General features: G+C 33.0%; 8 protein-coding genes across 13 annotated transcripts; 4 read left to right on the plus strand and 4 right to left on the minus strand.

Moving 5' to 3' along the window:
• Positions 1-10,596: 10,596 nt before the first annotated feature.
• Positions 10,597-18,176, minus strand: LOC137931475 (uncharacterized). The gene is made up of 6 exons (XM_068774868.1): positions 18,028-18,176; positions 17,540-17,723; positions 16,596-16,737; positions 15,990-16,101; positions 14,189-14,370; positions 10,597-10,677 (listed from the first exon to the last, which is right to left on the minus strand). The coding sequence occupies exons 1-5, from the start codon at positions 18,143-18,145 to the stop codon at positions 14,189-14,191; spliced, it is 738 nt and encodes a 245-aa protein (XP_068630969.1). The 5' UTR covers positions 18,146-18,176; the 3' UTR covers positions 10,597-10,677.
• Positions 18,177-19,533: 1,357 nt separating this feature from the next.
• mldr (mitochondrial ribonuclease P catalytic subunit) lies at positions 19,534-23,538 on the minus strand. Its single transcript, XM_068773729.1, has 5 exons — positions 23,390-23,538; positions 22,540-23,323; positions 21,324-21,710; positions 20,184-20,373; positions 19,534-19,692 (listed from the first exon to the last, which is right to left on the minus strand). The coding sequence occupies exons 1-5, from the start codon at positions 23,445-23,447 to the stop codon at positions 19,540-19,542; spliced, it is 1,572 nt and encodes a 523-aa protein (XP_068629830.1). The 5' UTR covers positions 23,448-23,538; the 3' UTR covers positions 19,534-19,539.
• A 516-nt stretch (positions 23,539-24,054) lies between these two features.
• On the plus strand, positions 24,055-27,774 carry crn (pre-mRNA splicing factor crn). Its single transcript, XM_068776175.1, has 5 exons — positions 24,055-24,182; positions 24,284-24,469; positions 24,668-24,783; positions 24,888-25,044; positions 25,306-27,774. Exons 1-5 carry the CDS (start codon positions 24,144-24,146, stop codon positions 26,905-26,907), a joined length of 2,100 nt encoding a protein of 699 aa, XP_068632276.1. The 5' UTR covers positions 24,055-24,143; the 3' UTR covers positions 26,908-27,774.
• Positions 27,124-29,221, minus strand: Naa20A (N-alpha-acetyltransferase 20 A). The gene is made up of 5 exons (XM_068776176.1): positions 29,101-29,221; positions 28,915-29,030; positions 28,696-28,825; positions 28,247-28,383; positions 27,124-27,753 (listed from the first exon to the last, which is right to left on the minus strand). The coding sequence occupies exons 1-5, from the start codon at positions 29,151-29,153 to the stop codon at positions 27,668-27,670; spliced, it is 522 nt and encodes a 173-aa protein (XP_068632277.1). The 5' UTR covers positions 29,154-29,221; the 3' UTR covers positions 27,124-27,667.
• Positions 29,222-30,782: 1,561 nt separating this feature from the next.
• On the plus strand, positions 30,783-51,788 carry e(y)3 (enhancer of yellow 3). Of its 3 annotated transcripts, XM_068771721.1 has the most exons (14): positions 30,783-36,211; positions 36,393-36,864; positions 36,954-37,057; positions 37,152-37,253; positions 37,333-37,408; positions 38,348-38,498; positions 38,725-38,963; positions 39,472-39,701; positions 41,214-41,346; positions 41,945-42,119; positions 42,702-42,890; positions 44,147-44,318; positions 47,099-47,208; positions 48,923-51,788. In XM_068771721.1, exons 1-14 carry the CDS (start codon positions 31,275-31,277, stop codon positions 49,285-49,287), a joined length of 7,455 nt encoding a protein of 2,484 aa, XP_068627822.1. In that variant the 5' UTR covers positions 30,783-31,274; the 3' UTR covers positions 49,288-51,788. The 3 variants fall into 3 exon arrangements, with proteins under 3 accessions (XP_068627822.1, XP_068627838.1, XP_068627829.1); XM_068771737.1 differs by lacking the exon at positions 47,099-47,208 and having other exon boundaries at positions 48,923-49,015; XM_068771728.1 differs by lacking the exons at positions 44,147-44,318; positions 47,099-47,208.
• On the minus strand, positions 51,463-68,828 carry LOC137928777 (uncharacterized). Of its 2 annotated transcripts, none has more exons than XM_068771749.1 (14): positions 68,432-68,827; positions 67,183-67,367; positions 66,736-66,809; positions 66,464-66,569; positions 65,599-65,768; positions 63,794-64,308; positions 61,022-61,206; positions 59,993-60,127; positions 59,114-59,275; positions 57,032-57,197; positions 55,420-55,521; positions 54,604-54,791; positions 54,054-54,227; positions 51,463-51,607 (listed from the first exon to the last, which is right to left on the minus strand). In XM_068771749.1, the coding sequence occupies exons 1-13, from the start codon at positions 68,544-68,546 to the stop codon at positions 54,072-54,074; spliced, it is 2,259 nt and encodes a 752-aa protein (XP_068627850.1). In that variant the 5' UTR covers positions 68,547-68,827; the 3' UTR covers positions 51,463-51,607; positions 54,054-54,071. The 2 variants fall into 2 exon arrangements, with proteins under 2 accessions (XP_068627850.1, XP_068627858.1); XM_068771757.1 differs by lacking the exon at positions 51,463-51,607 and adding an exon at positions 52,404-53,080 and having other exon boundaries at positions 68,432-68,828.
• A 3,144-nt stretch (positions 68,829-71,972) lies between these two features.
• CoRest (REST corepressor) lies at positions 71,973-81,636 on the plus strand. 3 transcript variants are annotated; one of them, XM_068771778.1, is made up of 11 exons: positions 71,973-72,333; positions 72,640-72,777; positions 72,851-73,065; positions 73,142-73,330; positions 73,746-73,832; positions 74,805-74,920; positions 75,236-75,467; positions 75,891-76,044; positions 76,487-76,639; positions 77,029-77,120; positions 77,219-81,636. In XM_068771778.1, exons 1-11 carry the CDS (start codon positions 72,228-72,230, stop codon positions 77,309-77,311), a joined length of 1,575 nt encoding a protein of 524 aa, XP_068627879.1. In that variant the 5' UTR covers positions 71,973-72,227; the 3' UTR covers positions 77,312-81,636. The 3 variants fall into 3 exon arrangements, with proteins under 3 accessions (XP_068627879.1, XP_068627870.1, XP_068627887.1); XM_068771769.1 differs by having other exon boundaries at positions 71,974-72,333; positions 72,625-72,777; XM_068771786.1 differs by lacking the exon at positions 73,746-73,832 and having other exon boundaries at positions 71,976-72,333; positions 72,625-72,777.
• On the plus strand, positions 81,263-109,185 carry LOC137932258 (cilia- and flagella-associated protein 61-like). Its single transcript, XM_068775864.1, has 33 exons — positions 81,263-81,278; positions 82,750-82,903; positions 84,139-84,273; positions 85,380-85,540; positions 86,094-86,238; positions 86,702-86,837; positions 87,138-87,283; positions 87,377-87,473; positions 88,375-88,595; positions 88,666-88,766; positions 89,112-89,217; positions 90,502-90,613; positions 90,920-90,996; positions 92,053-92,229; positions 93,314-93,392; positions 94,267-94,392; positions 94,683-94,792; positions 95,546-95,677; positions 96,239-96,433; positions 96,660-96,788; positions 98,291-98,454; positions 99,243-99,427; positions 100,077-100,272; positions 101,515-101,684; positions 102,484-102,590; positions 103,660-103,725; positions 104,150-104,282; positions 104,355-104,528; positions 105,350-105,463; positions 106,154-106,246; positions 107,371-107,439; positions 108,079-108,105; positions 108,985-109,185. Exons 1-33 carry the CDS (start codon positions 81,263-81,265, stop codon positions 109,138-109,140), a joined length of 4,209 nt encoding a protein of 1,402 aa, XP_068631965.1. The 3' UTR covers positions 109,141-109,185.
• The last annotated feature ends 1,040 nt before the right edge of the window (positions 109,186-110,225 follow it).

The following is a 110,225-nucleotide window of genomic DNA, read 5'->3' on the forward strand; positions in this document are numbered from 1 at the left end:
TTTACCCACTTGTGTGGACTTCGCGAAGTAAATTACATAAAAAAATATTATTTAAAATAACTTTAATCAATGATCGTCTGAAGATATAATAATAATGTTATTTATTAATTCAAACGCTACATAAGAAAAATTCATGAGAATGCAGTTATAAATAAACAATGAATGGATTTATTAATACTATACGAAACAAAAATATTTCATGCCATAGATAACCAAGGCGGTAACAGTTCATGTCGTTTTTTATCGAATACCGTTCACGGTAATTGTAAAAAATCATATAGTTCCAATTACAAGAGAACTTTAAACAACTTTAACATTTGATAGTCATAAACAGTTTATACAATAGGGACCGGTTATTTCATCAGGTTCATTTTATACGAATATGTCACGCTGTGTTTTATACACAGCGTGACATATTCGTATATTGGAACATATGTCAATTTAAGTTATGATTGTAACTGTTATTAAAAGTTAACTAGTTGCCGGAAGACTCTAGATGCAGACCGCTTCCAACTGTTCCTTTTTTTATGACCTCCGCTATTGAGTATCTCTCGTACAAACCTCGAATTGGGTTCACAGGAACAGTTTTGCTTAATCATTTTTTTATCGTAGAAAGCCTACATCACAATTGATCGTCCTACTGCTACAATAATGATGATGATTACTTAAAAGAGTAATCACATTATAAAAAAATTAATTAAACGTTATCAAAATATTAAACATTTATTAACAAAACTGTCTTAAAAATACACCAATACTGAGCGTAACTATACAGTGAAAGTCGTCATTGAAGACAGCATACTAAAAGTATGTGTGCGCCCTGGCCTATTCTAATGTTTATTAAATATGGAATTTCATATTCTTTAAAAAAATACATTATCCCGCTGACGTCTTTCACTCCTTTTTAGGTTTGAAGCATTACTCATCAGAACAGGTAGTACAGTCATCGTGATCTCAATAAAAGATGTAATTAATTCTAAAGAATTTCCAAATTTGGTGAAAAAATTATCACAAAACTTCTTCAAACATAGTTATAATATACATTACAAGTAGCGTATTAGATCAATGATAATTTATTCTGTATTTTATGAAAGGTATCCATATTCTATAGACGATCTTAATATATTAACGTTTATTGAGATTACATGAGTTTCCTATTTTAATGACCGCACCGAGTAAAAGTAGATATAACCTTAAGAGGTGTTATTCTGACTAGTTTAGCGACAATTGATTTCTTGATGAGTGTATAAACAACAACTTCATGAGTACATTATAGTTTTAATAAAATAAAAAGTAATATTCCATTCAAATTATTTTATAGTTTTGGCTTAAATTTCTGTACGAATCGAGGAGGTATGAGATTCGTAGAGGAACGAATGAGGTCGACAACTCAGCGGATTGGCGAATTAAAGTGGTATTGACAGGCTACATAGCGTCCAAAACAGAAGAGAAATCAAAGACCGGCAAGTGCAGTGTTAGATGTCCACCCTCAAGGTGGACGGATAAACCATCTTCACACACACAATCTATAGGGTAGACCTATGTCAAGCAGCGGATGTCCTACTGTCGAAAACATAATGATATTATATATTTTCTTTTTAAGTTCAACTTAAAAAAATCGTTCTGAAGTGATTTACGTCACATGGTCAATTAATGTGTAAATAATTTGTTTCAGTTGAAGATTTATTAACATCTATAAGAAAATAACTGAGATAAAAATTTTGTTCATTATTTTTATTTACACAAAGAAGGACTACTGCAAGTTTAGTGTTGTAATATTTGAATTAAAACTTCTCAATTAAAAAAAATTAAAATTTGGCTATAAGGTTCTAGAGTGAAGATCGTGGACTGAAGAGCACTTTTGACCTCCACTCTCAACGTTGACAGATGACCTTTTCAAGGTGTTTATTTCTATTTATATTACTACTTTGTATGTTAATGATCTAAACGCGATAACTTTAATTGTAGTTCGCTTCAATAACAGAGACGATTTGTGTGGTGACTACAGACGTAGTTTCAATGTTGTTTAATACACGACCAATATGATTTATTACAAGTTTAATATAATATCAGAACTGATAACATTTTTTTACTGTGGTAGATCACACAACTTTAACGTGACACAATGAGCTAGTTCCAAGCTCATTGTTTACCTTTTAAGTAGTTCGACCTTTTAAGCGCTATGGTCCCCACATTAGCTTTAGTTCTATCGTAAGATCCCTATGTATTTCCAATAGGACCGATCGGAAGCGGCCTGTATCCAACTCCTGTTGACAACAAAAATATAGATTATCCACTTCTTGTGTGGACGTCGTACGCTGCGAATGCCTTTTCGTGATATAATAACAATATCGACATATTAATATACACTAATAGCTCGCTTTGCGTCGTTACATTTTACGTTTTTTTCGAAGTTGTGTCGCTGCTTAATTAGTGCTAATTTTCACGCGTCGTTAGATTTTCGAGGTTGCGTTGTTTTGGGTTCGAGTCTTTAATGTTTTTTTTTTGAAATTTTCTTTTATTTTTCAAAAGATATTATAACAACACTTTTGTTTCTAATTGCGCCATGCCATTAAAACTCGGGGATTCCGTTTCTAACTAAAAACAACGCTATTTGAATAAAATTTTATTTTCACTTTGTTTAGAGTTTAGTTTCAATTACATAGTGTGTTGTAATGAGGTGTGTTGTGCTTTTTTAAAAGAGAATAATAAATCTATATACATTTTTTCGTGTTGTTTCTGGTTACAAAAAAATATTTTTCCAACTTATTTATTGGCAGAGTTACATTATTTTTGTTTTTTAAATGTTTACTTTTTTCTTTTTAAAAAGTAATATTTTCGTAACCCTGGAACTTATCTTCGATCTTTACATGGTTTGCTATAGAAAATCTTATTACACTTTGCGGCGTTTCAATTTGCGTCGTGTTTTTTTGGAACGTAACCACGACGCAAAGTGAGGTATTGGTGTATCTGTAAATATCACACAAAGTTTTCAACGAAATTCCAACTAGTCACTAAGAATCGTAATTCTGTCTTTTATTATTTTATCATCATCATTTCAGCCGAAAGACAATCACTCCAGAAAATAGGCTTATTCCATAGATTTCTAATAAGACTGGTTGAAAACGGCTTGCACCCAGCTTTTTCCGAGTTTATAATGTGGCTTTAAGAAGATCGCCTGTTCATCTTATGGATGGACCTCCTACGCTGCCCTTGCCTCTTCGTGATCTCTACTCCAGAATTTTAGAGCCTTAGCTAGTTACCATCGTTATGTGAGCTCTATAGCCTGGTCATGAAAGTATTAAATAAATCCATTTAAAATCATATAATACGTGACTTTTGAAATATGCTATAAATTGTAACTTAGTTCCTATCTCCAATGTTTGCCATTTGATTGTTTTAGTCTGTTTTACATGGATAATCCTTTTTATGTCAATAATAACAATTTTATCAGCTTTAAATATATTGTGCCTTTACTTTCTTTATTTTTATTCATCTCATTTACTCAATTCTCATTACCGACCGACAAAAATCTAAAAATACTTGTCATGATTACTACTTTTTTCTTTCATTCATTTTCGTTGTATTCAAAAATCGTAAATTTTCTCTAAAATACAATTTAAATACTTTGATCTGTAGACATTTTATGATTATACTTATCACAACGGTCAATTTATTATTGATTGTCTAACGTAGGACCTAGTTTTAAACTATTCGTCGAAATAATATTGGTACACAATTATACTCTCATTATAAAAGTTGAGAAATTCTTACAATGAGGTACTCCTATTACACATTAAGTCTACTACGAACGATAACGTTGAAAGGTTACCGAATATATGGATAACTTTCTTATATTGTAAATAATTTAGAACTAAAATTCAATAAACAATTAGATTAACTATGTAACTAAATTGTTACAATTCATTCCACTTTACAATAACAATCGAAGTCATTTTCTTATACGCTTTCTCCTACCCCTCTTGCAAGGACTGTGTCGAACTTGCACCGACTAAAGGCCCCATGATGTTTCTCCATCATTTACATCAAGCGGCGGACGTGAGAAAGCATTCCCGACCTGACAATAATGCCTTGTTTCCATAACTAACAAGCCCACTCGGATACAAAAAATGTGTGTACCTAAATTTAAAACACAATTTGCATTGTATTTTATTCGATAATAAACTATTGTGTTAATTAAATTAGGCTTCTATAAAAATCAGTAGCAATTTTTTTAAAAGAAGAAATAAAGCAATAAAATGTAAGAAATAAAAAGCAAAGCAATTTCAAGTTTATAACAAATACATATAAATTTTAGGAACATTTAGTGTAATTATATTTTTTTTTAATCCGGAGATACCTTATGTTGAACAACTTTTGTTAATTTATTTAAACATTCAACAGATACGATAATAATATATAATACAAGAAAGTTATTTATAGCAGATAGATATTTATAGCAGTCCTTGTAGATGAAGAAGAGTTTTTAATAAAGAAAAATTAACATGAGTAAATATATCTGTGAAATCTCTACGTGCGAATATTTACATGGAAGAACGTAACATGAAAAACGCTTTTTATAATCTCGTTACATAATAACCTAACAAACTTTTCACTTTAGGTAAATATTTATGTCCAACGGTATTTCTAACTTAATGTTTCTTTACACCTTTATACTATACTAATTATACTTGAACACGAATATTCGAAAGCAAAGTTGACGGTGTGGTCGAAACCTAACTACGAATATAAAATATATTATTATATATATTAGATTATACCAGTCTAGAACACTGAAAATTGTTTTCGTTGGGTACTGTCATTAAATAAAAGATAATGGTTTTTAATAAAAGTCTTTATTTGTTTTGGTTTTTCCTTACGACCTGATCATTATGTCATATGAAGATTCGAAATTTCGTTTTAAAATATCTATATAAAACCAGCTGCGATAAGCCCTGGAGAGTAGACACGGCCACCCAAATATCCTTCATTTATCACTGTTGGGCCAGCGACAACTGTCTGTAAATTAACAAAATATAATGAGGTTAATGACAATTATTTCTTACTATTTTAACACAAATGTATACGGAACGGTAGAAGAGTAGAGCGCTACGCATTCAAATGGACACAGCGGTTAGAAATTGTAGGAAAGCAACAGAACCGTATAGGTTGGAAAGAATTGCAGAGGCCAGGCTGTAGATAAATATAGTTTGACAATGATTTTCCCTAGTATTACTACACTGGGTAGTACCTAGTACATAGTACTACTATACTTACACTGGGTCCAACCGGAGCTATTATACCAGGCCAGGTTAACAGCTGAGGGTTGGCAGCAGCGAGTGCTACAAAGCACAGAACGAAAATCACCTGTTAAAAAAAGAATATTTAATTTTTATTTAGTCTTGAATAACTACACATACATACATATATATATTCATGTAAATACACAAGAGATTTCTCCCTATGCACTAACACATCACGATATCTCTGAAATCATAAGATTTAAAAACTTAAAATTTAGTTAAAATAATGCTTTTGCAAAGTAAAGTTAGCTAAAAACAAATTTTAACTAATTCTACCTGCAAGTGCTATTCTTATTCTTATTAGGGGCGTTCATTAAGCTCGTGAAGCGACAAGTACGTTTGTAAAATAATAAGGGTAATGATCCGCTCAACACACGCGACTACAGAATCTAGTAAGAAAAAAATCTTTCCTATATATATTCTAATCATTCCTGATGATTACATCTGATTAAACCAAATTTTGGCACCCCCAGGTAACTATGATTTGAAAGGCTAAAGTTATTATTTATTTTTATAAATAAAAAAAGTAAATTTTGTCAAATGAAGAAATAATGTAGCCCTTAAAGTTTATTACTGTAAAAATAAACGCATTATATTAATAGTACTCTTCAAAGTTGTAAGTGCCATTTGTCAAAGGAAAAAAAAGCTCTGATACTTGAAAATGAGATAAGATGGATTTACATTAGCTACAATATATTTCTATTTTTAAATATATATATATATATATAATATTATTGAGTAACAAGCCACATCCAACCGGGCGAATGAGTGAGCGAAGTTTATGTAATGCCTAAACAAGTAGTGAACACGCTACAGTTGGAATGTTGACGCTAGTGATAACTATGTTTAAGTAATAACACTTTTTTTGAAAAAAAAAATTGTTTGTAAGGGAATATTTAAAAGAAATACGTACGATGTATTTCATTATGTATTGAATGTTTCAAACACGAGTTCAAACTATGATTAACACCAGAACTCCCGAGTATTATATAGCAACGTGTTAGCAATTGTTGCTAAGCCAGTACGGTTAAAGACGTTGTCATCAAACCTTTTAAGGTCAAAATTGATTTACATTATAAACTAGGCAGTGATTTGAAAAATCTAAGTTATAAATGTAAAGCTTTAAAGGAGTGAATGTACATCTCATTTGTAGGCAAAAAGCTTTTACACCTATTTCCGATCACCTGTATGAAGTAATCGCTATGGAATATGTTACATTTTATTCTATTGCAACTCGGCTGCAACTGCAACTCGAACAGATAGCAAACTATAATTAAAATTTAATATTTAGTTATCTGAATAAACTAAAACGCCTTTTCTTACTATTTTGTTATATAAACAAAGTTGTTATTATAAGAAAGTAAATAATAAATATCATAATTACTTTAATTATTATTTCTGGAAACATTTATTTTAAATTTACATCTTTCATTTTCTTTTATATATACAACTTTAATTTACTGTAAATTTAATTTACTGCAAATGTGCTGTACATTCAACCCTTTGAAGCTTTTACAACTATAACCAATCACAAGTTATATAACAAGATTTGATTCTAGTGTTGGGTGAATAGCTCCTATATTTTCTTCAATTAATTAATATGTTTTGGTAGATTTAAGTAAAGGTATTTTTGGTTATCAATTACAAATGTCCGTCAAAAATCCGTCGGCTTAACTAGAGTCTCCCAGTATAAGATGATGGAGCGTTAAGAGCGCATAGACTAGACTTCATATCAATAAATATAGTCGGGATCTCCCTCCAGGGCGTTGGATAGGGCTGGTGTGTTTTTATTTTTCCTGAATGGGAATGGGCCTCTCGAGTAGAACGAAGCATCAGCGATAAAACAAAGCTAGAGCAGGTCGAACTAGAACCAAACTCCATCTCTTGTTAATTGGATTATCGGCAAAGTTGTTACAATTAATATTAATAATTGGAAATATCGCGAAAGGTACTCCAGCAACTGGCTAGCTTCTTTAATTAATAAGGATTCTATAATGACCAGGGGTAACCTGCTCAACATTTCATGATATTGCGAGTTCTATGTATTAAGGTAGTGATTCCCAAAGTGGTCTATATCGACCCCTAGGGGTCTATGACAACCTGCAAGAGGTCTACGTCAGCGAAAAAAAATTTGCGGATCCATGAAATGAAAATGGGCACGATAGTGGATCTCAACACAAACACTGATAGTATCTATTTACTTACATCATACTATCTTATAATATCAAAACATTTACATTATTTATAAAAGTACCTATGAAGTTAAAAATTTATTATATATGTTTATAAAACGAAAAAAAGAAACAGACTGGACATCATTAGCCGAGGAGATTTAAGATTAACCCTTACAAAATTGACGCCAAAAGTTGATAATTTATTATTATAGCATCAGGTTCATCCTTCTCACTAAAAATATTGAGTTATTGCTTATGTTATTTTATTTATAGTTTATTTTATGTCTATTTAATGTTACGTATATTTTTCATAACAGATACAAAATTTTATTTTGAGTAGTTTTAATTTCAATTCAATTAATAAATGTATAAATTAACATGTGTTTTTACTTTAAGTATTTAACACTAAACTTCACTACAGTTTAAAATTTACAGGAAATCTACCCGAGTAGGGGATCTACCCGACACGGAAAAACAGAAAAGTTTGGAGAACTCTGTATTAAGGCATCCTCACTTGTAAAAACGGAGTGGGATTTAAACATTTGTTTATTCAACAGACATTCATGACTTTTATTATTTGTTTATTTATTTATATACTCTAGCACACTATAAATATAGATGTTGTATCTTAGGGCAAAATTATCTTTCAAACTTGTTTATACATAATTACTCTCAACTAAAATGATGATTTTTTTAAATATACCAGGGAGAGCGAAGCTCGTTGATAGTCCAAGCACTCTTCCAAATTTCGTAATTTTTCACTAGTCGCTATTAAATACATACATAAAATGTATGCAAAAAAATACCTAGAATACAAAAATTATTTTCTTTTTAAACATTCAAGTAAGAGTACAATATGTGTATTGAAACAAAATATATATTTTTTTTGCTTATCTAAATAATTCTTTAAAGTTTAGTAAATAATTGGTGACAGCACTTCTCAGTAACTCTTTCAGTTGCTGTTTAGTCAATACTGATAGGTGTTTGAATTTTACAAAAATATTATAGCATGAAAATTAAATAGGCACTTTGATACATTTATCGATAGCTACAAATTATCTTTAAAAGAGCGACATGTAGCTCGCGAGCCGCAGATTGGCCCTCTGAACTATATCCATATTATGAGATCCATTTACTTCCTGTAATAAAATAACAAGAAGTTCCACAAATCAATGTCACGTCAAAATCTGGTCGTGATGATGATGGTAACTAACTTTAGAAAATTTATTAAAATCTACATATTTTAAAATGATTGCTATTCAATGCTGTTGAATGCATTTTATTCATTTTAAATCATTACTTATCAAATGTTTTTAATTTCATATTACAATTAGTAACCCTACTAAAAATATTATCATTATGTCAACCAGTAGTAAAATACAGCCATTTCTCAATAAATGAACTAATTTGTTATGTATATAGTTGTAATAGAATAGGCGTTTGTCTTCCATCTCACCTGATGGAAAGTGTAGATGTAGACGAAGAACACTCTACTCTTAAAGGCTCCGGAGTTCAACTTATCAGGAAAAATATACCCAGACAGGTCATTCAAAATCTTGGCGGCTGTGACCACAAACGAGCTGTCAAGCCGTCTAGTTCGATTTTTGGGTATGTCAACAACGTATGGATGAAACTTGTGCTTGCGCCTAGTAGTCCAATAAAGGAATGGAGATGGCTTAATAAGTTCGAAAAGAGCCTTCGAGCACTCTACAAAGTCTATCCTATAAAAAAACCGATAATCTGTCAACTCGACGACGATGCTCAAGGGTGTGTAATCTGATATTTGAGAACTTTTTGTTGTTAATTAACCTACTGGCTCTTCGGTCAACGGAGTTCAAAGCTTCCAGATGATATTTGGCTGAATCGTCCAAGAGGAGACTGCAGTACTCCATGCTGGATCGAACTTGGGCAAATTTAATATAGAAACTAGATTTTTTAATCAATTTTCTGGGGATAACGTTTACCCACTCTACCATCACATTTGGGCTTGAAGTTGTTTTAAGGGACATGTGTATTAGTTATAGATAATGTTAGTAAACACATATTTCAAGCCATTATTACTAAACATTTATTTCTATGTTACCGTACTTCACTTTAATTTTTATGTGAACTTTATAATGTAAATAATGAAATTCTTTTTAGCTCTCTTATTTACGGAAGACTTTTAAAATAAAGGTGGCAAATAGGTATGAATTGTAAAGGGAGCACAGTAACACTTCTCGTGCAATTATACAATAAAACAACTCGATCTTATAAAAAAGCGTAAAGCTGTTATACATTTAAACATGAATGTAATAAGGTTTTGCTAATAAATTTAATTAACTCCATATACATTTTTATTCGTATTGTAAGTTTAATTTGCAAACATAAAAATGGAGTTAATGGCATAAATAAATTTTAGGACCCAGTATTAGAGCAAAAACGCGTGGTTAAATATCAAAAAAAAACACTTACCTCATAAAGAATTATAAATATTATTAAAAATGTGTTTTATCTTAGACACAACAAAATAATAATAAATAAACAAAATAGCCTTTATTGCTGAAAATAACCATACTAGTAATAAGATAATGTAAAAATGAGAGACGGTCGTTAAACGCTTTCAGCTTTTCTTCCGAGAAAGGCATCATCCAAAGCTTTCCATTCCGTTTTGTCTTATGCTATGCGCATCCATGTTACTCCCGCTATTTTTCTAACGTCATACTCCCATCTCTTATTCTGTCTATCTCTTTCTCTTTGCAGTACCGTACTCTGTTAATATGATACAATGGGTGCTACTTAATTTTGTCACATAACATTCTTCGTTGATTTCCTAAGTTAGTTGTATCGGCCAACGAAGATAGTGATGTTTGACAATTGAATCATTTTTGTATGTATTTAAGTATCAAAACCTACAAAGTATTATAAAGATTATTCTCAAGGAAATAAATCTAAACTGTCATAGTTTGAATTATTCGATTACATTAATCTGGCCTTAGGAAAAAAGCAAATAGTAGAAAGAAAAGTTCTCGTAATAAAACTAAATATATAAGAATGTCACCATTTTGTTATTATTATAGAAACAAATGAGAAATATACACAACATATTTATGAACAGTTTACGTAATACACAGATATTAAAAATCTGCTAAATTTGAACAGTAGCCACACGTCTTCGTCAAATCCAACGTAAGGTGAACTCAGACTATTTCGATGTCAATCTGTAAATGGAAAATAAATATATCATTGTTCCAATAACACGGGTCAACATGAAATTTGACTTTGATTGCAAAGCACTAAATTTCGGTAGTTTAGGTCGTAATAAGACGGAAAAAAAATATATGGCATGAAAAACTTTGCTTTTGTGCTTAGAAGACTGATTGAACGAAATTTTTAAAAATCTCGGATTTTAATTTTTGATTGAAAATAAAACTATTGAAATAAAAATGTTTATTATTTTTATTAAGTTTTACTATCAAATTAGCTTACAGAAAAGTGGAAAATAACTTAAAAGTGCATACTTTTACTTTTTCTTTTATGTTCATAGCTACTTTCTCTCAATAAACCCCAAATATAGTCGCCCATCATGTTTTCATTGTATTGGCCTTGATCTTAACATCATCAAGCAAATTCCACTTTTTTAACCGAGAGCCTAGAAGCTCTGCTTTATTTTTTGGCAAATTTAAATCTCTAATTAGATCGTTAAAATCTTCTGAAGTAATGAGATAGTGTTTTGGTTGTTCAGGTGTAGGCAAAAACTCCTTATCGGAATTACTTTTATAAGAACTAAAAGATGAGCTACTTTTCTGCGATAATTTTTTGGTGGCTCAGGTACTGGTCGTGTCAGGTCGTGAGCAATTGGAGCAGAAGAAGATTCGAGGTCAGGATATTCAATAGGTTTTGCATTTTTACCTCTACGTCTTTTACTCGGATTCACCATACAAAATTAGCAGTCAGTAATATGGTCTTTTGGTTCTCGCCAAATCCTTGGTATTGCAAATTTCATAGACCTTCTCACCTCGATACCAAAATAAAAATATAAAAATTAAAATTAATATTTCTATTATTTTGGATTCATCGCTTAATTAAATAAAAATTGCTTACCTTCCAAACACCTTTTACAATAACTACAAGCAACATGTGGAGCCCATGGCTTATCTTGATTCCGTACAGGACAGTCAAAATATGCTTCATAGGCTTCACAGAGAACGTGAGATGTCTTTAGTTCATATTTCACGTCTCGAACTTTAGTAAATTGACCACATATAAAACAAAATGCATCAGCATCGTATTTGCACTTTCGTGACGACATTTTAAGTTATTCTGGGCTTGTAAATAACACCTGATGGTTGTTTATCACTCGGGTGCCATCTAGCGGCACAGTGTAAACGTTAATACCCCACTCTCACCGCGCGGTCTTTTTAAAAATATTAAAATCAATTAAAATTTATGAAAAAATTGAAAAATGAGTATTATTATTATAACTATTACAAAAGCAAACTTTATACCGAAAAAAGGTATTTTCTTTTCGTTTTTGTGCATAACTAACTGGAAAATAATAGTATAAACTTTAGGACAAAGAACGAAATTTTTTTTGTAGAGTCGTGTAATTAATGAATTCATTAAGCTTACTTTGTCTGAAGTCCCCATAATTATTAATAATAAAGAGACGCTATCAAAATTTGATTGATAACATTTTTTTTCTAATGTGTTATAGTCATTTAGATTAGTTCAAGTAATTCTTTTATAATTATTTATAATGTCAATATATATCATAAAATTTATTTAACAAATAGTAGACAATCAATATCTACTTTTCGAACTGTTATACAGTCAAGTTCCTACGAGGCAAACCCGTCCAGGCTTCGTATTGAGAAAGAGAAAAAAAGTATGAATGCAACAGAAATCGCCATTATTAAAAGTGGCACAGTGCAACCGAAACCGCTGTACCACGCCTTAGGTATGCGTAGTATCGACCGCTTCGTTCCACCCGTCCCGCGTCCCTAATTATACTAACCATCTTTATTACATCAATAACCCTGTTGATATTAATTTCAAACTATGAACATATACAAATACTTAAGTATTTTATAAGTTTTATTTAAATAATTATGGCGGCGGTTTTAATGAGTTACTTATATAAATTAACACAAAGAACTGCTTTATCGGTATTGTTGGTCGCCTCACTACACCTTTTCAATTTTTTAGTAGAAATTTCATTTCCGTAACAAGCCAAAACCTTTACTATCGATTCCAGCGTCTTCCGCCTATGTTGTTGAAAGACGCTAAATGCAGGCCGACATTTGACAACTTCTGGCTGAAACGATGGTATACGAAAACTTAATGTCTATGTTTATTACATCCCATTCCAACAAAGAAAAGGAAATGTCATATGCCAATAAAATAAATAAAACAACAGATTAAAACAATAACAGATTAAAAAAACAAGATCAAAAGATAAAAATAAACTAACAAGCGTGCCGTTACATTTCAAAGTGTTGCTATGCGCCTTAATAGGCATGCAGTAATATACTTGCTTAATTTATTCAACGCCTAGAATCGTAAAGTCGCGTGACGATAAATCTCGATGCGGTTGCATCATGTAATACCTATTTTCTTTGTCGTGAACATGTAAATATTAACATTCATTTAACTAAATTAATCATAATGAGTTCTTGAACAATTGCAGAAACCCGGCATTATTATGTTTTACTAAATACATCTAATAGGAAATCTATGCATACCTCCGATGTATACATAATTAAACGTTTCTACATACACAAATAGATGTGTCTAATGTAATACGATATATTTGTTTTAGCATACAGGGTGATTGATATACAGATTGATTTAGCAGATTATAGAGAGATTTATGTTACGCGGCTATAAATTTTTATTATTGGATATTTCGTTAATTCGTTTGAAGTATGTGTTCACCTTGAGCAGTGGTAGCCCAGCGACCGAGGACTAAAGCTCGCAAATATATTAATAATTATATTACATTGTCATTGCTTACAAATAAGTTTCCAGAGAATGGGAAGCAGCGTCCTCTGCGTATCATAGTACCACGATCGCCAACCGAGCCAAGCGTGGCGATTATAGTAGATCCCCCCGTAGATATCTTTGGGATAGGCCTATGCCTTGCATATTGAATAAGTAACTTGAATAAGTATAAAATGCTTCAATATTCTTGAAAAAAGAACTAAGTCAGTTCTAAATGACGTCACCACCTTGTCCTAAGCGATTCTATTTACTTTCTTGCACAGGGTTATTAGTTATATCTGTAAAAGCTTTAAAAGGGTAAATTTATAGCTCATTTGCCGCCAATAGTTTCAGAAACAATAATTACATTGGTAATATAATACTCTACGCCAACCCATTTTTAAAATTCGGTTTATTAATTTTTAAACATAATTATTACTGTTTACAGACAGTAGTGACAAATCCATGCATACTAATTATGGTCAGAAGATACTGGTCTATCGCATTCCAATAGAAAAAATAATAATTTGATGTATTTTAGAGTGACCACTTTAACACGATGATTGGAAATATATATTCAGTTATACATTCACCGCTTTCAAGCTTTTACAGCTATAACCTATCTTCTTGTATATTTCATTTCACTAATCGATAAAATAAGCATCCTGTAAATACTATGCAGATCCGTTATGGTACAATCCGCTTAATATTTCGGCACATAAATTTAAAAGAAAATGGAGTGTTAGATACCTATCGCACGAGGGGCTGTTCGGCATCGAGGCGAACATGATCATCCAGGTTGCCCGACTCGCGCCACTCCAGAGCGTTGGCACGATACACAGCGTTCTCGATCCACACAGCGATGCGATCAGATATGGCCACCATAAAACGTGCAAGGCGACCGGGGTGCGAACGGGACGGTTTCGGCTCACCTGTCAATTTTTATTTTTTTAAACAAAACAATAACACAATAAGAATAAGTATTTTCCGTAACACAACTATACAGTTGCAAGGTATAGGTCACCCCCAAAAATCGCCAATCTAAGACTTACTTGTTAATTGCTCTTGTTATCAAAATTTTTACGTTACTCCCAGGACTGTCAGACTACAGTGCAGTAAAAGCTCTTTATTCGCAGGGTATATATATGTTCCATAAATATGCCCCAAATACAAAACCGTGAATACAGAATGGTAATTTATATGCGATTATACGGGACGCATTCCTAGGAACGTAGTGACAAAATTAAAAAAAAATCATAAAAATTTATTTAATTATAGTTTTTAAATATTTTGATAAATTGTCTTGAAACTTAAATAATAATTTGAAGAATTTTTGTATTTTTTTCTTGCCTGACAATTTTTAAATTCTCCTCCAATTCAGACTGATACGCATCAGTTGCATTAATACTTTGCCCATTTGCTCAATTGTCATTTTTAAACCTTCATTAAAAAATTTAAAATTCCATATCACGTATCCAGTGCTTGTTGAAGTCTCATATTCATTTAGCTATGAATTTAACATTTCCCCAATTTGATTTCAAACAAATCATCTTACGATTAAAGCAATTCTTTAATGTCACTTGATTCTGTGTTCGAACACTCCTCGTCCGATTCTATTCGCGTTTTCGGCACAGCAGCCCACACTATTTTACTTTTTTTATAAGTTCGTTTACTAAGGATATTGAGTTGAATTCCTATTGGATTTTTTTTTGGTGGATTTGATTGGATTTGATTATTATTATGTATGTATTTATTAGATCCGCGAGAAAAGAAATTTTTAGCCGCGAATATTGGAAGTGAGACTTTTTTTCATCCGCGCATAATGAAAGAGCTTTAACTGTATTAGAAACACTTCACTAAAGTTAAGTTACCTAACATCTCGATGAAAAATCGCAAAAATAAACTGTCAATTATACAAAAATGTCATAAAATCGATTTGTGCACGGGTTTCAAGTTCCAAGATTATTGTGTGGCGCTATTTGTATACCTAATTTATTCATTCATAAATTGTAAAATATTGTTAGTCGTTAGAAGACGCTGGATGCAGGCCGCTTTCAACCGGACCTATTGAGAAAGTTTGGGGGAAGCCTATGTTCAACTGCGAATGTCCTACGATTGAAATCATAATGGTTATGATGTCATTATTTTCCACGTCCATCACTTATTTATGCCAAGAAAAGAATGCAAAAGAATACTAACGCCATTATCATTAAAATGAAGTTCCTAACGTGACTCGATTTCAGTTGTGTTAACCAAAAAAATAAAGCCATAGAAGCCCTGACGTTATTCAAATTAAAAGGTAGTTACGGAAATTCCAAACGTGACTTGATGCACCACTACAAATTCAGACAGGTTTGTCCTCTCCCCAAAAGGCATCTTGCGCATGCTGTAAATTTCTAAAGCTTGAAAGCTTCCTAGACTACCTCCACTTGCGCCGTTACATTACTCATTCCACTAGAGTAGTTGTTTGTTGTCTCCACAATATCTTTGTATGTGTAGATTAATAATTAACTTTACTATTAATAATAAATTTTACCGTTTGAACTTTTACCTAGAATATCAGCAACACGTTCCAAGACAACATCAGCAATGCTCCTCAATCTGTTGGAAACTAGCATCTCCTTTTCACCTTTGGCGATGTAATCACAAATCCGATACGCCACCTATTTAAATTTAGATACGGAATATATAATCATTTTTTAATTTCAATACACATCTTGTAATAGAACCTTCGAGTACTGGGTTAACACAATGATTACATACAGTCCCTCATTAACAGTGCTAGAATAACTGTGCAATATATGCGATAGGATACATTGCAGCACCAATTAATATTAATTAATTAATAATATTTCTCATTAAGTTTGATCATCTGGAGAGACAACTTGGAATATACGAAAAATAATGTTGCTTGATAACGGTGAGTAGACCTACATTTTTCACACTTAGTTTTATATTTGGCTTAAAACCAAGTCTTGAAAAGTAATTTTCGAGTTCTATTCCTTTTTATCGCATTATGTAATACTTATTCACATAGATAAAAGCACGGGGAGTCCATACAGAAGGACGGTATGCTTCCAAGCGGTCTTATTGGAAATATTTGGGTTGACCTATGTACAGCAGTGATGCCTGAAATGATAATAATGAACAGTTTAACCTGTGCACTAAAATTGATGAGCCACTTCTCCCTTTGCCGAAGTTCACGTTCCATTTCCGCATGCTCCTTGCGACTAACAGCTGTTCCCACACCTGTCCATTGCCTCGTGTGACTTATTGATTGAAAGTATTGCTCCGTTTGCCTAATAAATAATTTGCAAATTTATTTGAAAAAAATTTATAACATTTTTTTGGTAAAATGAAAACTATATAAATTTGATTAAACCATAAATTTTTTTATTTAGATATACGCTATATCCGCTTTACGATTTTGCCAAAAAATTATAACTGATTACATTATTAATTTGAAGTATCGGAGATTGTCCGAGCTTAACCATTACAGTTGACTACGAGATTGAATTAGCCGTAGTTCGAATAATTGCTTGTCGGAAGTGGTAGAGAGAGAGGGACATTGACCATGCAACCGACATTGGTGTCAGTTGGCGTCTATCGGCTGATATGATGATGATTTAATTTTACCTTGTACTCACGTGGCAAATTTACCTTCAAAATTTTGTTACTAATTTTGCTGACAATATTGTCGGACGTACCTCCCTACTTACCGTTATGAGGAAGTATAAGCACAGAGATTACTGTGTATCTTTCCACGGTGAACCCAATGCGGTAATACAATGCATAAAACTTGTGATTCTCGATTCGAGAGACCGGAAAGTGATGTCGTTTCTGTCGACATATTTCACAGAAAAACCGATTGATTTTTACCGTCCCGGCATTGAAAATTTGTATACTAGATGGCAAAAGATTGTTGATAACGAAGGCGAATATATTGTGGATTAGAAACAAAAACTTGTTATTAATGTGGTCGTGTGAATTTATCTTATAAAAGGGAACTTACTTTCCGGTCCTCCTAATAGTTATATGAAAATAAATGAATACTCTAATAATTACTACAGTTGTAAGTGAGATTAAGAAAGTTCATCATACTCCGGGCTAAGAAAATAGTCTTCTTCTAAAGCGCTTTTGATCTTATCCCGACGATCCGCCGGAAGAATGGCACATTTCTCGTCCCAAAGAGATCGAAGGCGCCTGGAGGTAGGCCTAGCGAGCATTCCTACTCGTTCCATATGTCGACTTTGACGCGAGGACTGATTCGGTTGTTTTACAGGTCCTAATTTGAAATACAGATCTTATTAATTACATAAGAAAGATATTTCTTGTAAGGTATAATAAAACATCTTGTTAAATATATTACAAATAGGACCAGAAGGAAGCTGTCAGCATCTTGGGACGACCCACACAAGGCCGTCAGTCCATATTGTGGTGTCCACTCCAGAACTTATAAAGTTCCAGCGGCCTTATATAAATGTTATATATCTATTATTATGCGTTAAGATCATCGGAACAAGTCTCTGCATTAATGAAGAATAAAAAAATGTAACCAACCTGTGTATCAACAATCAAAAAATTGTTACCTGAAGTGCTTTTCATAATTTTAACCTTATGATCAGATGATGTGTCCATTTCAGATTCAGATCCTTCTCCTTTATCGACTGTTTGTTTCTTATTCTTAGATTTTTTAAACATCGGCATAATTATATTTTTATATAATACTGGAATTTTAAAAGAAATTAATAAAGGTGACACTTGTATGAAAAGAGTGGCTACATTGATTTGACATTTTTCGAGAAAAACTACGCCTTTATTTTACATCACTAAAAATGGAGAATAGTGGACCAAAAAGTTTGTAGTTCCTCTTTTTGTTATGCGTTAAAAAATATTTTAACCCTTGAAATTAAATGCATTACTTATACTTTAAAGTATATATATATATATCTTGCAGATAAGTACACCACAATGGAGGAAAAAATAGAAGAAATATTTATAATATTTTTCGATACTTGTTTATTAAAAAAAAACTTACGTTGCAGATATACAACACTGCATTTACTCCCACTTATGCCGTTTAAGTGGTATGTTGCAATTTTTAATTATTATTAATTTAAGGGTTAAAGCATTACGATATTCTTTGACGAATTGTAGATATAATTTATAGAAAAAAGTGTGTATCATAGGGAAACCAATTAGTGTTATCAGTATTTGCACTGGTTTTGCCCAAATTATCTTCCTCACTAGTATCTGCACTATATTGCTCGGCGTTATTTCTTTGTTTGTCTGTTTACCTTTTGGCATTTGCTGAGTCAACGTTTGGATGGTGACAAATTGTTGAAGGCACTTAATCTACATTTTATTATAGTTACTAAGATTAGAAGCGAAAGTATCTTAGAGTAACTGATCGCAAGGGCTCCTGAGAAACCTCACTGACCAGGAATTGAACTGCCACACGAGACACCTTTAGCATTACAATTTGCAGATGCCCGTGGGCGGAACCTCAGCTTACTCGGTTGCTAATATCTGATTGTTTCGTCATTATCATTTCAGTCGTAGAAATCCACTGCTGGACATAGGCCTTTCTCATAATATAATCTAATACGTCCGGTTAGAAGCTTTTTGTATCCCGCGTCTTCTTATAGATTTAACAAGATTGTCTGTCCGCCTTGTGGGTGAGCGTCATACCCTTTGATTGCTGATCTATGGTCTCCACTTCAGAACATTAAAACCTTGGCGGCCGGCTATTCTACGCGCCTCCCTGCTGCCACTAAACTTACCAATCCGGACTACGACGGTAACTTTTGTTGGTCTACGAATCTCCTTCCTGCATAGCACTCTCAATAGCTTCACTTTACGACTATGAACTTACCTATGAGGCCCAAGGTTTTAGTGCCGTAAGTCCTTGTCAGTAGTTATACGCTCTACCTACTTTTCACAATAACGTAAAGTGAATATTTTATTTACTCCAATAATTAGCCACGTTTCAGCCTTCGGCAAAAAATAATAAATATTTATGATTACAAGGATGTTTAGTTGGTATTTCAAATCGTTATAGAATAAAACAACGTATCATCGAATTATTTTTTTTCCTGATTTTATTTAACATTATTTGGTCTTATACAAAGCCAGCTATCATAGTCTGGGATTCCGTCGTGCAAAAGACCTTTATCGTCAACCGTTACTCTTTCAAATGGTAGATGCCAGCCTTCTTGGTTTTTCTGAGCGCAAGGTGTAAATTGTAATGGCGGCTGGAAATTAAAATATACGTTACTTACATTTTACTCACAATATATTTGATTAAGTATTTGATTTTAAAGCAGAATTTTGTTTAATAAAATCATAATATTAAACCGTAACAGTTGTGTGCAGCAAATGCTATACTCGAGACTTCTCTATGAGATCGAATCAGGAATGAGAAGATCGGTTTGGTAAATTGAAGTGGTAGTGATCAGACCACCGAGAGCGCACAACAGACGGCTGCAGAGGCTTCGTGTGCGGGCGACCTTACTAAAGTCGTGGGAAGACGAAGTAGGACGCTGAAAGTTTCCACCTGGACGTATAAGAAATTTATGGAAAAGGCCCAGTGGACGTCCTATGCTTAAAGTCATTAATAATAAAGGATTCCGATTTACAATTTAAAGTTACTATTTCGATTTTGTACGCCCACTTTGTGTGATTCCAGCCAAATTACTATATTATTCCCATTATATTAAAAAAATAAAATCACGTTAAATATCACCTGTATAGTGAAACGTTTGCCTGCAAGGAAAACCTTCCACTGATGCTCCCATTGCCATCTTTGAAAAATTTGCTTTAACACTTGATCTTTCAACATAAATTTATGTCCTCGCAATAAATCCTTAGATACTATGTCCGTGTGAGGACCACTTAAAATAGCTGCAGTTATGAAGAAAGGATCATCTTGTGATCTAGAATTTTATAAACATATCACTGTTTTAAAAAAAAATCCTCGTAATTAAATTTATTTAAAGGTGTAAAAAACTTTGAAAGGGTGAATGAACAGTACATTTGCTGTCAATTATTGTATGGTGCTCCAAATCAGAAAATCAGTAGTTTTAATAATTACAAGTAGAGTAATGATATTATAGAAAGAAAAAGCGTCGTAAAAAATTCGCTAATTGCTACATATTAAATTTTTTTCTTTTCTTCATTATCTGTCCGTGTAAACTTCGTAATATTAAAAGTTATTAACCAATAGTTTCACGATGATCACTTCACACAGGTTAATTGGTAATAGATATAAAAGCTTTTTGCTAACATATTCCGCTCTACAAAGCTTTTACTCCTGTAACCAATCAATCTGTAAATAAATTAAAGCGTCAAAGAAACTCATAGCTACGAATCTCAAAAGACACTACACTTCGAAGATCGATTCTATAAAAATTAAGTCTGTCGACAAATTGTAAACAATTTAATTATTTCTTCCTCATTACAACATAAGCCATCATCTTCGCAGCATTCAAAAGGTTTTTGTTTTAATTAGTGACATTTACGATTTCTGCGGATTGGAGATGCCAAAGCGCTAAGAACGCCTTTCATAAACCACTAAGACTCTCATATGTTTTATAGGGCCACTGAATCCACTTAATTAGCAGTACTGCGCCTTAAGAATTCACAGCAAGACATGGAGGAGTTAGTCCGACAACAACGTTTGTGGTGATGTCCCACCAACTCATTTTTCCTCGGCCCCCACCACTAATCAATATATTTTTTTCAGTAAAATACCCGACCGTTAAATTTTTGGTTGCTAATGACGAAGAAATTTACAAAAATTTTCTGTAGAGTTACCATATACAAATTACAATTTCTTTTAAAGAACCTAAGCAATAAGTTTAAAACTCATATTAAACATACTCACATATCCTCTGTGAAGAAGCTGCACGTTTTACTCATTAAATATTCTAATGACTTATTGTGCCATCTTAACATATGCTTGCGACCCAATAATAATATTCTTTTGTTTTGTCTGTTGAAATGATCAACAACGGTTTTCAAGAATCCCATCCTATCTATGTTAGAACTCTTCCCCAATGTATACCCAATGTTTAGAGCATCCAAAACAATATCATAAGGTGCAGTTCTATCTACAAAACTCATAAATGATTGAATTTCTTTAGGAGAGGTCTTTAGAAACAAATCTGAACCAATAATAAGTTTATCCTTTATGTTCTTATGGAGTAATTCAAATTCTTCTTTTGTCAATTTGAAACATTTTAATGTATCATTGCAACACAAACACTGAAAGCTAAAATAAATGTGAACTTTAATTATATACTATGATAACTTTAAATGCATCTGTAAACATCATGAACTGAATTATCACTATAGTGCTGTTGGAACGGCCATACTGCACCTTAGGTATTCAAATGGCGCGACCTTAGGCAGCATTGGATGCTTAGGCTAGGATGCCTAGCTTAGGATGCCTTGTTATGTAAAGTGCAATAGAGCAGTTTCGGGGGCACTGCAGCAATGTTCAGATGCACATTAAAGTAATTTTTAGACTAAGAAATTGTGAAGGTGCCTTCTTTGTTCTCAGAGTCTCCTACAGACCTGGGGCTAGCATTTGATACACATTTAGCATTTCAATCCAATGGTACATGAGGTTTGAACCATACTTCAATTGATTGCTTTATTTTGATTAATATGATAATAACCACTTTATTAAACTTGATGGTAAAATCCTTGCCTGCCAAATATATAACAAGGTCATAATACTTTTTTCAATAAGAAAGCTATAGTTTTAAAACTTATAAGTTTATCCACAAAATATGCAGTTCCAGGTTTGTCCTACAGATATCTTTATTGTCCTTATTATGATAAGAGGTTTTCTTTCGTCTAAGCTAGCTATTAAGTAACACAATTTATATGTATTAATGAATGAATTATTTTAGTAAATCGGCCTATCTTACGGAACTCCCCAATGTAAAAAAGTATTCCCAAACCATTTAAAATAACTATTCCTCTACCTAACAATTTTAAATAAAAGAAAATAGTTATTGTGCAAAATTCAATTGTTGCTGGTTTACACTTATTTTTACAATTGTATTTTTAACCCAGAGAAAGTCTTGTTTTACCTTTTTTTGTCTATTTTTACAAAATCTGCTCTCCATCCTAGTGATAAATAATTTTTTTTAATTTCCACTGCAGCTTTTTCACTTATCACAGCAAAATTTGCTGAAATATGTAATGAAATTTTTTCTAAGTTCTTTAATATTTTATCCTTGGATTTATACTTCCTGCGAATATATTCTATCCATTCTTTATACACATAATGTTGTAATGGACGTAAGTCTGACAAACTGTTACTTATTAACATCATTGCTTCTTTTTCCTTATTGTTTCTAAATAATGTTCCTATTAAAGTGCTGTAAGCAGAATGACTAGGGGTTCCACTTACTTTAATGTCGTTTAAAACTTTTAAGGCCTTCTTCCAATCATCTATAGCACATAAAGCATGCAAAAGAATTTCTGCAGTTGTAAAATCCAAAACTTGGAACTTGGCATACAAATCATTATATGTGCTCAAAATAAATTGTTTTTCAGGCTCGGACAAAGGCTTTTCTTTAGCCATTTCGTAATATAAACTTAATATACCATTTGTAGCACCCATACTCAAATTTAAATTTACACTTTTCAAATGGTTAGCAAAGGATAAGGCTGAATCAAGTTTTCTATTTCTAACCATTGTTTTTATTATTACTCCATCAACATTTTTCTCATTCATTACTCCTGGTTTATTGAGAATGTTATTCTTTAAAATACTCCAGTCTTGTAAATTGGTCTCAAGTGCCCAATTTAAATATCCTATTTGGTCATCTCCAGAACATTTATTGCCATAATGCCGCATTGAGTTTTTAGCTAAAATTAAAGCTTATTGTTAATAGGAAATCTCGAGATATATACATTAGTGTTTTATATACATACAGTGTTTTGGTAATAAGAATTTAGTCCAAATGCTTAAGTATTTATGTTTCAAATGCATTGCAGATGAATTTTTAAATAGCGTTTTTCAGGAATTTAATATTTGAACATTAAAAATTTAAATAACCTATAATAAATTTGACATTAACAAAGTTTACTCTTTCTTTTTTTTAATGATTAATACAAATATCATTATACCAACAGACTAATGATAGTTCGATTTTGGCATAACAGCTATTTAATTTCAGTTTACGTGTTTAGTACATTAATCCAATAATTATTTTTCTAATAGCTTTTAATGAACTTGTATTAAAATTTAATTACATTATCATTGTCTCTTATATCCATTTTTTTATTTAATGTTTTTTCGATTACAACCGTCGCGATATTATTTTATTTTAAAAGTTTCTTCAAAAATAATTCTTTAAAAATTCGGCTTCGCTGGTTTTCTACGGTGATTGAACAAATATACGAGCAAAATTTTTATTAAAATGCTGTAATGTTATACTAAAAGTTTTATTAGTATGTATTCATTAAAAACTATAATTGATGTTTCTGCTTTATTTATATGTATAATTTCTTTGTATCGCAACTTAATAGATGTTCTCGGTAATGTTTCAAAATTGACACAATTTTCACTTTGGTTTTTGTCTATGGTTTTGTGTAAAGTAACAACTGTTTACCTTCGATGGCAGTAATTAATACACAAGAGTATTAATTTTAGAACTGTATAGGATCGTATGATAAAATATTAATAATGGAAGGCAAAACAACGAAAATGCCTAAAGTGGCAAAGGTAATAATCATTGCATATTTCTGTACAGACATTTCTGTTATAATACTTAAAATTAACCTTTTATCACTAAAACAAAAATGTGTACTGTATGTGACATTTAGGTAAAAAATAAAGCACCTGCCGAAATACAAATCACAGCCGAGCAGTTACTTAGAGAAGCAAAAGAGAGAGACTTGGAAATTTTACCACCACCACCGAAACAGAAGATATCCGACCCAGAGGAATTGAGAGACTACCAACATCGTAAACGGAAAGCATTTGAAGATAATATACGTAAAAACAGACAAGTAAGTGTTATTATAAATAGAGTATTTAATATACAATTACGAATGTAATGGAATCTATTCAGTCACATACACCAAAGAATATTAGATATTTTAGTAAAAAAAACCAGCACATGCTGTGCTTAGAATATTAACCATTAAAAACATTAAATAAGCATTTTTGGAAATTGCTTACAATCCTTATCTATTTTTGTATTCCAGGTAATTGGCAATTGGCTTAAATATGCACAGTGGGAAGAGTCTCAAAAGCAGATACAGAGAGCTCGTTCTATTTATGAACGAGCATTGGATGTGGATCACAGAAATGTTACCCTTTGGTTTGTAAAATCCTTTTTAATAATTTTTATATTAATAACAATGTTTTTGTTTTTCCAGTTTTTTTTGTATGTCATTATAATATATGTTAATAATTTTCTTTCAGGTTAAAGTACACTGAGATGGAAATGCGTAATAGACAAGTGAACCATGCTCGCAATTTATGGGACAGGGCAGTAACTATACTTCCAAGAGTTTCTCAATTTTGGTACAAGTATACTTATATGGAAGAAATGCTCGAAAATGTTGCTGGAGCAAGACAAGTACAGAAATTTTTCTACAATGTTCAATTTGAATGTTTACATACAACTGTATATATTTTATTTATTTATATAGCTTCTCTAGTGTCCTACCAAAATTATAAACAAACACAAATTATGACTTACAACATGAACCATAAGCACTATTATTTTAAGTGGATACAGCTGTATAATAATTTCATCATAAAAATATTATAAATCCATAAATAAAAGTTGTATGTAAAGGAAATGAGAATATTTAATCATAATTATTTGGTTTTCTAGGTTTTCGAGCGCTGGATGGAATGGCAACCAGATGAACAAGCATGGCAAACATATATTAATTTTGAATTGCGATACAAGGAACTTGACAGGGCAAGGCAGATATATGAAAGATTTGTCATGGTTCACCCTGATGTAAAACATTGGATAAAATATGCCAAATTTGAAGAAAATCATGGTTTTATTAACAGTTCTAGAAAAGTATATGAGAGAGCAGTTGAGTTCTTTGGAGATGAAGAGCTTGATGAAAGATTGTTTATAGCTTTTGCAAAATTTGAAGAGAATCAAAAAGAACATGATAGGGCTAGGGTTATTTACAAATATGCCCTGGATCATATTTCGAAAGATCGAAACAAGGAACTTTATAAAGCATACACAATTCATGAAAAAAAATATGGTGATAGATCAGGAATTGAAGATGTCATTGTTAATAAAAGAAAATATATGTATGAGCAAGAGGTGATAGAAAACCCAACAAATTATGATGCTTGGTTTGATTACATAAGGCTAGTTGAAAATGAAGGCAATGTAGATGATGTCAGAGATACTTATGAACGGGCAATAGCTAATGTACCACCATCAAAAGACAAACAGTTTTGGAGAAGATACATTTACTTATGGATCAATTATGCTTTATATGAAGAATTAGAAGCAGAAGACATAGAAAGAACAAGGCAGGTATATAGAACATGTTTAGAACTGATACCACACAAAATATTTACATTTTCTAAAATTTGGTTAATGTATGCTCAATTAGAAGTAAGATGTAAAAATTTAAAGCAGGCTCGTAAGACATTAGGTATGGCATTAGGAATATGTCCTAGAGATAAGTTATACAGGGGTTATATTGATTTAGAAATCCAGTTGCGTGAGTTTGATAGATGTCGAATATTGTATCAAAAGTTTCTTGAATATGGACCAGAAAATTGTATAACTTGGATGAAGTTTGCTGAATTAGAAACACTACTGGGAGACATAGACAGAGCAAGAGCAATTTATGAAATAGCAGTCTCTCAGCCAAGATTGGATATGCCAGAATTGTTATGGAAGAGTTATATAGATTTTGAAGTTTCTCAGGGTGAAACAGAAAAAGCTAGGCAACTCTATGAAAGATTATTAGAAAGAACAGTACATGTCAAAGTATGGCTGTCTTATGCCAAATTTGAGCTTAATGCAGAAAATCCAGATAATATTAATGTTGAACTGGCAAGAAGAATCTATGAACGTGCAAATGATAGCCTTAGAAGTGCAGGAGAAAAAGAATCAAGGGTTCTTCTATTAGAAGCATGGAAAGATTTTGAAGTTGAAATTGGAGAAGAAACAAAACTTGAAAAGGTGCTTTCTAAAATGCCAAGGAGAGTTAAGAAGAGGCAAAAGATAGTAAGTGAGGCTGGTGTGGAAGAAGGATGGGAAGAGGTATTTGATTACATATTCCCAGAAGATGAAATGGTAAGACCTAACCTGAAATTACTTGCAGCTGCTAAGAACTGGCGCAAACTAAAAGAGGTGGAAAATGAACCTACAGATGACAATAGTCAAAATATGGAAACTCAAGTATCACCTTCCACTCCAGAACTAGAAAAAGATAAAAGCAATAACTCATGATAAAGATATGCACATATTTTGTAGAGATCATAAATACTAATTTAATTAATTTAAGTGTTGCAAAGAATTTGTGATGCAACCCCACAAAGATATTAATAATTTCAAGTCAAACAAATAAAAGAGGAACAATTTTTGTCTCTGGAGGTCATACTTAATAGAATTTTAAATGATTGCAGACAAAAAACATGATTAAGTTTATCTCTTTTTATTCAGAATAATAAACTGCTTACATGTTTTGAGTGTTTCTATTATATTAAACATAGTAGCTTCACATAGAAATACACTAATGATATAAGGGGGTCCTAATTAATACTAGTTTGCTAACTATAAATTGGGCAATGCAAGTGCAGGCAGTATTTTTTCTCCCTCATTCGAATAGTGCACCAGCTCAAACACTACCATTGAAACCAATGCCATTGAGTTTGCCAGCTTGTGGTATGCGGTGCATAACTATATCCACTCGCCAGTTGCTGACATGCTCAAAATACTTCTCCGAGTATGGCTGATGCTCCTTGATCCAGCACTGGATTACCAAGTCACTATCTCTGTTAATCTCATGGCTTCATTCTAAGACTTATTGAATTATTGTGATACTCATTGTGTATTGCCATGACAAGGAAATTCTAAAGGAGGGGAGAGGGTGTAAACATGCTTTTACCATTATGGCATTATTAAGAATTTTTTTTGTCGAATTCTTTGATAAATATACTTATGTATATAAGAAAAATAACACATTTACAAGTTGTTTTCAATTGTACTTTTAATCTACTTCTTCTGGTCTTACAGGGTGTGTCAATGGTATTACAGACTTTTTTTTCACATCCCGTGAACAGGCTTTTCTCATATCTGAAAAATAGACATTTTAATTTTTGTGAATCAGTTCATACAGACAACAACAACTAATTCAATATCTCAACAACAAGTTTTAAAAATCTTTTTGATGTATGATAAAAATTATTACGAAATTCTCTTCCAAATGACTGCTGTGGAGATTTTTAGAGCAGTTAGTCTCAATAAATTATTAGCCAATTTGAAAATAAGAAAATAAAAATATTTAAAATTTGACTCTTCATTAAGTATTCAGATAGATAAAATCTATAATAAAAAAAATTTAATATGGTTAGCATAACATATCCAATCATTATAAAAGCTGATTTGTGAATACATGTTTTATGCTTTTGCTGCTTTTACTTTTACTTGCTATGCATTAAGCTCATACATTTTAGCTGCTATTTTAAATTATTTTTGTTGTAGATACCATTATTTGCCATTGCTATTACAACCATGGATGCCATTTTTATGAAATATTTTTTAATAATTGATAGATAAATTTACTAACCATATGCATCTTCATCAGGGTCACCAGAATAATATTCCAAAACTGTTCTGTACACAATATATCCTAAATTCTTATACATATTTATGGCAACCTTATTGCTCACTCTTACAAAGAGGTCCACAAAATATGCTTTTTTTCTGAAAATTTAAAATTATTAGTCATATTTTTAATAAATTATAGTCAGTCTGTATAATTACAAAAATATTAGATTTCCCAGTGTCTACTATATAAGTTACGTTTATAAACGATTTGTTTACCAATGGGCTACCACTATGAATAAAAAAGAACAAAAAAGTAGTGTATAACATTACAAAGTTAATCACGAGATATTTTAGCTTTTATTGCTTTGTCTGACTAACTTCCGCAAGCTAATAATAATTCTTTTTAACAATTACTATTTAAATCATAATTAGGTACTTATGCTGGCGATAACAACAAATAAGACCAACTTTTCTGAAACTTCTTCAAGGATGTTCATCAATGTCGCAGCTAAACCCAGTCGTCTGTAATCCGGACTAACAGTTAAAGCAGTAACGTGACCATGCCAATTTTCGCCGTGCCCTTCTGCTTTTCCCATAACTGTAAAATAAATTAATTAACGTGTTTTTTTTCATTTTTAAATATATGTATAAATCCTGTTTAAACTGTAACAAATGAAGAGATATTACTGTATCCCATAATTTCGCCACTAGGAGACTCTGCTACTTGAAAATATTCGGGCCAATGAGCTAGATATTGTGTGTAAAAGGATAAGCCGTAAGTTTCGGTAAGTGGATCTAAGTTCCTGGAACACACCAAAATATATAACCAAGACATACAAAACTAATTAATGTATTTTTGAGACAGACACTAACACATTGTTGAAATATAACATGTCCTCGCAAGTAAAAGGCCGAATGGTCGTCATTTTTTACTTTTTTTTTTTGAGGTTATACCTTAAAATTGAAACTAAACAAATCTTTTTGTAGGCCTATTTTTTTCATTTACTCATAGACAATAAGTCATTTCTGGCTTACAGATATAGGCCACGGACAGCAGATTACACAGTGTCATCCGTTTTTATCGAAATCGTTTAATAAATATAATTTGCTTTGTTTTAATTGTACAAATTAACCTTATTTTATAAAATATTTATGTTCAAAATTCGTATTAATGTTATAAAAAATAAATAGTTATTAATAAAAAAAAAATAACTGCTAGTTTAATTATCCGCTAAATCTCTTTTATCCCTTTAATATCAGGGCCCTACAACAAATAAAGTGCATTCAATATAAACATTAACTTTTCGTAAATATTTAGTAAAGATTCGTAACATTCTTAAATTTATTAAATAGAGTTATAAAAAGAAGAAATTATTATAAAAAGTTTTATATTACATTTGTAATTTACTCTTAAAAATATATTTCAGAATTTTAAGTTCAATCGGACAAGTACAGTTAAAGTGTAATACATTAATAAATTGGTGTCAATACTATACGAACACTACGTACAATACGACGTTATTTGATGTAAAAACTTAGTATACCTTTATTTTAAACAAAAGCGATTTCACTGATTTGGGTTTTTAAATACTACTTGTAATGCTACGTAAGTGCCAAAGAGCAATTTTTCTCTCAACATTAAATTTTATAACTTCTTTAAGCAAAGGTTTTTTATATTTACTTAAAATAATACGTATCAAACAATTAAGTGTAGTTAATGAATTCCTAATAATTCTTAAAATTGCTCATTTAAAAAAAATGATAGACAATTAATTGGGTAATTTATTAACTTTTTTATAGTAATTTAGTTATATAAAAGTGAAAACGAATAATATTTAGACATAATTTTACTACTTCACAAAAAAATACTTTTTTAATTAAAAAAATTCTGATCTCATTTAAAATCATTAGTGGTAGATTAATGAAAAATCAATCATTTTAAATGTGATAAAAAAGAGTCTTTTGCGGATGAAAATTAGCGTCTATAAAAATACTATATTTTTCATAACAAAATTTATAATTCTTTTCATTGTCGTTTGACATATGTATTCTAATTTTATTTAATAATAATTGAACGAGATTATAAAGTTAGCACAGCTTATACCTTGTCTTACCACAAGGTTGAAATTCAAGTACGAATTTATGCCGAAAAAAAGTCAAAATATATTTATACAAATACTTGCAAATTAAACAGTTTCTATTTATTTAAATAAATAATAAATTATAAAAAACTTTTAAGCCGTTAGTTTTTTGTGTTGTATACATTATAATAAACTGCTAGTTATTTCTATAAAGTGATGAGGAATAAGTATTAAAGAAAACCATTTAGCTTATGCTATTTTTAACTTTTTAAGACTGGTAGTAATTTAATTCATAGTGTAATTAATACGAGAAAATTTTTCATCAAAAATTAGTTTTAGTAATAAAAAAATCAACTTCTTTACCTTTTAACATTTTATTTTAGATCCATAATAAATTAGTACATGTATCGTTTAATAGCTGTTAACACTTACAACGAAAACAGGATGATTGCCATATGAGATAATAATTTTCATGTTTGAGAGCTATTATCTTACTCGTTTTACCACATGTCGAAAAGCATATTTATCACTCTTTTTCAAGCTAAAAAGCTCAAGTGGAGCGATCTATGGGCTCCTTGCCGTTTACCAACACGACAATGGCCGAATTGTCCGTATAAGATATTTTTTATTGGCTCGTACAGCCAAACCTGCCATGTCTTTGGTTTTAAAAATGGCGTATACAAGCTTTTTGTTTGCCGGTTTACGCTGTTGAATGATTAGTTTTCAAGACCCCGTGTGTTCTCTGACGACACGTAAACGTCGTGAATATGAAAATAAAGTACATGTGTAGGTACAATAATCAACACCATGGACTCTGTGAACAAATTTTCGTAGCGTTATGGTGAATTAGAATGGTGCCTGTGGTTTGTCAAGCTCGCACGTCGACAGGTTACCCGTTCGTAACGTAAATATCACCCAGCGGACGTTTTATATTTCAGATATGACAGCGTCGCAAAATAGTAGATAATGGAGGGTTCGGAAGATGATGCGGGCACCGCAACAAACGCTTCCCGCCGCCCAACGGCGCGGGAAAAAGACGTTGGGCAAGTTGAGGACATCTGTGCAACTGGTTATCAGCAAGAAACATCTGAAGTGCGAGCGTCTTGTAATACCCCCGCGATGTCGGAGGATAATTTTGATGGCGACAGCGTTCCGTCGCCGTCGACGCAAGATGTCAACACCAGTACCGAAGCGATCCTTGACATGATTGATGAGATTGTTGACGGACCTGGAGCTCCTAAACGACTACCGCTAACTATTGAAAACGTTGAATGTGTTTCTAAAAGTCAGACTTCAAATAATTTAGACGACCAGTCGCAGAAATTAAATATCGAGCCCGACGCTGGCCTGTTTTCGCAGGATAATGTTTCGGAGCTGCCTATCGAAGCCCCTAAGGATGACAGTAGATCAGATTCAATTGATACATGTGCAGAAAGTACATCTAGAGATGAATCAACAAAGACAGTTAATTTGTCAGAAGTATGTCATTTGCCTTTAAATGAAAAGAAAACTGAATCAACTAGTTCTCATGAACCTGTAGAATTGAGCTCAGAGGTGCCCCCTAGTAGCCCAAATTCTAGTATTCCTGCCAGCAGTGTTGTGGAAACGGACCAAAGTGTTGCTGTTAGAAATGAACAAATATGTGAACGGACAGTGAAATGTGTGACTTCCAGTGATAACCAAGACAATGTTGTCGAAGGAAGTGTGGAATGTACGTCAAGTGACAATAGTTTAAGTGTGGACAGAGTGCTAGTTGTGGAAAATGTGACGAGGTCGCCCTTGCGGCGACGCCTTGTAAGGCCGGTGCCCATTGACCGCCGTCCAGACTCCACTGTCTCATCTACAGTTGATTTGCAAAGTATTAATGTTTTATTTCATGAACAATCGAATAGTGAATGCATTGTCAAAGATGTGTCCAGTTCATCAGATGCAGTACCGGCTTTACATGCTAATATTAAGCCAGATGAGATTAGAAATGTAAGTGAAGTTAGTATCTGCAAAGCAGAAACATCAAGTCCTGTAAAAAAAATAAAACTCATTAGGCAAAAATTACTCCCTCAAGTATGCAGTAGAGACAAATCATTAGAAAATGAATTACCTGAAAGGGATCAATGTCAATCTACTTCTGAAAGTATAACAAATGATACTAATTGTTCGGAATCAAATATAATTAGTACATCAAAAACAGATGTAGAAAATGAGGTATCAAATACAAATACTAGTTGCACAGAAACTGTTCCTGGTGTTGCTAGTATACCAACTGCAGAAACTTTAAATGAGTGTATTGAAAATTCACAACAAAATAATGAAATACTACAACCAAGTCAATGCTCAAGTAACATGCATCTTTCAGAAGAAAATATAAAGAAAATTCCTCCATTAAAACTAAATCTTTCTGCAACAAGTGCAGCAGAATCTGTAGTTGAAATAAGTGCACACTCAGAGAAAATTAATGAAAGCAGTAGTAATGTTTCTAATGAAGAGTCAGAGCTAACTAAACAGGTACCAAAATTAACTATCAAATTAAGCAATAAACAGTCTGATGAAATGAAATCGCCTGTACCAAAATTAACAATAAAGCCCATAAAAGCCCCTGAAGAAGAAATCAAAGTTGATAATCAGGAGCAAATATTGTGTGTGACTAAATTGAACATTAAACCTATACCTAAACGGCCCGAGAAAATTAATGATATACATCGTAAATCTAGTAGCAGTGAAATATCAGAGTCGGAATGTTCTGAAAATGATGAAAGTACAAGTACATCAGACCAGGCTTCAGCTTCTGATCAAGGACCAGTAGATATAGTACCTAAAGTAACAATTAAATTAGGTAAAGTTGGCACAGAAGCTGAGGGGCAGTTTTATACAGAGAAGTATGTACCAAAACTTACTATTAAAGGTATCCAACAGAATGAACATGAGGATCAAGACAGTTCATCTAATTTAAAAGTTATTGTTAGCCAAAGTGAAGAGAAACAACCACTTGAAAAAGTTCCCAAATTAACTATAAAAACAGTGTCAAAGTCAGATAACCAACCACTGAGTCCAAAACTTACAATAAAACCAATTAAGCCACCAGATACTTACAGTAAGGAACTTTTAAGTGATCAAATGGATAATCAGTCATTACCAAAATTAAAAATAACTACAGATACATTTACATCCAGCATTGAAGGAAAAGACAGCACTCATGTACCCAAAATTACCATAAAACCAGTTCTAAAATCTGAAGCTTCAAAAAAGTCTGGGTCTTGTGAAACTTATGAGCAATTCCCTATTGTAACTAAGTTGAATATTAAACCTATTGTTAAACCTACTGAAAGCAAAGACATGACAGAAAATATGGATGATAAAGTTCCTGTAGTTTCAAAATTAAATATTAAGCCTATTATTAAACCTAAAGATAATGAAGTAGATTGTAACAAAGAAGATTTACCTAAAATAACAAAATTAAACATAAAAACATTAAAAAACCCTGAAGTTAAATCATCAGAAGAAAAAGACTGTGATTCAAAAATTGAATTAGATGAAAATAGTATACCTGTTATAACTAAACTTAATATTAAGCCTATAATTAAGCCAGTAGATGAGGATGTGTCTAAAGATGAAACATCAGAAAATCAATCATCAGAAACTGGAAACTCAAGTGATGAGAATAATGATCACATACCTGTTGTTACAAAAATTAATATAAAACCTATTGTCCGACCATGCGAAACAGAAGAATCTAAACCCTGTATATCTAATGACAGTAATATACCTATTGTAACTAAACTTAATATTAAACCTATTCTTAAGCCAGAAGATATTTCTACATTATCACCTAAAAAAGAAAGTGCACGAAGTGATCACAGAAATTCTGTTATACCTATTATCACCAAATTAAACATTAAACCTGTTGTAAAACCAGAAGTTCTCAAAATTAATGAGGAGATTGAGGATTCGGCTATAAAAAATCCTCCACTTCTTATGAAAATAAATATGAAGGCTGTTGATATGGGAGGTAATGAAAGAATTGAAGTCAACACAGATAAACATGAAGATTATGGTGAGCATATGAATAATATAGAAGAGTGCCTGCCTATAGTAACAAAAATTAATATTAAACCAATGCCAGAAAAAGATATCTCTAACAATAAACCAGCTGACTGTAAAGATCAAGATACTACAGAGGATCAAAATTTGGCTAGGATTATCAATTCACAGGATATGGATGATAAATTGTTTGTACTTTCTGCAGCAAACCAAAACTGTGTGAATGTTAATGAAAGAAATTGTAATGTACAGAATACTATATCACCTGTAGACAAAGCAATATCTACAGAGACAAATAATAAGCTAGGTAATTTAAACCAATCAAAAGATATACCTGTGGAAGAAATTGTAACAGAAAAATCTGAATCTATTATAAATATGAATAAGTTGGATAGTCCAAAACCTAATAATTCCAGCTTAATGCAAATGTGTGACATGGCAAATTCTAATTGTGAAGACAGTGGTAATGATTCAAAAACTTACCACATATCAGAATGTGCAGTTTCTAATGTTAGTAGTAAGCAACAAAATTTGCCTTCTATTCAAAATTGTACTTTGCTGAAAAAACTTCTTGAAACCAAAAATGATGGGTTAAGTACAAAAAAAGATGAAATTCGGATAGGAGAGATCAACTGTTCATCACCCACTTTAAGCTCTAAAACTCTCATTTCTGATCATAAAGTGAACACAGATGCAGACTATTCAGATATTTCTCATAAACTTGCTACAGCTAGTGATATTGTTAATCTTTCCAAAGATGGAACAATAGATAATACAATTAAGAACCATTTAATGCAAGGACTTTCTAAAGAAATGAAAGAAAGTTTAACTAAGCCTTTAGAAATTAATGTATCTGAGAAAATAAGCAATCAAAGTTCAGGTCAAGATTCACCTCGAATTATATTGAAAATAAATAAGACTGATCATGGTCCTTCAGCTAAAATTATAACTGAGGACATTAAGAGACCTGAACAACAAATATATACAGCGGATAATACTCAGGAGGATATAAATGACAATGAAAACATCAAGAAGAATATCTTAAATAGTAGAAGGAAAACGCCAGGTAATGTGAATCCAACAATACAACTAGGTAAAAGACTAAGAAGTTCAAGAATTGTGGAAAATGTAGAAAAATCACCCACAGGAAAAAAGAATATTGTGAAAAGGCCATCTTCTGCTATTACTAGTCCAACTCATAACAAAGAACCTGAGCTATCACTACTTGAGACCAAAAGATTAAAGTTAGGACAAATTTTGTCCAACAAAGCTTTAACTATGACTTCTATGATAACCAAAACGGAGCAGTTGTCACCATCAAAGAAACCATCTTTAGAAATCAAACAGGAAGGAAAGCTTGTGAATCATACAGTTCTAAATAGTGAAAACTGTTCTAAAAATGGCAACTCCAAGTTACACAATATTCTATCAAATTTGCAAGCAAAGCAAAATCAAGTAAAACCCTTTAATGATTTATGTCATTCTGATAAGAATCCTAATGTGACCCATGAACTGGAATCTAGTACATCAACAGGTAGTTGTGATAGAGTTGATATTATGGCTTTGGGAAAAACTAATTCTGAAGTACAAGAGTTAATTTTTCATGATAACTCTGAATCACGTGACTTTGCCATAGCACCAGAAGAAATGTCTCAAGATCCACTGGAAGTAGAAAGCGTCAAACCGCCTACTGTAGTCAATATAGAGAATTTTAACATTCCCACGCCCACACCACCACCCATGGTCTCTACACCTCAACCAAAGAAGCGTGGACGGCCGCGAAAGATTCCATTATCTGAAGGCGCCAAAGTTATCTTGCCTACACCTGCACTAGAGGAAAGACCACAAAGATCATTACGCCTATCAAGGTAAGTTTTAGTGTAAATTGTTTATGATAAATTCATTTATTTCAAAATGATTTATCCCATGTTGTTAACTGTTTGGTGCTAGTTTTAGAGGACAAAACACCATTAATAATACTAATGACTGGCAATCATGTATTTGATAATCATTTTTTTTGCTTGAATAATTATAATAATAAATTTTCAGGGATAGGCCCGTGATATTGACAAAACCTAGAGGTAGAGGACGCGGGCGTGGTTCACGGCGCGGTCACGGTGCTTCTATTATAAAGTCAGAGAATCTAATGGAAGCAGCTAATAGGTTCTTTGAAGAACAAAAACCCAGTCCAACTATTGATCCAACTAGTTCTAGAATAAAGCTTCCACGGATGACAGAAGCTTTGGATAAGATGCCTTGTTCAACTCCATTGAGTAGTAGAAGGCGTAATTCTTCTGTAGGAGATTTAAAGCTGTTTAGCGATGCTTCAGAATTAAAGGTTGTGCTGGACAACACACTACCTAATTTGGATGGTTCATTTTTAAAGACTCCAGAGGTTGTTGAAGGGAGAGGTAGGCGGGGACGGGGACGTGGCAGTAGAGGTGGACGAGGTCGTCCTGCGCGTAGTCCAAGGGGAAGAGGTCGAGGACGAGGCGGAGGAAGAGGTGCAATGTACATGAAGGTATTTTTTTAATTTCATGTTGGGCATTCAATAATTTGATTTTGAAATTCAAATGTGTATGTATTCACCAATTGTAATATTGTTTACAGGAAACAATGGGTATTTATGGTCGTGTTTGTGGCCCAGCTACTACCACTGTGCAGTTGTTTGAAGAGGAAACTTGTATGATGGATGACAATGCTACCCCCGCCAAGTGAGTTTCCAGTAATTATTATCAAAATAAAATAAGTATCATCATCATGTGTAATATTTTAAAATCCCATTTAAAACTATGTTATTTTCACCAGGCCATCTCATTTGCTTGATGAGGATTCACAAAGCTCTGTCAAAAGTTCTACAAATGAGAGTAGTAAGATGAAGAAATCAAAATTTGCAGATTTATTTGACAGGTAATGAACACTGAAAGTTGTAAAATTTTTCTAGAAATTAAAGAATGTGTTTGAGAAACATTGTTTATTTCAATTGTAGTAACAAAGTGTGGACTGCTGCTGATGTTAAAGAATACATGTGGCCACCGCCAGAGAAACCAGCTGCAGAACACCAGGTAAATATTATTGTAATGTTAACTATACCATAAGCTGTTATATACCATAAAGCAAATAAACAAATGCTAGCAGACATTAGGAAATGGCTGTAGTCTTAACAAGAGAAATTGATTTATTGTAGAAATCTGACTGATGTTTTATTATTTAGTTTTTGAATTATTGCTTATATACATATGTACAAATTTGCAATCACAGGGGCAAAGTCTGGTCTAAATTATCCTCATAAACACACCAATCATTAACCCAAAACGGTTTGCAGTGTTAATCAGTGCAATCTTATTGGATACTGGGTAATAGATGGATCATCATATTGTAATACTTATATTCTTTTTCTCTAAGGAAAAGGAAAAGCGCCACGTATGCCAGGCATTTTGTTGCTGTCTAAATTTCAACCAAAGAGGGCATTGCTCTAAGTAGACCTCTCAAGCCTAACTGTCACCTCTACAAGCCCTCTTATCGCCTTAGAGAAGGAACCTGATTGAGAAATATGATCACAGCTTCTGGTGACAAAACATTTAGACTAGAAAATGATTTTTTATAATTTTAACTTTTATTCATTTTGCCACTTAATAAATGTATTACAATATTAACGATCTCCACTGAGTTGATGGACTACTAGTTATTACACCTTGTTAATTTATCTATTGGTAACTCAGCAAAGCCATTTTCTTATTTTCAAGCTTGTTATAACTAGGCAAAAATACATTTGGTTATCTACATAAATAATACCATTTGATAATAATGCAGTAATTGAATTACATAAAAGGAACATTTAATTATTTTGTATAATGAGTAGAAATTTGATTAATCTATTGTAATACGGATTTTGTAAACCAAGTAATAATTTAAAATTAATCTTGATGTCTTTAAAGAATATGCCATAAGTCTGCTAAATATAATTTTGACATAAAAAATACGACCTTTCCAAAAATTTTCAGGTAATGATGATTCAAGAACAAGTTGCAATGTTCCTTGGAGTAAAGAGCTTCAAGCGGAGATATGCAGAATTAAAAAGAAGAACGATTAGTGGTGAAGAAAGGGATTATGTACTAAACAAAGGAATTGTCACAGAGGCTCTTTGTGACTTAGGTAAATATTTTATTTTTTATGAATAATATCACTAGTATTTATACATGCAAGGATGTAATAAAAGTTGTTACATGTGAATATCTTTAGTATTATTTCAAAACTAAGTAAGTAATTGCAATATACAATTAGTGTACATAAATACAAATGAAACTAAGTTTAGTTAGTTAAATTTCTGTTAGGTATTGACTTTATTCTAAAATAATTTTATAATGTTTGTACCCTATAGGAATAACAGCAGTAGATGCAAGCGAAGTACTAGACATAATGCTCTCAGACTATCCGCATAAATATGAGGAATATCGTTCACACCAATGCCGCAAGCAACTGATAGAGCCATCTGAAGAGATAACAGAAGAAATTAAGTCTGAGGAAGTTAAGGTGGAGAAAGTTGATGCGAAACAGGAACAAAAACCAGCTGAGCATAAACCAGAGCCACCTAAAGTTGACCCCGAGAAAACCAGACAGGTATTTCACTATATGTGCCTTATTGTAAATCTTCCTTGTTAAGGTCATCGAAAAACGGTAAGTGCAGGCCGCCTACAACTGGTGCTATTGGAAATCTATATCTATAGGTGAAGTTTATGTCTAAAAGTAGACATCCTACAACGGAAATGATGATGATAATCTTATATACTCAACTACCATGAAATAGTTTAAATAAAGTCCTACCACAGCCCATTCATATTACGAATGCACTGATCAATTTGTTTCTAATTATAAAGTCAAGTTCTTAGTGACCAGTTATTGGAATACTCTCTAATGCAAAGGCTAAATAGGTAAAAGGTAGGGGCTAGCCAAATGGACATTGATGATCTCACTGCATTCTCACCATAATCGAAAGTATGAAATAAAACAAAAATAATTTAAATATGTTTCTATATTTCTGAACGTACTTAGTCAATATATACATAATAATCTTAATGATGAGCATAAGTTTGTTTCTGTAGAATTAAAAAATATGATTGGTTGTCAGGACATGGCAGCGGCAGCTATTGCATCCGCGAGTGAATGGAATACCCGTATGAACGCATTGCGTCGACCGGCGTGTGCGGACCTGCAGTCGCTAACGTTATTGCGGAGACGTGCGCCCCTTCCCGCACCGCCTCCGCCCCGCGTGCGCCCACCTCACGGCTTCTACCCTCTGGCACTGTTGCCTGGACAGTACCAGCACTGCTACCGGGTTTACTCCTCTGAACAGCTCAGGTAAAGTGTTATTAACTAATTTATGAATTAAATCTATATGATTATTAACTAAAGTCCTGTTGAAGTAACTGTACTAAGGAAAATTATATCTTCTTTTTAGTCATTTATCTTTATTGCTGAAGGTTGGCTTTGTTGGTTCCTGAAAAGTCTTGGTCGAAGATTCGACAAGTTGCCTTCCTAGGTCTCTATGATGTGCTTTTCTGTACTTCCATTATTGTGAGGGCCCTCAGCACTCACACAGGGTCCTCTCTCATCGAATGGGTGTTCACCCTCTTGTTCTCTTTCCTTCTACTTTTCCTACAACAACTAGTTTATCGAGACTAAACGTGGTAAACTACTTTAAATGTATAGTAAATTGTTGTATTAAAGTAACAACCGGTAAAGTAACTGTTTGTACTAAAGTATATTTAATAAACTTTTTTTAAAATAAATCTACACTTTTAATGTGGTTTAGTACAGGGATAGGTGAACACTTCATCAATTAGAATTAAATTTCATTAATATAAATTGTAAACCAATTCATTTTAATTCCTAAAGACCCATTAGTTATAAGCTTTGCATTTGAAAAGAAAATTACAAATCTATTTTCCAGTTTATCTTTGCAAAATATGTTTAATATTTCCCAATGGCACAGTAAATAAAATTTATATCTTTGTAATTTAGATTCTATTGTAATATGAACATTTATCTCTTTAACAAGCTTTGTTTTTAATATTAAATTTTTAATACCTTTAAGTTTTTAATGTTACTCTTCTGCTCCTTACGTTATACGGGAGAGATGCTAGAATAGTAACAGCTGTATGTGGCCCGCGAATTATATTTGTTAACTAATCAGTCCATTATGTCGTTTATATAAGGTACTTTAATTGTGTCTTACGTAACCACAAGGTTTAGCCATAAAAGTTAAATAGTACTTGAGTAATAACAGTCCTCGAAGCCGAAATTAGCATTATCTCTTTCGAATTAGATTATCGAATTAGATTATCTCTTTCCAAAGGTCGATGTGCAATATTAATCGCCGGGTACTGTACATCAAAATGCAAAATATTTGATTTCTGTTTTCTTTAAAACTAGCTAATTATTTGCAAGGGTTAAAGAACATTTGGATGCTTTTACATTGATGGCGAAATATTATACAAAAATACATTTATATCTCATGATCATCTATCCCTTTCATTGGCTGTTAAGTGCTGTTGAAAGAACGTTATATTGACTCCAGTGAATAAATAGTTCATTTGCATTTAGAATGCAGTGAAAAATATTTGTCAACTGACCTAGCTACGCTCAGTAACTATTATTGGGTACAGCAGTTATGTATAAAAGTATCTCTTCAACTAATAACTGTGTTATTTGGTTTTCTAATTGGAAACAATCTAATGCAAACAAACTACAGAATAATGCAATTATATGCACAAAAGAGATCACTATTCAAAACTGTGGTAATGTAATGCTAATGGTGAAACTTTATAAATTAAAACATTTGTAATAATTGTTTGTATGTTTGTTGGACAGATATTTCCCCCTGAACACGGCGTTAGCTGCTCCGCCGGCGGTCATGTCAGCGGAGTCTAGCTCAGATTCAGAAAATGATTGGTTAGAGCGCTCTTCATCAGTGGACTCCGACCTTGAAACACATCCGCCCAAGGTATAATAGTTTTACAATGCCCTTATTTAAACATTTATAGTTCCGTCTTTCGTTCATAAATATGGCTCGCGCCAAATTTTAGTCCTACCTAAAGCAGCACGCAGAGGTAGTCAGGGAGAAAGTATGTTTAAGCCAAATTCAAAAAGTAAACATTATGTTTTTATATAATTCATTGTGTATTCCTATAGTAAGTGTACTTATACTACTTACTAACTTACTCTGCTGGCTCAGTGACCCAAAGTGGGTCTTGGCCTCCGAAGCGAGAGACTTCCATTATATTAAGTGTTAAGGATTATTTATTTTAATTGTTGTTTAACCCTGTAATTCGATATTTTGTCTAGGCATTTTTAGCTTGTAAAATAATAATATACAAACAATGTATAGCATAGTAACAGTAATAACTAATGACAAATAATACCTTTAAACAAGATGTCTAAAACAAACACTCTATAGGAATAGAAAGGTACCCCAACACACAGACGGGAGTGGTGTTTTTTCTAGTACTTCATATTGACCCTCATTTCATTCAATAGGTACTGTACCCTTTGGGAACCTGTGATTTAAATATGAATAAATAAAATAAGAAAAAATATTTCAGCGTAAAAAGCTTACAAAAACGAAACGTATCAGTCAAGCCGATGGTCCAAGCACAGTAAAAGAAGATACTCAGGAAGGAGAAGTCGACACTTGCCGTATCTGTAAGTTGCGACTCGAGGCAAATCGCAAATACACTCACGAGAGGTTCCTCGTTTGCTCCAATTGTAATGCAAAATGTGAGTATATGGATATTCAATTTTTATTTAAACAGATGTTGAACAAGTTAAAATGTACAAAGATACCAAACAGTTTTTTTATTTATATGTGCATAAGTACGCATTATATCACATTGTGTAATGGTGGACTTATTATAGACATTTTCTACCAGTATACCAAGATGAATAATATAAAACATAAAATACTATATACCATATATACCAAGTATATATGTGTGTATGTGTAATATATATACTGTTTAATATATGATTAGAAGTTATGACGATTCAACTACCAATAGGTCTCAAAAATGTATTGATTTGCTGACTCTGAATTCCCAGGGGAAGTTTATTCCAAAGTAGCTACACAAACGCACACACATACGCGCGCGCGCACACACACGCACACACACACACATATATATATAAAAAGACTAAAAACTTGAAATTTGTTGGGAATATTCCTTTCGTTTGCTAATTGCATTAAGTTCGCAAAGTGGGCGGTTAAGGTCCGATACGTCTGCGACATGGAGTTACTGCATCAACTGCACCCATCGCACCGAATAATTTTAATAGATGTTTGAAAATTATGTAATGTTTCAGTGCACCCGGGTTGCGTCGAGCTCGGGCCGGACACGATCCGCAAATGCCGCGAGTACCCGTGGCAGTGCGCGGAGTGTAAGACGTGCTGCGGCTGCCGCCTGCCCGCGGACGACGACAAGATGTTGTTCTGCGACCTGTGCGACCGCGGCTTCCACATCTACTGCGTCGGCCTGCGTCACGTGCCCAGCGGTCAGTCACATTTACATCTACAAATTCAAACTAATTCATTTAGAAAGTCATCATCATTTCATCGGTAACACGCCCTGCTGGCACGAGTTTCACCTATAAATTCCTAATAGGACCGGTTGGAAATGATTTCCGTTCTATGACCGGTTGTAAATAATTTACTTTCCGAGTCTTCTTACGACCTTATCCGCTAATTTATAAAAAAAAATATTACCATAATTTCAGCCATTGAATGTCTAATATACACTGGCCTTAATAGGTTCCTAAAAAGAACCTCTGGAATATCCAGTGTCTTCTGATGACCATAACAAGGTCGTCTGTCCCCCTCGTGCGTAAGAGGTTCTACCTTGCCGCTCCGTGCTCCACTCGAACCTTCAGGCGGTCATCTGTGCCAGCGTTATGTGGCATGCCCATTGCCACTTCCTTACTAATCCCCAGTGGATCTATCCGGTTACTTTCGTTCGTCTACTATTTTTTTAGTCCCCGATGCGATCTCGTTGAGAAATCCTGAACTAGCCCTATGCTGTGAGCTTACCAATGAGGATAGTGTGAGAGATCACGTTTCAAATGTCACAAATCATTTTGTCTTGTCAACATTTGATGATTGATCTCTTTCATAAAGTTCAAGACACACAGTTCAAATTCCTTAATTTTCAATTCTGACCCAATTACAATGGCAGCAACTACCATCATAGATGGCGTCCGAATTCAAATCAGCGTGCGAATTTCAATCAGAATTAATTTAAAACAAAAGTATTGCTGCTGTATTGTTACGAGTACGAATACGGCCCGAGCATTGATTATAGTCGATGGTCACAGGTGAATGCGCACAGCCGGTGCGTACCTGCCGCGTGCTGCTTTGCGCAACTAAATTAAACACGTCTTGCTTTTTAAGACATTTGCGATGAGTGTTTTACATTACAAGCGGATAATATTCGGAATGTGACTAAGACAGCGTTTGTTTCTATTTAGGTATTTCAATATGTTAAGTTTTATTTTTATAAATGAAAAATTTTAAGATTTAACTCAATCATTTGTTTATTTCATTATCTCGCTAGTTTTTGAGTAATACGATAAATGTTTTTTTGTTATATTACACCCAACACATCCTGATATGACGCATTATTATAGTAAACTTTATATTGTAGAGGTATGTTAAAATTTCTTGGTTGACGACTAAAGTCGACGTTCGGTACGGTTTTGTGGCCGACGGGCACCGTATCGGAATGGTTAAATAAATGAAATTGATTTGGTACTAGGGCGGTGGCACTGCGCGGAGTGCGCGATATGCAAGTCGTGCGGCGCGCGATCGCCGGGCGGCGCGGCCGGGGCGGCGTGTGCGGGCGCGCCGGCCGAGTGGCACCACCAGACGCGCCGCGGGCCCGGCGGACACAAGCTCTACTCGCACTCGCTCTGCACGCCCTGCGCCAGGTCAGTTGCCATCCCCCTCACACGCGCCGCTCACCACGGCGTGTATTTGAGGCAATCGTCAACATAACTATTTAAGTCTATAAAGCGTCCGCCCGAGCGATCAAACAGCTCGGCGACCTGCCAATCTGGTGAATGAGCTAACACATATGAGCAGCAGTGAAAGTCGCAGTTTTTTGTTAGCGTTTTTCCTGGTTAGGGTGTAATTAATGACACGTGGAGGGCTTTGCGCCTAGTCACTCCATGGAGATCCCGACGAATCGATCTAAAAGTTCGGCGGCCTTCTGGTAAAGTCGGCATCAGTATCGAACTCGCGGATTATTCAAATGACATTGAAAGTCTACTTCCAAAAAGGAAAAAAAGTATCGCCCTTGTTAAAAGTAGAATTTACCACTGTTATTGATTTTGCAGTTTTAGTTTAAATTAGCACTAGAGAAACTTATTTGAAATTAAAAACGAGGTACCGATCTAGTAAAAATTATAATTTTGCATGAATTTAAAATAATTGTCAAGGTTAACATTCGATAAACATAATCAAGTCCTGTCTTAAAAACATTATTGTCACAGCAGTTTTTTGTTACAATGCTATTTTTATTAGAACAAATAACTAAATTCCTTATTAATCAGCAATCGACCAAGTCAGTCCTCTCGGTCGCCCTTGAGTCCGAATGTCAAGCGAGTATTATGGACGAGTGACTACCCAAGGCTCAGTTCCTTCATAGGAGCCTTTGAATCCATGTAGCGACCGCTGAAGCGATATAAGAGCTCGGCGGCTTCCCAATCTGGTGAAAAAGTCTTCCTGGAGAACCACCGAACTTCCTGCTGCCCAAAAAGAGGTCAGCCTTGTCCCGCGGAATCTGCAAATTCTATTTGGGCAAAAGTAAAGGATCCAAAAAATAAATCAATATTATTGTCACAGTCAAAACCAGTTTTATCTAAAAATATATCAGTGGTATATCTAGTTTCAATAAAGGCATTTAATAAGAATCAATACTAATTAGAGAAAACAAGTTCTGATGAAAAACAATGTTTTAACTCTAACATTATCAATTTCCAAGTCTAACAAAAATTTCGATTTTTAAATTTGAAGGTTTTCTTGATTAATTCTGAAAAAATGTTTTCTGTTAATATAACGCAAGCTTAATGAACTACAAATTAAATCTAATTAATATGTGAACTTTAATAATTAAAGTAAAAATGAAACTAACTTCATGTTACTTAACATTATAATAAATTTAGGATTCTAGTAAACTTAAAAAAAACTTAAACTGTTAATATTTTACAATTGTATTTTATGTTCTCGTGTTTGTAATAATCCTAACAATGGAAAAATAATTGTTTTAAACATACATATTGCACTGTCTACAAAAAAATCTAATAAACGTTAGGTAGTAGCTTGTAAAAAATACGTTTTTAAATTTGAATAAAGTGTGTAGAAACATCTTTATGTTGCTATTTTTAATATTTTATGATAGGGGTTTGTTACTAATTTTGTGGCACCAAAACTGTTTTATGTGGATTGTGAGTTCACATTTATATCGTTTCAAAATCAATGGATAAAACCTTAAAGTAGGAAGTACTTTTCAAATAAAAAAATGTATGTAGAAAACTATGTTTAAGAGCTTGGGATATGGGATGTCGTGCAACGAGCGACGACGACAAGTTAAATGTTCCTTACGGCACACACCTGGTCTTGTTCCCTGATAGCTGTACTCATGTCATTCCACGCTCGTGCAATGTGGTCTAACAACGGCCGTGCCATTCTCTTCCGACGTTTGCCTTTACACTCTTGACATATGCTTTTACCTTTTATCTTGTAGCATTTTGGCCCCTGCGTATTGTTTCTATGACCCAGAGCAGCATTCTTAATACGCACAAGATGTTGGCTGCCTAATTCTACTAAGAAATAACAGATAATGGGCCTTCTATATTACAATTGGTTAGCGAAATTAATAATTCAAAATTGATTACACAGTTGTTGTTATTTAGCAGAATTAGGCTATGTATTGTTGCATGCTACACATCCTTTCAAATGTAAGTTACTTCTAGTTTAATTTGGAAGACTGACTGCCTAGTTTGTTTATTTTTAATTGTTTAGTGTTAAATGTTCAATTTTATATTGTTTTACGGCAGATAGTTTTCTTTGCAAAACAGTATAGTGGCCAAATAATTTTCATATACATAGAATTTGCTATACCACCTGTACTGTTTTACTATTTTTACTATTGGTAATTCAATTTCATTCCATTTTTAAATAATAGTGGTTGATGCAAATGACAAACTAATAATTTGGAAAGCGCTAGTGAAGTTGCCTCAATTGCTATTATACCATCAATGGGAACGATCATCAGTCAACGATTCTCCCACTAACTTGTTTTCATTTGTGTAAAAACACCAACTAACACGGGCATAGAATTACATCGATTCCAGTGCATATACTAACTAGAGATTTTTTTTTACTTGGCTTCCGGCTCTTTATATATTACAATCATAAATATATTTATTGATTCACAGACAAACATACAGGAGTTTATTTTTAATATTACCTTTTATTTTCATTTACTTTACAAAATAATAACTTTATTTTTAAGAACAAATATCACACACTTATATGTGTATATGTTTTTATTATGTATATGTAAGAGCCAAAGGAAGAGAAGTAACAAAAAAGTAACGTAAGCGTCGAATTAAGCAGCGGCGTATTCACGTGTTGATACTAATGGCGTGTTTCTGTGTTCCGGTGCTTGTGCGCGTACGGTCCGTATGTGTGTGTGCGTACGTAGGGCGTATCGCATCGGTCGCTACTGCCCGCTGTGCGAGCGCTCCTTCATCGGGCCTAAGGGGACTATGCAGCTCGTCATATGTAAACTCTGCGATAGGCAACTGCATCAAGGTACGTCATCCGGTACGGTGCCCAGTAGTGCGCAAACGCTTCTGCCCCCCACCAACCACCTCCCACTACCGCCATCTACATATGAAATTTCTAATCGACCTCTTATAAAGTGACATTGACACGTCTCAAATATATTGCATTGAAAGTACACCTAATTCATTTTGTACACGGTAGATGCGTCACCTAGAAAAGCATTTAAAGAATCGTGTAGAAAATACATTTAAATGGTAAATTTGGAGATAATTTTAACAAATTGTGTGAGGTGAAAAAATTCTAATTATTTTTCCAAAAAAACGCGCAAAAGGGATAATAATTAAATACATATTATATAAGTATTTAAAAAACGAAAATGATTCATTTTAATTACAAATAAGTTTAAAATTAGTGTACAGTCAAAAAATTTAATACATTAGTACAAAACATATTAAAATACAAATTGAAATTAGGAATAAAAACCAAATTGGTAACTATTCAATGCTACTTGCTACGTTTAATATGGACTAAACAAAAATGTTTTCATCAGCAGAAACGTCAGATATGCAGATGTCTAACACGAGTGTTAGATTTGAGGAACTTTATGTTGCCCTATTTGTATTTTGCTGTGTTATAAATAAGTTTATGCGAGCATTGTAAAAATTATATTTTAAAAAAATTTGTAGGGATTCAAGTTAGTACAAAAAAATTGTGTAAAAAGGTGTAATTATTTTCTTTGGTTGACCACATTATTTGAATATCTTGTACAAGAGAGTTGGGTGTATTCCGATAAATTAATGGTTATTAAAAGTCACTTTATAAATAGTCATTCTTATATACTTGCTTTTTGAACCATATGGAGAAATATTTTTGAATGTGAAACATATGTAACAATAAAGACATTTCTTCATATTTCACGCTTGTGCTTCTTTTGTTATGCAATAACGCGCATGGTTACCTACTACGCTGATATCTCTAAAGAATGGCATTGTTGAACACGCCGCGTACACAATTCAATCATATTTAAATAGATACTGTGTCTGCCATCTCATTCATTATCCTGCACCTACCGAAACAATTTAAACCAGGAATATATATATATAACGCTATGAAACAGTTAAAAATTATAAACCTGAAAAACATTGCAATGACGCTTCCTTTTTGTATTAGATGTGTTAGAGAAAACGTATGGGTGAACGCATGATGTACGATAGCTGAAATTTATTCGGAACGCAAATGGACGAATTGTCCTCGAATAGACGAATAGAATCGACCAATTGTGTGTGCTATATACGCATTTTAATCGACTAGATATGAGAGCTTGGTTTAAGATACGTAAATTAAAAATAAAGATATTTGTTAAACGGTTTCCTAAATCAAGTTCAGTGACGTGACGACCTTTTGGGCTCTAAACCTACGCGGTCGAAACGATCCTTAGAGATGCTCGGGACGCAAACACTAATAAATTATAGTAATCTTATTGCACGAGATTAAATAGTGTTATTTGTGAGTATTATTTACATATATTTGCAGACATTAGCGAGTGTCTTTACATTATTTTTACGAAAAAGTAACTGCATATTGATCGAATAAATCGACAGACTCGCGCCTGTAGTCATCGTGGAGACTTGCAGTAAATGCATATCTGTGTTGACGGCGGCGATTTTCTCCAAATATTTTCGTAGAGCCCAAAAGGTTAATGGAAGAGGACTGTTGATATTGAATTGTTATTGTCGCGCAGATTGCGTTAGGCAGACGGTGAGCAACTTGAACGTGATGGATTACACGTGTGGAGACTGCCGGCGCGGCGGGATCACGTCTCGAGCGGCCGCTGTACGCCTAGCACCTCGCACCATCGCCACGCTGTTCATGGCGAAACGGCGGTTCAACAAATACGCGCACCGACAGTACATGCAGAGTCGCATGCAAGGACGGTCGAAAGCATCCGAGAACTCCAACGACGTGACTGACGACGTCACCAACGACGCGATGGAGTCCTGCGAGCGAACCGACAGAACGGACGCTTCCGATATGTCGGACGGCACCGAGGAGGTCCACGATCCACTGGATGTCGGCGACGATCACCCGCCCGACTCCACCGACTGAGCTGGCTGCTCAGCGTTAACCGTCGAGCTAAAAAATTCAGTGCACGAAGTACACGTCTAAGTGGGTCCTGTCGGAAACTTTGCGCGGGTGAATAGTGACTTTGTAATATATCTAGCTGTTATTAGTATATAACTCTTATCCGCTTCGGTAATACGGTTGTAAGGTAAACTGTTGCATAAATCTGATTAATATAACGATTAACTAGTAGGCTATGTATATGTAAGTTGTCGGATAGTGAAGAGACAGGTGTGTCTCTGGTTTAGCCGCGGTCTCAGTTCAGTGCGGCCCCCGCGCTCGCCGGGCGCGCGGAGCTACGGACAAAAGTTACGAGTGTATGCCTAGAGAAAAGTAGGTGGTTTATTTTAACAGAAAGTAACATAAAGTGGTTAGATAGCTGTAGTTCGCAGGTCACTAACACGTCAAATGTACAGTAATTTAATACTAACTTCACTATGTGGGTAGCTGGGCAATCATACTATTTTTTATTAATAATAGTTTTTTTTTTATATTTGCTGCAAAAATCATGTATGCATCCCCCCGTGAATTATTTATGTTAAGGAGAGTCAAATATAAGAGATTGAATAGTGTGCTGTTTCGTTAAAGAATGTTTTATCGTTTTGTCGCCGACATTGTTTATGAGTACGCGAGTGATTTTACATGGAGTAATGTTTGTCGTATGATTTACCTGCACATGATTTCTCAAAAAAATGAAAAATAAATTGTATGATATGAATAAAATCTGCCTTTTAATGCAATTGCTATGCAATCACTTTCGTTAATTGGTTATAATCATTTCAAAAATGATCTAATGAAGACAGAGCGCATTTTTTTTTTGAGAATAGATTAATTTTAGACTATTGTTAATTTTTTTCCTTAATAAGGTATTTATTTTAGTTATACGTTTATATGGATACAACTGTATACAATATACCCCTATGTTATACATATTTGACGATTTATTAGAGGATATTGTTGAAATTCTCCGTTTAATGCCTGACTAAATATACTGTGATGCCTAAATCAATTTGCTTATGAATCAATTTTGTTAGTGTATCCTCTTTTTGATAATACAAATACTGTTTAATGTTACGCTACAATATTATTTTTAGTTTTGCGTTTATTTTAGATTAATTTCTCAATGAATTTCAGCAGCTCTTTCTCAAAGTGACACTGATCCATATTTAAGGCGAAACGCAATCTTTGACCGAAACGAGTCGTACCGAAATTTACTTTTTATTTACACCACTCTAACATAGTTATATGCAGCGAAGTTATCCGTGTAACTCAAATATAATTTGATATTTAGCCGAATTAGTAATGTACTTGCATAGATCACTAAAGCCTAGACTTGCTGTAGAAGAGATTTAAGATAGCGTTTTGTCTTACTCCCGAAGTACAAAACACATGCGCTATTTGTATGGTATTTTATAATTTATTCACTCATCCTGGAAATTGTATAAGCCCAATCGATATAGATTTATTATAGAGGATCAAATAAATTATTTAACGCAGAGTATATGTTTATTTTCATCACTAAGAAATTATTTATTGTATGATGGACATAATATAGTATTGAAATGTAGAACAATTGGGTGATATGTTTTCCCAGAATCGGTTGGGAACACCCCGGCGTCGGTTACAAACGTATGCATTTGCTGTACTTACGATCTTTCTGCGCGCTATTGTTCTTTAACCACTGCAATGTGCAATTATCCCAATATGTTGTGTATTATACATTGTATTAGAGGTATATAAGTGCAGGATCATCAACTAATGCTGATTATTTGTAACGATGTAACATGTTTAGTTTATAATTATGCTTTCGTTATTATTAATCATAAATAATTTACTTAGTGACAATTTCTAAGATAAAAATAATGTCCCGCAGGTTATGAAATTAATCCAAATCATGTTATAACTTTTATATGATATACACAACTGATTTGGGTGTGTCCCACACCACTATTCGCGTTGCTTTATTATTGACACAGGTGAATTATTAAGACTTACTTGTAAGAGGAATAATGATAACTTTATGTCTACTTAATGCAAGTGTAAACGTTATAGAAATCTCGCACTGTTCGGTCAATTTTGTAAAAAAATAAAGTAAACTTAATTTGATTTTTGGTTTTTTATTATATCAGTTATATTAGGAAACAAATGAAAACTCAAATATGCAATAAAAATAATTTATATAATTTGACTTAAATATGGTAAACTCGATAGCATAGTTAACAAAATTTTATAAACACTGAAAATATTCAGTACATATACTTTATGAACCGGCGTAAAGCGTTGTTACATCTTGTATGGAGGAGACCTGTAAACAAAGTACACAACTTCGTAAAACTTTAAGTGTAAAAAGTAGAATAAAATATTAATGTAAGTTAAAATTGTTTACAAAATAAAATTATATTATCATTTGAGCGAGTAAATGTGTAAGTTCATTATTGAAACTAGAAAATAATAAAGGTAGCCCTTTTAAACAAACCCCACCATTATTCAGTTTAAAGATAAATAAAAAAAACCACTTATGAGTTTTATTCATTTTAATATACGCAATTGACACGCAAAAATCTTATTTAATTTTGAAATATTTTAAATCATCTATATACATTAATACATATTATCAAAAAAGTGTTCAACGTTCAAATTGCTTACGGTATTTATTTATATCAAAAATTGATAAATTACAAGAAGAACGTAATTTAAATCTGTAAAAACAAAAATTATACTTATGTAATTAGATATTTACATAAATTTAAGATATAAGAAATAAAAAAAAAACTTGAAAATTTTGAAGTATTGTTCTATTGCAAATCAATGGAGGATTATGTCCAGCAGTGGAATGAAAACGGCTAAAATGGTACTTATTTCTTAATAATAATGAATTACAGAAACAACAGGTGACTAATAGGATGTATCCTATTGGGTCAAAGAGTTGTTTTTAATTATTTATCTGATTTTTAGTAATCATTGCCCAGGGAACGTAAATCATTCACTTAATATCTGTATACTATAATAATTTTTTTTAAAAGAAACAAGAAAAATCGTTTCCATTATTACCTATTTTTTTAATACAAAATATAGTATATTAAAGAGATAAAGCTGTAGAACATATAGACGTAAGATTCAATCGACACGGACAAAGTTTGAAGAAAAGACGAGTATTTCCCAATCGAAGTTATTCAAAAGATGACATGATTTAAATGCAATATCGTTGATTTTAAATTTTGCATTGAAAAATTAGTAAATTGATCAAGACAACATTTCTAAACGCATTTCATAGAGTTGGTGCGAAAGCTCTAGTGGTGAGCACTGGAAGACGCTCCCTACTAAGTGGACTAGCGACAAATCAAGTTCCGTGCAAGTGCCAAGACGGCGGGCTGCACAAAATCGGTCAACGAAGGCCTTGCCGCTGTCTATCGGGAGACATGAATATGATGTTTGTATATGTTACTTACATTTAAGGTAAACTGATGATCGATGATACTGATTTTTAAGAGTGTTACAAGTAATCTGTATGATGTTTTTTCATTAGTGCATTAATCATTTTGACAGTTGGTGGGAACTAATTATTGTTATAGTAAAAAAAAATCAAGATAATATGTGCTTCTAAGAACTCAAATTCACTTTTTTTTTAAATTTAATAACGTTAATTCAATAGCAGCAAGTATGTTATAAGAAGTTGGACAGACGACCTCTTTAAGGTTGACGAAAGTCGCTGGATGCAAGCCGCTTCCGGCCGGTCCTATTGGAAATCTACTGGGAAGGCCTGTCCAGCGTCCTATTGCTGAAATAATAATGTTAAAAGATACAAAGTAACATTTGACAAAGAGAGTTATGAACACAAAAAACACCATACAGACTTAATCTAAAAATTAAATCATAAATTTAACACAAATTTAAGTATTACTGACTCTAATTTTTTGATTCAAATATTTGCTAACTATTCAAATTGTGTATGATGCAAAAACTAAATAATAGCACTGAATTTAATAATATAATATTAGCTTGTCAAAAACGTTCAGTGGAAATCCTTCCGGCTTAATACATTGTTGACTGTTTACGAGTTACTCGTATTTTTAATGCCGGATGTTGCTGACAGGCCACGTGTAAACCCGTGATACTTTTTTTTTGCATCACCGTTGTTATCTCTTTTGGCAACCATACAGTGCAATTGTTGGTCAGTATAATACACGCTGTTTCACCCGCTTATAAGAGCCGCTATAAATCTTTTGTTGTAAAAAGTATTTAATAATTTTAAAAAATAAATAAAAAAAACGATGACGGAACGTAATGAAGAATTTTTCAATGAATTATATTCAGAGGCATTATCTGATTTTCCGAGTGATTATGAATCTAATTGTGGTGACTGAAAATGATACTGTATCAAAAGACTCCGATGTTAGGACACCAAAATATCAAAAAAAGATATATTATAGCATAATGTAGTAACGACCATATGAAATAAAAATGGAAAGAACATTTATTTACACCAAACTTACAGAATTATTTAAATATTCTTGATGCAACTATTAAACTTGGTGACTCTCCGGCTATCACTAGGTAACGGTTTAATTTTTCGATAGCAGTGTTTTGATGATTAAGTCGTTACTCGGACCAACTTGAACTATTCTTATGCAAAAACGGTACCCTGCCGGTGACACGAGATAAATTTTCAGTAAAATTGCCGGTCATCAATGTGTTAATTGATGATGAAATATGTTAGTTTTGGGATTGTGATTAAAGTTGTGTGTGCTTACGATTGGGTAGTTGCGCGGTTACTCGTCGAGGCGCAGACCGCTGATAGAGAGGAAGGTGAATGCATTGTGCAGCGCGGCGACGGGGGCGGCCGTGAGAGCGACGCGTGCGCCCAACCTGCCAGCCACCTCCCGAGTCGCGTGCACTAGGAGGGACATTGCGGGTGCACTCCAAACCTGCAACACCAAAAATCTAATTAACATCACCATCATCATCCTCATTTTAACCATTAGACATATACTGTTAGAAATAAGCCGTCCCCATTGATATACTATAGGACCTGTTACAAGCGACCTGTATCCAGCATTTTCCGAGGAACTTAATAAGGTCGAACTTGTGGGCTTCTGTCCTTCGCTGCGCTCGTAGTCTCTTCTGCAGAACCTTGAGGCCCCAGCGGCCATAATATCAAAACCAGCTAGATACAAATAGTACAAACACAGAAATTTCATTACATATAGATAAATTCTATTTGTGAAGAGTTTTACCTAGACCCAGTACTTATATCTAAATTTTAACTTTTTGTCTTATTATGTGTGAGGAAACAACTCGTACCTGGTAAAATACCCTCAGTTTAACAGCGGGCTGTGGTTCTCTGTCGTAACAATCGTTTAGTAATTTTTTGAGAGCATATTCTAGAACTTCCTCTATTTCGGAACGCTGCATTTGCGACGCGAGCGCCCTGTGAGAGTTGCAGGCCTCTTCATTAGGAAAAGTAAGTTGGCAAGTTGAGGGAGATGAACCTGAAACATCAATAAATTAAATAAAAATGCAATAGCAACAAGATTAATGATTATAAATGTAAATAATATAAATGGTATAGCTTATTTGCTGTTAAATAATGTGTAACGAAAATATTTTCAAAATTGCGATTGCTGTGTATTAAATCTAATTATTGTTTAGTATTCTTCTTTAATAAAAAAACATTGTAAAATTTTTCGTTAAAGACATTGATACAGATGTTAAAGCTTTTACAACTATAACCTTGTTTATTGGTTTACTAATTTTTTAAATGTTCATATATCACGTCAAAAATAAATTGTTTGAAAGGGCAAGTAGTGCCTAAATCTATATAATTTTAATAATTTTTTTATGCAGCTTGTGATGTTCTTTCTATTACTACAAATCTAAAATTTTCTAATTTTTTCACTTTGATATTACTGTGACTAATCCTAGGTAGACAAAAAAATCATATTGCGCTGACCACATTTTGGACGAAAATAGAACTTTATGTTAGACCATGTACTTAAAAACTATTGTTATATTCACGACATGAAAATTAGTATATGATATTTTTCCAATCACTTCAGTAGTTTTTTATAAATATGCATTAATTTCATGGCAACACAACTAGAATTAGATTAATCTTACCAGTGGCTACGTAACAAACGCACGCTGCAACAGTGTTTTCGTAATTCCACCTTCTCGTTATGGCGACCTTGTATTCGCCGACGTTGCAACCGGTCTCCTCGTCTGCAACAATAAATAGATATAAATTATTATGTACACAATCGAGTAATTAATTTGTGTATTCCTCTATTGTGTGCAGCAATATCGAACGCGGAGTGTATTTACATTTTAAGAAAATAAGCCGTAAACTGTTGAACATAGATATATGCAAATTTTTTGAAAAAAAAAAAAAACTAGTTATAAGCGGCCTGTTGTAACAAACATTGCAACAATTAATATCATCATCATTTAGCGATAGGACGTCTACAGCTGGACATAGGTCGCGCCCTTAGATTGCAGCGTGCAACCGGCGACTTCGGACGACTTTAAAAAGGTTTTGTCCACTACGTGAGTTGACGTATCACGCTTCGCGTGCAGGTCCGTAGGCCTATAACCTCTAGAACCTTAAACCCAAAGCGACCCTCTGTTCTGCTCGTTGCGTGGTCTGATCATCACTACTTCAACTTGCCCATCTGTTGCTAAGCCGAATATTTGCCGAGAAAAACTATGCGGTGTGCAAGCAAATAAAATATTAACCTCACATTTAAATACAAACATTATTGACAGATCTATACAGGTGCACGTTCAGTTAAATTAATGATTATACGCATTAAGAGTTGAAAAAGCCATCTGCGAGACATGTCTGATCTGGCTTATTGGGTATGTTATTACGTAGAACAATTAATAATAGTTTCATAACCTTGTAATTCAACTAGAAATATGTTCACGTCACTCGTCTTCCACAAGGTTTTGCGTTCGTCTTATATACATGTAAATTGTCTGTTTTGTCTTTAATATTTCTTACTTGTTATTATATTATCTATGCTTATAAATTACTGTCTAGGAAACTTGTCTGTTTGTTTTTAGGAGACTTTCACAAATATTTTATTGAATATATGTTTTTGGTAATTTTTAAAAACAATAAATTTGATGAGTATCCAGCTATGAGTGTACCAGAAATATAAGTTTTGCATTGAAAATGATATAAGCGTGGAATGTAAATTATCTTTTGTGAAATCATTCATCACAAGTGAAAGTAATAGGAGTAGCAAGTACGGTAGTTTTATTATTCATGTAGATTATCGAAATACAAACTACTTTAAATAAACAAAAAACACATTATTAATTTATTTTCAGTAACAATTTATGCAATATTGTAAATTTAAGGTTTGCGTAGAGTTTAGTAGGTTCCGCGCGCTGTTCTACTAATGCAATACCTCAAATGCCTAAATAACACTGCACTGTAAGGAATTGTTCTTTAACCATTGCGTACATATGTGCATGTTTTTTTTAAGTTTTATTTACAGAGTTTCTCTAACATAGTCAGAGCCTCTATTTCTATTTAAAATTTCTAGACGGAGGTGGGAAATCCTGCATAGGACGGCTGGGAATGGAAAGCCCAGGCTATGTCAGACTCTTACTCATGTGCATGTGTTAGAGTGCCCACGTTTGGGTAACCTTTATGTACGTGTATGTATATCACAACAGAGAGTGATCTCTCGGTTTGTATGTGTGCGTGCGTGTGTGTACGTACAGTCGAAGCGGTTGTTGTCGGTGTGCGCCCAGGCGTGCCACTCGACGGCGGCGCCGCGCGGCAAAGCCTCCACGACCGCGCACTGCACTATAGCGCCGGCGGTGCGACGCTCCAGCTGCCGCCGTGCCTCGCGCGCCGCAGATATTTGAGTCACATAGCACACACTCTGTTAAAAAAACAACGACCATTTCATTAAATAATACCTTTACGTCTAATTACACCAATACGATTTTTCGTTAGAGTTTCGTCGAGTTAGAAACACCAGAATTCTATATATTCACGGTTATTGGTTGTCAAAGCTGTAAGGGGATGAATAATGTATAGCTCATTTGTTAGCGAAAAGCTTTTGCAACTATTTACAATTACCTTGTATAAAGTGAACACTAAAATAAAAATAGATTAATCTAATTTTTTCCTTTGGATTCGACAGTCCAATAACTTATGGCAGTACAAAGTTTGAAGGTTAATAATAATTTATGTTAAATTGTTGTAATTCAAATTTTGAAAACGCTTCTCTTACGCGTATTTTATAATCGCTGAAAATTTTAACAAAATATTTAGTAAGACCGAACTTTGAAAACGCATTTTCTCACGTTATTTAATATTTCTGAAACTTACGGTTAGAAAAATATGTATCATACCTACTCTATCCACAAATCAAATTTTTCGATTTTAATTGACAGCAAACGAGCCATACATTTTTCCCTTTAAAACTTTTACACCTATAACAAATCACCTATATATAATTCCGACCACTTTCATTGCCGTCATTAAGACAATATAACACACTTCATTAGATTTACTGTACTAATATACATCTATTACTCATAAGTCCATAATAAACAGCAAGCAAATTTTATAGTGCACGAGGGATTCTCCGTGTATCTTTGATCCGAATATGGGACCAGACCGTGGTGCACCTGATCACGAACTGTCCCGTATTTTGGGCACTGAAAGTGAAACACCAGTTTCAGTTGCAGGAAGAGAGAAGGTAGAGGAAGGTAACATCGCCTTGTTAATGTAAGAAGGAAGGAAGACGCTATATCTTCTAAGAATACAGTAAAAAGGTTAGTTATTAAAAGTGGCGTTATTAAAAGAAATAAGTCCTGAGTCGGATAATATCGGAAAGGTGGTAAAAAAAAGAGAATATGTGATATAATAAATAAAATAATAATATACAAATAGCAATAAGTAAATTGCAATATAAATCAAAAGTAAAAGTAATAAAAATAAAAGACAATTGTAACGGAAACAAATACACATTCTAGAGGGTATAGATGTAAAAGAGATGAAAGGAAAATTAAGTATGAAAATGAACGATAGAAAAATAAGCGAGACATTAAGGACAAAAGAAGAGTATGAATATAAATTTTTTTAGAAAAGTCTTACTATATTTTTAATCAACAATTTGGTAATTTGCATATAGAAGATATCGGTTTGCTAACGACCTATGTAGCAGTCAGCCAACTAAATTTCCATGTCTGAGCGGTCAACATAATTCTAGTAATCAATTTAAGTTCATTAAATTAATCTTTTTATAAGTGCGTTTGGAACCCTGGTATTTTTAAGATAACGGAAGCAATTAAGGAGAGAAGTTTAAATTAGGTTCTTTTGGCATTCCTCTCGTGACTTACAAGTGGTCGATATTAATGGTTCTTTGTGAGTGATAGTATGAATAAAGGAAAGCTTTCAAAGTGCCTTCTATTATAAACACTGTTTTTGAAAGTCTTAAAACGAGAATTTCAAAAACAAGTGCATTTTTTACTATTATCATTAACATCATTTTAGTAGTAGGAGATCCACTGCTAGGTATAGCCCTCCCCCTAGATTTCCTATAGGGCTAGTTGTATTTTGACGAACTTAATAAGACTGTACGTCAACCTTGTGAGTGAACGTCCTGCGCTGTGCTTGCCGGCCCGTGGTCATGTTTTTTGGCAATTTCGCACTAAATGAAATACATTACCAACTTTAAAAACATGATGTACTTAAGTGGTTACTGTTAATGATTCTATGTGGAACCTGTATGAATAAATGAAAGAATAGTGATTACCATTAAGTTTATATAAATATTGTGAGTGTTACCTGTACGACGCTGCGTATGTGAGCACGCGGGTGAGCAGCGCGAAGTACCCTAGTGATGTGGCGAAGCGCTAGCGCACACTGCCCTCGGGCGCCGCTGCCGGCCAGCCGCATCGAACCCGGGACCAGCGCTATCTGCCCAGAGGTACTCACCACTTCCCCTACCTTTTAAAGCCAAAACAAAAAGTGGTAAGACACTTAATTAACGATGAAAGCGTTGCAAGAGTTTCCTTACACTTCTCAAAGTGTAGAAAGAGTTGAAGGTAGTTATATAAACAAGATCCAACTTACGAAATTTGTGTAAAAAAATTATATACATAGTGTTTATTCGACGTAATATTGATTCGTTGCTAAGGTGCTGACATAACCGCAATACTGCGTCTTAGGAAAGCGGGGCATGGTGGTGACCGGGGAAAAGAGGGGAGCGAAGTACGGAATAGCCGATTTCCTACTTCGTCTCTGCGCGCATATCCTAAGACGCCGTACAGCGGTTTCAGTAACACTGTTGTGTAAGGAAACGATCTGCGGCTTCCGTGTGGGCCTTCGAGCCTAGATATAGAAAAAAAAAAGTTGCCAATCTTCAATAACAAACAGCGAGCTACTAATTGTTATAAAAGAAATTCTGAAATTGTTTATAAAAGTAATATCATATTAATGTCATTTGCCAGAAGAAGTTTATTAGTAATTTGACAGAAGTTATTTCTAAATCCTCTATATTACAAAATACCAGGTGGTTAGGGCCCCCTCTATGTTGACTGACGACATTGACAAGTTCGTGGGATGGTGGCTATCTTTAGGGGAGGGTTAATCCTTGAAATCACACACTTCCAAGCTACAGCGCAGTTTCAACTCTCGAATAATTTTTATAAATCAAAATTATACCTTAACGGCTTGGCTGTATGGTCCAATATTCGCAGGTGCCCAATGCGATATACCCTGCACATGCATTGTAACTCGTTCCTTTGCATTACCGCCATCCGCCTCGTGATTTTGATTTGCATCTTGTTTATGGGCCACCTAGAGAAAATATTTACATTAAAAAACCATACACCGTATATTATATATAAGTAGAAGAAATAATAAAACGTTATTTGGATTTGGTGCTTTCATTATGATAAAAAATTACGATATTTTTCGTATAATTTCAAATACAATTTTTTCAATGTCCTAATGCTTATAAAATTAATGCTTATCACTTACGACACACAAACTTACACACTTATCAAAATTAAAATTTCTAGCGTGACATCCATTTGGTATGTCGAGGTCTTTGAGTATTTCTAGTATTGATTTTGGAAATCCAAGTTTTTAACATGGGCAATTGTAAAAATAACGGGAAAAGAACATTTCATTTTCTGGTGCGTATTTATGCAAACTAACAATGTTGTGTATCAAAGAGCATTAAAATAAACACTATTAATTTGTTGAACTATCAAGGCTCAAATTTATAATTCATGGCTAAAGCATGACATCTGTTTTGTAATTGTCCTGTAACTTTAACTTAATAAAATTATATCCAAAACAGTTATTAGTTATACAAATTAATCAAACTTTTATCTTATTCAACAATTCATCATCAAGTTTAGTTTCATCAACAATCTATCTGCCAGCCCGGAATTATTGTCAAAATTATTTTTTATTAATATTAAAATTTAAATAATTTTAAAAAGCATCCTAAATTAAAAACAAATAATTTCTGCATGATTTAGACGTCTAAGTTCCTATGACCTTAACAAAATCGACTGTCCACTTTTTTGGGCGTCTTATACATTTTTTTTTCTAAAAAAAAAAATAATTATTAACTATTATAATGCTCTAACACGTTTCTTCCATTTAAGATCTTTTCATATTTAATATTAAATTACTTTGTGATAAGAGAAAATAAAAAAGTAAAAGGTTGTTCATACTCACCGCGTCCATTATGAGTCCGACGTCATTAGGCAGCGGACATTGTATGCAAACCCGAGTGGGTGGATTCGGGTACCGGAACGTTTTTACGTACACATTGTTCAGGGCAGCGTATTCACCCATATCCCGCATGTAAATGTTCACTGAACTGACGTTCGACAAATGTAGATCTTGCGATTCCAGTAAATCTAAAGATTTTAAAATTGTTTTGAAATTTTCACACCTTTAAGGACTTTTCGAATAAAGCTCATTTAGTTTTTTATATAAAAGAAATTTTAGTACCTTTGTCATAAAAATGTTTTCCAAATAAATAAAATTCAAATCAAAATCACGAGTGATTGGTGGTGGTAATTCAAAGATACGAGTTACAATGTATACTGTCTTCAGGAAATAGGTAAAATTGATACAAACATTTTTAATTCCTTTTTAAATTAAATCAGTAGTAAGACAAACAAATATCCATAAAGAAAAGTTTCATTTTTAAGTCTTTCATTTTAATGTCGTTAGTGAACAAACGTCGACTTTAAAGTAACTTAAATAAAGAGTAATCTTTAGACTTAAAAAGAAATAGAATTAATGACTTTTACTGTTAGGATTAAATTGACAAAATATTTTAAGATGTTAAGTTACTTTATTCACGTTAATATTATTTACGTTATGAATATCTAAATAAGGAAAGCCACAACCCAAAATGCTTACCTAAAATGTTCAATGCAAAGGAAGAGGAAAAATTTAGTTTGCAGAGGTTGGTTAAAAAAATTAACAGTTAAGCACTCCGTGGGGACTTTTTTACCACCGATCGTCCTTAAAAGAACAGTGGTCGAAAAAGGATCAATATAATTCCGCGTACAGACACTATTAAGGTTATTACTGGCTCGTACGATATAACTTTTTCTATAGGTTTTTGAAGTATTAGGTACACATGTGGATGGATTAAATCGCAGGCTCTTGCAAGGCATATTTTTAAAAGACATTCGGGGCAGTCAATTTTTCCATAAAATACTTTTTTCAATTATAAAAAATCGGCAATTTTTTTTTTTCATTTTACATGTGATGGAAAGTGAAATTACCGGCATGATATTAGAATTTGTTAGTGATAGCAAAAATATTTAATAAATTGAAGTCCGTTTAGATAAAAAAAAACAAACAGATACAGAAGTGCTTTCCTCATTAATCCAACACTTAATAAGCTAAAGAAAACATCCGAATATCCAGTGGTTGATTATAAGCAAAGGCAGACAGACGCTTATAATAATATACACGAGAAAAAAAAGAAGAAAATAATAAAAAATAGTATACACGTAATGTTATCGTGATAAATACGTGGGCGCATGTGCTTTATGACCGATATGACGATATCAATATGTGCTACCGAAGATTACAATAAATCACTATGTCAACATATTATTATTATTACTCAATCGATAAGGGTAAGGATATGTTATTTATTTATAGACGTAACTACGTATACTATTTATCAAGTCATCATCATCATCATGTCTGTCAATAAAAAAGTATTTAACAATTTAAAATACCAAGAATGCGTTTTCATGCACGATTCATTTGGACATGTTCTCTTACGGTCATATTGTTTACTCAACGACTTGTGTTTTTGCATTGATACAATAAATGAATCTATGCGAGAACACCTCAAATCGCGGATCAACTTATTCGACCTTTGATTCTTAAATACGGAAGAATCTTTTTCAGAAAACGATGGTACATCGTAAAATAAGACAGAGATTCATAGAGAAGACAATTAGTGTCTAGAAAAAGAAAATATTATTCGTTACTTGGACACTTAAAAAAAATGTGGTTGCATGTAAATACATCTTTACAATTATTGCCGCCGTCTATACAAGAGCAGTTGAAAGAATCTTGTATAACTTTTCCGCGAAGGAAGTATGGGTAATGACGATAATGAAACAATAAACAGGATAAACTGCATCTTTCGTGACGAACCAATTTTTAGCTTTAATTCTCGGCAACGCATAAGAGGCGACGTAAACGATTTTAAGTTACGTATAGGCTGCACCGATATATAAAAATAAATTAAATAATTGTTCTCTATATTAAATAATGCATGGTCAGGAAAAGCGGTGACAACATGAAAAATCTTTTGATCATTGGAAGGGTAGATTTTGGCGACCACGAGGCCGTAGACCCATGCTTTAGTCTGATCAGATCCGAATCAGCCTGGATAATTCAATAGCATAAGCAATACACACCACCATAAATGACATAACATAGTGCATCTGCCACCCAGCAGTGGACCAGACCGTGGTGCACGCAATTACTTGCTGTCTTGCGAAGTGGAAATGGGTAGGAGCATCGCTTGCGGCAACATCGCTTCGCACTTCGCCCATTGCAGAGGAGAGCCGCAACAAGATTTTGAAGTTTTGTTGCAGGGTGGTGGGTGACGTAATTAGACAATTAAAACCGTGTAACAGGAAGTGTGGCGAGGGATGGAAGGCGATGCGTAATGTAATGTGAATCAATGAAAGATGAAAAAGGGAATAAAAAGAGAAATTGTAAAGGATGAGAGAGGGAAGTAGGAGGGTTTATATCCCTATCCGAAAACAAGATGAGGGAATGAGTATTTAAAAAAAACATAGTGCGTACAAAAAGGGACACGATCCTCAGTTGTGAGGAATATCACGCAAATAAGAGGAACATATTACATAATTAATGTATCTATACAAACAAGGCTAGTTTATCATCTAATATTTTCATGCTAGAGAAGTAAAAATAAAACACTCGAAAAAGTTTACCTACTAATGAGTTTCTTCATAGCGTCCTCCGTTGCAACAGCAGTATCGAGACCTTCTCCTACGATTCCACCAATAAAATACCATCCATGACTGTTGCCATAAATACATCTATGGTCAATGACTGGATGCTTCACGCTCTCACTATATGTATAGTCATAATTATATCCAACTTCTATGTTTTCTACGCTGTCTTTCTGACAATCGTCTGCTGCCTCCAAATTGGCAGAAATGTCCTTCGCTTCCCGGGAGTAAGTGAGCAATGGATTCAAGTCGTCCTCTTTCTTCCCCTTCTCCAACTTCTCAATTGATTCCAACTCAGATTCGCTAAGTTCTATGTCGCTTAAATCACTAAACACAGCATCGTTCAAATCGTTTACAAAATCTAATGAATTTTTCACAGTCGGAGGTAGTTGAGTTGGACCATTCAAATTGTTTTTTGGTTCCAGGTGCAATTTTAAATTTAAATAACCAACAGACGCAACGGGGTCCTCTGAGTGTATCACTAATTCTTTTTCGTCTCTGTAAAAATGCGATTTAAAATAAATATGTATATACGTATACACTTATCCCATAAATTGACGTCATGTCGAAGTAGTGGTAGTCCGGCTGACGATGACTGCGATTTAAGTCGCGGATTCGATTCCTGGCATACAATTTTATACAATTCACACTATGTGCATTAATAGTATAGGAATATCACTGTTCACAAACAAGTTACCAGAGGATGGGCAGCAACGTCCTTTAATATAATACCACATTGCGATCGCCAATCCGACTGCTAAGCGTGGCAGTTATCATATATCTCCCCATAGATATCTTTGGGAAAAGCATATGCCTTGTAGTAGTCGTCTATTATATTTTAAAACATGTTCTTTCGGTGACTATAAGTTATATTTATTAAAATAATGTATCAAACTTATAGCTCGAAAACCGATAATGTTAAGAAAATGATTTATATAATTAATTTTTTGGCTAACCACTACCTGTTTCATTACCATATTTTAGCTTAAAGTTGATTTATGGGAACTGTACATATTTAAGTCATACAATATTATTAATCAAATGTAATAAAAATGCTTAAACGCTTACAATAAATTTGCTTCGAAAAAAATACAAATCTGAATGACCCAGCATTTAGAACTTTGAGAAGTAAAAACACAAAGCTCTTAAATCTGAATCATGGAAACATTTACAATCTAAATTAGAAATGTTATGATCACAAATAGCAACATTACAACATCTACAAAGGTAAATTATTTTAATAATGCCAACAATTTTCTAAATTAAATAATAGATATTAAGATTTGGTGCATTTGAATTGCAGATGTTGTTGATCCATCTTAGAAAATTATTCCGGTAACTAAGTAATATATTGTAAGGTATTGATATTATGAACAAAGAAAGAATAAGATACCACATAAATTTGTCATAATGATTAATATTATGTTAACTTTTTTAGTAATTTCATACTTAAACCCGACAATTTAATTATATTTCTACAATATTTAGGTGAGCATTGTATTAAAACATCTCAAATTAACGATGATGATTCATTCTCAAATTATGTATTCAATAAAGCTTTCTGCTGTCAACTCTGACAAATTTCAAATACTATACTTAAAATATAAATTAAGTCATAATAAATAGTACAAAGGTCAAATCCATGTCACATACTGGTTTAACAACAATGTGATGCAATTACTGAATTATCAGCTAGTGTTATATTTCTCTATTGTGTAGTTTTTAATTTACATAGTCTATAAATGTTTCATTTATAGTTTAAAACAAGTGAATATTTCATGTACTTACATGACCAAGCGCTTCCTAAATAGTGGACAGTCTAATGTAAATGTCTCATATTCCCCTCCCTCACCACAAACATTTAGTCCATATTTTTCTTGCATGACTAGAAGGTGAGGTTGGATATCACTTAGGCTCATTCCCAGATGAATTTTAGGATCTAAACCAAGTGCTGCAACCTGTGTGATGTAGATCAACAATACATAAAATATTATAAAGAATATTACACAAAGAAACATAAATTTTTAATAACAATTTCACCCTGAACTTATTTTAGAATTGAACATGGTTTTAATAGATTTTGGAATAAAATCACTCATTATCCATATACTTAATATTTTACATTTTTGTAAAGTAGTGTGCAAAGTACAAAATAATTGACCTCAATTTAATTATTTAATATTTTAATTTTAAACATTTAATACAACAAGTATATATTTGCTATAAATTGAGGCTTCACAGTAACTTAGATGCTTTGAATTATCAATAGGATAATGTTCTTGAAAGATATTTGAGTAAGATGAACATATAATGCACAGAGATTTTATATAAGAATGCATATTTACAAAAAGTCAAAGTACTCTCATTATAGATATTACTTTGGAAAACAGGCAAGAGAAGTGAAAATCTATAACTGCTGGTTTGAAATGAAAAACTTTCCTTGCTCATATATAAATACTATGTAATCTGAAAATAATACCTTCTGCTAATGTACCAAGCAGTAACTCTTTGAAAACAATTGTCAAGACATTTGTAGTTTCTAGGCCAAAAAATAACTTAAAGCAAATATGCATCCGATTATCTGACCTCTGATGATGCAATAATATTTTAGCATATACTGAGTAACAATATTTATGATAAAATAATATTGAACCTTAATAATAATAGCTTCTACACCACTAGCTATCATTTCTTGTAGAAGTTCCTTCTGGTTCCTCCGCCATAAATATGCGAGACACACTAAACCAAGCCTTTGACATCTAAAAACAAACATTATGTAATTTAAGAGTATTAAAGATTATAGAGTTATGTTTCAAACAGTCAGCAATATGCTTGAAAAATGAGTTTTTAGCTGATTATCTACCTAATTTATCTAGCCTGATAATGGTATTTGATGACAGAATATTGTTATAAAAATGTACTTACACATTTTCCACTCTTATTCTTTGGTAATCAGATAAAATGGCACCGCATGCCACTGCCTCTACATCTAAATCATCCTACAATAAACAACTAAATATTAACAGTAAAACAAACAAAATGCACTTTCTTATCATTGTTTACTCTTATAATGTAAATCAAATATCATTGTGAGTGAGGAAAATGACATTGACATTTTTTTAAGGTCATTGGTTACAATGTATACAACATAGAAATTATAGATAAGTGTTAATGAGTTTTAATCTACTAAATAAATATTTTTGAAGAAAAAATAATAAAACATGGATATAAATAGAAGACAAAGAAGATTTATTATTAACATGGAAATAATTGATAAATCAAGCCAATATGCCTCATTTCATTTTTCATTCAATAGGATGTTTAATATATACCCATTATAAATATCATAATACTTTAATTTACTGACAATACCTTCACTTTCATAAGGAGTCTGTAAAGATCTTCAACTTCATCATTTTCAGTGGGGTTATAATTTCTTCCCTGGTCTACAGCAACACCAGATATAGTTTCCCTATACAGTGGCAATTCCATAGCTTCTGCATACAAGTCTATACCTTGATGACCAACTGTTTGATACATGTAACTGTCTAACTCATCTGCAAAAAGAATAAAAATATAACCAACTGACACAAGCATAGATAGCATTGAAGAGATGCATATCTCGGCACTCAATGGTTTCATTGTACCAGCTCTGGGAGGGTATATAGCTGCGTTGCAGCATATTCGGGGCTGATGACCAGCCTAACAGGTTTAAAGATCATACCTTCACTAACTAGACTCTTCTTCCCAATTATTTCAAGAATATGAAGAATTAGAAGACATTCTCATACTTTGTTTTGCATAAATACTATCTAGGGGAGGGTGCAGAGCACATGATGCAAAACGAGTATACATTTGAAGAAACCAGCCCCTTAAGAGAAACAAGATAAGGAGGGAGTTACAATTATTGTTAGTCTTGTCAATGTTTTTACAGATGTTCTATCTATTGGTGATCACAAATAAGCAATTTCTCAGGAATCTTGTCTAATTTTCAAGTGATGTTCTATCAAAGTTTTGGCTCTCATAAGTGATCTTTTGTCATTACCAGTGACAATGGTATATAATTCACACATAGTGTACTTGCAATGAGTAATTAAGCCTGTAATATACTAGAGTACTACTCATCTTTATATTATAAATTAAAATGTATTGTAAGTATTTTGACATATTAACAAAAATAATGATTTATCAAATCAAGTGTTAGTTTCATCACATACATAAGTATATACATATATGTATAAAAATAGATGAAAATTGTTGATTTTTCACATTTTAATAAGAATGGAACTTAGATTATTTTTTTATATAAATTGTATTACAGAAGGTGAGCCTAAGAGTTTTTTTGTTTAATGGACCCAGTTATCACTTAACATTAAGATTACAACTGCAACATATATTTTGGATTTTTTAGAGATTATTATATAACTTCTGCAGCTGTAATAAAACAAAGATATCTTATTTAATAAGATAACAATAATCTTTTTTTCTATATCATCAATGCTTCATGATGTTTATTATAATGAATAATTTCCCAATTACACGTCTTTATCAAAGATTTGTTACTTTAAATATTAATACGCACTAATGCCATGTCTAAATTAGTTAACGTGACAAAAGTAACCTTTATGTTGTGGTTGGAGGTTGGCCAGTGCTACGATCGTGTGCCCGGCACCGACGCACTGCAGCATGTTATAGCAACTGTCTTTCCCGCCGCTGATCAACGCCACCGTCCTCATCTTCCCAATCCAATATCACCGAATATTAAACACTATATTCCCGTTACATAACATTCATAACATTTTAGATAAATTTTGAATTGAAATACACAATGCGGCTTTTACGACTGTAACATGGCTACGCGTTAAACGAATAAAACTTTTAGTATTCTGAATTAATAGTATACAAGAGTCCGTATATGAGATGAATAAGTTGCCGCATAATCGTTATCTATTTTGATAACATTCTTCAACTAGAAGAAAAATATTGAAAAACTTCACGCACAGCTTTATCAAATGTCAAACGTTTATTTCGTTCTAAAACTGAGTACAATATGAATGTTTGTATACATTTTAAATAGATGTATAGTAATTCTTAGCATGCTGAGACAAACTTTAATGTAATAAATGTATGAATAAAATTATCATTACAGTAATGTTTGCACTCACTCACGTTTTAACGTGTCATGTTTAAAGAAGATTCTAAACCAAGGTCTTTAATATATATGGAAGGACTTTTACCAAATATTTTAGTTATTAAAGAAATATCTGGTGCTTAAATTTTAATGACAAAAAAATTATATAACGGATAAAAAAAATACTTAAAGGTTTATAGGGCACTTAAAATATTACTATTTCATATAATGTTAAATACATCCATGGTCGATATTACAATTTTTTACATTATGAAAATAATATATATAACGTAAAAGCAATATTTTTCACAATTAGTGCTTAAACAAGTTTTTTTTTTTAAATATTACCTTTCTTTCTATTTTAGAAGTGATCTAATTTATAGGGGAGGCCTATTTCAATTAGCAGTGGACGTCCTATGGATAAAATGATTATCATGACGTAGTAAATAATTTTTTTTATCAATGTAATAAATCTACTAATTGCTCTTTGTTTTAAGGTAGGTTTTTTAGTCTTTGGCTGAGCAAAGCAGTTTACTGGTTTTTGTTATATTATTATATACCAGCGACTTTCCCTTGTTATAGTTTGAGCCACGTGGCTATACACAAACCAACGTCATTTCATGAGACATACATATATGACTCTAAATATATACAAGGTTTATCAATCTTGCTGGGAAAGTACCAATATCCAATACAAAATAATTTTAATAATTGTACAATTAATATTTTAAAACACAAAAATATGTGGTTATTGCCAAACACAGTCTGTGGAGATATGTGGTTATGCCTTAGTGTATCTACAAAGTATCCAACCGCCAAAATTTAAAAGTAGTTAATAATATGTAAAATAATTTGTCTTATCTTAAGTAAGATAGCATGAGTTATATGAGAATTATTTAAACCCAATTATCTCTTATTTTTAATGTACCCACGAACTAACAAATTGATGCACGTGGGTAGCACATATATATATATATATATGTATATATATATATATATATGTATATATATATATGTGCTACCCAAATATATATATAAATATATTTATGGATGGAAATGCATCGTAGATAAGTAAAATTAAATAATCTACAACTATGGCTCAGCAAGGCTGAGAGTTTATAGTATCGGTACTACTCTTCCGCGTTTCGTTAATGGCACCTCGATAAAAATCAATGTTACATTTCTTAATACTTTAGCTCAACTAGTTAACAGTACACAATTCTTTAGATGCCTCTATAGGATTTATGGCTAGAAAATTATATTATATATTTCAATGGGTATACAAGGCGTCTCGTAATTAATGGATAATCCTATAGTTCATAACAGAGCAGCTATCAAGCGCTCCAAAAAATAAAAAATATTAATGGGTGCTCAAATATAAAGTTTTTTAAAAAATGCATTTTTATTAACCTTTTTGTACTTTTATGGACAATATGAAATTCTTTACATATTTTGCTCTTTTTTTCCTCATAGATATTCTCAATAGAAATGCAGTAAATTTTATGCGTAGCTAAAAAAAATAATTTCAATTTTAACATGAAAATTTTAAAAAACTATATAGACAATGTTTGAGGGTCGGCGGTTAAAAAAATGTAGTATGTACATATATATATTATTATAATGTAGTATTTATGTAGTATGTACATATATAGTATTATAGTGTATATTCCAAAAAACTAAAATGATAGTAAAAGTGACTAAAACTTTTATTTTATTTTTAGAAAATTTAATTGTTAGCTCAGATAGGAGATGCGCGAGACCTGAAGCTAACAGAGTCGACATCTAAAAGAAAGTAGAGTAAAAAAAGATATTAGAAATATATATTTAAAACGTTTAACTTAATGTTTTATTATAGTCATTACCAGCTAATAAATAATAACAAAGCAAGTAATGACAAGAATAACCTCAAATGTAAATTTATATTTTTTTTTACTACATTTATAAAAGAAACGACTGATATTATGACAAACAAATAGTAGTTTCTTATGATAACGTGAAAGGAGTGCCAAATGAAAGATACTTTTTTAATAGTTGAATTAATTATTAAGACTTTGTGTAATATGAATCGAAGGGTATTTTTTATAGATATTGAAATATTTACATAAATGATAATATTTATAAAAAAATATTTGACAAGCTTATTTTAACATCACCATGTCAACCGATAGAAGTCGACTGCATGGCATAGACCCCCCAAAAAATCGCAAACAAATTCTCGCAATATTGACTATGTCGTCGGTGCACCCAATGGGGGGTCTACCCACGCCAATCTTCGACCCTAATGGCGGTCGATTGCATGAGTTATTTTAATATATATAAGTATAAGCAATAAACAAATTCCTGTAAAAATGATATGTTCAGACAATAAAAACATTAAAAATTAAATATTAGCTCTAGTAACAGTCTTGTGATATATTGATTTTATTCTTTGTCGAGTACTCTTTGTGACGTAGTAGCCTCTTTGTATCGATTTATCTACGCCTTTGATGTACCTTTGGTATTTCGCAGTCAATATGATAAATCATAAAAGATATAATGACGATATTTTAATTTCTTTCGAAAAGCGTAAGAAAATAAAAAGACTAACGGTTGCTTTTTGATGTTAATTGCGGTAAGTTTTTATCAACTTAAATGACTGTTTATACTTCGTTGTTTTTTTTAGTTTTTAGGTAAAGCGCCATCTTGTATCAGTTAACAAAAAGAATGTTAAATCATTTAAAAAACTTTAATTTCTTCATTTGCATTATTATATCGTGGTTATAATATTATCTCGTTTCGAAACATTTTTGGTATCAATCTGTTTAAATTTTTTTTAAAAAATTATGGCACAATTTTCTAAAAAACTTTGAACAATGGGTATCAGCTCATTTCAAAAAGTCTGTACAATAAAGTTGCCTGAAATAAAAAAAAATATTTTAAAGTTACTTATTTAAATCTTTGAACAAAATATTTTAAAACTATTTCAGATGTCAATTAAAATATTAAAACACTTAATGGTTCTAAAATATTATTAAGTTTTTACGTAATTAATAATAAAAATATCCACGCCTGGGCCAAAGTGAATGCCTGCTGTACAGACGCCTTGTAATGAATCATTACGTTCTATCGCTGGTTTGTCAAATTATTGATGCGGTGGTTTGAATCACGTTTGAATTGAAGTGCGAAGCTTCGCATTTAGTTTTATTTGCGTTTTGTTGTTTCTTAATCAAAACATAATATAGATGAACGAGTAAATTGAGCATTTTCCTTAACACATTTGCGGGATTTTGTGCGAAATTAATTAATCATGGTGTTGGCTGAAAGAAGTAGTGATGTTCGAAACGGGAAGCGATCGAGAGGGCCGAGCCCTAATGGCCATGGAAGTCCAGATTCAAGCTCAGAGGACGAAAACGGTATGGGAAGTTTTACATAATTGTCAAATATTAAAGTGGGATTTGGGTCCTATTTTTGATTAATGGTTTAAGAATTTTGTGCATGTCAAATGGTGCAGTGAACGCTGTACACATAAATTATCATCAATCATTAAAACCATTATACCAATAACCGACTTTTTGTTTACTTTGCTAGTCGCCTCATGTTATCAGTAATTTTTGCATTCATATCATGCTTTATTTTTTATGCTTCCCATCATCTGCCTACATGCTGCGTTCTCATCATCAACTCATTAAAACGAAACCAAGCAGTAGTACCATTTGCAGCCGAGAAAATTAGAGTGGGTCGTGATTACCAGGCTGTTTGTCCTGAACTGGAACCTGTAGAGCAAAGGAGACCTGAACAAATTTCTGACAGAGCTTTATTGGTCTGGTCACCAACATCTGATATATCCGATATTAAATGTGAGTAAATTTTGTGGAGATATGCAGCTTATGTTTTATGGCATAAATTATTAATTTTATCTTTACATTCCAGTGGATGAATATATAACAACAGCCAAAGAAAAATATGGATATAATGGTGAACAAGCTTTGGGAATGTTATTTTGGCATAAGCATGATCTGAACCGTGCCTCTATGGATCTTGCTAATTTTACACCTTTTCCGGATGAATGGACAGTTGAAGATAAAGTGTTGTTTGAACAGGCTTTTCAATTTCATGGGAAAAGTTTTCACAGGATAAGACAAATGGTATATTTTTAAACAATAAAAACACAAATAACATTACAATATGTTATTGACATTTAAGATGTAATCTGTTCAACAGCTGCCTGATAAATCAATTGCCTCATTAGTAAAATACTATTATTCATGGAAAAAAACAAGAGCTCGGACATCATTAATGGATGTTGTTGGAGAAGGTCGTAATGCTACTGGTTCAGGTACGGGCAAGAGGGAGTCAGGAGCAGGCTCTGAGCCTGGTGGTTCCGATAAGGAGTCAGATAATGATGAAAAGGTATGTGTAGTTTTTTTAATCCCCATGTGTCATTAACATTACTAAATTTATTTGCTCTATTTTTTGTATGCAATTCATAATTTTATGGACAAATAAAGTTAAATTTCTCCAGTGATTGTTTTATAAATCTACAGTATCTGGATTGTCCAATATTATACAAGAGCACATAGTCAGTAAATAGAAATGCAGAGTAGATTGTTTTAAGGAATATAGCATTTGAATATATCCATTAAAAATACTCTGTTAAATAATTTTACCCCTATGATTAACCTAATTCAATCTTTGCATGTAGACAATGTCTTCAGCTAGATCTGAAATAACGTAAATAAAAATTTATGTAACAGTTAGCTATTTTGAATTGTGGGTACTTAATATTCATTGCTATGTTATGATGGACTTGTGTTGGATATGACAGAAGTGGACTATCCACCGAGGTATTGTCCGAGGAGGCAAGTCCTTACCGGCGGGTGGTTCATCTCTACGCACGGGACACCAAGGCGAGGTGGGTGAAAAGCTTCCCCACAACAAGTATGAGTTTGGTGATAAACAGACCAGTTTAATGTTGAATGTCTATTTTGAGTCCACAAAACTTTCTGCTATTTATTGTCATTCATTAATATTTATTGAATGTCCTAGCTGAATTTGATTGTCTGTCTTATTCTTACAATTAATCTTCACAAAGCAATATATGCACTTTATTGTATTGTTAACAAAAAAAAAAAATTTCATTCATTATATTTCTTGTGGCTACACCACTATAAATAAAATGGAAATCAATGTCCACCAGCCATGGTCTTTCATGTCTATATTTATATCCAAAACCTTTTGAAATTTACTTTATTTTTGATTCTTTAGAATTATGTTGTTCTATTATATTTCTGTGTACTCCTTTTTTTAAACATGTAAAAACTTTGTTCATTTTTCTATTTTTATTCTTCATTTGTAAACTTTTGTTTAATTGTTCTGTTAATTTCTGTTTACTGCTTATTGTTGCTTCTTATTTTAAGTTGACTGCTCTGCATTTATATCTACCAACTATGTCCAACCATATTTAAGTTTAATTTTTATTTATAATTTATGGCTGTCTAAATGTTTATAAGATTCATCATCACATGTAATGGAAGATTTTTCCCAGTTCAAAACAATGAAATTTGTAAAAATAACAGAAATGATATCAGTTTTGTTCTAAATCTAATGAAATCTGACCAAAGCTAACAAGTAATTTACATTTGATGGTTAATCCTGACCCTTTTCCTTTAACCTTAAGTGTTCCCGCATGCTTCCTTTAACAGCCCCCAGGAGTTCTAAATTCTTGTGTTATTGTTTTAATGTGTGCAGAATATCATTTTGTAAGTAAATGGGTTATTAAATGAAGTGTGTGAGGAGTCCATAGCAGTTGTTTGTTCTCATGTAGGTTATGTGTCGGTTTGTATTGGTTCGAGGTTAGATTGTAAAATGTTGAATTGGGGTTTAGGGCGAGGGTGGCAGCGAAGGCCCGGGAAAGTGGTGCACCGTTTGCGGCATTCTGTGCACCCAAACCACGGCGCATAACTCTCAGAAGTTGTGTCAGGCATGCCTCGTGCACGCCAGGTCGGTAACGTAATTAATTTCATTTCGAGTATCCCTTCCGATCATTATTTGCATGTATTTGATATAACCAGAGCTATTTCTATTAAGTAGGATATTTAACGGTTTTTTTAATAATAATCTTAATAATTTGTAAATATTGATTGAAAGAAGCTTAAAATTTACAGAGTAAAATGTTGTGAACTTAATTTTTCTAATTTTGAATTAGCAATTTTTATTTTTATCTTATATTATTAACCATCCCCGAAATCCTTTTTTTTGGTAACTCGTCGGTTTTAATGATGTAAGGTTGTTAGTACAATGGCGGTAATGTGACAGACGCACGGGAACTATGAGGCCGCTCTGCGGTCCGTCGGGGCGACGCGGGCCCGGCTCGAAACAACAGCGATACAAGCACCGCTTGCCGAGAGGCATTTACATCAATCATGATGATCTCGTCGCCATGGCAACCGGTCCTCAGCCCGGAGACCCGCCGCAGCCCGGCCTTATCAATCAGGGCGAAGCCATGCTCAAAGCGATGGACAGAGAAATCATATCGCTCAAGAGACAAGTAAGATGCAACTCGCCAAAAGTCGCTATTTAGTATCGCGACACATTCTCACCCTTACGTTGACACGGTGCGCCTTCCAGTTGAAAACAGTTGTCACATAGCGGGTACGAGACATACGGTTTGTGTGATGTAAAGTGAGAATGTGGAAAATGAGTAACTTTTACACTAGTCAATAGATAATCATTTGAACATAGATGAATATATCATACAGTCAACAAAATGTATTCTGCACACATATAGCAACTATCGGTTCTCTGCGTGATGTACTTGCTTTATTTTTCGAATATTAAAACCCTTATTTGTAGAATTTGGATAATCCAGGTATGCAAAATATTCCAAAGTAGTGATTTTCATTTACATATTTGCTTCTAATATATGTATGAATATGAAGGGCCTATGCGCTCAAAAGCTATTTCTATGCAGGTTCAACAGAATAAGCAACAATTAAGTGCCATGAAACGTAAAGTTGGCGATGCAGGAGTGGAGGAACTGCGACCTGGAGAACCGCCCGCAAAAATTAATTCACGTTGGACTAATGATGAATTACTTATGGCTGTTACAGCGGTCAGGAAATATGGTAAGCAAATGAGTCTTGAAAAGGCCTGAATGAAGTCTGGTAACGGCCAGTATATTACAAAAATTTCCCTGTCTTAGATTAGTTTTTGAGTTATTATTTCCCCTTTTTCTTGTGTCCATATAAATAATAAAGATTCTTGTCTTCCGTATTAAATAGCAACAAAAGTTTTCAAGGGGTACCATATGAAGATTATTTTTTTATGGAAAGTGAGATGGAGATCCACAAGTGCTAGCCAGACATAGTTGCGGTCTCTAGATCCATAAAAACCAAATAATTTTAGTCTAATATCTAACCCTCAAATACACCAACATATTTTAGTGAAAATGTTAAATAACATTTAAATTTATATAATAATTACAAAATTGTATCAATAAATATGTAATTGTTATGTAATTTTTATACATGTGATGGATATCAATCATTTTAAGTGTATAAATTTTAGGAAAAGATTTTCAAGCCATAGCAGAGACGCTTGGTACAAAGACAGAAGCTCATGTGCGTACCTTCTTTATATCTTACCGGCGCCGCTATAACTTGGACGCCGTATTGCGAGAACACGAAGCTGAACGTGGAAATGCTAATCACATACAACCAGGTAAATATTATTAAACATGTTGTTGAAATATTTATGTATGTATATATATATGTATGTACATATGATTTCCCATGGAAACATGTAATATAAATAAAACATTATAAACAAAAATAATATAAAACATTATCCTTCATATGTTAGACAAAGCAATTTCTTATGTTTTTGTAAATTCTTTATTATTTTAAATTTATTACTTTATAGTCTATTCTAGACAATTCTACAAACATGACCATTAATTGTACAAGTTCCACAAAAACGAAAAAAATATATTATTCTGTTATGTGATCTATTATTTAAGGTTAAGAATCCCTATAATGAATGTTAAATATTATATGAAACAATCAATACTAAAAAATTATTGCTTTCTTTTACAAATATTATTAAAACAGGAACAACAAGCACAGAAGGTGACAATGAATCTGACAACACAAATGGCAATAATGGTAAATCTTCACCACAAAGCAATGCAAAAGATGAAAAGGTAAGGACTGACATGTAGTTATATCATAATAGATTTGTTTCAATACAATTTGTACTTAAAAATGGTGGCTTATCTGGATAATTCTCGTTGATTAATAGACGGAGGTGGATAGTGAGGGTGTGGCCATTGGGGCCTCTGCAGAGCAGGGCGGACCTCCTACCACACCACCAAAGCACAAGCCTGCCAAGTGATGTAAGTCATAGCTAACCACGCGTCAATCAAAATCGAAATACATTGTATAACATCATTATAATACATTGTATTTAATCACTAAGTATAAATTAAGTGAAATAGAAGGAAAATACATTGTACAACATTATTTGCATGCATTGTATTTATTCACGAAATATAAAGTTAAATTGGAGAATGTACATGAGCATTATAACAATTTTTAGCTTAATGTATTAATTTGTCGCAAAGTTATAACGCGTAATATAACTTACTGCGTTTGCCGAAGCCTTTCTCAGCTGTTTGACCTTTGTACGTAGGCATAATTTCTATTAAAGAAATACCATGGCAATAGTCAATGTCTACTTTTCAAATTACCTGTACACAATGTTTAAAAAGTCTGAAGTTTTTTTTACTAATGGAACGCTTATTGTAAATATATCTAAGAGATTATTCATAAAATTACGACATTTTTAATATGATTTTATTCACCCCTGGACATGTTAGAAATAATAGTACCATTGGTAATTAGACCATTCCATTGTTTAAAATGATAAATAATTATATTTATAAGTAAACCAACATTATTTTACCATATTTGACATAATGAGGATTAACTATTTCAATCAATAATATTGCAGTGTTTATAACAAATTTGGTTAAATGATTCTGTTTACAATTGACATTTACAATAATTATATTGGGAATATCAATTAGGTTATTTATGTAACTTCAGATTAAGGCAATTAGATTCCTAAGTTAGAATAATAATGTAGCTGGTAAAGTAATATACACAAGAGATTTAGTTTTGTAACAAAAATCAAGTGTCAGTATACGCAAAAAGCTTTGACCTATGTACATATATTTGTTTAAGCATGCTTAGAATAAGATTTTGGATTTCATAAGATTCATGGTGGTTTCTGTAAGAAATTTGCATTGTTTATTCACAAAGATAGGCACAGTGCAAAAAAAAAACATTATCCACCACCACCGAAAGATATTTTACAAACAATCATTGTAAAGGTATATATAAATGTAACTTGAATGAATGATGAAGTGTTTATGTGGATTAGGTTCTAGTGTTTCACAACAGCGTTTTACAAATTTATTACTTATCACTTCAAGTAAATCTTTTTTTGTTATATCTTCATTGGCGTATAAAATCATTGGTTTTGTTATGGTTAGGCCTAAGCACTAAACCATTATAAAAAACTAAATTTTTGGCTATAATTTGAAATTATTTTAAAAAGTTAATGTGTTACATATGTTTTAAAATTTCATAAACAAAAGTAGTCGTAAAGTAAAAAAAAGCCAGTATATATGGTCTGGATGAAATACATATACTACATACATTACAAACATCCATTTTAAAATCATTGTTATTATAGCCTGATCATTTTTATTTTCCTTTTGCAAAGGAAATTTTATTTTAACAAATATATTTGGTTTTCGAACCTTAGTCTTCTAGCTTTTAGCTTTATTTGACATTATGGTTACCTGTTCTAAAACCTTTACAATATATTAATAACAAAAAAGGTTTTCACATATTTTATTACGGATTTTTTATTTAGTGTAATTATACAAAACATTGAGTTGCATACATGACTGTTTCGTTAAAATATCTACATTTATATAGGAAATGGTCATTTCTATTACATTTTAATGATCTCGGTGTGAAATATATAGACATTTATATACTTTCGCGGATTAAATTAGCCATGTTAATCCCACTTGCCTTAAGTAACCATTTTACATGTCACATATACTCGCGTGATAAAACCTATTCTAATAAATTCGGTGTTAAGTGATTAATGTACTTCTGAAGCTATTCAGAATGTAAGTGATGTTAAAATAAATTAGTTTTATATTGTAAATGTACGTAAGAGAGTTATAGATAGTTTGGTAATGTTTTATTATAATTAACTTGTCCACTTGCTTCTAGTTTTATGATGTAACTGAATAAAGGTGTCTTACTGATAGAGTATGCAAATAATGTAAAATGTTACTAACATAAAAATCAAAGTAATAATGTATCCTGATAGACTAAATCACACCAATTTATTTCAGACCATTTTAATTACAAACAATATGTATGGAAATAGTGTATTAATTATATTTTTGTACAATTAAAATACACATCTGGATCATAGGGAATCTGTGAATTAGTGTTGTATGTTAAACTTTAATAGAACCGAAACAGCTGTACCGCGCTTTAGGAAATCTCGACGAGGCGGGGGTCGAGGAAAATATAGCATACCTGTGGCGCGGTACAACGGTTTCGGTAGCACTATAGTAATAATTTTAATAATATAGTTTGTATCTTATTTAATTAAAAATGATAATGAATTTTATAAAACAGTTGTTTACAGCATAATCATTGATACTAGTTCTTGTATTTTTCCACCTTAGGAAATGAGTAATGAGGTCGCTATTGGTTAGTAAATGTTACCCATGAAAACTATACCGTGACCTGCTTATTTACATGGTGTATATTATTTCATGAAATAATATTTTATTTCTATGAAAGCAATTATACAAATATACATTTATCAATCCTGTTTATCGCTTTTAATGTTAAACTTAACAAACTTAACAACTTAACAAAATAGCACTTGACATTCTTTCTGCTTTTCTATTACAATTGCATGCTTTATTGCGCAAGGTGCAATAATTACTCTTATTTCTTATACGTTTCCACCTACTGTCACCTAGTATATTAAATTATTAGGCGTATTCAAAATTTAAGAATATAAAGTAAATATTTTTGAAATTGTTTGGTGAAATCGTTATAATAAAATAAATGTCCCTGGAAATGTCGTTAACGTTAAAGAAAGTACTAAGTAATTACTCGTAGGTATCTATTTGGAGATAGATACCGTTTTCCATATTTCCTTTTAGTAAACAGAATAAATACTCTAGATTGTCATAGATCGAGGTTGTCGATTAGATGTGATAATGTTTACGCATTTATTAGGCTCTAGGCACCATGGTCTGTGTGTGCTCATCAAAAATTCAATAATGTCACAAATAAACTGTAAATACGCATAGATATATATATGCATAGATGAGGAGTAACAGAATAATACATGGTAATTCCACTGCTATTTAAAAAAAAAGTTAGTAATGGCAGAGTATAAAATAGCTTCTGAAGTTCAAAGTTTGACCAATCATGATATTTCCAAGTTAAAAGATATGAATAAACTAAATCTTTAAAAACATGATACATTTCATACATTTCTGATGACGGCAGTACTTTATTATACTAAATCGAGTTTCCAAATAATTTGGTACAAATCATGAAATTACTTTGTTTAAAAATAATAAACAAAATCTGAACAAAACATGATTCTTTTCATACATTTCTTGTATGCAGTACTTTTTAAAACATGAAATTTTCGAAGTTTGGTACAAATCACGATATTTTCGTCAGATATAATTTGAACACATTTCCATTTTTTATACAAGAGTAGATACACAATTTGAATTAATAAAAAACAAAAACGTACTTAATAGGCTCATACAGTTATGTATTAATTAGAAACCATATTTATTGAAAAAAGGCAAAGTAATTGTCGGTTTTAAATCTTTTGTAAAAATTTAGGCACTGAATAATCATGTTTTGTTCTGTCGCTTGGATATCGTCCAAGAACACTAGAAATTTTTAATTCGCAGCAACAACTTAAAGATATATGTCGTTTGCCCAAAATTAAAAGTAAAATGAATATGTAATTTTTTTAAATATTCAAACTAACGTCCGCCTAAGCGCTCTTTCAAACCAAAATCAAGAAGTTTCTAAAATATTCCGATCTCTGATTTAAGTGATGTTTAATTTATTAGTATTTACTTATTTTTCGAGAGAAACATATTGTGTTTGGTTTGAAATAGTCAAAACACTTAGCAATATTTAGGTCATAATTTTTACCTTAGTTTTTATTTAAATAAGTAAACTGGAGTTGACTTTTCCCATTAAAAACATGCTGGAGTCTCTAGGTCTGTGGTTTCAAAAGACTCCTGTTATATTAGCTTGTGTTTTAGAATAAATCTTTTCAATCAATTCTTGATTACCTTATGAACATAAAACATAAGTGATATATGTTGACCTTGCTCCAAAGACCCACTCGATGAAGTCATATATTTATTGACGGTAATTAAAACTAGATTAATTTGTTACAGAATTAAATTATTTTTATTAAGCTTTTCGTTATTTGTATATTAAGCGTAGTACTCGATGAAATGTGGTTTTAATTTGTTACGTTAAGGTCAATATTTAAATGTCAGTTCCGTCGAATGTGACTAAGCTTTTTACAAAATTATTTAGTATTTGTGTATTTTAAAATTCAGGTTTTAATGTAAGGACATTAAATAAATTAAGTCTAAGTGTTTGTTTTATTTTAAAAATGCATTTACAGCCTTATCGGAAACACCGTTGAAGGATGCTAAAAGCGCTTCGCTTCCAACCAATAGGTTCAGACAGATTTATAATCGATCTATATAAAGTGATCACTCTGAAATAAGATACCTTAATTTATCTTGCCTATTGAAATGCAAAAGTCCAATAAACCGCGTCAGTATGTAAAAAGTGCGGAGACAGATACTAAACAATAATTTATTAGATTACTCGCCGCGAGAGGAGGGGAAAGCGTCTACGTTCCCAGAGACGGCGTTCTTTTTTCTTCGATCCCAACCCGCTTAGTTTTCCTATGGCGCGATATAGCGGTTCTAGTAGCAGTGTTACTAATGTTGGTAGAAGTTCTTCCGAAAATATGATAATAGCAACCGATCTAGCCGAGGTTTAGCTCTCTTCGTCACTGTTTAAGATTTTCCTTGGCGCCCTACTCTGGTGTCAACTCCCCTTGGGAATTACATTCAGCAAAGCTTTTTACGTTAAAAATGTTCCCGAGACTTTATGTCGGAAGAATTTACGTAATTCCACTCTAATTGATAATCTCATAGTTCGTGTACTTTTTATATCAGTTAGTATATAATGTTCCGTGTAATTTTTCGATCGCAATAATCACTTTCCTACTTCTTATGTCTGCACCACCCTAGGTTGACATGATGAGAACATATATAAATTAAAAGGCATTAAGTCCACCATTACTTAAAGTGTAAAACAGTGAAAATAAATCAGGAAATGTTTTATATAGACATAGCATCAAATCTCTTCGATATTTATAATATTAATTTTTCATGTTGTTATGCGTTCTGTAATTTAGTCTGTAAATTAGTTTAGTGTTGAACCACTATAAAAACTCTTTGATAGTGCTGTCTGAAAATATTAAGAAATTCGTGATATTGATAGTGTCAAATACTCTGGGATACGTATCCCATAGGAAATAATTCTTAATAGTTTGTTAAAGCAAATAAATATGAGTAGTGGTAAATAAGCGATAATATTTTGGTCATTACTTTGTGAATTGTGTTTATGTTACAAATAAATACGTTTAAAAATATTTTTTAGCAATTTCCGAGAGGCTTAGAGATAGATATGTCCCTGAATTAGGAAAGATGCGTCTTGCTGTACAAGAGGATGCTGTTAAGATACACGAGCTGGTCAACGAATCGATGGCTGCGAATTTTCGAATTAGTAAATCTTCGGATATCCAGACCTTGATGTAGGCATTTATGTTATTATTTATTATCATTTAAAATACCCATATGTCTTTTTTTTTAAATTGAATTTAAAAATAACGTTCTTTAAAAACTATTTGGACATTGCCACCAAATTATTTTATTGTACCTTAAAATAAAACAAGCGGGGTGATTTCTTTATAGTAGGTGATAAGTTCTTCCTAACAGAATCCTGGATGGTACTCAAGGATGTCGACCTTATTGACAATGTCGTGTGCGGTAAGCAGCAACCCGTGAAAGGTATCGTCAAGATAACTTTAAGATTATTGAAATTTCATTATTAAAATATACATATATAAACTCAGAACAGGTGATAATATATTTTATCTATAGTGTATTACACATAATTCAAATTTACTATGTAATAAAATTTCTTTTATCTTATAATAGATAAAATCATTTTTTTTTCTTAATGATTAATATTTGTGACGAAAATATTTACAAAGAGATGTTCACAAGACAAACATAACCGAACTCGCCCGATCATCGTACTTTTCCGCCATCGTCATGACTTTTCCGATGTGCCAAATCAAATGCCGGTTATACTAATAATACTAAATATGGATGTAGTAGTAGGATAATTGGTTATGGGTGTAAAAGTTTTAAATGGGTGAATGTACATGTGTTTCTTTTTTCAGCGAAAAAATTTGAACCATGAAAACACTATCACCCTTTATCCTCCTATATCCTATCACTTTTTATGTAAAATAAGGTAATATTTAGCAACTAAAGATACATTTTTGTTATCTGTTATATACACAACACATTTAAATCTGTCATGCAAATACAAAACAAAAATACTTTTGGCGTAAAAATTGTTTTTATTAAAGATTACAAAACCGAACTCAGCTGTGATGTGCCAAATAAAATGCCGAGTATTATTACAACGCTGCCAGACCGGCTGTCATGATAGAAAGATGTTGGGTTTATGTGAATAATCTCGTTGGTTTACGATCATTAATTAATTACTAAGGAAAACAAAAAAAAATAACGTATTTTTAAAAGTGATGTATACTCAGGCTCAACAAATATGCTCATCAATGTCGTGTCACTATTAGTGCTACATTTGCTCTTGTCTTGGTATGTTTAGTAGTTACATAACTCTAATAGCCACGACTGTCTTATAGCAAAAAACAGAATTATCTGTGCGTGTTTTTACACGCCTAAATTCTCTCGTCAAAGAGAATCAATAACTTGTATATACTATAATTGGTTACAGAAAAAGCTGCGTATTATCTGTATGTCAACTAAATGAAAATGATCATCTGGTAGGGTTCTTAGCACTACAAGATTTTCCTTTGATGCCATCGATCAGTGAAGCTGCATGGGAGAGTTACATATGGACAAAGTATAAGTATGTTTTTCAGTATATAATAGTAAGCACTATATTTAACACATTTATGTCTAACTGTCAAGTTGACAGCTTATTTAGCACACAGAGCAGATAGCCGCTGGGTCAGTTTCTGAACAGAAGACTAAGGACCGGTAAGCGCAGCATAGGACGCATATCAGCATAGGATTAAGATCTTTATCGATAAATAAATAAAAGTTCACGACATTAACGTAAAACAACTATTAACAAAAAATTTGTATTTTGATCATCAAAGGCAAGGTGAACGATTTGTATGCAAGCTATTAAGTGAAACGTGTTTTTGTTTTTACCACCGGATTGCGTTATTAGTACTTACGCAATCGCAAATTTGCAAATTACTTAGAGATATATGGTCAAATTTAATTTAAAAACAGGTAATTTATGCGCGACACTTAAAGTACCTAATTATAGCACCCATACAGAGGTTTACTTCCATTAACAGTTGGCACACACTGCATAACTTGAATATTTTTCACGACTGACGACGTCATTCCGAAAAAAAAACTGGGGGCTATTCTGTAATTCGCAATATTTTTTTAGTGTATATTTTGCCTATGTTATTGTTTATGTAATATTGTGTTATTATCTTTGTTTTATTTCTTATTATGTTCATGGTTTCAATTAAGACAAGAAGTAGAAATCTACGCGGGGGGCCTATGTCCAACAGTAGAAGTCAATTCGGCTAATATTATGATGATGATACACTATCAAGACGACGAACTAGAAACGACGGTCTTATTGTAAACGGAGTTTTATTTTGAACAATCATTGGATGAACTTGATTAATAAAGAAAACTAGAACGAGCGGTCATCAATTGATAAAAGGGGCTTGCAATAGATGTACATACATGTTAGAGATTGATGAGATTACTCAAACTCAAAGTAAGGACATGTATTTCCCAAAAAAAAAAAACTATATGTATATAACGTTAACTACACGGAAGTTGTGCGTTTTCTGGTAACAGTTCTGGTGAACACTGTACTGTGTTTATATATATGTATATAGGTATATACTACATACTTTAAATGAATAATAATTAAAAAAGTGTCAAATTTAATCCAAGAGACTGATAATATTCTCTTTACAGATCTGTAGAGCTAACAACTAGAAACACGTTGTTTATCCATTTACTCTGCTGGAGTCCGTCGTACGGGCGCGAACTTGTTGATAATATGCTGAGATCTGTGTTTATGCAGGATTTACACCTTCAGTACATTGCAATGGTGAAGAGTCTGCCAGAGATGCTAGGTAAAATAGTGTTCAGTTTACACGATTAAGAGGTTTATGAGCTAGGTTAATATTTTGTTTGCAAATTTTTGTGTTAATCACTTCTCGATTTCTTTCGTTGGGCTCTGTTTTGTCCGTCTTTGAATCGTACGCTTTATTTAATTACTTATACACAACATACAAGCAGACCGATAAAGGAAACTGTTTATACTTTTTTTATGCAACACGTTCATCAATCATATGTGAAAACAACATGGAAAACCAAAAATAACGATAAAAAATTGAACACTCCCGATTAATATATTTTATAAAACTAAATTGGTCATAATTGACCAAGTTGTTATTCGTGAAATTAAAAATAGGTAAATGATTTGGTCTCAACACAGTATGGTAATTTTTGCAGAAGTCTAAAACATGTAAATTGTTGAAAAGAATCAATTAGCTTGTTTATTCGCTTCATTTTTACGAGTGTACATAAATCAGCACAAGGACGACCGCTTGAGAATTTTTCTTGCAGTAAACTTTTATTTATATTTTTGCGCGGTATTTCAATATTTTCATATTTATCATTCAGATCTAATGCCCGGACAGCATCGAAGCGAGGCGGCATTCAAACGCGTCCAAGTCATGGAGCGTGGCTTGTCCGGGGACCGATTGCCATCTCTACAGATTGCGGAAAGAAATGAAATTTGTCTTCGCATGCGTATTAGACGAGCCGTGTAAGATTGCAATATTACAAACATAGCTGTTACATATTTTTTTAGTATCGTTTATCATCATTATCATGTCAGCCGACAGATGCCCACTGTAAGCCATAGGCCTCTCTCAAAAATCGCGAAGATGAACGGTCTCGTGTTGTGTGTATGTCGTAGGTCCACCTAGTGGGAAGATACCTACGCCGCGTCTACCGGCTTATGATCACCGTTCAATAACGTTACGGCCCCATCAGCCGTCAGCCACTGTCACTTCAGAAGAACAATTGTACGAGCAACGTCAACGTTACCGTTGTTTTTCTGCGAATATCTTCATTTCTGATTTGATCTCACAGCGGCGCTCTGATCTTAGCTCTCTTCATTGTTGTCCGGGTGATCGTGAGCTTTCTCATAAGACACATCGTAAGCGACCACGTCTTATATGCTTTACTTTCGTTACTGTTAATATATACTCTTTTTTTTTAAATAGAGAAGAAGACAACGATGACTTGCTACCGATACTTGAACGACGTTCAAAGCGAATGCGTGATCTCTATGGAGAGTTTTATATAAGCGAACTTATATCGCGTCATCCCGAGTCTGAACGGGTCATTCTGGTTTGCGAGGTGAAGTGAATTATATTACAGCTAGAGAGTAGTGATTGCGTCTAAACTTTCACTTTTTTCTGTATAATGATTATTTAAATTTATTTCATAAATATTTAGTTAGATATATCTGTAACGGTTATTCTTAATAACCTCAGGTTTTGACATTGGGTAACAAAGATACTGAAATGGATTTTTAAGGTTAATATTCCCATATAAACAAATGTATTACTTCAGAAAAAATATTTCAGAGTTTTATTACGGAAGATTTGAAATAGCATTTGCTATTATTGTACTTTAAATATCTGTCGGTATCAACAGTACAAAGAGGTGGCGGTGGGAGTAATGTGTCTCAACACGCAGATCAACTACGAAGCATTAGAAGAAAGTTTTGATCTCACACCATTTGCGGGACTAAGACATTTAGAAGAGATACAACGTAACAAGGATATAGAATCGACGATTAGGTTTGATATTTTTCATCTTTTTTCATAATATCAATTTTCTCATAATTACTTGCGATTACAGTTTAAAAAATTGTTTAATAATGTATTATCAAGCCTTCTAGGTCTTCAAAACAATGCTCATCTTATAAGCGAACCTAATGAAGTTTCTGGAGAGCCGCCTTTAGACTTATTGGAAGCGAAATCAACTACGGTGAGTAATGCTGCTGCACAAGTCCTGGCATGAGTCTTTAATGTATAGGCACAACAACATGATTTTTAATAGTCTATGAAGTCTATGGGTTATGAGATGATAACAAGATTGAAAACAAGCTATGAGAAGAGGTCCGATTTGATACTATCGTTGTCTTCATAATTATTGTCATTTTAGCCGTAGGACCTCCATATCCCTCCTCCATAAAACTTTAAATAAGACTGGATGGAAGTGACCTGCATCCTCTATCGTTTTCTATTGTCCTTAACAATCTCACTTGTCCATCTCGTGAGTGGACGTTTTACTCTACACTTTTTCGTTCCTGGTAAACACCAGAAACTTAAAAACTCAGCAGCCGTATGTTCTCTTCGCTATGCGGCCCGTTGCCCCTATGCCATTTCAACTGGTTAACTGCTTTCATGAATATAATGTGGATGCATGCTATGAGAATGAAACAAAACATAAAGGGTAAATGAGGGAATAAAGAGAGAAATTGTGAAGCATGAGATAAAGAAGGTGAATATAGTAAGGTATATGCCTGTCCCAAAAAAGTGTTAAATAATAATATTAAAATAACTGGTTGCTGTTTAACTTTAAATGTTTTTAATATATTCTATTAAAGCACGCTTCAACCACTTAAAATTGTTTGTATATTTTCTGAATAAACCACTTACTAGATATTTAAGATGGGTAGATAATGTTGAGAAAGGTTATGATGTGTTATGATGTGTGATGACAGAATCAACATACCAAACATGGCAGTATGTGGAGAAAATTGCGAATAATACTATCAATAAATACATATTTATATGTACATTACATCTCTGACGTGACTTTTCGTAGGCGTTCAATAAAACCAATTCGAAAGAAGTAATATTTGCTTATTAAAAAAAAACTATAGATCCAAGAAGAAGAAGACAGAGATAGCATCGTTCGTAAAATACAAGAGAAAGAGTTGTCATCGCAAATCTCACACTTGAGCACCAAAGCCCAACTGGATATTATGAACCTTTTAGATGACGATGAAGAGGAACTAGAATTTGACATTGTCAATATTGACACTTGTTTGCTTCGAATGCCGCGCTTGATTTCTTATGAAGAAATTTCGAAGTCTAAGATAGGGTAAGTATTTTTAAGACAGTTATATATGTATATAAATGTATAATTTTTAATTATTAAATTTTACTTTTAGTGGCGGTGATAATTTGTCTAAGATACTCGATGATAGACGTAAAGATTCTTTTTCCTTTGAGGACAGTAAAGGATCGAAAAAAGAAAGGGCAAAAAAGTCTCGTAAGTGTTAAGCCTATAATTACAGGGTGATTGGTTATAGGTGTAAAAATTTTATTAAGGTAGCTGTAAAGCTCATTTCCTTACAATCAATACCATAAATTAAGTCACCCTGTCCAAAAAGCCACGTCTCAGAAAAAATAAACACCCTAATGATTATATAGGAAGGAAAAGATATTTCACAATTGGGATCACTAGGTTTAATACCTAGTGATCCCAATATAATTAGTATATATTATAGATATAATCATTGTTTCGTATTTGCCCCTGTAGACTTTGTAGAAAATACCTTCACCCGTTTAAAACGTTTAAAACCTTGTATGTGTGGACATTTTTTTTCTGTGACAGCTTCATCGGCGCCACCGAGCAAGTCCCCTGAGCCAACACGATATTCTGGACCGCCAAATGCTATCCTTATTGAACTGTTTGCTATGCACCAAGATTATGATGAGAGGTATTCTTATACCACTGTATAACATTCGTAATAGGATGACATCTACGACTCTAGCTTATTATAACTTAGATATTGTTTACTTTTTAATCGATGAGTGGTAATAAAGATATATACGGAAATCATAGTATGTTATCTATAGGTTGGGAATCTCTAAAAAAATAAAAATGTACCGCACCATAAATATATAAGCGCAAGGCTCGAGAATGGCTTGATCGATTCAATTTTTTTCTCTACCAAGCTATATATGAATATGCCGGCGCAGCTCGGTATAAACAATAGTAAAGTTCTTCTATGCTTGTTCCCCTGATGTCAATGGTCAGAGACATTGCTGGATACTCAGACTATTATTGAACTTAATGTGATTGCAAAACTTGATTATAGAACCTACCTCAGTTGTTGTATTTAATGTTTAAAAGTAATATTATTTAAAAATTTATAGAAGGTACATATTACAGCTTACTTTAAATTACTTATTTATTTGTCTTAATCACTTTGTTAGCTAAGGATTTACTATTTTATCAATTAGTGTTTATGTTTGACTAAGTTTTTTTGTGTTTAATTCTGTTTCTACATTATTTCTTATTCCTCTGTACAGAGGATAGTCTGTTATTATTTGTTAGGTTAGTGTATACTTTGGCTCACCTCCGCATCACAGGCGTACACCGGGCTGTCCTTACATTTAGACTTATATAAATATTTAAAAATCAGCCGTGACCTGTTAACACTGAGTAAAACTCTAGTTTTTACTCTACTGAGTAGGCGGCATCGCGTCCGGAAAGAATACCTTAGTGGTCGTAGCCGTATGTCCTCCCCTGTAACGGCATTTCAACTCGTGAAGCGACTCTACGAATTTGTCGCTTAACAAAAGAAAAAAACACCTATTATAGTGCGGTTCTATTTTTAATTTTAATACTGCTTTTTTACTTACAGTCCCTGCTTTGTCTTTTATGTAAACACATTAATTTCCTTACCTTTTTGTTTATTTGGATTATGTTGTACTTTGCCTCTTCTGCCAGAAGATGTAGGCAATTGGTCTGTGTTACTGTTTAGAGGGCAGATCGAGTATCACAATGTACACTATAGCTCAGTGCCGGATTCAACAGGGCATACTTTGTGACCTTCAGTGCTAAAAGTTCCGCTTGATAGACGGTACTATGGTGGCTGGGTTATAAAAGTAAGGTTTAAACCATAATAAAAAGACTTTTTGTCGTTCTAAAGAGAAATTAAAAAAGATTGACATAATATTCATCTACATACACACTGAAATAAAGAATTTGTTTACAGATTTGGTTACCATTTGTTAGAGGCTGCATTTGAAACTTTTCCAGGCAGGGACTATGCCATTATATGTTTACCGTCAGACGAACCTTCATTTCCGCTCTTAGAGCATTTTACGGTATCTACGTTTTTCATTTGTATTTAAAATATATATTAAAATAAAATTGAGTTTTAGACATAATTAATAGTTTATTTAGAATAAAATAAAGCACGTGTTGAAATATGGACATGGATATGCACACACATGGACCTAGATCTCCCCTATTAATTAACCTTGGGGATCGGTTGGAGGCGGCTAGCTTCCAGCCCTTACCTTATCAGTCTTCTGTTCTTGTGAGTGGAGTTGTATGTGAACATTGATGAATTCGTTTTATCTGAGATTAATTTGTTATTTTCTGTTAAAAACAGTTGTTTGTATTTTCAGCTAGTCGCGCCGCACAATGTGAGAGGACGTTTTGTCAATGATTCTCTTTTCGTTGCGCATGTTAATTCGGTTAAAGGGTAAGTTGTGATGCATTGTTACGCAAAAGTACAAATATATTTTTGGAAAAGTGAAGAATATTTTTTGGAAATTTGTTGTTTTGTTAGTATTAACCACGCAATTAGGACACGTGTCTTTTCACATTGCAAGACTAATAATATTGTTGATCAAATCATATTTTCATTGTAATGCTTTATGGTTCACATTTTTTATTTGATTACATCTAAGCACATTTATATTTTTACGTATAAATTGATGTCAAATGTTTAATACTTGGGGACAGGTGTTAATTTACTACTTTTTTAGATTTTTCAGAAATTTCTCTCCTTTAGAACCTTCGTTGTACTTAACGTAAATATGAAATTAAAAGTGGCGATTGGTCTAACCACCCTCGAATTTTGCGCTTAACAATAAAATTTTCTTTTTGGTCGTTTATCTCCTTAGTTGTAGGTCGCGCCATTCCTGCAAAGTCTTGGTGGAGGATTCGACGATTTGTCTCCATAGTTTTCCATCTGTTGCTTTTCTAAGTACGTCCGTTATTGTGTGGCTCCTTCACCACCTGCACAAAGTTCGCCCATCAGATTGTTCATCTCTTTCTTTGTCTTTTTTCCTCTATTTATATTACGACAACCAGCTTATTGAGACTCTCTGGCTGCCTCCGAGCTATGTGGCCGAAGTAACCCAAAATCTCTTGGAAGTCCAAGATATGCGCAACATCCTTCGCCAGCATCATATTTCAAAAGCGCTAATCTTTCTTGGGTATACCGTGCGTATTGTCCAGTATTCAGCAACGTATGTGAAGATTATTAATATATGAATTCTTACTGGTCTCATTTTCGTTAGAGAGAGACACTCCTATTGTTTCATATTCTGGTCAACTTACGTATTGTTTATGTCGATCGTGCCCTCCCTGATTGCTGATCATTAAATCCAGATGTACAGATATGATTATATAGATTACCCGTGATTAAAATAATATAAATAGCAAATCAATATTAATCAAATTTAAATGAATATTAGTTGGTTTAGAGTTATCCGGGCGTATGTATTAATGTTGGCCTAACGTTTCCACACAGTGAGGTGAGCGTGCGTTTGGCGGAGGAATACGACGTGCAATATTTAACCGATGTACTGGAACACGCGCCGCGGCAAAACGAATTATTGGAACTAATTGAGTCTAGTTTCAGCACGGATACGCTCGACACATATGTTCTTTTAAGTAGAAATCAACCCGTAGGAGTGGTTATACTTGCGTAATATTTTTTTTTTCAGTTTCTTTTACTATAAATAAGTATTAGTTGTAGTTCGTCACTAGAAAGAGTTTTTTGAAACAAAATAATATGTAAACATTGTATTTTGTCTATTACGCTTTTATATACCGTATATATAAAATTGAACTATAAGAAATGATTCGTGTTCAATATTTTTTGTTTCTTACATTACTGTAAATTGTATATCCATAGATTAATCATACTTAAATTGTTAGAAATGGTAGGTAAATTAGACAAAAAGTATTTGCTTCAGTTTTTGTATTTGAATGTTAAGAAATAGTTTATATGTTGCACGATATTGTATAACTAATTCGTAATCAATAGCTTGAGTTAATCGTTTTTATAATTATAATCTGTGATTTTAATTCAATTGATTACGTCATGAATGGAGGTTCTAATAATTCTGCACCGGTACTAATGTACCGATTTGTATATTACTATCTACTTCTATATACAATTATTATTATTGTTTACACGGAAAAAATGTTTACATAAAGTAAATACTCAACTAATGAGCCTTGCTATTTTTCGGTGAAATGGAAAAATATGACAACTGGATTCTATATTAAAAAAATTTGTATTGCAGCATTTAGTTATGATCGTATCTATACACTTTTAGATGAACGTCGCTCTTATTTTGTAATAAAAATGTATTTCTAAGATTTGTAATTTATCTATTGTTTATTTTTTTTGTCGGCCACTGTTTGGCTTAGTTGATTTTAGAGTTTTCGTGGACTGGAAGTAGCCGAGCGTTTGTGGCGCTGAACGGAAACCTCTCTTTTAATTACTAAGCCTGTCTGGGTAGTCCACAGATTGACAGACAATATTGTCGGAAGACGCTGAATTCAGACCGATTCTAACCGGTCCTATTGAAAATCTATGGGAGGGGTCTACAACAAAGAATGTCCATCCTATAGCTGAAAAGATGACGATGACTTGACAATAAAATGAATTATGAATATATTTATTCATTTCCTTAATATTGTCTAAAGTACATAAACGAAAAGTGAAATACAATAGATATCCATATAAAAGTACTTACAAATGCTTATATATACGTTTTTAGACCTGTCGAGGATTCAATATCGGTGCGCGTTCAGTATGCTTTGCAACCAGAACCGGACAGGCCAGGAACGGATGGAAATGTATGTTACGATTTAATATTTAGATGTACTTTTTTATTTAATCGAGTATATCCTAATCTATAACTCACCTTGTTTATGTCACAGATATTGTATTAGTCACAGTAGATTAGTCAATTTTCTCTGTTTGAATACTTTTTTTTCGGCTGTCGTACAAACGTTGAGAATGAGATGAATGTATATAAATAGTTTTTGTAATTACCCAAAATTTCCGAAACACAAGAACATAGTTCACATTAACGGCGATTCTAATTCTTTATTAAAGGAGTCGTTAGGATTTTTATTACAAACTCCCTTTATATTACATAATATATAGAATTATATTATATAGAAGTTTTGTTCATGTAGGGTTACGACAGATCAAACATTTTTAGCGAAGACGAGCTAGAAAATATACTTAAGATCCGAGTTAATCCCTTAAAATGACCACCTATTTATGAACGTATCTAGTCCTTCTTCGATGATGAAGAAAATGTTATTTACATATTTACGGAGACTATTTACAATTTCATACTACTTACAATTTTGACCTTAACACAATAGCAGCGACAATCTCACTGATGGCGTTCGAATTTAAATCGACTTTATAAATTGAATTCGAACGCGCAAGAGCAATTATAAAAAAAAAATAGTTTACTCTAAAAGGTATTGTGGCAGTACTGGCCAGTAACATAGAGCATTTTACTGTGAATGCTACATACGTTTAGAAAAATGGCACCTTGAAAAAATTTCAATGTTTTTCTTATATTTGGCTCTAGAAGAATTTGCCGACCTTTGCTGAGCTATTTCAAAATCATAAGAACCATTAAGTTGGATCTTGAAAATATATTTTCTCTCAAAACAAAAATTGGACTTGTTTTAACTGCAAATATTGTAGGTGCTGGTTGGAATTTTATCGCCGGCTTTGGAACCCCATAGTCGATGGTATATGCGCGATGTTTTGCGACAAAGTCATTACACACAGTTGTTCTGGACATGTCGGCTGTTCGCCAAAGGAGATGCTGTAAGAATTTGCATGTTTCATATATTCCGTAATTTACAAACAAATATATTGTAATACATACGACGGTACATTTTATGTATCAATTATATATTTATGCCAATAAATGTTGGTTTGGTTGTCAGAATTCGGTTTTCAATTATAAAATGATCGGTTATTGTCAAAGCAACGGCCATAACAATATAATTCGTACACAATGTCATTATTTAAAGAAAAATAAATTTTTGTTTTTTAACAGCAAATATCTTCAAAATTTAAACTGTTGTATGAACAAAATATATGTGTATTTTTAGAATCCTGTTCGGAATCTGATGTCAATGGCGAGTCACATGGCACCAGTTCTACCATATCGCCATGTTCCCTTCGTCCCTGAACATGACAAAGATAAGGCTTACAAAGAAAGGTCTGAATATGGCTAAACTATTATTTTCAATTTTATATGTATGTATATATTACGATGTTTGCAAGTTTTAAAATATATGTGCAAATATCTTAAAATTTTGAGATATAGTATTTTAGATATAAGAGAGCTGTATAACTCAGTGGGATATATATACAATTTAATAAAGTCTAGTAGGTAATAATAGTTTTTAGGGCATAAAAATAAGCATAGAATATAGTTGATTATTGTCAGTGTCAAATTTTATATCAGGGTTATCAAAATACGTATGTTTTCTGCGGTGCGAAATAACAAATTAGCTTACAGATTTTACATGATATATTTATTATACTTTATGTACTAATAATATTTACAGTATTGTCGGAGCATAGATTTAGAAATATTGAATATATAATTTAATATAGATTTAGAAATTTATTTAATATTATACTTAAAAAAATTTAGTGCTATTAGGTTCATCCTTATGATGATATGATTTAGGTTGTGCAACGTTGCTGTAATTATTTCTACAAGGCACGCGTGCAACTGTAGAGCGTGTACTCGACCTGTGATGATTTGAACTGATGCATTCATCATCATGATCATCATTTTAGCGATATGACGTCCATTGATTGACATTAACTTCCTTCATACGTTTCATATAAGATCTGTTTACGGTATCACATTACATATTTAAAAGTTACTTTTTAAGTATAATGAAGATATAATTTATTTTGTGTTAATTATTGGAGGATATATTTTGTATTGCTAATTTAGTTCAGCCCCTTTCGCGTTGTGGACGTTGGATCGACCGATGACAAGTTTGCCGAAGATATACATCAACAAGAGCATCGTTGTCGTGGGTGCAAGTAGAACTGGGCTTTCATTTCTAGAGACCCTAATTATGGGGTAGGTGAATGTTTTTTTTAATTTCTTACACTCATCGATAATTCGTTTTCATAATAATAATTTTAAATTATAACGTTACAATTAACGATACAATAAATGTATGGAAAAATACGCCGAAGGACGTGTTATGTATAAAACAGGCCAAAACACCCCAGGTATTAAAGAAAATAGTGAAAATTAACGTAAGGGAACGTGGTCCCATAGTGGTATCATCACCAGATCAAAATCATTGATGTCTTTTAGTGTTTTGATCTTTGTACGTCTTAAAACTGTTCATCTTCTTGCCTCGACTATATTTCTGCGGACGACTCGCTTGAAGACGCGGTAGAATTAAACTGCAATAAAAATGTATAGCAATGGAATTCATTTATTCATTTATATCAGTCGATAGACGCCCACTGCAAGGCATAGGCCTCCTCTAAAAATTGTCTTGATGACAGGACTTGCGCTTCCCGCATCCAGTTCTAACAGTAAATTTTTTTCTAATGATCGTTTGATAATTTTTTGGTGTTTCATTGTAGATAGTATTTACGTCGAAATTTTAAATTCTTTGCTTTCTAGGCCCACGTCACCATACTTAACCTTTACCAACCTGACACTGTTGTCGGAGCACGGCTTGCCCACCGTCGGGGAGTGCCTGCGCGCGGCCGACACGTGCGTGCCTCGTGACGGTCGCTACACAGATCGATACATCAAGAGCGTGCCCTACTATTTTTATCTAGACGTCGTACCTGGCGTAATGGTACGAATTGATAGGTACACATTCATTATATTCATAATTGTTAATATATCTTATTGATTGGAATCACTATAGCCTACTTCAATAAATAAAATAAAACAGAATAGTTAATCGCGCATCAATTAGTCTATAGGTATAACATATAACAGAATGTAAAATGCGATGCTGCACCGACACTATTAAAAGTGAATTCTTTTCCAATATAATCTTTACAAATGAGTATTTAAATGTTTCTGATTTTAGACAAAAGAAATGCATTTACTTGAAAGGTGGCGTCGTGAAGTACTATGACGAACTAGTCTTGACTTGTGGACAACAGTTTCAACATCCTGATTATCTAAAGGAGCTGTTAGAGCGTGATCGCGTATCAAAGTAAGTAAATGAGACCGGTCAGTAAAAAATAAATAAGTCTGTACTTTTTAAAATAATAAAGGTCAGGTTTATTTAAATCCATTAATATTTTTATATTTAGTATGAATAAACCAAAAATCTAATAAGTGGAAAGATGACTTTGTTATTGTTGTTGAAAGATTATTGATGTTCGCCGCTTCTGGTCTTATTAGAAATTTATTGTGGAGGCCAGCAGTGGATTGAAATGTTTATGATAAATCCCAAAACTTGCACTATGTGGTTGTTAGAATAAATAAGCTAGAACGACAGATAGGAACAACAGATCCTGCTCGGAGATGTACTCGACGAGGCGGTGACAATGGATCCCGTCAAAAGTTTAATGCGAGTTGTTAGAACAGGGCTATGATACTCTGATATGACAGGCCTTTTAGGGGGCAGGATTCGAAGCTTGATGATTGGAAACTTCATCGTTCAATTAAGCGAATCCGGGAAGAGTAGCAGCGTTGTGATCTTGTGTAGCTATGTCACCGTTAGGTAAACCTTGCCTCCTCCCGAAACACGCTTTGGGTCAAACAATTGAAGGACGATTACCGTTTTTAGTATGTTGAAACCACACAGAACTCTGTCTTCTCGTCAGAGAATAGGTTATCTTGTTAACGAAAGATTACCCTCCAAAACCAAAAAGAGGGTAAGTTAACAGCAACACAAGTGATTGTCATCAAATAGTAGGACATAAGTGTTTTTGTGTACTGGTTTAAAGCTTACTAAAGCTTCATTATATCAGAAGGTGCTAAACAACGTTCTGTATATTACCACAAGGTAATGTAAAACAGAACACTCTGATGCGCTTGTCTCGTTAACAAACGCTTTAAAGAAAAAAGTAAAATACTTCTCACTGCAAATAGTTATACCAACGATATTGTATATTCTGAAAGGAACCAATTTGATATAAAACAGACACGTAAATATGAAAGAAATAAAATTGTTTATGCAGAATTAGATAAAGCAAATGCAGTTAGTCCATGTTCAAATTCTTTCACTGTTATTATTTCTTCTTTTTAGTTTAATATATCTACATGAGAATTATAATATAAAGTAAAAAAATAAGTTAAAAGATATACAAGGTGATTGATTAGTTATAGATGAAAATGCTTTAAATGGGTTAATGTAAGGTTCATTTGTCAAAAAAAGGCTTTTACACCTATTTTCGACCTGTTTTGTATGTTTCGACCTAATTAGACTCTGTAACTCTTTTTTTAATGCGATAGGCCTATAATTTTTGCAGGGACAGACAGTAAAAAAATGAATTAAATATGTAGTAATCAAAATTTTGTTACATGATCATTACTTTATTTATTATTTATGAATCCATTGATCTTTGGATAGGGTGTACTATACGTTAATTGGCAGTAAATGAAATATACATTCAAACATTTAAAGGTTTTACGCCTATACCAGATCACCTAATACAATTAAATTGATTTATTAATGTGAAAATGTTTGTGTTCATTGTTTTTCTCAAGAGAGAAAGACAAAGGCTGCATAAGACTGCTTATGGACAACCCGCGCTATCAACCAGACAGAGTGCCGCCGCCACCAAGTATTCCTGAGAACATGATGCTCATTAATTCGCTCTTTGACGCTAACACGGCTTTGAGGAAATTGTTACGAATGATAACAGAGTCAAGTAAGTTTAGAGAAATTGACATTTTGCATAATACATGATACATTTTTCATTGCCATGTTTATGTTATTAGTCCATCCGGTGGTTGTCGGTAAGAAATTGCCGTTTGTTGTGATTTTTTTTGCCTATTGAAACTGATTTATTTTTAGGTCCTGATAATGTATTATTATAATCAATGTAACGGTAGAACATCTGCTGCTATATATCCAGCAGTAGATGTTCCAATCTCAGTTTGTATTCAGAAGTTGATTATTCTCCATATATTTCCAAAAAGGTCGGTTGAAAGCGGCCTGCATTAAACGTCTTCAGATGACCATTACAAGGTCTGTGTAACCTGAGAGTTTTGTTGTTTACTCGTTACTATTACTAAATTATTAAGAATTTTAAATATTTATTACACTGACTTTTTACTTTGTTACTCCTTCCTACCGGACCTCCATACTAATTTTTACATAATTACGCTCTAACAGCGTCTTGCGCTACGCTTGCCGGTTCGTGGTCTCCACTACAGAACTGTCAAACTTTCGCCGTCGGCTCCCCCAAGGATATCTATGGGGTATATACCATAATAGCAACGTTTGGCAGTGGCAATCGCAGTGTGGTGTTATGGTACACAGGGGATGCTGCTGCCCATCCTCTGGAAATTTGTATGTGAGCAGTGGAAATGCTATGTAAATAGTATATAAAGTGACTAATACAAGATTGTATCACGGGAATTGAAGCCGCGAGTTACAATCGCAAGTCTCTGTCTTCTACAGCTGGGATATCACTGATTCTGATTTTTGTTACAGAACATATGTTCAATGCCTTAAACGAAGAAAATAAAATTGTAGTCTACGGCGACTGTATAGACGCCTACTCGTGTATAGCGGCCTTGCTCGAGCTAGGAATTGCAGCCGATATGATCACGTTCGTAGAGCCCTTTCCTTCCGAGGATGGCAATGCTCTCAGAGTTAACTGCTTTAACAATGAGACGGTACGATTATTTATGTTTTCATGGCTATTTACTTCCACTAAAATAAGTTAAACAAAAAACAAGTCAATCTATTTTCATGTATTTCTAAAGTGTGTTTTAAGTTAATATAGATATGAATTATTAAAAAATTATCATTATCATTTAGTCATAAGACTGCTGAACACAGGAGGCCTCTTCATAGATTTTTAATAACACCGGCAAGAAGCGGCTTGCGTCTAGCGTCTTCCTACGAATTTAAAATCGTCTGTCCACGTTACAGGCTGCGCTTGCCGTTCCTTGGTCAACTGTAGCAACTAAAGGCCCAAGTGACCATCTGCTCTGGGCACTGCTACTTCAACTTTTCAGTCGCTAGACATAAAATGATGCTAGATTTAATTTAATTATTTAAATTGATTTTAATTTAAATATAACTATATAAAAAAATATAATAATGTCAACTACGCTGAAATTATTTTTAGCTTTCACCTAACATGAGACATATACTTTATTCTAAATTTCCATGCGAATATTCCGAAATAGGCAGTACCACAAAAAAAAACCCTATATTATTTAATTGTACCTAATACATACTATTTACTATTTTAAATAATTTAGTTATTTTTTCTCAATTGTATGTAATGGTATTGTATAGTTGGTTTCTTTTTAAAAGGTCGACGAGAGAGTGCAATTAAGCTTGAGTGAACTCGGAATTCAAGTGTATAGACGCTATTATTTCAATGGTTGGAAATTATTAGGTTCAAGAATTGAATTTTTATATTTCATGACGCATATGCAAGCCATAACATTGCCTTGTTTTGCCTTTTTCTACTACGGTATAAAGGCCATTGATGTCCATAGTTTTAAAGGTGAGTTGTTTAGTTACAGTCAAAAGGTATTGGTTAGTTGCCGTGCAAAATGATATAAAATAAAACACATTCTAGAACTTGCTCTTTTGATCTGTTAACAATAAACTATAATTACTTACGATAATAAGTTTTATGTTGCGTACATTGTAATATTTGAGCAATGATATGAATGATTTTAATTGTACTTGATTATGTTTTAAAGACTGTACAGTAAACACCTGTAGTGGTTATATGATATTTTTTGATTGATTACATCCCAACACGACGTTTTTAGTTGACATTAAACGTTTCACGGCTACGGGTAAAAAACTTTATTATTTTACTCGCATTTTTACATTTTTATTTTAATAAAAACTTTCCTCGTGCTTTAAAGAAAATGCTAAAATTAAAATTAGCTAAATTGGTGGTCAACCAATTTCAGTCATGGGGTTTTGAACTTAGCAACACATTTGGCGATCAATTTTATAATTTTTATAGCAGTCGAACGGAGCTTGGTTTATGACACTACAAAATTTTATTTTATTTTAAATTTTTCGACAGGCTCACACTTCGTGTGAATTATATAACGTTGATACTGTTTACAAAGGACCAAAACAAATATGATGACGAAACCCGTTTATTCAATAGGCTTAGTAATCCTAGAATCATAATCTTATATAGACCATCTACCAATCTGCATTCGGAAACCTGACCTTACGGTCTGTATTTGTTGTTGAGAGAGATAGTGAGAATAATTTATTTAGTGACAGAAGGGCTCGGGTACAAATTATTCTGCTGCTGTAAATGTAGAATAAAGTTATGTAAAGATATTTTAAAAGTGGCTACAAAAAATCGTCAGGGTTTGTTGGGGATTCTTCTAAGATCAGGGCGTTTGGAAATCTCGTAGCTTTGAATGGAAGAATAAGGGAAAGGGAAGAGTATCATTATAGGGGAGCACAATCTAATTCTGCTCATCTATAAGTGGTCATTGTAAATAATAATATCAATAGATACTTAAGTGAAATCGAATAATCTGCTCTGGGCCTATGAGTTTAACGATTGCCTACACTTTCTCTTGAATCGGACGCTTGTGTCTCAACAGAATGTACCTCCTCGAATATGTTATAGGATAGATATATATGACGTACACAAGTAGTCCCAGTAAATGATCAATGAATTATAGTGGGTAATCCGCGGAAGACATTAGAACTTAAAAAAAGTAGTCTTAATGATTTTCATGTAAAAAGTGTTTTTACTTTTAAGCCATAACGGAGTGTGGTCTGGTCTATGATGGTGGTTTGGTTGTGGGAACGGGTTTCGAAACCAACGACCCGAACGTGCACGCGGCGGGCACTTGCACCACCTATTCACGCCGTCTGTATGCACGAGTTCACGCTCAGCGCCATTACTGTTCCGAAGACGTTGGCGAAGCGGTATGTTACAAATTCTCATTGCTTATTTTTATTTTCTGTCCATTTATCATAGTCATCAAAGCCAAAGAATGTCCACTGATGGATATAGACCTCCCTCATAGATTTCCAAAAGGACCAACTAAAATCTGCCTGTACCGAGCGACTTTAACAAGGTTGTTTGTCCAACTTGTGGGCGGATGTTCTGCGCCGCAATTGCCTGTCTGTTATCTCTACTGGAGAACCTTATGGCCGCAGCGGCTGTTTTGCGCGCTATGCGGCATGCCCACTTCCACTACAACTTGCCAATTTGCTGGGCTGCGTAGGTGTTATTTGTCCGTGTACGAATTTCCTGATTCCTGATTCAACCCCATAGAAACATCCCGAGCAAAGTTGACAATTTTTGTGGAAAGTCATCAATGAATAACGCATTGGTCAAAGGCTTTCGTCTTAACGCACGGAGGAATGTTGGACGAGAATATGTTTCGCAGTTTACCAGACGTTGTCCAACCGAATTGTCGACAGTTGACCTCTTTCTTGAAGTTGGACTTACCTATTTTGTTTACATATATAAATCTGTGTGAGATTTCCGACTAATCAAGATATCTCTGGAACTATAAAGAAACGAAACTCCAATGGATTTAATGTAATTACACCTACACAAGACAATATTGGCCACAAGGAGCTAACTATTCCTCGGTCTCTCCGCGAAACGTCCACTTTTTTTCTATTTTTGTTATTTATGAGGTATAGTAATAGTGGATTTTACAATTAATAAATAAAGAAAATATAATTCCGTTTCAAAAATATGCGAACTTTTCAGCTGGCTGCATTATTCTTACAAAAATTGGACCCATTTTTGGGTGATAGTGAAGATGATGAACTCTATCCGTCCGAAGGTGTATCTCGATACAGCTCAAGTTTCCTAGGGTAAGAAAATGAAATATGTTCTTATTAATTATACGATTAAGAACAGAATAATTTTGCTATTGATTTAACAGTGGTAATTAATAATGTCTAAATCTTTGAAATACGTAATAGGCTTTGAATAATCTCCCGTGTATTGTCGTGTTATGTGACGAGATTTCATTGCTCTATAGTACTTACGTGTACTTGCTTCTTGACGGTTGAAAAGGATTTGACAATAAACCATTTATTATACTTTATAGCCAATAGTTTACTGTTATAAATGTTGTTATAATTTTTTTTGTTATAAAATTGTAATAAGTTTCTGATTACTGTACACTGTACAGCATTAGATCCCTTGTTTTTTTTTTTGAAAAACAGATTGTATAGGTATTTTAGTCTTGGAAATTTAGCTTATTGCTACGAATATAAAGTAACTATGTATTTTTAATAATCTATCAATGGCAAATTTGAAACACCTTTAAACAGGTTTTAATTGCACCAAGAATTCAATAAACGAAGGATTACAGTTTCCTGAGAACGGACGGACGGTAAGGTAATTACAGGTTTTGGTATGGTCTCTCTAGTACGAGTAAGTAATAACCCAGTGGTAAATGACTGAGACTTACCATCGTAGGTTTTGGGTGCGATTCATGTAAACATATTTTTTATGCATCGCTAGGATTGCCATTTCTCACAAGTTTTTAGAGGACAGGCAGCAGCGTTTTTTGCATACCATAATATCATACTGCGATCGCTTAACTGCCTGGTAAGCGTGGCGATTACGGTATAAACCTCTATAGGTATCTTTCGGGGAGGCCTATGTCTTGCAATGAAAAGCAGCTGAAAAGATAGAGAAATAAGTAAAAGGAAAATAAACAAAGATAAAACATATGCCTGTGCTGCATAGCAATGTTTTTGTGCTGTATTTATACTATTTTTTAAATTTGCAAAATTAAAACTTTCATAATCATCATCTTTATTATTTTTCCTCACCTCTGAACCCACTTTTAGGGGGGTATTCAAGTTATTGGCCGTAGCAATATTTTTGTTGTTGTTATATACTGTATTATTGTTTAATTAACTTTTTCAGAATCAAAAGCTCTTTGTACGGTAGCTTTAGTAGTGAATCGCGATTCCAGATGCCGACAACTAAAAGGTTAGTTTATGAATTGTTAATTTTGACTTTAGTTGTTTCTGGATTTACAAGGAAAAGCTTAAGTCTTAGTCAAGAACACAGTTTTTTTAAACTGTGGCACTGTCTGACAATTTATTAGAGCAGAATAAAGTTGGTACTCTTTGCTCGTATAGCGAATTATTGTATCTTTATGAGTGTAAATAAGATTTTCAGTGTAGTGTTAGTAAATAAAGGTAAATCACAATTAAAAATAAGTGTAATCGAATATTAATAACGTAAGAAATCATACATCATTAGCGGTTGGACGTGCACAGTTGGACATGGGCCTCGGCGTACTATGCTTTATATAATTTCCATCAAATTTTATATCATTAATTTATAATTATCGTTATGTAAAAGCAGTTTATATTTAATGTGTAATCCGTCGTTTGATTTATTATTTTAGGTGGCAACCAATTATGAAATTTCATTCGCCAATTACATTTTCGGCAACGATGCCGGGACCACTTTACTATTTTAAACAAAGGAAACCCGGTATAGAGATACCAATGGCTGTTCAGTTGTCCTTACCTCTCCAGGTATTTTTACCATTAAATAACATTATTTTCGATTTTATTTCTGTAATAATCTATAATTATTATTTTTCTCAGGGGCATACGTTAATAACTGATAAAAATGGCAACTATTTTCGACTACAGCTGAACGCACTACATTGTGTGGATTCTGTCTGTTGTTTATCCAAAGACCCTTTCCCATCAGATAACCTTGGACAATTGTATGGAAAGCATGAAGCATTCTTTGATAAACTATTGGTCAGATATGAGGTAAGTATTTCAATAGGGCTACCCAATTATTTAGTTGTTTCATTGTAATTTCAATCTTTTCCCAATATACGATCAGATTAACACGGCTGATTTCTAATAGCATTTATTACATCATCATTTCAGCCCTCCGATGTCCACTGCTGAACATAGGTATTTCCCATTTTCAATAGAACCGGTTGGAAACGGCTTACATTTCGCGTTTTACGACGACTAATATCAAAGCAAAATATGAACAGACATCTACTAAGTGGCAATTGTATCCGAAAACATATGTAGTAAATATAGTGAATCATTGTTTTTCCTAAACTTTAATAACTGTCTATCGATGCACGCCAGTACAAAGTGTATTTTGAAATATATTTCACTCACTTACATAAGCACACTGAGTACAAAGGGCTGTTAGGTAAACATAACAATCTGGTTTATTTTTATATAATAATTGTTATAGAATGACGTTTAAGAAATTTTCAAAAAAACTTTGCCCCACGGAAAACTTATATTTACGTATGTGTCAGATTTTCTCTATAATTGTTAAATTTTAAATTTAATAAATATAACACAACAACTAACGTAAGTAAGATGTAACTTCATTTTTATTATATGTAAAAATTGTGTCTGTCGTGTATACTTCGTTGCCATCTGCTTTCATATGTTTAATACTGAGTTTTAAGAATAAATTTAGCCCGTCTATGCTGATTGTTTTCTTTATAACGTAATATTCCTAAAAATAACTATACGCTAAGATGCTAATTTATGGGATTATTTAAAATACTAAATAATTACGCGCTTGGTTTAATAAAATTTCACAATGCATATTTCAGTTAAAACTGATCGATGATTTGTATGAATTTTTCGCGCAACCCTGGATGTTTGCGATGTATCAGACGAGTTTTAAGAACTTACTGGACGACATTAACGATCAAGACGTTGGCACGGTTAGTATTTAGTATTTATGCAGACCGATAGGTGGCGCTATCAGTAGTATTTTAGTGAGAAGTGAAACATTAGCGATATTTTTAAATACAATAAATAAAGCGAATCAGCATTTAAGGCAATTTTAAGCTTATTTGTGCTATTACGCTTACTACACATAATAAGCCCAGATACAATGTCATTAAGCTTCGTCTAATTAACAACAGATTGTTGTTTGGTTAAATATTATGTACTAGCGTTTATTGCACGCTACTGGACCTAAATGACGCAGCTTCCATTAATCATCATTGTCTTCATCATCATCATTTTAGCCTTATCTTGCTCACTGCTAGGCTTTCACCGTAGATTTCCAAAGGAACCGGTAGGAAGCCTGTGTCTTCTGACGACCTTAACAAGGTTGTCTGTCCAACTTGCAGGCTGACTCCTTACGCTGCGTTTGCTGGTCTGTGGTTTCTATTTCAGAATCTTAAGGCTCCACCGGCCTTCTCCGATCTTGTGAGACCGAATAAAAAATGAGACCCAAAGACAAACGAAAATAACCAAAAATAGCCCAGCTTTCGTTAATAAAATACATTAATTGAAATTATTAGCCTATTCGCATTTTGGTGTTACAAGCTCCGTCGTGATATTTGAAATAATACACTAGTATATTTAAATTATACATATTTGTTTTGTTGTTTATTTTGTTTAAGATCCACGACCTTCTGCGGTCAAGATTCGTGCTGTATGACAAAAACGGGAAACCAGTGGAGTCGCAAATTTGCTCGTGTAGATTAGACAAGACGGTTAGTTTGAATAGTAATCCTTTTCATTAAATAATAATTATGAAGAACTAGGGTTAAAATGTATTATCCTGGTAATCTTCCCTCCGTTAGAAAACAGGCACAGAGGTCATGGGGAAAATATTCCACTATATAGTCTCAGTGCGAATTGGAGGATGGTGTGTGAAAATATGAAAATGAAACATTTTCAGAAAATACCGAATGGTAAAAATAAATAAAAATCAGAGGTTAAGGACGTTATTTGCCGCGAATTGCTGAACCTTACTTATTTCTGGTTCAGGTTAGGGTGTATTTCAGTAAGTGTGCGTGATTGAGTGTGTGTGTTTGTGACCGGGAGATCTGAATAGTGTTTTTGCGTTTGAGCTTGCCTGTTTCTTCGCAAAATTGTCTTTCGCCATTTGGGAGTAGTGGTAGTGTATTACAATTTTCGAAAAGTGTTTGTGTCCTCCTGGAAAAGGATCCGCGATCAATGTTACGCGTCAGCAGTGTCCTTAACCTTTGAAACCAACCAGGTCGTAGTTAAAATAAAATCAATTAGTATACTCATAATTAGGTTTAACTATTATGTTAAGTGTTGTAGTTTTTCACATGAATTTAATTGGTAATAATTTTCAGAAGGTATACTTTTAGAAAGTATTTTCAATAATACTGTCTAGAAGTATATCTAAATTCAGTAGCTTTTTCATGGTTATCTGGTGAGATTGATAATTTAACGTACATGATTATTCCAACTTTTTAAAAATTATTCCTTGTTTCTACAATTTATAACTACCATTTCCTACATTTAACCATTTATTATAGTTATAGCATATTACTCTATTTCAGATTTAGAAATGAATTGTTCTTATTTTTAAGATTTTTTTTTGGGTAATATTTGTAACGTCATGAAAAAAGACGAAACACTCTAAGTTTCTTCAGTAGATGGCGCGTTACGATTTAACGTAAATTTATTTCTAAGCCGACGATTATAGATGATTGTAATGATCTTATGTAATAAAGCATTAAGACTTTGCCTTTACTTACAGCTATTTCATACAATTCGGCTACCTTATTGTAGAAAGATTGTGTGCTCGTTATTCTTCTAATCATTAATGAATTATTATCTTTATTCATTTAATTACTCACAGGAGGCACCAGATCTTGGCACTTTCCGATCTGTAATAGAGAAATTCGTTGGACGCACCAGCATTGAAAGGGTAAATTTTAATTTTATTTTTAACTATGATAATATAGTTGTTCTGGAAGTAGTGAGGATTGAGGTAGATATATTTAAAGATTAATTCAATTACTGTCGTTTAAAGTATCAATATTCAATTAAAACCATATGATATTTTAACCAGAGGTATCCCAGCAATAAGGATTGTGACGTGCGTCGCGGGTTTGATTCCCGGGATACAATTACACTTTGCGTGTTAATTATGTCGGATTGCCAATGCTCACAAATAAGGTTCCAGAGGATGGTCAGCTCCACGCACACCTCACTGCAAACGCCAACCCGCCTGCCGAGCGTGGCGATTATGGTATATCCACCCGTAGATATCTTTGGGAGAGGTCTATGACTTGCAGCGGGCATTTATGGGCTTACACGACGACAACAAGATGATATTTTGTAACAATATTCCATTAATTGCGGAATGATATGCTCTTTATTTTCACAAAATCTTACGTGAGTTGGTTCATGGTTTGTGGTGATGCTTGTGAATTCTTATGTACTCGTATATCATGAAAAGTATTTGCAATAATTTCTGAGATAAATCGCTTATCATAAGTTTATAAAAAGTGTATGTATTGGTGTTTTTTTTACAATTAGATGTTATATAATAATTTTTTTTCAGGCTCAACAATCAGCTAACGTGCCATCGGTAAGTGGTGAAGCATTTAAACGGCTTTTAGTATTGTAAAATCATTCACACCGCTGCAAAAATAATATAGTTAATTTTTCGCTAAAGTTATATCAATATGGACCTAATGTTTGGAATTTTTTCTAGTAATATTATTGCTATTGATGCCAAAAATGCATAATATATATACAAATATATCCAGAAGGTGGACAAAACTTTGTTAAAGTCGGAAGACGCTGCGTGGAGGTCGTTTCCAACGGGTCCCTATTAAAGAATTTTGATGGAGGCCCTATGTCTGTGTATGTGTGCGGTATGTATGTATAAGCAGTGGGCATCCTAAGGCTGAAATGATGAAGATGATGGTGCTTATGATAAATGTATTTCTATCAAGAAGTGATCAGAGGTGACACTTATGCTTTTGTGTTAACATCGAAGATACCTTGACAGAAAAGGCATTTTAATGTTAAAAAATTAGCATGGTATAAATATTTTGTAATGTTTGTCGTTCTGGTGCCAAAATATAAAAGATTTGCACCAGACTTGTATAGTAGGTTAGAGCTCCTGTCTTTTTTAGGAAAAAAAAAAACTAGTGCTACTAAATCCATTGTACAGCGCCCGGAGGGTCTACCTATGCCCGGCGCGAGACGGAATGGGGGGATATCGGCCGTTTCATCGCCTCAACCACAGTCAACATTAGCGGCGGCATCGCTCCTTTTCTTTTTTTCTCGGCCCTCATATCACCGTATTCTCCTAAGTCGCCGTGCAGCGGATTCGGTAGCACTATAACTAGAAATGGCAACTATGGAGTGGTTACCTAGAATTGACTTACTTTGGTACAAAGATGTTTCAATGAAATTTCTAGATTATGAATCTGACATTGAATATGGTATGTAATTACAGGAATGTGGTCAAAGTGCAACAGTACGCGACGATGCGATGGCCTTCTGGAAAGCTGTCGGCGGGAAGCGCATCGTGGTCGCTCATCTGGCCCGCTTCCTGCAGCAAAACTACGCTTCCAACCCGCAATACTCGTTGCCCAAGCCCGAGTTTTGTTAAACTTTTGCAGGATTTAATATGCTTTATTTTCTTAATGTGTTTTATTTTGGACGTAATCAAATATAATTAAATATACATAATTTAATTTTACAGTGTAATTTTTTTTATACACGTCTTCGTCTCATATACCTCATACATATGTTTGATTTTAATCACTTATTGACAGTTTTGCATTGTGTGTGTCATATACAACACACATGTCATATACATAATGACATTTTTGTTACCAGTGATGACCTACGGTTACTGAAAAAGTGGTCTTTCATTCCTAGCGAACTCTATGGCGCCGGTAAGCTTGCCAGATTATTTAGGCATTTCTCTAAGAGATTGAATTAGAAGGAATGACGAGATCAGTAGAGGAATGAAAGTAACCGGCAGAGCCTGGCGGAATAGCAACTTGAAGTGGCAACGGGCAGGCCATATAGCGCGCAGAAAATATGTCGTTAGCTGCTGGGTCTTGGCAGAGTAGGTGGTCTACCCATGAGAAAGGCAGACGTTGACCGGACTTATAGGAAATCTATGGGGGAAGGCAATATCCAGTAGTGGACGTACGGCTGAAATTATGATGGAGATACGAACTATTATTTCTTATTAGATATGGATGGACTTTAAAGAGCTATTTTTATAACTGAAAACTTAGCTGTGCCTATGGTAAATATGTTTGACCTTTACCAACGATACAATAAATAAAACATATAATTTAGATATCATAAAGAATACATAATATTATAATATTATGTATATATATTCAAAGGGCGCTTTTTGCTGCTAATGTGATCGATGTTTTCATATTTCCTTAAAAATAAGTAGTGGTTACATGAAATGTACGTTTCAAACTTAAAATAAATAACTTTTTTTGCTTTAAAACATTGTGAGAGATATTTAAATTAGTTTGCATACCCCTGCATTGAAAAGGATAGGAAATTAGATTTATATGTATAGAATAGCAGGTATAAATGACGAATGGTGTACATTTTAGACAATTTATTTAATTTTACACATGTTCATTATTTAGATAGTTCTCTTAAAAATTATATTTACATTTAAATGCACAGGATGGCCTTTCTTTGGTAAACATCTACTAT

This window comes from Battus philenor, unplaced genomic scaffold (assembly GCF_028537555.1).
Source record: "Battus philenor isolate CCGP_79_NKW_IND1 unplaced genomic scaffold, ilBatPhil1.0.hap1 SCAF_11, whole genome shotgun sequence".
Taxonomy (NCBI): Eukaryota; Metazoa; Arthropoda; class Insecta; order Lepidoptera; family Papilionidae; genus Battus; species Battus philenor.

Excerpts from the sequence above, each read along its gene's own strand:
- LOC137931475 (XM_068774868.1), bottom strand. The coding sequence starts at position 18,145 with ATGCCGATGTTTAAAAAATCTAAGAATAAGAAACAAACAGTCGATAAA. Across the intron at positions 16,738-17,539 it reads GACTATTTTCTTAGCCCGGA|GCAAACGGAGCAATACTTTC; the intron begins GTATGATGAACT and ends ATTATTTATTAG. Across the intron at positions 16,102-16,595 it reads TCATCAATTTTAGTGCACAG|GTGGCGTATCGGATTTGTGA; the intron begins GTTAAACTGTTC and ends AAATTTAAATAG.
- mldr (XM_068773729.1), bottom strand. The coding sequence starts at position 23,447 with ATGCATTTGAAACATAAATACTTAAGCATTTGGACTAAATTCTTATTA. Across the intron at positions 23,324-23,389 it reads ATTCTTATTACCAAAACACT|CTAAAAACTCAATGCGGCAT; the intron begins GTATGTATATAA and ends CTTTAATTTTAG. Across the intron at positions 20,374-21,323 it reads AGCTTCTTCACAGAGGATAT|ATCACAAGATGATCCTTTCT; the intron begins GTGAGTATGTTT and ends ATAAAATTCTAG.
- crn (XM_068776175.1), top strand. The coding sequence starts at position 24,144 with ATGGAAGGCAAAACAACGAAAATGCCTAAAGTGGCAAAG. Across the intron at positions 24,470-24,667 it reads ATATACGTAAAAACAGACAA|GTAATTGGCAATTGGCTTAA; the intron begins GTAAGTGTTATT and ends TTTGTATTCCAG. Across the intron at positions 25,045-25,305 it reads ATGTTGCTGGAGCAAGACAA|GTTTTCGAGCGCTGGATGGA; the intron begins GTACAGAAATTT and ends TTGGTTTTCTAG.
- Naa20A (XM_068776176.1), bottom strand. The coding sequence starts at position 29,153 with ATGACGACCATTCGGCCTTTTACTTGCGAGGACATGTTATATTTCAAC. Across the intron at positions 29,031-29,100 it reads ATGTTATATTTCAACAATGT|GAACTTAGATCCACTTACCG; the intron begins GTTAGTGTCTGT and ends GGTGTGTTCCAG. Across the intron at positions 28,826-28,914 it reads TGGCGAAATTATGGGATACA|TTATGGGAAAAGCAGAAGGG; the intron begins GTAATATCTCTT and ends TTTATTTTACAG.
- LOC137928777 (XM_068771749.1), bottom strand. The coding sequence starts at position 68,546 with ATGAGGACGGTGGCGTTGATCAGCGGCGGGAAAGACAGTTGCTATAAC. Across the intron at positions 65,769-66,463 it reads TAGAAGCTATTATTATTAAG|GTTGCAGCACTTGGTTTAGA; the intron begins GTTCAATATTAT and ends TACATCACACAG. Across the intron at positions 54,792-55,419 it reads CGTTTGTTACGTAGCCACTG|GTTCATCTCCCTCAACTTGC; the intron begins GTAAGATTAATC and ends TTGATGTTTCAG.
- CoRest (XM_068771769.1), top strand. The coding sequence starts at position 72,228 with ATGGTGTTGGCTGAAAGAAGTAGTGATGTTCGAAACGGGAAGCGATCG. Across the intron at positions 72,778-72,850 it reads TGATATATCCGATATTAAAT|TGGATGAATATATAACAACA; the intron begins GTGAGTAAATTT and ends TTTACATTCCAG. Across the intron at positions 73,331-73,745 it reads AGTCAGATAATGATGAAAAG|AAGTGGACTATCCACCGAGG; the intron begins GTATGTGTAGTT and ends TGGATATGACAG.
- LOC137932258 (XM_068775864.1), top strand. Across the intron at positions 85,541-86,093 it reads GAGTCTGCCAGAGATGCTAG|ATCTAATGCCCGGACAGCAT; the intron begins GTAAAATAGTGT and ends TTTATCATTCAG. Across the intron at positions 96,434-96,659 it reads GTAATGGTACGAATTGATAG|ACAAAAGAAATGCATTTACT; the intron begins GTACACATTCAT and ends TTCTGATTTTAG.